We start from the raw sequence: 144,179 nt of genomic DNA, 5'->3' as shown, positions 1-144,179 counted from the left end.
CTCTCATAATGCCTCTGTCCCCCGACCTGCATCACATCACGTTTAGTCAGATCAAGATCGAATTCTTCTAGCATGCAGGACTGACATGTAGGGCCTGTGATTTCAACAAGTCCTGAATTCTGAATACACTGAGAAAGTGCCTTACACTTACAGCCATGGGCAGGAACACCTTGTGTTAGCATCACCCTCTACCTCCATTTATAAAGTACCAAGAAGCAGTTAAGAGGACTGGAAAAGGACAAAGTTGTGCCTGCACAAGCTATGTGCAGAGGATCCCTGCCAGCTTCTCAAGACAATATAAAACCAATGAATTAAGACAATTCCAGACATGCTGATTATGTTTGCCATTGCAATTTCTGATGGGATTTTCAGATGTCTCTGAGCATTCTCTACCTGGCGTGTGTCAGCCACACTTCACTGCTGCTTTTATGTTATTAGTATTGACAGCCACTCAGTTTAAATGCAGGTTAGGATTGAAATCCTGTCTGTCTGCTTATCTCTGCCTTTTTATCTTGTTTGTTTCCGTTCATTATGGAGAAATCCTCCTTTTCATCAGGCCCCTTTGAATACCTCAGCAAACATGCAAACACAATGCTAAATGGATTAACTGGGAGGTACTGCGGTCTGAATCCTGCCTGAATAGATGCTCCTGGATCAATCAGCTCTGCGTACCAACACTAATGGTTTGAGTTCCTCCCAATCTTTCTGGGATTCAGCACAGGTCCAGTAGCATTCTGAGTATAACCCTTTCATTAAAGGCAGAAGGGGAGAAGAACATCTGGTCTGTAAGAGGGAGCTAGTTACTCAGTAACATTATGAACCACTGCAGGATTTTAACACATGGCAATGGCAAGGGAGTGGGTGTGTCACGACTGCAGATTATTATGCCAAATTTTATCATCTCAATTTTACCTTGTCCTCTCCCCCATTTTCTGGTTAATAGCCACATGTTGGGAACTGTCATATTGTTCTCTTGAAACGTGGTTGGGGCAGAGACTATCTTTCACTTATGTACATACAGAGAGCTTAGCACAGTGGCACTCAGGTCCCAAAAGGAGACCTCCGAGATGTTACTGCAATATCAATAATAGCAATAATGCTCTTACATTTTTAGGTCCTTACAGGACATTTTCCAGACATGAATTTAGCCTCCAAACATCCTGTCGGTTGCTGTCATTGTCACATTATCCATCTATATTATACCATTTACTTCAGTATCCAGTTCATTGTAAAGCCGAGACACCTGAGGCAGAGAGAGATGAAGGCATCCCTATATCACAGCACCTTGCACAGCCAGAAAACTCTGTGTCCAAACTGGCACTGAGCACAGGTTTATATGTCCAGCTGGCTGGGAGGGCTTATGAGCTGGGCTGCAGTGCCCTGCTGCTGAACTGCTGCCATGCTCTCCACAGAGCGCTTCTCTGCCCCAGACCAGGCAGTCCTTTTGGTGGCTCCGCGCCCTACTCCCTGGATAGTAGAGAACTGTCCTCAAAGACACCCCACATAGACTGGCAGCAAACAGCAGAGGCAGGGGAGGCATTTTGATTCCAGGCCCAAAGATGGGCAGTGGGATGACCTCTGCTACTTGAAGCCTTCTCTGTAGACCAATAATATTATGGGAGAGACCATCTAAATTTTCTTCATGGCAATGGAAACCCTCCAGAATGAGCAGCAAGGCCTATTCAGCTCTTGACCTTTGCTAATATGGATAAGGAAGTTACCACAATGCACTACAGTTGTAAGGGCTTTGACACACTGGAAACAGGAGGAGACACCACTAAATCAGCTGACTCCTGGAAACAGGAGGAGACACCACTAAATCAGCTGACTCCTGAACCAGTCATTCATTCTGATGGAGTCTACAATAACAACTGGACCAAGGCTTGCCTTGGCACATGCCACCCTATTTCTTGGGGAGACATACTAAGGATGCAAACGCTCACCAGAGCCACTAGGTTAAACATAGTGTCTCACTCTGTGCTAAGGTGAGTGACAGAACAGAAATTCAGCTTTTCAGGGAAAGTGAAGAGAACAGTGTCACTGGTTTGCTCAGCACCATGATAGTAAGTCAGATACCCAGATGCCTACTATGGCTGGTGACAGATTCCACACTCCAAGTGCTCACATATGATGCTATCAGCCCTAGCAGAAAACAATTTTGTCTCAAACTACACAAAAGGAGGTGGTTAATGACAGAGAATAAAACAGCCCGCTACAAGGAAGTATACTTGCACTTATACTGCTTAACAGCTATACAAAGGGTCAAAGATTAAGTACAAGGCCAGCATAGGTACTTCTATCTAAACAAACCTTCTCTCTAAATAAAAGACTTCATCCAAACCAAAGCTACATTAATATTGATGCTCTCTAGGTCTTTGATTACCACTGAACACTAATTATGCACCAACCTGTCTAGCATGTGTGTGAGTCTCTTACTCTTTAAAGCTAGTATACAACTTTCTGTAAGCCAGAATGTGGCACAAGCCACCCACTCCAGGAACCCAAACCACTGGGACTGACAGTCCACTGCATATTGTTTTCTAAAGCATGGGTGAAGCACGCGAAGCGTAAATTCAGTGCTTACAGTAATATAGCTCATGAATGCTATCTGCAGGCTCACCCAGCAACACTGAACTTGCTTGCTTTCTTCCAGCAGCTGAATATGCACATCTGTCTCTGAAAGACTGGTACATGCTAAAAAAGCTAGAAACTGCATTGAATGAAAACTGTTGGTGCATCACTTGATGCCACAGACCAACTAGTGTGAACCATCCATATGCGCTTGCCTGGACTGGCCCACTGGATGTAAGCAAAGCAGTTCCAAGTAATACAGAAGTCACATAACAAACCAAAAACATGTGGCATTCGGGATATAGACACACCACAGCTGTTGGCTAACTGAAATGCCCCAAAAGCTTTCTTGCTACAACAACTATTTAAAAGCCCAACAAAGGCCACACAATTGGAAACATGCTGTTCACAATTCAATGTGTTTAATGAGGGCCTAGTAATGAGCACTGATGCTGCCTAGGGGCATGGTAACAGAACAACTAAACTGGCGATTTTGAATCTTCTTTGTAGGAGAGTAGGCATAACAAAGCTGTCACAAGAAGAGGGGACGACTAACAAAAAAGACACATGTGAGTGTAGGGTAAGACAGCTGACGGTCTGTGAGCTCTAGGAGGAGTTGCAGAACACAGAAGCCCTAGCCATGGTTACTCACCAGATCATAGCATTTCTCAGCTTAGACACATCATACAGTTAGAATCATAGAATCATAGAATCATTTCGGTTGGAAAAGACCTTCAAGATCATCAAGTCCAACCATTAACCATGCCCCCTAAACCATGCCCTGGAGTACCCTGTCCACTCGCTTTTTGAATACCTCCAGGGATGGTGACTCAACCACTTCCCTGGGCAGCCTGTTCCAATGCCTGACAACCCTCTCAGTAAAAAAATTTTTCCTAATATCTAACCTAAATCTCCCTTGCCTCAACTTGAGGCCATTTCCTCTTGTCCTATCTCCAGACACCTGACAGAAGAGACCAACACCCACCTCACTACAACCCCCTTTCAGGTAGTTGTAGAGAGCGATAAGGTCTCCCCTCAGCCTCCTCTTTTCTAGACTGAACAACCCCAGATCCCTCAGCCGCTCCTCATAAGACTTGTGCTCCAGGCCCCTCACCAACTTGGTTGCCCTTCTCTGGACACGCTCCAGCAGCTCAATGTCTTTCCTGTAGCGAGGGGCCCAAAACTGAACACAGTACTCGAGGTGCGGCCTCACCAGTGCCGAGTACAGGGGAACAATCACCTCCCTGTTCCCGCTGGCCACACTGTTCCTGATACAGGCTAGGATGCGATTGGCCTTCTTGGCCACCTGGGCACACTGCTGGCTCACATTCAGCCGGCTGTCAACCAGCACGCCCAGGTCTTTCTCTGCTGGCCAGCTTTCCAGCCACTCTTCCCCAAGCCTGTAGCGCTGCATGGGGTTGCCGTGACCGAAGTGCAGGACCCGGCACTTGGCCTTGTTGAACTTCATACAATTGGCCTCAGCCCATCGATCCAGCCTGTCCAGATCTCTTTGTAGAGCCTAAACAGTTGTGGAGGAAGGATACAAAAAGCAATTGCTTGTACTTTGCACAAGTATTAACTGATGAGGTATGTGGTCAGGCTAGAAGATGTGACCTTGCATTTCAAAAGCAACCAGGACAGACACAGACCACCTTGGGTTTTACCTTGAGTAGTCCCTCCAACCTTGATCAGCCATTTTGATCATTCTTGAAGTTCTCTTCACCTACATATTAGCGTCTTGATGATGAAAAGTGACAAGCTGCCTGACAAACAAAAGCAAAAAAGCAAATCCCATCAGAGCATAAAGAGGATGCCTGTTACCTGCTTGTCTACCATGTCTGAGGGTAAAAACCCATCCCCAAAGTGGTTAATTTCTATCCAGCTATAGAGGCATATTGGTGTCACAGGCAAAAACAGTTCACTGATTTGGGGGGATTTTCAATCAATTTAATGTACTGCCAATGAACAAAGTTCTAAGCAGTGATTCTGGTAGTGAAACAAACGAACAGGCACACAGGGAAAACACTCCTCGCTCTGCCAAACCTCTCCCCCCACCTTCTGCTCCCCGATCCCCTCCCTAGACATTATACTCTGTCCCCGGTCAGGGGCTGCCCCTGAGCCCAGGGGCAACACAGGAAAATGGGGTCAGTGCCTTGTGCGTCCTCCAACAGCCGCAGCAGCAGCAGCAGCAGCAGCAGCAGCAGCAGCAGCAGCAGCAGCAGCAGCAGCAGCAGCAGCAGCAGCCCCCTCAGAGCCGTACCTCCCGGCCCCACGGCATCGGCTGCTGCTCTCCTCTTCCCGCCTGCTCCCGCGCGGTCTTTCTCTCTCCTTCAACCTCCTCTCCCCTCCTGCTCCGGCCAAATCGCTCCCTGAGCACGGCCCTTAACCGCCCTTTCTAAAATACGCTTCCACAGAGGTGCCACAAGCTCCCCCGGCTGGCTGGCAGCCGCCTCCCGCCCTGGGGCCGCCGCGCGGCCGGCTGGGACCTGCTGGGACCGGTACGGGGCAGGGCCGGCCTCCACCTACAGGGGGCGCCCTGCAGCTCCGCCACACGCCCGACGACCGCCTCCGCTGCAGCGGCAGAGGCCTGCAGGCCGCAGCCCGGAGGTGCCGGTGGCGCCGGCCCGTCTGCCGAGCCCTTAGCGACCGGCGGCGCTGCCCTTTCCCTTCCCGCCGAGCTGGGCACCCCGGCAGGGAGCCGCCAGCCCCTGCAGACCCGCTCCCCGCCTTCCCCCTCGGGCATCTGCAGCTCCCTGGCCCCCCGCAGCCGCCTGCGTGGGTGGCGGCACGATGGATTTAAGGAGCAGCCCCCTGGGCTGCCGGTCACTCCTGCTTTGACTGATACATACATTTTCTGCCCATTATACGTACATATTGGTTTTCAGGGGGAAAAGCATTTATTGCTTTTAGCACACTTAGGAGTTTAAATAAAAACAAATACATCTGTATTGACTGTAGTTATTATGCTTGGTTTCATACAGCGTAAGTGGTTCAAATAAAAATAGATTGGATGGAGTGAATGGGCATCAGTTCCAATAATAACACAGGCAGCTTCAAGAAGCATATAAGTTTCATTTAATGTGCACCGGGCTTACAAAGAAGAGGGAAGAAACACCGGTTTAGAGCAGCTTTTAGTCTACATTTTCTGTCTAAAGGCTTCTGCGTTTACCAGATTTCTGAAACAGAATGAGAGTCCATAAACAAGTGGAGAGAGGAGTTTATTAGGAGGCCCAGAGGGGTATTACAAAGGGAGAAAGTGATCTACAATAAAACATGACTCTGAGGTAAAAATTCCCAACTATATTACCTCTCAACGGTTAGTCCCCTCTGTGCGGTGTTATCTCCCCACGGGAAGGCTGGGCTTCAAGCTGGAGCATACAAAACTTGGTATGACAAAGGATTGTGGGTTTTGAAACCTTCGGGGCTGGTTTTCAAAGGGAAAATTAAGAACAAATAGGAACGGGGAGCTTAACAACTTCGTTGGGTCTAGGCCATACTCCTCGAGAAAAGGCTACAGGAAACCAGCATACAGGAGGAGAGGGGGTGCCTTGGGCAGGGTACAGCCAGGCTTTCTGCCCCTGGTTTTGTGAATCCAGCAGCTACTACGATCATAATAGCTCCAGTGCAGATAAACAGAAAAGGAAAAGACCTCTCTTTGAGATATCAAACTTTCTATGGAAAGCATTGGGGAAACAATCTCAAAAGCGGTCATTCAGCAATCCAGGAATGGCTGCTGATGGCAAAGGGATCAGTTCAGTCCTGCACCTCTGTTCCCCAAGATGATAAGACAGAGCAAAGCTAGGACTGTAACTTAAGAGCAAGTATTGAAAAGAGACTTGTTCAGATCCATGGTGACTCACAACAGACTCTTGAAGCCATGGATTTACACCCCAGTCTCCAGTCATGATGGAGATCTGCTATGGTCTTACCCTGGGTAGTGCAGGAGGCATATCTGGGGGGCAAGAAGCCATTTTGAAGGTACCAAAGAAAAAGGCCCTTATTTCATGGTCTTCGAGTCTATGTGTTGTACCTATTTGTCTCTTCATTCCTCAGATCTTTTCTACGTCCAGCAGAAAGGAGGACACTGCCTGTATGTTGGAACCCACTGCTTCAGCATGGGTTAAGATGTTAACCTACCCACTAACACCTGATGGCAATGAAGAGGGATTTTTATTGGGATAGAAACTTACTAAAGGAGAATGTTTTCACTGTGCCTTTAGGATGGGCCTTTGAGGTAAAGGATGGGATCCCTTCTCCCACCAAAAGCCCCTGGAAGTTCCCAGCTCTGGGGCCATCTGTCCGCCATGGGACCATCTGTTCCCAGTGAGCAACACCCCAGGAGAGCATGTTTACTAAAACTAGCAGATTGAAGCTTGGCAGGGTCTGTGAGAAAGCAATAGGAGGCCTTTAAATGCAGACTTTCTATTTGCAGTATGTGAAGCATGCATGAGTGTGTTTCCTTCAGTCACCCATATACCACAGGGGAAAGCATTCAAAAACAAGACCTGAAATAGAAGAAATTGTGTGATTCACAGCCCTGCCACCCTGAGTTGTATGCTCACCAGAAATCCCAGGCAAAGCAGCATTAGGTGCTACACACCCTCCGCACTCATAGCTGCAAGTGACCCCAAAGGAAAAGACTACACTATATACATACAACAATACATCATGTGCTAAAGGCATTTCAATCAACAGCACTCTTACCTCTAAGTGGGTGCTGCTCCACCTCCACGCTAAGAAGGTTTGGTTCTGCTGACTGCACCAGGTCTTCTGGTAAGAAACAACTGAGAGGACCAGCTCCCTCTGGTGTGCAAAGCACAGGCCTGGCTGCCTGCAAGGATTAAGGCATGACATGTAAATATAGTAATATTAACACCACTGTCCTTGGCCACATTTCTATTTCCCTGGGATTTTCAACTAAGAAAGTTCTTCTTCTGTTCTGCTTCTAAAACATGTTCTGCTCAATAGTTGCCATCGTCGTCCCACAGATGTTCGTATTTCAGTGGTCACTGAATCAGGTTTTTGTCTATAGAGACAAAAAGGTGCATGAGAATTGCCAATTTTTGCCTGGGTAATATCCACTTCCCTGTCAGACAAATAGCAAACAGCTAAAAAAATTCTCAAGAAATATATTTCTGATAGAAATATTTTTGACAAGTTTCTTGATTTTTTGGTAAGATTGTCCAATATTTGTATATATTTTGGTGGCTACTGAAAGAAATAAAAACAATAAAATGTGGGGTTTTTTAAGCAAGAATGAAAAAAAAAGGGATTTTCTTTGTCAAAACCCAAAAGTCTTGAAGACAAGTGTCAGTCAGAAGAGATAAGTAAAAATTTTAGCATGGGAAAAAGCTCATTTCATGATCAGCTCCAGCCATTCCCTTTTGCACCATGTTGGACAGGTGGACTGTGTGATACAAATAGCAAACAGGTTTTCTGTGTGTACTCATGTCTCTCTCTAGTGGAAAGCCCTCATCACTACACAAATGCAGATAAGAGGTGTGGGATCAGACAGAGGAGACCTGCTCCCCACCGACACACTGCCTCACAGGGGCTGATGGTGCCCCATGCTTGGGGCAGAGCTCTCCTGCCTTGCACAGGAACCCATTCCTTTTGCCCTTTGTCCCCAGGCAGGGCTATGCTATGGCTTAACGTAACCACAGTATTTTGGAGAGGGGGAGACATTAGTGTCACACCCAGAGCTAAATCAGTACCCAGAAAGTGTAGGCATTTAGGGATTTGAGTCAGATCCATTTGCACTAGGAAGCAGGACAATAATTAAGAAATCTTCAAATGCCTTGTTAAATGCATTTCCAGGTAGGAGCTACCCCACAGAAAGAGAGAGGCATCATCCAAATTCTCGTAGCACACCCTTGGAAATGCAGCCAAATGCCCATCAGCTACCAGCCTACTCTGCCCAAATCCTTCTAACCGCTACAGACAGGGAGGAGAGGTCTCCCGGCAGACCCCACTGGGCTCAGCTTGCCACTCCCTGCTCACATCCCTAGGAAGCCACCCAGAGGCTTTGCTTTAGGCTCGGATGCAGCAGTTCTGAGCCCACTGGCGGGAGGCACACGCACCCCTGACCCTTATCCCACTGCAGCCAGTGCTGCTGCAAAGCACCCAGGGCGAGTGGCAGGGGGTCCAGCAAACAGTGTCGTGCTTCATGCTGGCAAGTGCCAAGCAGAGGCAGCCCGCCGAGCAGATGTTGCGCTTGCACATGGCTGGATTTTCCTTTCCATGGTGACAAATAAGCACCATTAGACTGGCGGAGATGGGAGCTGTACAGCGTGGAGAGGGTGGATCATGCTTTGCCCTCTCCCTCTGCAGAGCCAGGGGAAGCCAGGTGCTCTCTGCTTGCCAGGGAATTTCTCCCTGCATCGCTGGGCCCAGCTCAAACATGCTGCCCCCATTTATTCACAAAGGGGCAAGCAGCCCTGCGTCGCATTTGCACAGGATGACTGTGGAGCACTATTAATCTGGAAGCTGTAGAGCCAGCAGAAGGCATCCAGGGGCCCTGTGGGCAGCCTGGATTTGGACTGGCCACAGACTGCTTTCCAACACCCAGGGACCTTCTCAATGGCAACACCGGCATCCATCCCTGTGTTGTGCTGAGCCTGACAGCATTGCCCCAGAGAAACCATGGGATGGCTGGAGGCTGCAGGAAACCGCAAGGGCTTAGCCTTACAGCTGGGGTGAGGAGCCTGTGACAGCGCCTAAGGCCCAGATTTCCTTAGGAGTACCAAGTCACCCAAGGTTTCCCTGCTGCCATGTAGTATGAAGAGGATATTCTGGCCTGGAGGCTTCCCACTCAGCTGTTCATCTCCTAGAGCGTTGCCTCAGTTTCACAGAGGTGGAAACTGAGAGGCACTGAAAGCAGAAAGCCTCCATTATAACTGCGAGATGCCTAACTGCAAGCTGACTTGATGAGCAGATGTGTAGAGCCTTGCTGGGTTTTGCTGATGGAGGGGCATCTGCAGGTGCTCCATACTTGGGTTATCACTAATGAGGCACTCCAAATAACTGGGCACTTTTGAAAAATCTGGCCTAAATGATGTGCCTGGGGTGGCAAAGCGTGTGTGCGGTGTAGCAGTCTTCAGGCAGTTTCCCAGATCTAACCACTAAGCCTTCTTTTCCTGTGAACCCACCTTTGACTGAAGACCTTGTTATCAGTGGTTTCCATGCTTACACTAACCTCTGTTTTAATTCTGTGTAAATATATTAACACAGATTCCATGCTAGAGATCAGTATTATGTTTCTAAGTAATTGTATGTATTTCTAAGTATTTGATATATGTTGGGAAGAGGGCAGTGGGTGCAAATGGGTAGTACGGACACCAAGGCCCTTGAGCTAAGCGGCACCCACAGTGCCCTCTGCTTATGCTCAGCAAACCTGAAGACTGTAATATACTTTACATGGGAGAGATGACTATCACATATCAAGCATGAGCTTTTCATCAGGGAGTAACAGGCGTAAAGCTATTTAGTCATTTCATTTAAGATACAACGTCAAGGGGCTACTCAAAACAAGACAAAAACATTTCAGAGAAGTCTTGAAACTCCCCTTGCCTTGTCTGTCAAAAATTGGCAGAAAATCTAAGTGGTACCTTTGATTGCCTAATTTGTAATATGCCTCTAACACAGGATGACAGCAGTGACTGTCAAGGCGAGTGACTCCTTTCTTTGAATGCAGTATTTGTCTTTTACTAATAAGCTAATTGATTGAGCTTGGCTGTTGGAAGCCGTGAGTTTTGTCCACAGTGAACCCTGTATTTAATACCTATCAGCTAGAGGTCAAAAATGAAAGGTATTTTATCTCCTCGTTTTCTTCCCAGTCAGAACTATTTTGAGGTGATGGTTTTAAAGGCCCACATCACTTTTTGTTTCCTAAACAATTTTTTCCCCACATTCTTTCAGTTACACTTTATCTCCAGCAGGATCTAAGCAGCAGCTATCGAGCCTGACTTTAAATCTCATCCAGCCCTAGCTTTCCCTGTGGCCACAGAGGGAAATCTTTAGTGCCAGCCACTCTGCTGCTTCACCTCCTGACACAATATTATTTCGTTGTAACCTGTCCAGTGAGCAAATCGCCTCTTTGGCCCCCTCGCTGTTTCTGCACGAGGGCTGGGCTATTGATTGTGACAGTGTGACAGTGTGCATGGGGTGATTCCTGGAGAGGAGGGATCGATGGGAGCATAATTGCTACCTCACCAGCAGCAATCGGGGAAGGGGGGCTGGAACACAGCTCAGCGGCAGAAAAAAGCTGACACTGCTTCTGGAGCATCTTCCTTCTGGCTGCAGGGTGCCCAACCATGGGGCAGGGGATATAGCTACACTGCTGCCGTGCGAACAGGCAGCAGTTATTCCGAGGCAGTGGGTTTGCAGCCGCTTATGGAGAAGTAGACAGCTGCAGACAAGGGGAGAGAATGGATGAGGGCTTTGCATCTAGAAAGGAGGCACCAAGGGAAGGGTTGGTGGAGTCAGTGCCGTGGAGCTGCAGGTCAGTTACTCCTCCAAGGTGCATGTGCATTGCAATCGCAGAAAATAAGTCTGAAAGGGAGACTGCAAGGGTTGTATAATCCATCCTCCTGCCCCAAGGCACGACCAACTATACTTACACCATTGCAAGGCTGCAACCCCGGCTCAGGACAGCACATAATGGTATAAAATGGACCAGAAACTAGCATTCTTATCTTTAATATGAGACTGTAAGCTTCAAAGACTAGCATGCAGAGCGACCAAAATCATGACAACATATTACATGTTGGAGAGGTCCATTTTATAGGCAGCACCTCTGTATTAAAGAAAACACAGGAATATTTCCATTATCCAGATAGGCAACTAACACCTTTCAGTGTTGTGCTAAATTCTTGCTCAATTCTTTGATTGCTAAACAGCTGAACGTCACTAACTCAAAACTGGCCTGGAGTGTAAAATAAGAATTAATTTTCTGATGACTTGGAAGGTGAAGAATCCACAGTGCTGATCAGAGCAGTGGCAGTGACTCAGTGGGTAATGCTGGGGACCTCATTTTTCCATTTTGTGCCTCCATTTCCCCACCAAATAAATAGGAAAAACAATGCTCATTGGTTAAATAGAGATGCTCAAATTGGCTAAATTCTATTAAACACAAAAGGCTGATTTTACTATCCAAATTAATATAAATGACAACAAATTTATTTCCAGAAAGGCCTGACATGAGACATCAGCCAAAGAAGGAGCTGGTTTCATCCTGGGTATGGCTGTATTACAACATATCAGAAAGAAATTCTACTCAAGGAGAAGTGAATGGCCTTTGGAAGAGACTGCTTTTCCTTGCATAATAGGTATCATGACCTAATTAAGTGAAAATGTTGGCTGGGTTTTAATTTTTCTCATTTATTGTCATATTTATCCTCTTAATTTTCATCCCTGCCTGTCATCAGAAGACTCTCACTCAATAAATAACAATAATGCTAAGCATTTAATATAGGGCTTTCAAAGTCCTTCATACTAATAGACAGTGTCTTATTCTCACCACTGGACAAATAGGGAAACTAAGGCATGCACAGAGGGAAAATACCCATTTGACAGCAGGGGCAAGCATGGAGTCCAACAATGTAGGGCAATTTATTTGGGTAATATTTCTGAACTGCTATGAAGATGAAAAGTCCTAGATATTATCCTTTTTCATATGATGCTTAGCTCATTGGCTTCAATTTCAAAGGGTCTTGAGAATGCAGGCGTGTAAGCAGTGGTTCCTGCAGTCTGCACCACTGCCACCTCTGCTGGGCTTTCCAAGTACAGATGCAAACTCAGACCTGCCAAACATGTCAAACTCTGGAGAAACTTAGCTACAGGTAACTCCAGCACACCCCCTACGTCAGAGACACCAGCTGCTTCAGCCACGACTATGATAGCTTCTCCTCCCCATTTAGCAACTTTCCACACATTGGCTTGGATGTTACTACAGCTCAAGGAGAAACTTTGACATGGTGCTCCCATTACATCCATATTTGTGGGTGACTCTCCATCACTGACACGGCTTGCTGTTGCACTTCCAGCTTTACAGACTCATCCAGGGAGTAAATGCAGGTGATTTATTGTCTGTATGCCTGGTGACAGCTGGGTGCTCTCATGCACTCACACAGCCAGGGATGGAGTATTTTTTCTCACCTCCAATCAATCAACAAAAGTCTCCACTACAGGCTCACACCAGTGATGCCCAGACAGGAGCAATGGTGGTGGCAGACCAGGGAACCAAGGTACAAGCAGGACTGTGAAAACGACTTCTTTGCTCAGTGTGCTCCCACAGCAAGGAGTGACTGGGGCCACAGCATGGACTCAGAGGCATCCTGAAGGTAACATCTCCTGGGGCCAAAATAAAGCTAGATTCAAACTTCTTCAGGGTATAGTATTAGACCTGGGGATCCGATCTCGGCCTGTTTTTGTCAGCAGTTACAGTCATCAGATTTTTGACTGCAAACTCCAGGGCATTTCCATAGTTGGAAAACCTTTCCCAAGCTCTGTATAAACTGCTGCTATTTTCAGTACCTCAGTGGAATATTTTCCAGACTTTGCCTCAGAGATAGGTGTAAGCCCAGGGGAGCTTCCACTGGAAGCCCGGCCTTGCAGGAATTGAAGCCTGCTTTCAAAAGTCAGGTACACTGCGGCTAAGTCACATCCACTTTCTTCTCTATTTTTAAATCCATTGCAATGTCACAAATTCATTTCTACCACATTGATGATGCAAAATCATGGCACTATTAGCACAATGCCAAAACTCTGAGGCTAGAGCATTATAGCAGCTCTCAAAATCTGTGTGGAAAACCACGTCTTCAAAATTCAACAGTGACCTCATGCCAGCAAGCAGACATCCAGCAGGCCAAGGGTCTGAGGTGACAGCCCTTTTTGCTTTCGAAGCACATTACTGCTTTTCTCCAGAGTACCATCCCAACTTTTCAGAGCTTCATGTATTCCAAAAGCCAACATTTGCTCTAAGTGCTGCCTTTGTCTCCCTGGCAGGTATCTCCAGTTCCACCTGGAAGTGGCAGCACCAGAAGTCCTGCTGTGGAGCATCAGGTTTGGCAGAGGGAAGGGAAGCAGCGTTGGTCTCTAACCACCAACAGTGGGAGACACAGAAGAAGCTAAGCAAGGATGGCCAGTATTGAAACAGCTGCAGTGGGCTGAAGGAAAGCACCAAAACTTGGGTCTTGGCAGCCCAGCTTTCTTCCAACCTAATGTGCAGCAAGCACAGAAGAAAACAGGACCCAGCCAAACCTGAGCTCTGCTCTTCCCCTGCTGGAGAGCCTGTCTGCAGTACAGCTCACTCCACACACGCTGGGAAAGAAAGACAGAAATTGTACATGGTCTCTTGCATGAGGTTTAGAGATCTTTTGTCTCTTCACTTGTCACGTCACATCGTCCTAGGGACTGGCACAATATATCCCCATATGTGGGGATAGCGTAGAAATGCAAAGTCACTTGCTAAAAAAAGATTTGTTAACTCCCCAACTTCCCCAAGCTTCATCCAAGTCTGGCACAGACAGCAGCAGGGAGGGGAAGGAGGCAGGCATGTCACTTCATGTTTTGATCAAAGATTCAAGTTTGTTATTGATTCATCCAAGCCCATTTACCTCCCTCCCACCCCTGAATTCTTCCCAGCATCACTGACTCTGTCTCCAGTACTTAAACATCAAGCCAAAGAATTTCCTCCTCAAAACTGTGTGCTGTGAGAAAGCAAAGGCAATGTATTGCTCTGAGAAACTCCATCTTTTCCATCACACACTGGCCTCCTGCCTTCAGGCTCAGCTTGCAGCAGAGAACAACTTTGTCATCACTTGTAAACGAAGTGCTTTAATGCGGACATCACCGAGGGAGAATAAACACAAACCACAGTGCTGTTTCACAGAGTTACTTCTCTGATGTTCCCAACAGTATGTAGCACTTACGTGGTGCTTTGTCTCCTTAGATCTCAAGGCAGCAGACTTGCTGTCAACTTGATCGTGAAAAGGGCTTCTCCCCACACCTCAGTCCCAGAATGAGATTAACAGCTTAGAACAGACTTCAGAAAAGAGCAATCAATGATGATGGGACTGAAGGAGCTGATTTATAAGTTAAAATAAAATTAGCTTGAAATAGCTGTAAAGCTCAGTTGATGTACCCATGCTACAAGATGTTTGTGACAGCAATTAATATTTACCACCATTAACTAACCATACATTACACATAAGATCCAGATGATAGCAGAATAAAAAGACAATCACCTCCAAATCTTGGGATACTCTCTGAAGAAGAGATAAGGTGTTATAGGAGGGTAAATCTAAATGGAAAAGAACAAAAAGGTTGTAAAATAAACCTAGGATGAATATTAGCATACATTTATTGGAAATTCATCTAGTACAGGAATCAGAACTGGAGCACTTATTTCCTTTATTTGCTACAAGTTGTTACAGTTTCTGAAGCTAAATAGAGGAAGATGCCCATGGCGAAACAACTACCCAGGCTGGAGGAGACTGTATGCTTCACCCGTTAATAGGGTGACCAAGCTGTATCGGTCTTCTAGCAAAACCAAGCATAATTCTTCATGGAGATTTGGCAATGATCAATATCACATCATGTTTAGAGAAAAAATCCAAATCAATTGCTATTCATATATCAGATGGGCAAACAGACACCAGCTGCAGTGTCGCCCACTTACTCTGAATTAGCAACGACTGTATTGCAATTCAGCCTTTGAGCTTTTCTAAAATACAAGCAGGGAGAGACCATCATAATGTCTGTGATAATGACTGGGTGTGCAGATCATGGAGCTGAAAATTATTTCTCTTAAACTCCTTTCTTAGAAGAGGACATGTGTTCAGATTTGGCTGGTTGGTCTGAAACCGTGCCTGTGTTCATTCATCTCTGCTACATATCCAGTTTGTGCTCTGGGACATATCACCATGCTCATTTCAGTTAGACAATGTCACATCAAAGAGATAAAAATCACACCACAACCTTAAACTAACCTTCCACTGCTACATTATTTAATAATTTAATAACAATTGTAATCCTGAAATTACAATTATACCATGTAGAAGCCTGGATAAGAATGCCAATTTGATTGCACACTCAAAATGTCTCCACTTTTCAGAAACACAAACAAGTTTCTATTATAGGTTAACATTATAGGCCTCACCTAGCATAAACTGGCAACACCACTGTGCTGCACCAATTAATATCTACTGCAGAAGATGTAGCCCAGTGACTTTAAAATAATCAGATCAGCAATCCCATCCACAGCGCTTAGCAGAACCATACACAGGTATGTATTACACATGCCCTCTCACTGTGGGTTATGTATTTATAGAGCAAGCTAACTGAAAGGAGTTAAGACTGTGCACTGTGATGCATTCAGTCCTTTGATGTGAGCAACAGGGGTGATGGTGTTGTATTGGAATCAGATATGAAGGCATGAACATGCAGACTTGGCTGACAGCTGTGCTCATACTCAGAGACTCACGTAGTGCAGGATGTATGAGAATTTGTGGTTTTCTTGCACTGAGAAAAGACTTTCATCAGCCTCAGCTGAAGGCTATTGGTGTCTGAGGGCAAGGGGGGGCATATGGATATCCATATAACATCCTTCCTTGCAGACTGCACCTGGCTGTAGTATGAAGGTTGGTATGTCCCCATAACCCTATGGACTAAAGCAGCAGTTTTAACGGATGCCGAGTTAGATGAAAAGGAGTGCTCTGGTCTTCGACATTCAGGACCGAGCAACTGGTCAGCATCCTAGCCTCACAGGAAAGCTATAGGTACAGCAGGAGGTAGTCTTGCCCTTATGCAGCTAGACAAGCTGAACAAGAGAAGTCCAAGTCCGCATCAGCAGAGCACACCTTGGCTCCAGCCCTTAGCCAGCCTCCCACTTTTCCCTCCCATCCCACACAAGCAGTCCAGCACGTACAAATACGCGCATAGGCAAAACCACAGCCTGTTGTATTCGTGCAGGCTGCTCGACGCAGTCAAACACGTGGCTGCTCCAAGAGCGTGACCAGGTGCAATCAGGAGTGCTGAGCATTGTGGGTGTAGCTTTGCCTTTACATCTAATTAGCAATGCAAAGTTGCACCCGCAGCAGAGTCTGCCTAATGTACAAAAAAAAAGTGGCCTATTTTTTAATGCTTTTATTAGTACTGAATGCCACCTTCCCTCCCTACCCAGACACACGGCTGGGAGAGCAGGAGACAAGGGCTCTAGCCTTTGTGCATAATCAGGCGGGGCAAGCTATCTGACCCACACGTGCCTCCGCCTCCCCCCCTTCCAGTTAGTGCTTTCGTCATGCTGAGCTCCTGTGCTGTGGTTTCCAGGCGAATTTCCACTCGGTGCTCAGAGAGCTGAAACCTTCAGATTAATCCCAGATCTGTCAGCCTCCATCATTTTCAAGCAGGGCTGTGAGCTCCAGGGCACTCTGTTACTTTCTCTAGCACTGAGGAGCCTTAAGCCTCTTGCTCTTACTCTCCTGGAGAGTGGACAGCCCCATTTCTCTCCCTCCCCATCCTGAGATGACCCTGAGTCTGTGGCCAGTCTGGTTGTGGCAGGATTCACCGTGAATCAGGTGATTAATTTGTTTCCTCTTCCTCAATGAATTTTGATTTGATGGGCAAAGTTCAAGCCACCCAGGAACCAAACACTGCCAGCAAGCCCCTTGCTCCCTTACACATGGCTGCCCCAGCCCCTGAGCTGCAGCCACTCTGCCTGGCACCATAAACCCCCTTGTTTGCTGCAGGTGTGGAAATAAGCCTAAATACCCCACACAAACTCTTTAACCATTTTACTGATAGCTCAACATTCCTCATCAGCTGAACTTGAGGTTTTGCTCAGATCTGGCTTTGGTTAGACTGAACCTCTCTGATTTGTCTGTCAGTGATTACCAGCTGGGGAAATTTCTTTCCCCCGCTCCAGCAGACCATGATTGCCAGTTATCTAGCCACCATCTCTAAAACAATGTTCAGCAGTCATTCAGGAATTTGCATCCTTCTCTTCTGCTTACCTTCTGCCTTGTTCATTTTGCTCTACTCCAGGCAGCAGCAGTGGCTGCTGACCTGAGGCTGCAGTGCCTAGGACTAGTGCCTAAGACCATACAGCATGGTCCCCAAGCAATTTGTGCTCACAAATCATGTATGAACCATGGGGACCATGGAGAACACCTCCACCGAGCTCTCAACCTGCTGGAGATGCTGCATAGCTAATCCAGCACCAGCAGGACCCTTGTAAGTGGCATGCATGGCCATCTGGAGCAAGCAAAAAGGAAAGAGGATTTGTAAAATTACTAATGACTAAATTCTGGGCTCAGTGCTGTACAAAGCACAGGCCAAGAACTGGTCTCTACCCCACTGACCTGTAATCCACCACGGCATTTCTTTCCAGCCTGTCTCAGTCTATGGAAGTGGGATATGCTTACTCAACCTGCTTTACTGGATTTCCTCCCTTGTGCTCAAGCATGGCATAGGATGGAAGCAGTCTGCGAGAGGCTGAGCCCTGCAGAAGTCACCACTGGTAGAGCAAAACAGTCCTGGTCCTGGCTGCTCGGCGTTCACTGTGGCTCTCCATCATTCTGGCAGCTGGGAGGCTGGTGTGAGGAGCTGACCTGTACCAGAGCACGTGTACCCCTGTATGAGTCACCTGAAACCATCTCAATCCCAAGGGCCAAGGCTTCCCATGTCTGTGAGAGCGCTGTGCTTTGACCCTGCCGTTGACAGGCAAGTGCTGGGCAAAGAGAGGAGCACGATGCCGAAGCCCATTGAGGAGGCAGGAAATGAAGTAGAAATAAAACACAGCGAAGGGCTGAAAGGTCTGTCTGTCCCTGAGAAAAATCCTTGCAGATGCTATGAAAAGCAGATAACAAAAGCAGAGCAGTGCTGGTAGCTGCTGCCCAGGACTCCAGGACTTTTTCTGGATTCCTCCCCTTCACACAAGTGCTCTGAGATGGGCTAAGGAAACCTGGGAGAGGCCCCATGTGCTGGGCACCAGGCCATGCCCCTGCCACCCAGCTCCCCTAGGAAGAAGAGAATTCCTAGCCAAGGGCCTTGGCAGGGAATATTTGAAGCTCCAGGTACAACTCAGGAGGCAAAGTCCCATATATGCTGTCCAGGATGCTGAGGAAACTGCAGCTTGCTCTGACCCCAGAGGAGAAGGTGATTACCCAGCACTGCAAGGAAGTTTTCCAGCCCACAGCCCCTGCAAGCCAGCCACAATCCTGCCCTCTGCAGCCCTGCCGAGCAGGGACACCAGAGCTCCTCGAGGTGCCAGGCTCACTGCTTAAGCAGTTATCCTTTCTGTGAATACCTCCTCCTCGTGTGTGGAAAGGGAAGATACTCTGGTGCTGGGTGCTGTGAAAAGAGTTTAACCCTTCGGCACGTAACAAATAAATCCCATTATTCCAGCTCCCTGGCTAGCGCTCCCTCCAGCCTGTGCTTCCCCAATCCCTTTCGAGAGCAGCTGAATCAATGTTTGACTTGTACAAACAGCCGCTTGACTGCAATTTGGAAGGGATTCAGATGGGGATTACGGCAAGGCAGTGGATAAAAATCTATTACATGGCAGTATTTATTCTAGATCCCTGTGGCACTCAGTGTGAACTCTGGCAGCATCTCCTGTTCCTTATTCAGTGGCACATGTGCAGGGGATTGAGAAGAATAATTTTCAGGAGAGCATGCTGCAGAGCAGTCGGAGGAGAGGACCAGGACCCGGACTGAGTACACATTTCCAAGCCAGACTGAATTGGCTCTGCAGTGCATCCTCCGAGGGGGTGGGAACATCTTTAGTTTTGAGGAGAATTTGATATCGGTGAAATTGCATTGCTTTGATAGCCTAAGGACCTGTGCCAGCTCTGGTTTACCAAAGACCAATGGTTCTGGCTCAGTGCAGCTGTATCTGGGATCCAGATCCGATCCTGCCTTCTCTCTCTGGGCACAGAAAAGATCCGAGCCCCGAGTCAGCAGTAGGAGCTCCCTGAGTGCAGGAAGCCTGCCTGATCTTGGACCACAAGAGCGACTTCTGCAGCAAGCCCCACATTGCTGCTCTTTACTTGTAGCCTAGCAATGAGAGGAGCAGTTCAGGCAAGGGGTGAGGGGGGATCTAAATAGCAATCTCTGAGATGAGATGACCCAGGAGCAGGACTGCAAACAACCCACTCATCGCCGACAGGGCCCACCACCAAACCACCACTGTTGGCCCCGCCTGGCCAAGCTAGATAGGAATAGTCTCCCGAGACAGGCATCTGGCCCGAGTAGCCTCAGCCCTTTTCCAGCACACATGCACACAGTCCGCCAGCACAAAGGAGCACAGGGAGCGCCAGGGCAGTGCTGCGAGATGCCACTGATTTAACAGGCTGTGACAGGGCTGTCCAGCAGCAGAGAGGCAGACAAGCCACCGCTCTCAAAAAAGAAATGGAGGTACGGGAGGGGTCCAATGGGACTCAATTACCCATCCCCAGCTTTGCCTTCTCTTGTGTTGAAAGTACCAAATTTTCATCTGCCAGAGGTACGTCACGTGCCAAGGGAGACCAACCTCTCCACACAAGTGCTGCAATTTTTTCTCCACAGGGTGATAGTGCTAAGAGCAAAATGAGCACCGGCCAAGGCCCCCTTGCTTTGCTGCCACTGACAAGGCAGCGTGCACAGGCACCCTGCTCCCTGGCAGCAGCATTTCTGGGCTGAGCGATGCAGAGATGACAGGAACAAATGGACTGGAGAAGGGCTGGAGGAGCCTGAGCCAGTTCAGGTGGCCTCAGCAATGAGGGACCTGCCCTGAGCACAGCCGCAGACTTCAAAGCCCAAAGTGGTCATGTCCTAAAAGCTTAACAACTCCCTCTGGGGACTGTTCACATGGCTGGATCTCTGCTGGAGTCGGCCCTGTGCCAGTGAATTAAGCTCTCCCACGAGGTGCTGGTGCAAATACAAGGTAGCAGCATTAGCTAGCAGGGAGCACCATGAGCCTCCTCTTCCTCAGTTCTGTCCCTGAGCTCTGCACAAGTCACTGCTCTTCCTGTACAGCTGTACAGGTGAGTGGCTGGATGGACAGGCTTCAAGTTAACCAGCATTGCTGGGGCATGGGATACTGGGTCATTTTCTCAGCTTAACCATTTGAACTTTCAGTTTAAATTTTGTTATCTGTAAACCAGAGATAAGCCTGACCTACAACGATGCTGGGAAACTTAATGAATGGAAAGCTTGCAATGTGCTTTAAGATCACCGGGGAGAAGATATAAGAGACAGGCAAAATATTGCAATACATGTAACATTTTATCAGATCATAACAAATTTTAAAGTACTTCATGCACCCATCTTATATAAAGATGTGCTTTATCATACATTATTTCTTACAGGACCCATGCTGCATTAAAAAGAACTAAACCTCTGGAGGCGAACTAGGAAGAGGGCATAACTCACAGATTTCTGTCCCCTAGACTCATCCTCCACACGGTCTCTTTCCCCCCTTGTTTCCTCTTTTGCTACAATACACACTTCTGTTATCCCCCATTTCACCCTGTCTTCCTCCATCTGCTGGTCTGAAGTTATTGTTCACTGAGCTTTGTTTTCATGCAGAAGTCAGAAAGCATAAGAAGTAACATGGAGCCCTACAGGCAACCACACTGGGACGGCAGCATTCCCATTTTTTCCTTCAGATGCACTGACTGCCTTCAGAAGTGCGACTGGGCTATTGGGACTCTCCCAGCTTTGTGTGTCGCTTCTGTGGCTGCACAGGTTTTCTGCAGGGACCAGGCTGAAGTCCCCCTCAAGGAGAGCTTCACTTTTGTGCCACAGGAAAGCCTCCATCCCTATGAGTGTAATTTGGTCCATCCCGGTCCTCAGAGACCCTGGCTTACCTGAGCAAGCCCGGCTCTTCCACCCAAAGGGAGACACTCAGGCACTGCATTATATATTACTGCTAACAAAGTTGCTTGCTTTGTTCTATTCCTTGGAGGAACAAATAATTGTCTCAGAATGCCCTTTAACAGTATTTGGCTTTGTTTATTAAATATTTATTTTGCAAGATAAATGTGGATAAGGGGCTCCTATCAGGATTCCTTCTGGGAGGAGAGAGCGTCAAGAGTCTCAGAGGATAAAATGGGTATAGAGATCGAGGTTGGATTCTTATCCAGAACAGCATACAGCACCCATCCTTCCTAACAGTATAAAAGAGTTTATCCCCAGCAGCCAAAAGAAAGTGGATCAGACATGCTTAGGGGTCTTGTTCTCTTCTTTGCCTGGGGCCTGACACTCCGTTCCTCCTACTGGTGTAAAATGACTATGCTTCCCAAAACAGTGAAAGGGGATCCTACAGGCTGCTGTATTGTTGCTGCTACTACAGGAAGAGTTTGGCAGGGCGGGAGGGGAAAGCAGGATGGCACCAGTATAGGAAGCCTTCAGCAGCAGTACAGAGGGAAGGGGAGAGGGGGAATCGCATGGATGGAATACAGCTAGGATTAGCCTGTTCACTGGTGAGCCTGCGGGCTGCATACACACCTGCTGAGCCTTTCTTTGGGTAAGCAAATGGCAGAGAAAATACAGATAAATGCAACAGGTTAAGCAGTTATGATTAGAAGTGAGCACTGTGGCCTATCCTGAAGCTTTGCAGGAAAGTCAAGACAGCCTCCAAACTCTGCCCCAGCAATGCTAGCAGAGTTTGGCGGGTCCTTGCAGTCAAAGACTCAGAGGATCTAACTGACAGAGGTTTTAGAAGTGACCTGCCCAATGCATCCCAATTCCCCCTCTCTGCCCCTGATGCCCAGAGAAGAATAGGCAGGCGGGAAGTGGTGCTGCTCGCTTGCACAGCCATGTTGTATGAGTCAGAGTGAAGATGCCAGCTCCTCTCTGCCCATGCACGTGGCTGGCATTTGAATCTGGCCTTTCTGGTCGGAGCCCACTGCAGCTGTCTGCAGAGAGAGATTCACCCCCATGGCATCCTTCTGCTGGGAGGGTGACTCCCTGGCCTCTTTCGGCTGGAAGCAGCTGTAAGAGAGGAATAGCCATCTCTTCCTGACATGCATGGGAATAGAGCTGAGAGGGAGTGGTGTGGATTCAGCCTCCAGCCACCTGCTGTACAGAAACGGGCAGATCATTACCCAGAGAGCTCTGTAATTTTGCTTTGCAAATGCTTGCCCGCTGGCGCAGAGCCTGAGGAGGAGAAGGGGGAGAGGGAGGCTGCTCACAGCTCTGCATGCCAAAAAGGCACTTTACCACGCATGAGGCCAGTAACGCTTCTGCAGCCGTGAGACCTTGCAGGCTTAACCCTCTCTGCTGATCCTCAAGCCAGCTTTTTGTAAGAGGGGAAGAAGGAGTGGCAAGAGGGGGTAGAGAGGGAAAGAACAACAAGGGGCTGTTGGAAGGAGAGAAGAAAGAGCAATGCAGGGAAGGGAAGAGGACGTGATGGCTAGGAAAAGGGGTACATGGAGGCCGTGGAGGTATGTTGAGACAGGAGTCCCTGGAAGAGTTGACAGCATGAAAAGGAGAAGACTCCATCCCCAAGGTCTCCCAAGCAGGCAAGCTGTAAGCACCCTCTGGGAACTAACAGCAAGAGCAAGGAAGAGCTTGCTTGGGACTTTCTGCTAAATGCACTAAGGCTTTGCAAAGCCTGCTTCCTCGGGAAGCCTGGCTCACGTAGATGTACTGCTTGCAACTGCAGCAGCCTGCCATTCCTCATGCCTCCCCCACCTCCCCAGAGCTTTTAAATTTGTGGGCAAATTTCAGCTAAATCTTTGACATGGCTACATCTCCATCTGGTATTACATTTTTACAAGTTTTCTGAAAACGGGCAAACAGATAGCAGAGAGAAGCCAAGTTTCTGTGAAGGGACATGTGAAATGCCAATTCAACAGTATTATCACCCAGCAGAGAACCCAAACAGGAGAGAGCTTCAATGAGTAAGTGTCACAACAAAGTTCAAACTCCAACTCTCTGAAAAGTAGTTTTTCAGCCAGCAATTGTGCAAAACCACAATGATTTGAGTAAGCTGGACCCCCAGGCTCTGTTCCATGCTGATGCCTGCTCTCCTTCTGGTTTTATTTGAGCCCATTCCCTAGAGATGTCCCCTCTGAGGCATACATCAGAGATGGCAGCAAGCTGAACCCACTGAGAACAAGTGTAAACCCAAGTGCTCAGCAATCATCATCTTTGAAGAAGGTCTCCCTGCCCTGCAACCACTGAGCCCCCCCACACACAACCAGAGGATGGCTGCATCCTGTGGAGGATCTCTACAGAGATCTGCACAGGGCTTCCCAGGCAGCAGGGCCTTTATTGCACCGTCTTGCATTGCACCAAAACCTGCTGCAGCTCTGACAGAGATATGGCCCAAGAGGTCATGTGTGGCCAGGGTGCTGCATACCAGAGAGGGAAGAGAGGGGGTCTACTGTTTTCCACATTTCCCAGTTAATCTTCAGTTTTCTGCTGCTAGGCCTATGCCCATCTGGGAAGAGGTTTTCAGTACAGAAGGGAAATAAGGCTCGATTGCTCACACCCACATCCAGCTCCCACCCACATCCAGCTCCCACTTCCCTAGCGAGCTGGGAAAGCCTGTTCCCTAGCGAGCTGGGAAAGCTGCTAAAGCACCTCTAGAAGTTCCTTCTACATTCACGTAGCTCCAAAAAGGGCAACCTTCGTGCTGTTCAAATACCATTCTCCAGCCTTGCCTTAAGGACTCTGGGTAAAGTAAGCAACTTGCCAACATCAGAAACATCTGAGAAAAAAATTGTAAGTCATGAGGAAGCAGCTCTTTGATATCCATGGCCAGATGCTTTCCTTTTTATAGCAGAACACCTGCTTTCTTCTTCACAAGTACCCTCAATTTCTAATAGTATAAGCCACAAGAAAACTAGATCCACTGTAGCCACCTGATCTATTGTAGCAGCAAACATGCATCCCAATTCTGCTGGCACTATAACATGCTCCAGTAGCACCCATGACTTACAGGATATTTACTGGGCTTAAAGTCACTTTAAGAAGCAACAGGATAACATTTTTTAATGTCATTTGATGACATTTTGATGAGTCACACCATTTTATCACAAATTTGCATCAGCCCTTATTTTTCTAATTATTTCTAAAAGTGTGCTATGAGTTTTTCAAGCATCTAATTAGGGAATCATTGCCCTGAAAAGCTCCAATCTGAGCCCCTTGATCCTACATGTATACCTGGAGGCTTGACTTCAGCATCAGGGCTTCAGATATGAAAAGGGACAGGCAGAAAGGGGACAAAACCCAGGATGACTAAGAGAGCATTCTACATGTTGGTTGTTGTGATTTTTATTTTTTTTCTTCCGTTTCTCCTGAAATTTCCATCCAGCTCTTACCCACTCACAACATGGTGCAGTGACAGGTGAGTCTTTCCTTGGCAGAGCTGAGAAACTAAAAACCTTAACTTTAGAAAGAGTCCCTTCAGTCACGCTACCACAGCCCTGTGTGATGTTGGAATACAGCTGGGAATTAATGGGTCAAAACAAAAAATATTCCCCAAACCGGAAAAAATTATATATTACTGTTGATTGCTTCATTTCTTTCCTAAGTACATGAGGCAGAGTTCTCATCAATAAGATTTCAAGAAAAGAAAAAAAAAATAAAACGGGAAAAAAAAAAAGCTGAGACTTTCTATATTTAGTAGCTTCTGCATTTTGGCACATTTGCTTGCTAAAAATATCTAAATGCACTTATTGGTGGGGTGGGGGAATCAGTATTTCTGCTTTTTACCATCCAATTATCCCAGTAACAAGAGAGGTAGACAACTGCAATTTGAGATTCCCTGACAGTTGTCTGCTCAACAGACAGCATTAAAATGCCCATGTTTGCAGAAGAAGGTAAAGAACCCAATTAAGCAGGCTGCCGTTGTGGTTAGCACATTAGCCGAGGTGCTCGGCAGCATACCTGGGTGTGCCGATGCTCAGCCCAGAAAGCCAGAGTCTGGAGTTAAGTACCACTCCTCACCTGAGGCAGGGAGATGATGCCCACATCCCCCTCGGGCAAAGCAGCGTGGAAAGGGCCACAGGCCACACAAAAACCAGCAGCGGGGCATGCACAGGGAGGGAGGACATGCCTGGAGCAAGGTGCCTGCCCAAACTCTCAGCCCAGGACAACTCTGAGCAACGGGGATGCACAACCTGATCCTCATTCCTGGATTAGGATGTAAATTATTTCTTTAGGCAATGTGGGACTATGCTTACTCTGTTTCTTTTAAGCACTGTCCCTACATGGTGTCTGTTAAGTAGTCCAGTGCCCAGCACAGGTGGCTGGAGAGCTGAAGACCTGAGCTGTGAGCCTCTTCAGCCTGAGACGGTTTGGTTGTCACAACCAGCCCTGTTTGGTGGCTGCATCTGTGAAGAAAGCTGCTGATGCTGCTGCGGAATCATGCTGCCCACATGCATTAGGGCAGGCAACCTGGCTCACTCAAGTCACATTTTTGGACCAGGACTTAGGGACAAGTTTCCTTGCGTCAGTTCTTAGGTTCAACCTTCTTTGTGTGTGACTGAGCATCAGGGTTTCCTGGGACTCAGTCTTCCCTTCAGTACAAATAATATTATTAGTAAATAACTACCTCCAAGCACAAAGTGGATTTTACGAGCATACATGAAGCTGCTGAGAGCTACTGGTTTAAAGTGCTGGGCCATATCCTTTTAACAGGAGAGCCCTGAACCTAACTTAGAAATTATTCTTAAAGAGAAGCATAACAACCAATATGGATTTGCAAGAGCAGCTCTAGTGATCTAGTTTCCTTTTCCAACAGAGTAACAGGGGTTGGGAGGCAGCAGGTGCTATGTCTCGACTCCAGTGAAGCTTTTGACATTTTGATGTGACTCATGATATTCAAGAAAAGATTGTCTAGGTGAACCTACTGTGGGATTATAACATTTAGTTAGAAAAACATTTCTTGAAAATAGTTATCATTATTTCATTGCCAGATGAAGGATGTATTGAGTGGATCCTACAGGTGTTCGTTGGAGGGTCCAGCACTAGTCAATGTTTCCATTAATGACTTAGAAAATAGAATAAAGAGTGTACTTACTAAATCTGCAGATGACATCAAGCTGGGAGGGACTGAATATGCTGGAGGACAGAAATAGAATACGAGACAATCACAGCAAATTGGACAAATGATCTGAGAACACAAGATGAAATTCAACCAGGACATATTCGTGTAATTAGACTTAAGCAGGAATAATCAACTTCATAAATACAGAAAAAGGAATGGCCATCTAGGTAGCAATTCTACAAAAAGGAATCTGGAAGTTACTGTACATCACAGGCTGAAAAGCAGTAAAAACCATGTCTCACCACCACAGGACAAGCAAGTATCATACTGAGACACTAATGTTAGTCTGACAGACCTGTGATGTAGGTTTTTCCCTGAAGGATTATGTCCTGTGTTGGGTGTCCCACTCTGAGACAGAGGCCAACTGGAGAGAGCCCAGGAAAGAAGAAGGGGTTTGGTCAAAGGATCCATGGCCAACCAGAGCAGACAGAACAGAGAGAGGATGTCTAGATAAAGAAGATGACTGGGGCAGGACACCGTAACAGTTTTCAAATATCTGAACAGCTGCTACAAGGCAAAGAATAATCTGTTTTCCATGCCCATGCTGAATAAGAGGCAATAAATTCAACTTCAGCATGGAAGATTTGGATCAATATGTTAAGAATAGGGAAGCACCGGAATAGATTGCCCAGAGCTTAGTCAAAATACTGTCAAAGGCAAAGGAGGTGCAGCTGAACATGCCTGGGGCAAGGAGATGGACTAGATGATCTCTCAAAGCCCCTTCCAATCCTATTTCCTATAGCTTTTTTGTTCAGTAGTAGCAAGTTTAAACAGAAGCTGTTCACAGAACTCTGCATTCCCCCTCCCTCGTATCAGATATTTTCCACAAAGGGAGAGTTTTGAAGTTTTTACAGCACAGCAAAACACACATACCAGTTCCTACCCAGCTTCAGCAAAGCTGTTTTCTAAATAAGCCAGACACACATATAGGTGCTCTCAACCCTATGTGGAACAGAGCTTGGGACGTTAATCTTTCAGCAACAGAAACACAGTCCTCTTCTAACAAGCCTGTGTAACTGTTCCTAGGGATGCCTAGCCTTCCTCGCTCAGTAGCCCCAGCTAGGAAGTGTTTACATCCCAGGCTCACTGGTCTGTGCAGTCCCAAAAATAAAGAGGTTCAGGGGTTTGTTTTGGTTTGGGTTTTTGATGTTTTCCTATGGAAACTTCTTATACATTAAATCTTATGCACCCACCTAATGAACTAAGGTCATGTCTAAAAACATCATAAAACCCTAAAACCAGCATCAGTCTCAGACTCCAAGCATAGGACCAATGGCAACTAATGTTTGCAATGCCTGTATTTGAAATCAGCCCCCCATCTCTTTATGAGAAGAGGAGAAGCCCTTCTGCCAAGACCTAGAGCTGTTGCAGGATCCGTTGCACAGGCAGCCACCACGCTGTTCTGCTGGAGGGCAGAGCAAACCCATGGAAATGGGAAGGGAACATGTGCTGGGAATGCTGTGCCCTGCAGTGCTACCAGATGAACAGGACACAGGTTACGGACATGTGTACTGCCAAGAGGAGAAGAAGTGACCACAGGACTGTAACTAGCAGAATTAGGGCAGACAAAGACATACCGCTTCCTTCTTAAGTGATCGTAAAACTTTTCCAGTGTTAAGACGATCAGGAGTGCTTCACGCTATGGGACCCTCTCCCATGCCATAGATGTGTGTCCATAAGGACCCATGGCAACTGTCTCCACACTGAGAACATCACGCTCCCTATTCAGTCTGCCAGTGATCGGGATAATTAATGCCATTTCTTAGATCGACCATAAAGTCACAGACCAGCACCTAGCAAAGTCAACAAGTAACATATTTTGATGCTAAAGAGCTTCTGAGAGAAGCTGTCAGCCAGCCCCGGTTGTCCCAGCTCCTCCTGCGAGGCCTCAGCTGCTGCAGGGTTTCCCTCCCTGCACTTGGGCTCTGTCTGCCTGGCAAGGGGCTAGTCCTGCCGCACACTGGGTGCCCGCCACTCCCAGGGATTTACGGGAAATGAGGGCTCGGGGCAACCCCTTAGGGGCTGCCCAAGCAGAGCACGGAGTAATTTTGGTATAAGACAGAATGAGCTCCTGCTGCACCTCATCTGGGGAGACGCAGGTCCCTGCAGCCTGTTCGAGCAGCTCTGCCGCAGCGGCAGGGCACAACTACGCTTTTCTTATAAACGCACTCAGGCGGCGAAGGGGCACCCATGGGGCAGAGGATGATCTCTGCGGCTGGCCATCCTTCCTCTCCCATCTCTCGCCCACGGCATCTCTGAGCAACGCTCCAACGCTGGCTGTGCCCCTGCTGCTTGAGTTAATTACAGTAATTATACCTGCGCTCCTCAGCTCCAGCTCCCTTTTGTTGTCACTTCCCTGCCCGTTCATTTGCAAATCTAATCGCTCAGTGGATTTTTTAAAACGAAAAGGGGTAGGGAGGGCAAAGATACAAATGAAGAAAGAAAGTGTGATTCCTGCAACAACAATACAACGGGAATTGAGGAGCCATTGGGCAGTACCAGGTGTTCTATTTAGTGCCCCTGCGAGGGCTGCATGCTGCTCCTGGTTCTGACAGACAGGCCTTTGCTAGTCTACAGCACTAGACCAGAGTGGGGGAAAAAAGAAAGAATTGCCTCAGTCTCCCCCAGTGCCTGCCAAACCACCTCGATCAAGGCTCACAGCAGAGCTCAAGATACTGCCTGGTGCTTCAGAGCTTACTTGCAGAAGGGCAGGAGAGCTTCCTGGGCACACAGTGGTCCCAGCACAGCAGGATGCCCGTACAGGCACCACAAACCTCCAGCAACCGCTCTTCTCCGTGCTGGGTCCTACCCATTTCTCGGGCAGGTTTCCTGTGGGCAAGGGGTGCTGGGGTATCAGCTGTGGAAACAGAAGTCTCTTTTCATGCCTGGGAGCGGAGGCTTTCCAGCAGTGACCCTGGAAGAGCCATTGCTAGAGGTGAGCGTGCAGTTCAGGTCGCCTGTCTGATAAGGATAGATTTGAGGTCAATCCTTTGAACAAAGAGGGGAAAAACATGTAACCAGAAAAAAATGGGCAGAAATGGCTTCCTAACTGTTTTCAGGTGCTCTGAAGCAGAGGAAGCAAGAAGAGGAAGCCTGCGATGTGCCCTGCCAGCTGACACTGGGACCAGTGTTAGATTACTGCCACAGGGCAGTGAAATAGAGCAGTGGGGTTTGTTCACCCAGTACTGTGTATACAGTTGCGAGGAGAAAAGTACAAACCTGTTATTTTTTGTCTTTTACTGCCAATAGATAGAGACAGTGAAAGAGAGCAAGGGGCAAAGAGATGGCCTCGCTCCTTTTCACTAAGTGCAGCAGTTTAATTATACTGAACTGAAGCACCTTCACAGCAGCCATTACAACAGTTCATAAGTGTAGCCACACACTTCTGAGTTTGTTCGCGATATCAGCCTGGACACCTGAATTTCCCACTGTGCGATGTTTTGCCACTCAGCACTAGGGCTGATTTCTCTCATTGCCCATGCTGGAAAGGCAGCCCAGGTGGCTGCAGAAGTCCAGGAGTTTGAGAAGGTGAGGATTAAACTAACTCACCTGATAAATTATTATTAGAATAGACTTTTTTTTTTTTTAAGAAGGCTGAAAATAGGTGGTGTTTCTCATGATCAGAGTAGATGTTTCTTATCATCGTATGTTGTACACAAAACATTTATTGTTTTGCATATCTGCATAGGCAAGAAAGCACTTCTAGAAAATGGACAGGAGCAGGAGGTAGAGAGGCCTTCTGAACATCATGGGCCCGCAGAGAGGTAGTCAAGGAAGCGGGACAGAACTGTAAAGCATTTCTATTTGGAGGTAATATCCAACTGGAAATTTTTTAGTGAAGTGAAAGCAACAAATTCATTTTAATATAACAGGCGAAAAAATGCAACCCCCCCAAAATACTGCCTTGTTTCCAGGCAAGAAATATGAAACAAGAGTACTGCACAGATCTGAGAAAGTAGAGAGTCTCCAGGTCCTTTAGATGATGTGCTCAAAAGGGTTTTCCATCTCCCAGCAGGCTGATTGCTGGGGGAGGAGAGAAAGGACCTGCAATTAGGTTGATCAAAATAGTGGTCCCAGTATGGTCTGTTCTTCACTGTTGCCAGGAGACTAGAAGGCTGGGATGAACTGTTCAACCTTTTTGTAACAAAAATAGTGTTTACTTCCACACCGTATGATCTTGGCCCTCTCCAAGGCTGCGCATTCTCTGTTAGTCCTCCAGAAAAAAATCCCAACCGAACTTCATTTTCTTAGACTTCGTTAAGATGGATTTACCGAGTCCAAAACCACACCGATTCTTCCCTGCCTCCATCTTCCCAACCCAGTCCCCAACTCCAGGCTCTGTGCTAACCACTCAGTGGTTGTTTTTTCACTTTTTGTAGTATTAATCCTGTCTTTCCTTCCTGGTCTGGACCCTAGCTCCAGATAGGCAGGTCAATTCCAGGTTACTCACCCCCACCACAGGCTATATATCTGAAGTGAAGGCTGACTACGTGGCTCAGCTGATGGGTGAGGACATTGAGATGGGCAGCCACTCACAGGTTGTTAAGTGGACATACACTACCGGCAGTCAGTGACTTATGCTGTAAAAGGTTACTATAATACTTCAGGGAACAGAGGATCTTGATGTAGAAACCAAGTCAGGCTATCTTACCAACTTACTCCATTTTTTCCCTCCCTTTTCCCAGCTGATACAGAAGTGAAAGGAAACACAGAGTATATTGGTGGGAGACAGTTATAGTCCAAAGTGAAGCCCTAGTTTTTCCTTCAAGTCCCTTTTGGGGACAATCCTAAAGCATACTGGAAAAAACAAACAAACAAACAAAACAAAGAAAACAAAGTCTGCAGTAGCAGCTGTTCTGAACGTGAAAGCCTGAAGATCTCCATGCATTTGAAGCATCTCTGTAGCCTGATTTAGGCCACTTGCTTCAAGGTAAGTCTCACCTTTCCTAAAGCCAAGTGCATTAATGAAACTGACACAACGTGTCTGTTCTATGGCTTTCTCTTGTATCTGCTGCTACAAAAACTGAGCGTGCCAAGCAACACACTTGCCTCTAATGCCCCAGTGCCAACATCCTGAGCAGGAGGCAAGGGGCTGCAATAGATGGATGGATAGGAGGCACAACAGAGTTTTGGAAAGGAAGAATGACATGACAGTGCAGGTAGAAGATTGCAGCAATAGCAGCAAAATTAGCTCAAAGCTTAAGTCTCTGCTACAAATGCTGTAGTGTGGCAAGGGGGGGAGGTGGGGACGGAGTTTGAATGCCAAGAGAGAGGATCCTTGCTCCTGTTAACACAGCAGCAATCAGGCAATAGCTGGAAAGAGCCATTTAAACCTCCCTGTGTAGCTGTGTTGTAACACAGCACATAATTACTCATCATGCTCCTTTCCACAGCCTGCGCAGGCTGCCTGCTGGAAGAGCTGTACTGCGCAGCCATCTCAGCACGGCTTGGCCGCATGACTCCTTGGGTACCCTCCATATCAGGCAGAGGGGAATTCATACGAGTATCTGAGACCTTCCTGGCTAAATCCCATAACATGCACGAGGCTTCCATTGTCGCCACACCAAGCTCTCTACCTCCTCACTCTTGGGTGGAGTAATGGCACTTTTCACAGGGAAATGTAGCCTGATAATAAGGGCAAGCAGTAGGAGTGCTACCAGAAAGCTTGGTTTGGTTCTTACTCTTCAGGCCCTTCACCAGACTCAGACTGGACACCAGCTGTGTTTGTGCCTCTCCTCTGCGTTTGCTCCAACACACGCACCCAGTATTGTGAACAAGGATCTCCAAAGAGAGTATGCACATCCAGGGACTCTGAAGGGGCTCAGATGGGAGCACAAAGACACAGCCACATTAGTGAAGGATACACACTCACTATTATTAGCACTAGAAAGAGAGCCTCAGATTCCCCACCAGCATTTTAATAGAAGTGTTTCTGCTTCAAAACCACCTTGACTGGATGTCAAGGACACATTATAAAGGCAGGTCAATCCAGGTGTGAAGCAATGTAGCATAGAGATAGCAGCTGGAAGACTGCCAGAAGCAAAAAAATCCTAAGAACACACCCAAGAACCTTAAACCCAGCAAGCTCACTGTGGAATTACTAAATGAATTGCTTCCTGCAACCTCAGATACTAATTACTTGTGTTTTAATTTTTGTACTTAACATTCTTCTGTCCAAATTAAAGTAAATCTAATTTAATGCCCCAACACAAACAGACTCCAAGTGTCTTTTTCCTTGAAAGCTTCTCCCGTGTGGTGTGGCAGTGTGACTTCATCCATGACATCCTGCTAGCCCGTACCTAGATACAGTATCAGAACAGCATTATTTTAACTCCCACGTGGCTTTTGTCTTACGTGTTGTGACCTGGGAAGAAAAATAGTGCAAGAGGTGGAGAATGTGCCTTCAATGCTGTCTGTCTACAACTATAGCTATCCAGCCTTCAACAAAGGCTACCAGGAGGGTTATACAGCCCAGAGAGTCACACCACTATACGTTAACAGCATCCAGCAGATGCTTCTCAGGTTCATTTCCTGACTCTGCAGGAAGAGAGAGCTAGCCATAGAGACCAAGGGTGCTTTTCTAGCTTACCTTCCACACTTCCTTTCTATTTACAAACTGTTCATTCTTGGATAGCAGCTTCCTAGCCTTGCTTATGCTCCTTCCATCTTGGATATTGCTCAAGTTTCTAGAGGGTCATTGCGGCTAAGAGAAACATCCGCCCCATTTGTTACAGCATCTCCAGCCCCAGCGGCCACACAGCAACAGGCGTGGAGGAGCCCCAGGAAGGAAGGGCACACCATGGGTTTTCTACAGAACCTGAAAAAGTCAAGACTGCTTTGAAGGGTCTGCACAAGCGAAAGCTGTTATTTAGCTTCTTGACAGCGAAGCAGGTGGTGAATTCACACAACTATATCTCTCTCCCAAAACAGTTTTGCCACAAATCTCTGTCACTTCACGAAAGCTGTCTGCTTTCACCTTGATGACGACCTTTGCCACTGATGGGAAGAAAGGAGGATGTTTGTCTCAGCAGGTAGATGGCTTCGCAGATCCAGAGGAATCTGTGAGGTTATTGAGTAGCTGACACGGGGCGTGGGGGGATTAACAAGAGCATGGGTTATCTTCGTAATAAATACAGCCTGCCACAGATCTCCATATTTAAGAGCAGCCTCTCAGGGTCGATAAGCTTGGTAGCCTTGGTCAGTCAATAAGCCCTAGTATTAGCCTCAGCAAAAGTGTCAATTCCTGCTTAGTAAAACATGGTTTACGTTCTGAGTCTCCCAGAGACTTTTCTACTGCAAGCTTCTCCTCAAGTGGCCAAATCCCTTCAACGTCCAGGGAGCAAAACAGAAATGCTGGTGAGCCAACAGGCAGCAATGTTTTGAGCCTGTGTGAGCAATGCATTCATGCACAAAGTCAAAACTCCCCTCAGTTACACCGGGTAAGGAGGGAAAACAGGCATGTAGAGACCTCCACAGAACACAGCACCCCCCAAAATCCTCAGTGCTGCTTTGCTTTTCTCACACCTTCTCCCACCTGTCCTCAGCCCCCGTCAGACACCATCCCAGGCCCACAACCTACACACAAGACAGGATGAAGGTCCCCTCATGTACTCATTTTCAGGCTTGCAAAGAAGTCCAAGGAGAGATACACTATCATGCATTCAAAAGCCACCACCTCCTCCAGGAGCAGGACTTTCCCTAGCCAGGCTTCCCTTGGCTTTTTCCCAGACGGAGAAGCAGGGAAATACTTGCCTTTCCCCAGGTCACCAGGCAAAACACCCCCCTCCTTGGGGCGACCTCAATGCTCCTGGCTCTGCTCCCTGCCCCTTTCTCCCCCTCCTTCTCCACATCACCCATGCATCACACCAAACAAGCTACCAAAGCCTTCAGCAGATGCACTCGTTACTTCCAGCACGAGGAAAAGCTGCCACCACCCAGAGCTACAACCTTGTTACAGCCTGTAATGAGCTGACAGGAAAATATTTCTGCCTGATTAGAATCCTTAACGAGCTCCTGATTATTATGAGTGGAAGCTAGCTGGCCTCCTGTTTTGTCCCATCTGTAATGGTAGGACAGCTTCTAGTATCCCCCGTGTATCTCTTCCCCTTGGCCCAGCAGGGAGAAGTACAGTCACTCTTCACCAATCTGTACTGCACCCTGGCAACAGCAAAAGAGAAATACTGCTGGTATTAATATATCAGCCCTTGCTGTAAATCAAGGGTTAAGCTTTCTGCTGCTTAGGAAAAACCTTTAGTCACCAGCGATGTCACCAAAGACGCCAGCCAAAGACACTGAGTCGTGTTGCGCCCCAGAGAGTGCTGTGGTTGGGGATTTTAAGCCCCTTTAACAAGTGCTTGGAACCAAGATGCTTTTTCCATTCTATTTTACCTATTAAAAAATTGTCCCCCTCAAGCAACGGCTACTGTCAGGTGATCTCAAAAGCAGAGGAAAACTGCAAAAGATGTATTTACCAAAGAGCATGCAGTCAATACTGCACAGTAAGCACAGGGCTGGGGTGTCCCAAGGCAGAAACACAGATCAGATGCTGCCACGTTTCCCCCAGATGTCCTCTGTGCTAGCAGCTTCAGGAGGAGGGCAGAAGGGCCGGGATAGGGAATCTCCTGTCATCCCAAGGGGGATCCCTGCAGAGCAGGCTTGTAGTGTATCTGCAAGGCTGCTCTCTGAATCACATCAAGAGTTTTTTTGTCGTCTTTCAGCTTGGGACCACAGACATCCCCACGAGATGCTGCCCCTCCCAGCCTCCATGTTTCCCCAGCACTGCAGGCCCACCGGGCAATGGCGATCAATAGGAGGGTTCAGCCCCTCTCCACCCCACATAAAAAGTCTGAGAATTTATATCATGGAAGAGTCCTCCACCTTCGTCTCCTGTCCATTTCTCTCTACCTCAAGGCCCTCCACTCTGCTTCCTCCAAATTCTTCAGCCAAAACCCTTGCAGCCCTCATCCTTCACCCCTTTTCCAAAAGCCATGACAGCCAGCAATTCCTCTCACCAAGCTATTCCTTCTTCCATAGTGACCAGCAATGTCTTTTCTCTGGCTTCCCAACAGTCCTTTCTACAGCCCAAAAACCAGGCCAACGTGTGGGAGGGGACAGGAGAGGTTCTCCAAGCCCAGCTTACCTTATAACACAACTGATGCGATGGTCACAGGCAGCAACAGTTTGAGTGGAAGAAAACAAACCCAAACACTAATTGCTCTCATTAAATATTAAAGATAGAGCATACCTTTACTGTATTTTTAAAGGCCATCTTTGAAGTTTACCTGCAGTTTACTGGAGCAACTGAACTGATCTTGGGAACTGAGATGCCTCTTGTGGTCTTGGTGATTCAACTCCAGCCCACATAACTCAAGTGCCCAAGATGATCTGGTGATGTGACAGAGCCAGGTGACTCATATGACCAGGAGGGCTTGGACAGGACACCCTGGTGACCACTGTGACTCAGTCTTTGCCACTGTTCTGTCACAAGGAATGGCTGGGCCCAGATAGACACAGTCAATTGGTTAGACACTGTGCCCTGCGCTGGTTATAAAGATAAAGGTTTCAAGGTACTCAGTAATTATTGAAAACAGGCACAGTTGCATTATATGTAAATACATACATCATCTATATATTTTTATATATGTTAACAGAAGAGACAGAAACTTTCTTGTTAGAAGTTTAGACCTGCTATAAACAGAAGTATGGAGTAGGAAGAAACTTCTCCAGTTGGCAAGTCGTAACTGTTGTCCATTTGTGTGGCTTTTCCACCTCTCTCTGGGCCAGCCAAGATGAACTACTTCTGGAGGTTGCAGTCTGGACTAGATGGACCATTGGTCTAATCTGGCCATTAAGATTCCAGTTTAATGTTAGAAATGGCAGCTTTTATTTATGACTAGTGTTAATATTTTAATGACTTTTTTCCATTCAGACATCACCATTTCCCTTCAGTCTGTGTAATGCCAGATGTTCAGGGCATGTGGTTTGTCCTTCCAGCAAAGGAGAACTAGGAGATTTGTGCCTGGGAATATTCTACACATTTTCTCTACACACGCAGCCCTGGAGCAGAGGTAGATGAAGAGCCTACAAGGGCTCTGTTGGGGACCTCAGCCCAGGACCAGTGTGGATTTTCCCTTGAACCGACATTAATAAAGACCAAAGCAGAACAGTAGTGCTTACAAGGCTCTCTTTAGGGCTCCTGGCTTTGCCCCAAAACTTGCAAAACCCCCACGCCACATCACATCCTTCCATGGCCAAACATAAGAAAAATAACTTGAAAGACCATGTGTAGTGGGATCATCCATTGGCACATGCCTTAACAATATAAACATATCCTGTCTCTTGACACTAGTTATACATTTTTTAACTGAGGCATTAATACTCAGCACCTGTAACACTTTTAATCCATACATATCAAAGCACTTCTGTGGAAAGAGAGATACTGCGTTGGCTGGTAGGAGCCTAGAAATAACCCATTAAGATTTGGTAGTAGTGGCTAACATACTCATTGAAGACCCAGTTGAAGATGTATAGAAAAGTGACAAAACCCTCTGCCCAACATGCAGTTGGTTTGGTGTGAAGCCCAGAATGGCTTCCCTGGAGGATGTAGTGTAGAGTTCAAAAACATCTTTCTGTGAAAACTGTAGTAACACAGAGCTGCCTTTGCAAGTTAAATTCTCTTGTTTCTAAGTATAGTCTCCAGCAGAATCTGTTATTTGAATCCGTAAGGCATAAAATACCTGCCTGAGCACTTCTCATTGCCATCCTAATAAAGGCAATGGGGACAAGAGATTAAAAGCACTCTCTGCTTTCTGCTTCTCCCATTTGTAACCATGTGGCATGTATTTCTGTGCAGAGGCTGCATTGTCCCACTGTGGAGAGATCCTGGGCAGCTGTTCTCCATCGAACACGTGAGAAATCAATGACAAAATGAAGGTGCTTCTGGAGGCTGAGTCCCGTCGTGCTGTAAAACACCCAGTCCTCTTGTGTCCCTCCTAGCCAAGCAAGAGCCCTTGACTTTTTGCTCTATGCTTTTATTTTCCCTTTTGCTTCCTCTTCCCCTCCAAACCACACTGCTCTCTCTCAGTTGCCCACCGTCTCCCTCTCCGACCACTGTCCACGCTCAAAGCAATTAATTCTGCCACTTTCTCTGGGTCTGTTTCTCTGAAGATTACTGCCTCGTGTTCAGAGTGGATAATCCATCAACCAAATGGCCAGCTGCCACCCAGGGGTCTGACGCAGTCCTTTGGCACTCATGCTGGAAGGTCTCTCTGGCTGCACAGCCAGTGGAGCATGGAGAATGCAGTGCACCGGGAGCAAAACCAGCACAGGCTGGAGTTTAGCATTCCAGCCAGCACAGGCATGCATTGACATAAGCACACATATGCATGCTCATACAAGCAGCTCCACAGCCTCAAATCTCAGGAGATGGCCAGAAGAAGAGCCCAAAAATGAATTGGCCATCAGGAGACACCTTGCCAGCTCTCACACTGCAGAGACCTCCCTTTAAATCAGAAGGGGGAACCTTCCTCACCAAGGCTCGGCTAGGGTTTTCAGATGACTTATGGACCCTGCACAGTGTTATTATCTGAAGCAAATGAGAAAGTGAACTGGAGCTGAACATCATGCCCATGCTGAGCCCACATGCCGTGAGCGCACAGGGTGCCTTGAGCCCTGTTCTTGCAGTGCTGCCAGACCTCCCTGCCAGAGCTGGTGTTCCTGCAGACTGGCTGACGGGCTTCAGCCTGCTGTGGTTCACACAGCGTCTCCTTTTCCCTGCTAACAGCCCTTCTGCACGCAGAGCCCAGGCCATCCTCTCATGAAGTGTGGGATGGCATCTCCTGGCCTGGTGATGCCACTGCAGACCTGGCTCTCCACACAGCCCTGCCAAAACGCCTCCAGCCTAACTCCTATGTCTGTCCCAGCCACCTGCCCAGGCTGAGCTGAGGTCTGAGTTGTTATGCCACTATTTAAGACCAAACTATTGATCTTTGGAGTGATCTAAAACACATTCAACATCCTTCTGCAATAACGACCATCAATAAGCAACATCAGCATCTTTACAATATGGCCCAAAACGCAGCCAGGCCTCCTTCAGCCCGCCAAGATGTCTTGGAGAGGCAAACCGAGAGTGACAGAAACATCACTGCAGAGTGGGTTTCTAGCAGGGTCTAGCAAGAAAAGCAAGAGGGAAATGACTCAGCACATGGATGCACCACGCAGTCTGCTCTGGGCAGCTGGGCATGGCCATACCAGCTTCACACAGCTGAGATGGGGCAACATCTGTGTTGTGGTTTAACCCCAGCCAGCAACTAAGGCCCACACAGCTGCTCACTCCCTCCCCCCGTGCCAGGATGGGGGAGAGAATCAGAAGAGTGAAAGTGAGAAAACTCATGGATTGAGATACAGACAGTTTCATAGGTAAAGCAAAAGCCATGCATGCAAGCAAAGCAAAACAAGGAATTCATTCACCGCTTCCCATTGGCAGGCAGGTGTTCAGCCATCTCCAGGAAAGCAGGGCTCCATCACGCATAACAATTATTCGGGAAGACAAATGCCATCACTCTGAACGTCCCCCCCTTCCTTTTTCTTCCCCCAGCTTTATATGCTGAGCAATGACATCAGATGGTCTGGAATATCCCTTGGGTCAGTTGTCCCAGCTGTATCCCCTCCCAGCTTCTTGTTGGTGGGGTGGTGTGAGAAGCAGAAAAGGCCTTGACTCTGTGTAAGCACTGCTCAGCAGTTATGAAAACATCTCTGCATTATCAACACTGTTTTCAGCACAAATCCAAAACATAGCCCCATACTAGCTACTATGAAGAAAATTAGCTCTGTCCCAGCCAAAACCAGCACTATCTGCCTCATGGCTAAAGCACAGACGGAAGGGAAGCTGCATACCCCCTGCCAGTTGGTGGTCCCTCCCTGTGCCCCATTTGCCATGCCCTAGCACTGGCCAGCTGTGCCGCAAAGTGATAGCACGTGGGCTGTCAGTGCAGCAGAAACTGGGGAAAAAACAGGCTGAGAAACCAGTTGCAAGTGGGACAAATATGCAAGAAAAGAGGCTGAATACCGAGATGCAGGCTCCTTGCTGGGAATGGAGCTAAGCTGGCCAGGCTGCTGGTGGAGTGAATGGAGATCTGGCTGATATAACAAGCCATTTAAGAAGTCCAGTTTCCTCTGCTTTTCACTATCTTTTCTTTCCCTTCTTTCCTTTATGTTTCCCTTGTTAGTTTTTTAAGGGCAGACAGCTGATCCCATCAAGCTGCCCTGAGAGGAGGGACTGGGCTGTCTGACCCTCTACCAGTTCCCTACTGACAGGCATTTATTCAAATCCTTCTCCAGTTTCAACCAAGAGAGAGGCATAGAGATCCCAGAGATAATGAAAGTCCTTTAGATTTAATGAAAATAGGTAGGTGGACAGAGGAGAGAGGACTCTCTGAGCATCCCCACTGTGGGAGAGATTGCAGTGTGAACTAAAATACCAAGCACCAGAAAGCCCTCATGGGAGAAACAATGTAAATGCCCCAGGCCACAGGAAACACATTTAATCCACCTCCACGCTCAGAAGTGCACTTGCAGCTGGACAGGGAGCAGGGAGTCAGCAGGCGATGGAGGCAGGCACAGCCCGTCACAGCTGGATCAGCAGCAGGTCTCTGTTCCTGTGGCGTCTGCGAAGACAGAGGGGATGGCTGTCTGGGAGCAGATGCATTGGTTGCACCCAGTCTGCTATCATGTGGATCCCCTTCCTGGCATCATTGGCCAGCGCCGAACTATGCATTAATGTCCGGGACTGCCAACTGTGTATAAAAGGCCTCTCCATTTCTCACGAAGCAAAGAGCATCCTCATCCCTCTTTACACCTGTCCCAAGGAGATTGTATCCTCTATGCTAACGATGCTGGGCCAGCTCCGTAATGAAGCCACACTGTGCTACCAATGCTCCTGCATCCTCTAGGCAGAGCGAGGCCAATGAGCCTGCTCTCTGTGCAAGTCTCCCCACACCCTCTCTGCAAATAAGCTCATGCCAGGTCATAGCCTGACTCCACCGCTGACTTTGCTGGCACGAGAGTGCCCGCCAGTTCCTTCAGAAGCTGCCGAACAACATGAACCAAGCTTAATGATGGATGAGACTCTTGCCTGCTCCCTGCGGATTTTCTGTACTCTGCTTGGGAGATCCCATTTCCTCCTCTGAAGGAAGAAGGCAGCAAATGGAAGGGCATTATCTCTCCTATTTGCACTGAAACATTGGCAGTGCCAGCACATAAAAAAATGGAAGAAGCCACATACCTTCCTCTTTTAAAAACAGAAGGGCGATGAAGCTTTCCAAGCCTAGAAATGAACTTAAGGCCAAGGCTGACATTTCAGGGATCATTGCCAATTAACTTAATGAATAAAATTCTCCTCTTCAGCCATGCTCTGTGCATGCGGGAGAGGCACCGGATTGTTTTCCTGCCCCAGTTCTGGATAATAATTTTTGCTGCATTCACTTGGAGACATCTGCCTGTTTTCATGCCTGCAGTGTAAGCTGGTGTTGAAGTTGCATCTGCTAAGGAGCCTCTCTGCTCCCTATCCTGGGGGCTATTTCAGGGCAAAAATATCCATTAACCGCTTACACTGAAGCACACACTTAACAAAAGCATGAGCAAAGAACATAATGATGCATCAAGATCCGCATATAACTCCTCAGCGGCAGCCGTGCCCGGAGAGATGGAGGGAGCAGTGGTCTGGAGCAGGGTAGCTACTTGTGCCGCCGTGGCCAGGTTGCACGGGCTCCCCAGCACCACGCCTGTGCCATGGCCTGGGCAGCACAGCTCGCTCCCGGGGCATCGCAGTGCAACCGAAATCTCCAGCGTGTGCAGTGCCCCCACACAGCCCCCATCCCGGAGGGCGGCTGGGCTTTCACGGCGGCTCTCCCCACCTGCCAGCTGGCCCCGGAGGGACACGCGCTGCCGCGAACCCCCACGGTCCTGCTCCTTCCCTGTGGACCCAATTCCACGTCACATCCACCCTCCTCCTGCCACCACCGAGGCCCGAGCGGCGCTTCCCAGCCTCGCAAGCGGCTGTTTCACCAACCACAACTTAGAGATGATGAATAATATAGCAGCAAGTTCCCAAAGCCACTATAAAAAGAGGAAGGGAGCAAGAAATGGCAGGGTGCCGTGTGTGTTTCAGGGTGTATGAATGACTGGAAACAACCCCCAAATCCCTGAAAACTTAAGCGAAAACAGGAACAAAAGGTGGGAGAAAACCACACAAGCAAGGGGGAGGCAGCGAGGAGAGGGGCTCTTGGTATTGATGTTTGAAACCGGCTCTTTAAAATGGAAGATAATGACACTGAAAATTATTCTGAGCTTTTCAAAGGCATAAATGACCAGACTGCCTCCTGACTCCTGAATTACATTATCCAGAAAGAACTTAATAGCATGTTATTATCGCTTCTCCTCACTGACAGGATTTCGGCGCTGAAAAGACAAACAAGAAGTGCATTCATAATCACAACCGTGTTCACCTCTGCAATGTGCTTGGCCACAGCTAATTTCAGGTAAGTGACTCGGCGGCCAGCCGGGGCAGCTTGGTGGGGCCCACTGAGCTTGGCAGCAAGGTAATTGCCTTTGTCGCTGCCTGAGGGGGACCGTCTGGGTCTCCTCGGGGGAGGCCGATACCGAAAACCTGCTGTATGGGGGAGAAAGGCATGGCCTGAGCTGGCCGGTGGCAGCTGATGGGGACCTACCTCCCATGGGGCTGGCTCCAATGGGTCCCAGTGCTCCCCGTCTCAGCAGCTACCTGCGAGGGGCCCGGGGCTGCGCAGACGGCAGTGGGGTCCCCATGTCTGCTGCAGCCGCGGCTCTGCTGGCCTGCCGGGAGCTTGTAAGAATGGGAGCAAGGCAAGAAAGGAGGACATAGAGACATGCGAGGGCTGGGGAGTGTGAGCAAACAACATGGCCTGAGCTGTCCAGGGATAGCCCCGACCTTTGGCATTTGTTCTGTACGGTTACTTTTTCATGACCGGCAGCCCCGGAGATACCGGCACTGCTGACTGCCAGAGCTCGGCAGCCTGGCAAGCCCCTCTCCCTATCCCCTCGCCCCTGCCACCCCATCCCCGTGCCCCGGTTCAGAGGTCGGAAAGCAGCTCGGTCACATTGTGCTCCCGCCCGACCCTCGTGCCCTGGCCATGCCCTGGGATGGCATCGTCTGGGTGTAAGCCAGGGATGACCCTGGCATCATGCAGCACCATTGTGCCACTGTCTGAGGGGCACCGCAACACAGCAGTTTGCTTTGGGCCATTCCCGAGGCCTTTTTTTACATTTTCCTTGCATTTTATCAACAAGTGCCATTGCAGTCCAAAACACCTCTCTCCCAGGAGGTGCCCCATCTCCTCCTGAAACCTCCCCCAACGGCCAGAGACAGGGCTGGCTGCAGCTATGGCAGGGCAGCAGGGGAGCCCAGCCCGGAGGGAAAGAGACAGGGAAGGGAAAGAGGCAGAGAGCCATTTCGTGGCCTCTGCTTGGCTGCCACTGCCACAGAACGCATTTGCATGGGGCCGTCTGGGACGCAGAGTGTGACCCAGCCCAGCAGGGTCCCCAGGCAGAAGATGTCCCTGCAACGGTGCTGGCGTGACGAGGCCAAGCTAAACCCCAGGGGCAGCCTTCACACAGTGCTCTGTGGCCTGCCCATGACTTATGTCCCAGGTTTAACATTTAATTTCAGCAGCCATGCTCTGACGTCCGTAGGCCCCTAAGCAAGTGAAGGGGGTAACTGCCAATAATAACAGTGAGCGCTGTGCTCTGTTGCCTGCTCACTACACGTGTAGTTGTGATTTTTTCCCCCAGTAGCACAATATGGCAAATAAATAATCCTTCCGCACTCCCAGCAGAAGACAGGCTGTGGACAGAGCTTACGTAGTACACTCAGAGCCACCCACGTCATCGGGGTGGGACTCCCCAGCCCAGCCTCGGCGGGAGGCTCCAGGAAAGGGGCCACAGGAGCACCCACTCCTGTAGCAAAATGCAGGTGCTGCCAGGGACAGGGCACATGGCACAGGAGCACCCGAGCAGCTTTGCAGGCCCGTACACTCCTGCAGAGGTTCCTCCAGGGTCCATCTCTTGTCCAGCCACTGTTTGGCAGAGAGTGCAAACACAGTGACTAAAAGAAACCATGGGGAGAAGACCTGGGATGGAGCTCCCAAGAGTAAGACCATGGAGAAGTCTCCAAAATAAAGGACTTGCATGAACTGCATAACCCGGGCAGGATGAGGACTGAAGAGTAAACTGCAGGGAACAGCCCTTGGCCAGTGAGGGCTGTGTGGGCAACCTTGCACAGCCTGCGCAGCTCTCCATCCCGTTCCCTGACTTCAGTAATTCTCATTCTCTGGGCACACAATTGAACAGTCAGGTATAATTTCTCCAGGATGAGACTATTCTCCCATAGAACTGACTGTTCAGCCTCCCATGCAAAGTTAGTGGTACCACACTTTTAGCTAACTTCCCACACCACGTCAATCTGCTTTCTTCCCTCTGTCTTCCTCTGGGGCTCTGTCTGGCTCACACCAGTGTGTTTTTGGTGCGTTGATACTCCAAATTAAATCCCCAGCCCACATCAGCTCATTGCTCAAGCCTCCACACAGACTGTTGCAGAACAGCTATTTCCACGCTGACCTTCTGCTCCCAGTCATTACACTGACAGGCTTGCCCTGCTCTGATCCATCTGATGGTCCCACGATGCAGAGGAGCAACCGCAGTCCCAATGCAGACTGGGTACAGCACAGGCGGCCGTGGGACTGGCTGCCCTGTGACATATGCATCTTATATTGCTGAGTTTTCCATTCGGCCTTATCGGCATGATGGATAGTTTAGCCGTGGTGAAGTACAAGACAGTAATAACAATGCCCATGATTACTATTTTTCATATTTTCTTTAAGAGCAATATGATATTACCAGGCTTTGTGCATGTCGCTTTGTTTATTAGCTACCATTTAGTAATCTCTTCCATCTTTGCTTTATTAAAGTTAGAGGCACTGTTAGGCTGTGGGCTGAGAGGCGAGCTGGGGCTCACGGGGCAGCCACCCTGGGGAGATGCTTGCTTGCTTACATCCATGCTGAGCCCAGAGCTGCAGGCCTGCAAACCACCAGCAGCTAATGTGCATTTTACATGCAGACACATCCTGCTAGGTCAGACCTAAGTTTTGTTCCCTTCTTTGCAGCGGTCCAGTTAGAGGAAGAGGCTTTATGAGTGTTACTTACGCTCATATGTTTCAGAGTAAGGAAAAGTAGCCTAAGCAAAAAAGAATCTGAATCAAATGAAAATAAAGTAAAATAAAATAAAATAAAATAGTAAAATACCAAAGCTCCTCCCTACTCCACACTGCTTGTGCAGTCTGGGTGGACAGTTTTTACCAGACCACCAGAAATCAAAGCACCTGGGTTACAGCAAGCAGCTCAAGGGGGAAGCTGTGCAAAGAGCAGCCAGTGATCTGACACTTTGGCAGATCTGGAGTGCCATGGAGGATGGCAAGCAGAGCGATGCTCTCTAGGTCACACAAGCCGACCCAGAAAGGCCGTTACCCTTTGACAAGGTCACCTTGAGCTGCACAGGGTTGGCAGGAGGCATGCGGGTAAGTGCACAGTCATGTCCTGCCCAGGGCTCCCTCAGGCACAGCTGCAGGCAAACACATGGCAATGATCCCTGCAGGGGACAGACACAGATCACTGCCCTGCAGAGAAGCGGCGACAGCTTTCTGAGTCGGCATGGGGAAGATGTCTCAGCCGGGTGTAGCTCCCACTACCATGTGTGCTGAATGCCCTCAGCCAGGGAAACGGTCAGTACTGTCTCTACGGGGCCTGATTACCATCACACACAGGTCACTTAGCATCCCTCCAGCCTGCTCAGGAAGCCTTCAGCTGGATTTAAGTGGAATTTACTTCTGGTTGAAAGCCTGGTTTAAAGGATCCTGGGAAGGTGCACACTGCCTCTTCTCAGGAAGGCACTGACACATACGGGTTTTGCTCAAGAAGGACCTAAGAGGCAGCTGGCCAATTAAAACTGCAAGGTAAGCTACCCAGGCTGGCATTTGCCAGGACAGGCAGGCTTACAGCCCCAGCTCTGCAACTCAACCAAACAAAAACAGCCGGTAAGGACTGGCCTGAGCTTCAGCACAAAGACGAGCCCTGGGCAGGGATGTTACCTCGTGTCCGAGCACAGACATTGACGCAGAGGGAGAGCTGGGAAGAATGAAACCCAGATCCAACCTCATCCCACAGCACTGACTCAACGGCGATGTGAGCCAGCCCCCTGCCTGCTCCGTGCCATGGCTGCATGGCTTCACGGGCAGGCTGGCTGGAAGGGGCCATGGGGCGTCTGTCTGTCTGTCTGTCCTCCCGCTCTGAGGGAGACTCTCGCCAACAGGAGACCAGCCAAGCCATGCTTTGGCTGGCCAGGTCCTCAAAGTCTCCCGGGATGGAGACCATCTCTGGGTGACATGTCCTAGCTCTGCACCACCCTCCTGGTGACGAAGTTCACCCCTGTGCCCAGTCTAACTATCCAAGCTGTATCTTGTGGCCATCTGTCCTTGCTAAGTCATCTGGCACTGCCAGGAGGAGTTTGGCTCTATTGCCTCTCTAACTCCCTTTCAAAGAGTCGCTGGCCATTATCAGCTCAACCCGTTGCTTCTTCCTTGCCAGACTAAACAAGCCCATCTCCCTCACAGGCTATGGGCAGTAGGTCCTGGCCATGTCACATGCCCTCCACCAGACCCAATCCAGTTTTTCAACATCCCTCTTCAACTAAGAGAACCAAAAGAGGACACTGTTTCAGGTGTGGACTCAGCAGCACCAAGCAGAGGAGGAGAACAAGTAGCCTTGCCAGCCACACTCCTCCTGTTGTAGCCCAGGACATGGTTTCCACTGCAAGCTCATGTTTACCTGGGGTCCCCCGTAAGCCCTTCCTGCACCTCTTCAGCAGGGCTGCTACTCCACTAGTAGGTTTTTTTTTCAGCTGAAAGGTCCTAGTGATACATCATGGAGTAAGATGTTACGGGATGTCACTACCACCTGTATGATGCTTGGAAAGGATAATTTTTCTCAGAAGCGTAATTAATTAATTACAAATGTCAATCTCTCACTGTCCAGCAATTTTACAGTCCTGGGCAGCACTTGAGCAACGCTGGAGGAAGGATGACCCCACCCTGCAGGCACCTCGGTGGGGCTGACAGAGGGCCAGCCCCATGCCAGCAGGAACCTGGTGGCCCTGGTACCCTGGTGGAGTGGGGACCCAGGCTGCCCTCTGACCAGGGGCTTTGCATCTGCCGCCAGTAACCCCCGGCATAGTAACAGCTGCTGGCTGACCAGCTGGAACAACAACCCAGAAAAGCCCACAAGTCCCGCCCAGGGGAGGGAGGGAAACAGCCTCAGGAGAGCACCACGGAGACAGAGCCAAAAAAAGGCTCTGAACCGCCTCACAGAGACCGCTGTGCCTCAGCAAGTATCGCCCCGTGCTGCACTGGTGCACAGGGCGGCCGGGGGAAGAGGGAACCCTCTGTTGTGCCAGAGGCAGCAACTCGCCTACCACAGCGTCTGGGTGACCTGTGAAACAAAAAGCAGAGTGCAGTCCAGAAGCATTTAGAGATCACAAGTCTGTTGAGAGCCATGCTGGGTTTTGGTATTTACTCCCAAAAGGTGGTGGACACCCCACCTTTCCCCTTTGTCCTTCCCTTCCCTCAACCCTCTTCCCCTCCCATCCCCAAACCCCCAGCCCTCACTAGCAAAAATTAATTGCTGCAAACACACAGAATCATGCACATCCTCCCACTGCTCTTCAAAGAGCAGTTTGCTGCCTGGCTGAAGTGCCATTGCCATGCTGCAGCGAAGCAGCGGAGGCCGAGCCATCTCGCAAACAACAGGGGTAGGATGGCAATCATCGTCCCCTGGCCACCAACACATGAGGACTGGCAATAGGAAGGAGCGGAAAGCCTTTGGGCCTTGCAGACTCACTCCATGCAGCACAGCATGAGGCAGCAAGCATGGAGCGGTGGCAGCGGCTTGCCCCCAGAGACATCAGCTGCTGGCACCTCGCTGCCCAGGGCGCTCCCCCCGGGGAGCTTTGGAGGTCCTGGCCCCTAGCACTGCTGCAGCCTTGCCCAAAGTGCAAAGCTGCAGAGGTGTGTGGCCCGGGAACCCGAAGTGGGGGCAGCAGGGGTACAGCTGCATTCCCTAGGGGCTGCTGCACTCCTACAGCAATCGAGACCTTCAGCTAAGCCTGCAGACAGCAAGCAGAAGATGGCCCTTTGGTGCAGAGCAGAGAGGACATAAGAGGGAGGTGATGAGCAAACTCACAGGCTCCAGTCGCTCCTTCCCTACACCCCCTGCTCCACCTTAGAGCACCTCTATTCAAGTTGTCAGAGGATCAGCAGTACCAAGCAGACCCGGATTTACACTGAGGGCTGGGAGCCTCTGAAGTACCCCTCCCACCTCCCAGCTCAGCAGTGCCAGCAAATTCCCCCTCCCAGTACAGGGCACAGCGCCAGCCTGCACCCCCCTTATCTCAGTGCTGTTTGTTTGCTCTGTGCCATTTGAAAGCTGCAATACCAACTTCTCACCATCACCCACGACAAGCACGTCCCCTGGGTGAGATGGGGATGGCCAGAGCTCAGGCTACAGGGGCAGTAGCCAGCCCCAGCCTCTTGCTTCTAGAGAGGAGCCAAGGAGGAAGGAATGTCTGTCCCCCCTTTCTAGCCATCCGGTTGTCAGGGGATGAAGGGGGAAGGCACTCGCTGCCCCGAGAGCTGCGCCTCTCTGGCCATCCCTCTCTCTGCTCCCACCTGAATGCCGGGTGTCCTGGCACAGCCCGCCACACGTGACATCTCCTTGCATGCTCCAGGACCCTGCAGCCTGCCTGCAGCCCTTTGGACTCAGGATACGAGGGAGTGAATGGTGCTGGGGGGACACAGGGATATGCAGTGGTGGTGGTGGAAGAGCCCTGCCAAGCGATGCATTGGAAGATAGTCCTGGTGACCCAGGGGCGGTCATTTGTGAGGGGAATGACTTTGGCACTGGCCAGGCTGTGTGTGGGTCACAGTTCATTTGCTATAGGAAGCAGGGAGTGATTAATTTGGAAAGCATCTACACTGCAACTGCGCGAGGTTCATACACCCCTGCGAGATGGCAGAGGGCACCATGCAGCCTTGATCTGCGCATCTATATGCCACCCACTTGTCATCATTAAAGTTCACTGGATGTGCTAGGTAAAGGCTATGGTGGTTAGCCTGGACTAATGCGCTCTCTTGCTTTTTTGTCAGCTGGATATGAAAAAGTGTGTTCACTTCATACCCTAAATTCTTGCAGTTTTGCACGGCAGCGTCATTTACCCTGACTGCCCCATTTCCCACCTCCAGCCAACCTAATGATGGTACATTTAAATGCTAGATGAATGACTGTCAGGTCCCCAACACTTCAGAGAGCACCGAGAGCTTTTAGGATGGGAAATGCTACGATGCTACAATGTAGTATTTCATACTACAGGAGCTGAAAGTTGCCCATCAGTTTTGCGCATCTGGCCCCAGCTCTTACCCCCAACTTGTCAGTCCCAAGAAAGAGTTGGTGGGCTCAGGAGTCTGCTGCAAGGCCAACGTTTAGTGCCTGCACCAAACTTCAGTTCGTTCGCAGCTGAAGCCGGGCAGGCAGCAGCCCATGTGCCGCCTGCAAGGAGAGCAGAAGAGGCTGTGTTTGCTGGTGGTGAAAACATCGATAAATGCAGGTTGGAAGGAGAGGCCAAGTGCACAGAGCTGATCCAGGTTACCCATGTTTGACAACCACAAATTGGGATGAGAAAGCGTCTTTTCAAACCCCTTTTAACACATTCATCTTTGAGAGCTTTCAGCAAAATACAAGGCAGGAATGTTAAAGGGTCAAACTCCGGGTGTTTGCTTGTTCTTTCCTCAGGCAAGCAAACCCTCATTGATTGACTGTGGGAAGGGTGAGAGCTGAGCACAACTGATGGAGGAGTCCTACTGCTAAGACTGAAGCACGCAGCCCCCTGGCAGAGACTAATGACAACAGACAAAGCTCTTCCAAATACAACCCGCTCTCTGCCTGCTGCACGCTGCCAAAATGACAGTCTGAGGGGCTGCTGGTTCCCTACCACTTTTAGAGCCAGAACCTTCCTCAGGCAGTGGGACCAGCAGTCACATGGTGGGATTTTGGAGGAGTGAAAGAACAGGCAGGGCCAAGAGTGGGCTGGGGGCTTGGCAGTCAATGCAAATGCCAGCTGCGGGGAGCCTGTCCATAACACAAGATACTCTGGAAATGAGGGATACGACCAGGGTCTCATTGTGGGATGAGCTTTCACACACAGATGTTAGTGAGACCCAGACAGTACTCTGGTTGGTATATCCAGACATGGATAGGCAAAAGCATTTGCAGGGGCAGCTACAAGATGAGGATGTGCAGTCAGTGACCATTGCTAGAGGGTCTCCTGGACTTTACTGGGTACACAAGGCCAATTTTCTGAGTGGAGCTCTACTTGTGAGAACAAGACAGGCCCACCCACGCTGGCCAGCCTACAAGCTGTAAGTGCCTAAGCAAGGCACTGATTCAGCCAGGCTGCTCACATGAGCAAAGATTACTCATGTACAGGCTGCAGGACCAATACTCCAGGGCTCCTATGACTCCTTGTCGACTCAGGAGTCTTGTCACTGCAATGACCACCACTCCATTCCCTGATGCCATCACACAACCCAGAAGTCAGGGGAATCTCTGACCTGTCATTGCACAGGTTGGGGACAAGCTTTGCAAGGACATTCAGTCTTACTGGGCTTTCTTTTTTTGCTCTTAGCAAAGATGGGAAAGCACATTGCTCCTGCTGCTGCCTCTGTAGTAGGAAGAGCTCAGAGAGCTGATGCCAGGGTCAGGCAATTGACTGCACAGGAGAGCAAAAACCCAAGTTCAGTAATTCCCCATCCACAACTCTGACAATCACACACCATTTCTTGACAGTCCTGAGCCAGCCAGCTGTGCCTACACTCTTGTGCATGTACACAATCACTGTCATAAGCCACATGTCCGCAGTCACTAACTAACTCATCATGCCCAAGCACACCTGCAGTCAGATACCTTTTCTGGATTACACCCCCTCCCTCTCCCACACGGCCAGCAAGAGAATTGGTTCCTCGTGGACTGACGCATGCAGTCACCTACACTCTGCCCCCTGCTTCCCTTCCCATGCAAATGGACTCACTGCAAGGTGGGGTCTTGCACCCATGCAAGCTGGGAAACTGCATGTAAATTGGGAGAGTGCATGGTCTTATTCTGGCTTGCTCTCAAGCACAGCCTGGGTGCCTGAGTAACGACCCCCAGCTTAGCAAGCTTGCTGGCAGTAGAGGGACATTCTCATCCTGTCCTTCACGTCCCCTTTCACCAAGACAGTTTATGGGAAAGCTGAAATGATCTAAGCAGTCACCTCCATCCACCCTTCCTGGCTACAGGAATCCTCACAAGCAGCAGGGATGTCTCCCAGGATCCCAGATACATCTCACATAAAGGAGGCCTCTGGGTGAGACTTCCTGGTAGCCATCCCATAGCTGCACAGTCAGAGCCATCAGACCTGTCACTTGCACCACCAAGCAAGTGGCAGGTTTTTGTCCAAGGCAGGAGCAGTGAAACATCACAGGCAGTGACGAGGCGAAATGCTCAGTGCATGGCACAGGGATGGTGATATCTCACGGATGTGCTGCAGCACGCTCCCACAGGCACGGAGGCGGCAGGCTCAGCATGGATCTGGGAGGCAAGAAGTGGTGCATCCTCCCAGCAGAATGATGCCCACTCCTCCATCCCATCCCAACACACATGTGACGCAGCACCAGAGGACCCAGATGTGGAACAAACCTCTTGGGAAGAGGAAAGACCAAGAGGCCGTTTCATTTGGCTTGCAAGGAGTTAACAGTGCTGCCTGGCATCACTCACTCAGTGGAGAAATGGAAACAGGCCTGAAGTTAGAGGCCCAAACGTCACCCTGAGTACATAGCCAGGCATCCATCCCCCAGAGGTCTTCGATACAACACATTTATTTTGCTGTGTGGCGGTACTGTACAGCACACATACATTACCAGCAGTTTCAGAGCCCTGAGTTGTCATTCCTCCTGCCTTCCCTGAATTTCGGAAAAGAGGCAGGACCACTGTCCCCTTCCCCCATTTCACCTGCAAGGAAACAGGCCAGGAAAAGTCCAAAAACAGAGGCACTTGCTGACAGGACTGGAGACAAACCTCAGAAAGCCAGACTCCCAGTCCACCACTCTCACCATTAGGGTCACCTTTCCCTGCTGCTGGGAGAGGAAGCCCTAGTGTCAGCTTTCCACAAGGACTCACTGCTCTGAGAAACTCTCTGCACACCTGAACAGAAATCAGACTAAGGAGATTGCAAAAACTAATATAAACCCTGTTGGATTTTAAACCCCTTTCTCTGAGGGTCTGAGAAATGTTTTGGGGCATTCTAAGCAGGGTTGGGATTCTCCTAAATTCTGTAAGATTGTTTAAGAAATAGCCAAGGAAAGGCTTTTGCTTCCAATGCAGTCCCACTGGAATCTGAGTGGAATTTCCCCTACTCAGACAGGGAAAGAAAGTACCCTGCCTTTCCTGACACAGAGTATCCTGTACCTCCTTTTCCTAAACCATAAAACGGCAGAGCTCCAGTACCGACTCCACCTCTCAGCACCACAGAGAAAGCTAATGCTGTAACAGGCAAGGACAGTGCAGCATGTAACGTGGAACAAGAACCAAAAATAGCCCACAGAATAGACAGAAATAGTCAGAAAGGCAAATGTGCCGTGGAGAGCAGAAGGGAGGGAGGGAGGACCCGGGCCTCTCCCGCCCGTTCATGTCAGTACATGGAATGGTGCATCCGGCTCAGGAGAGCAATGACCCAGTTCCCCAGCTGGGACCCCTTCAGCCACAGGAAGAGTTCATACAAGTTGATCTGCCACAGGCTCAGGGCTTCTGTGAGTGAGATCTGGGCCCTCCTGTAAAGCGAGTGACTCTTGCTCCTCTGGTACCTAGAATGAGAGAAACAGCTGCATTAGATACAGCAGGATGCAGGCCGGCAGGAAGGAGGCCTGTCCTACATCTTCAGTACAATTGACGCTCCCCAGGGGAGGGGAACGTCCCACATCTGGAGAATCACCAGCAGTGGGGACCCCTGGGAGTAGGGATTTTCTCCAAGTAATGTTCCTGATGAGCTGGGGACTGCCTTCCTAGCACGAATCTGGCAGAAGAGACAGCCTGCTCCCTTGTGAGCCCGGTTCTCTCCCCACTGCACATCGTGACCTTGGACCATGGCATCCTCTGCTTCTACGCCCAGCTTCACTTCAGCTAACATGGACAGGTACACACTCCTATAGCCTTTCCTGGTAGCACGGTCATAAGAGTCCAGCAATCCTGACACACTGATTCCAGGAAACATAATTCTCCACCTTTCTTTAGAAGCAGAGGTTAACTGAGCTTCGTAGGTCCCTCATCAGCCAGAGAAAAATAACTGTTATTTCTTCTGCAAGGAGGAGGAATCTGAGATGGAAGTGCATTGACTCATAAGACTCACAGATGGAAATCACTTGCACGACTCCTGTTCCTGGCTTTTAAACATCAACCTGATCTTCACAGTCAGCCTTAGCCCCTCAATCAGACTGCAGACATTGGCAGCAGTGAACTCGCAGATCTCTCCTACCCACAAATACTTCCCAGTGGTGGTGCCTGTAATGGGCAAGAAGCCCCTTCCCCTCCTCTGGCAGGGCCAAACCCTAAACCCTTACCCTAAGGCCTCCAACTTCAACCCTGTCCCCAGCCCCAGGGTGACAGACCTGTTCTCTGAAGAGGCTGATGGGCGTGAGAACAGCACAGACAGAGGCTGAGATGTGTAACTGAGCAGGGGTAGGATCACAGCAGATGTGCTAATGAGGGGGAGAGGTCCACAGCTAAGAGTAAGAGGTCAAGAGGTCAAGTTAGGCCTTGTCAGGGCCCTGAGTGGGGGGCTCTAATAAGCCTTAATAGCCCTGACTAGCCTGAGACCTCCCCCAACCCTCTGCTCATAGGCCCAGGAGCTCCAGTTAATCTCAGGCCTGCACCTTCAGTCCCTGCCTGAGCTACACTGGAGGAGTAATGGTCCCCAGCTCACGCCCTGCTGTGAAGCCCCTTGACCTGGGCCTCAACTCACATACTGACCTCTTGGCTTGACCTCAGCCCTGTCTTGTCACCATGGACCTGGCTGACAACCACTAGACCTGATCTACAGATCGAGTTTCTGGTTTGACCTTGGACCTCCCCCGTCACCAGGATGTTGCATTAAGATATGGACTTTTGATTGGACCTGACCGCCATCGCAGGGCCTGTCCTGCTCACCTTGCTCAGCTACTGTGGGACTGGGCCCTGGCTGGCCTGCTGGCTGTGGGATCCCCCCCCAACCCCTGGCCCCCAGGGACAGTCAGCCCCGGCTGCTCCATGTCTGGCCTCTGGGGCCTGGAGAAGAGACTCACGTGGAAACGGCTCTGATGCAGCAGCGAGACATGTTGAGGAAGGAGCTGGCACTGGCCCGCGTGTGCAGGGCTGACTCAATCCCCCTTAACAAGTCATTGGTCTTCAGCAGTAGCAGCATCTGGCGGGGCACATTGTTGAGGAGCTGGGTGATCTGGGGTAGGTAAGCAGCAGCATTGGACCGGATCTCCACGTCCTGCAGCCAGCCAGGTCATGTCAGGGAGAAAGGAGAGAGAAGCTGAGAGTGCATGGGAAACCCAGGTCCAGATGCAGATGAGATTTGGCAGGAAGAGATGGTGTTTTTCCAGACCATGACTCTAGGCCAGAAGCTAAAGAGCTCTTTGTCCTGCTTTCCTGCAGACACCTGGCTGTCCCAAGGACTCACAGCACAGTCACAGATCACTCTTGCCATATTCCACCTGCCCCTCAGTAAGATAAGGCCCTGTCCCCTCACTGGCAGGATTAATAGCCTCTTAGGAAAACAGGGCACTCGCTGCTATCTCAGTTCTTGGCCCCAGGCAGCCCACAGCAACCATGTCTCCTTACTGCCCTTGCAGCCTTCTGACCAAGTCTCACCTCACCAGCCCCAAAGCTGGCAGAGCTGCAGGTAGCACAGGACTGCTCAGGAAGGTGGAGGTGTGCTACAAGGACAACCAGGCTGCTCCTTGTCTTGCTGTCCTATGCAACTGATGGCTTTATGCTACACTGATGAAGCTGTTTACAAGGCCTAGTTTAGTCCTCTGTTGTCAACACAACTCAGCAGAGGTGAGAAAGCATTATGCAGTTAAGCATCACGCTAACTCAAAAGATCAAAAACTGCCATCTGTCAGATTAAGGGTCTATCTAGACCCATATCCTGTCTGGCAGCAGATGCTTAAGGAAAGAGTGTAAGACCAAGGCAGACACAGCATGGTCCTTCATGTTCCTTGGTCCCCAGCTTCCAACAAATACACTGCCCACGGTAAAGATCGCAGTGATAACTGATGAGCTACAGCCTGAGCCACTTAAGATGGGCTCTCCTCCAAGCATGAGCCACCGTAGCATGCAAGACAGCCAGCCCTGACTCTTCTGCCTTTTTTTAGATCTGAGAGTTCCCCCACCATACCAGTAAATGTAGCACAGTGTGGTGTGGAGCTGATCCCATATGCATACCATGTCCCTACCTCTTCCTACAGAGGCCATGACATGAATCAGCAAATCCAAACAGAAGTTCCTGGAACATCTGAAATCTCCAGAATCCAGCAGGACACATGCAGAGGACAGTAAATGACTTCTTACAGGAGGGAGGCTCCTTTGTGGGAAAGGGAAAGGACAGCTCTAAAACCTTCTCTCCTCTGGAATCAGGGCCAGCCAGCCTATGTTTCACGATATGGGATATCATACTCTTGGTGAATTTCAGACTTATTAGAAAGAAACAGACCTGCACAAGTAGAGTGTGCAGGTTGTGATGGTCAGAGACATATACAGCTCACACACCACCGTGGCTGCTTCGCTGCTGACAAATAAATCTTTGTGTCCTCCTGCCTCCGTCACTGACCAAATACACAAAGCTTCAGCAAGAAGATGCTTAGCTCTCCTAAACGTTAAATGTTTTGTTCCATTATTTGTTGGCAGAAAATTCATCCCTGATTATCTCTTATCCCTTACCCTAGCCAGCATCACTGCAGAGCCTACTTTATTTTCCACACATAGGTTTTCTTTTCTATTTCTTTTCTTTTTATTTTTAGCTCCAGCTGCTTGTCCACATCACAAAACAACCACATGATCTGTCATCAGAACTGTCATTTTCTGTCAACAGCGAAGTCTGTGCGCAGAGGAAGAAATGAGCTATGCCACTGGACCTGAGAAAAGCCCCTTGGCTGCAGTTGCTGAGGCTACTGCAGGACACAGCAAAACACAATCATAAAAATCAGATGAGATGAGGCTAGCAGCCATCCTGAACAGTCAGCTGCCTGGCCTTGGCTTAAGGCAGGAACAACTACGCCTATGGCAATCCTCACACATTTGCCTAGCCTGCTCGTAAAACTCTCCAGTGATGTGACTCAAAGCCTCCCCAGACCATCCACACCAGTGTTTCACTGGCCTTGCCATTAGATCTGGCTTTTCTCATGTTTCACCCCAATCTCCTTAGCTGAATTTTAACCCATTACTTCTTGTCCTGTTTGCAGCAGTCTTTAACAGATTTGAGAATCACTACTACAACTCTTCTCAACCCACACTTTTCTAGACTTTTTCTGCCCTAACTTTCCCAGACTTACCTCATGGGTTGTATCTGCTTGACCATTAGTCCTTGTAGCTTCCTACTGGACTTGCCCCAGTTTCACCAAACCCTTCTTGATATGCAGTGCCCCAGACTGGACACAGCACTGAAGATAAGATTTTGTTTCAGGAGGGTTGCTTCCTTGTCTCACAGGCTACTCTTATGTAGATATATCCTTAGGCACACCCTCTGGAGCTCTGTGCTGATGGTACCTGCCTACACAGCTTGGCTCTTGCTACTGATACAATCTTTCAAATTCACCTCTAAACTAAGGACAAGCAGCAGCTCACTTCCTAATGCCACAGCAAATCTGCTCAGCTCCCCATTATCTGCTGCAGGATTATCCAGTTTCAGCATTAATTGTGTCATGTAGACAAAGACAACAAAGCTGGCTCCATACACACAATTCAACTCAATGACAAAGTTCATCAGCCCACACAAGGCACCATGCGGCTACAGTTACACCTTTGGCATAACCTTCGCAAGCCAGTTCAGGATACACATCGCTTATTAGCTCAGATTCAACACTGGCCTTGTAGTATTAAAGCCAGTTCTGTGTCAATTCCCTTTGGTGCCTCTGCATTTTTTTCTGGAGCTACTAGCTCCAGAACTCACCAGATCAAGCACAGATCTGCTAGACAGTCACTGTATTATTTCTGATATGCAGAAAATTAACTCAGATACGAAGCAATCAAATTACTGGGCAGGGGGGTCCATTACGCAGGGTATCTGACCTACTCATTGCTATGGATAATGGCAAGCCAGTGCAGCAAATTCTGCCACATCCATCAAAATAAAATGCCAACCTGAAGAGATTTCCAGAAGAGAATTTCACAGGATGGTATTATAATGCTACTTAAATGAATTTCATCCTCTCTTCTACAAATGCGTGCAGGTAAAAACAAACCATAGGATACAACATGTTTCTACCTACAGACACTAGTCCACTGGCTGAAATCATATCACTTTATGCTCATCTCTAAAAACAGCACAATTGGCAGGGGCTGCTACTATTCTTAAGGTGGTGTGTGCGTGTCAGGAGTGCGAGGAGGTGTGAGAAGGATCCCAGCACCTGTGGATAGGAAAGGGTGGAGAATGTAAGTGGCAATTTCCTAGATTTGTAGTGATTGAGTTGACAGGATCTGCAGTTAAGCAACCTTGACTCCAAGTTAATAGGGTTTCTGATTGGGTGGTAATTTCCAAGGGTTTTTAGGAGTTTGTATCAGTGCTGATAGTCATTTACATGAATAGTGATAATGCATTATCCTTCTCATGTCTTCCCACTAAGTCTTTATGTCTCCTCTACCTTAACCTATCCTCCTTGATGGTTCCCTGCACAGCTGCATTCAACACTTTTTTAAGAAAAGGCTGATCTACAAATGTTTCCCCTGCCAGAACTGGTGAACACTTTGCCATTAAAATATTATACAAAGTTTAAGCAGCCCATGACAAGTGAAACTGGGAAATTGAGTTCAGCCACTATAAAACACATTGCAGAAGGAGTCCTGGCTTTTTCTAGCTCAGCTATTAATGCAGAATTTGCTACAGAGCTGCCAGGGGTTGCCCAGCATCACTGTGATATCAGTGGCGCAAGTGGTTACAACAAAGAAAGGTACCTGAGGTGAAGGAAGGGCACATGGCAGGGAAGGGCACACAGGACCTACCTCGCTTGCTGAGACTGGTGACCGGTCAATACCCCTGTTGACAGACTCCCAGGATCTGGCGGTCAGCATGCAGGCAAAGAGAGGGTACAAATCCCCTGCTCCGAGCTGCCGGCTGTACTTCTGCACCCTCTTCATATCGGCCTTGATGAGGGCCTGCCAAAGGTGGCAGTAGTCCATGCGGAATGACTCACTCAACACCTGGGGAGGGAAACATGGCCCCCAGAAGTCCACGGAGGCCAGGGAACTGGGGGGAAGGCCTTGTGCCCTCTAGCTGTGCCCTATCCCCCATTTCAGAGCCAGGAAATATCCTTGGAGGGTTACGGGAGTAATCAGAAAACTTTATTAATACAGGGTTAGGGGGGCAAGGGTGCAGCCGGGTATGCTCTTTCAGCCTGATGCCCACAGGCAGCCTCACAAGGCCCTGGAGGCCCCCCATAGCTACATACCTGGTAAAGCCCATGGTCCAGGAGGATAATGTGGGCCTTGCCAGAGGCTGGGCATTTCTTCACTAGCACGTTGCCTGGGTGCGGGTCACAGTGCACAAAGCCATTCACAAAGATCATTTCGCTGTAGAGCTTCCCCAGGTTGCGAGAGATCTGTGAGGAGACAGGAGATGGTCACACACTGCCACCCACAGCAGGGTGCCTGCCAGGGAGGGGGGGCAGCCCCCACATGCCAACACTGCAGGGAGCAAGGCTCTGGTATGTACCGACGTCCCCATACAGAGCTCTTGCAGCTCCTCACACTGACAAATGCACAAGGTGGCTGCCGGCATCTACAGCGGGGTGACCCAGGACATTCAGGGAAGGATCCAGGCACAGGGCACCATGAAGGTGTTTGTGGGGTCAGGGGTTATTTAAGGACTCTTGCCTGGCATAAAAAAAGAGAAAATACCTGTGGATAGGAATGGGGTTTCTGGTAATGAGGAGGAAAGTGAGACAGCAGATAGGGGCAGACAGGCATTCACAGGGAAGGCATGGAAAGAGCTGCTGGGGTGGTGAGAGACCGCTTGGAGGAAGACTCAGGTGTTTCCATCCACAGATGGCAGCAGGACCCAGCAGAGAAGGGGCGGGAGGAGACTCAGCCTGTCCATCTGCTTACCAGAATGAACATGGGTTCCCTCTCCCCTCCCTCCATCACACTGTCCCCCACTTTTCCCCTTCCTTTCCTCAGACCCATGCTAATCTGATTTGCGATGTCTGTGAAGATGAAGCAGCACGGAAAGGCTGTTTAAATCATCCTGTCACTGCCGTGTCCCTCCATGCTGCTGCTCCTTATCACCAAGAGATGTTATTAAAGTTAAAAACCTCCTAGGAGCAAGCAAACATCCCCAGGACCCGGGATCAATCCCTCGTCACGCACTAACACAGCAGCCTTGCCCTAACATCCCACCACCGGCCCTCCCTGCCATCAGAGAGCAGCACGGTGCTCCACAGTGGAGTGCTGAACAAACAATTAAAAGACAATTGTTATAAATGATTCCAAGCACGTCCCCAGACACACAGCGTAAGCAGCAAACAGGCATCTGTCCCCATAAGCAGAGGTGGTAGAAGAGGTAACGGGGATACTAACAACAGCTTGTCCTGCAAAAAAACAGACAGCCAGGGAAGGGCTTGCTTTACCTACCTCTGAAATATGGCCACCTCTGAGAAGAGCATTTGTTACAAATAGTGCCCAAGTAACTACAAATGAGGAGAAAGAAGAGGAACCCTTCCTGCAGCACATTACAGGGGCAGCTGTAAGACCAGGTGGGACAACCCTTGGTCCCTCAAGCAGGACCTGCTGCATCATGGAGAATGCTGCCCCCATGCCAAATCACCCACACAGGTGGCATAGCACAGCCCTGCGATCTCCTGTAGTGCAGCTCCCCTAATGCCACACAGGTGTTATTGTAAGTACTGACTGAGGGGAATGATGTTTCCCATCTGAATCACCAGCAGAGATCACCAAAGCAATGAAGTGACCCTTATAGGTCTCCTAGATCAACAAGCTCTAAAATTGGATAGGACTAAAGTACCAGGTGCCGTGACCTCCTAGAAGAGCTGAGTAGCACTTGCTGACAGTCCAAGGACGTGCCAGATAGTCTGTTTTAAGCCAGTCACTCATTCACACAGCCTCCCAGGGACCTGCACACCAGAAGGAATGGACTTGGACATCATGACTGATCATAGCATCAACGATAGCACCTGTGCACACACTGAGTGAACTGCATTTTGCCCTCTCTGCCTCAGCTGTTTGCCCTCCAGGAACCTGGAATAGCACAGAATTATTGAAGATGAGGACTTGGGGACAATCTGGGGTGCAATGTGATGCCTCATACCCATTAAACCCAAGTCCAAACAAGGGCTGGCAGTTTTGCAAACCTGTTGGTTGGTCATGGCTAAAGCCTGGAAAGCTATTAATTTGGGGCACTGGTGTATGGGCTTCTTCAAAGAGAGCAGATTCTCCTTCTGTGCTGCAGTAATGGCATAGGTTGGGAAAGTCAAGCAGTGGAACAAGTAGCTCAGAGAGGTTGTGCAATCTCCATCCTTGGAGGTTTTAAAGACCTGACTGGATAACACCCTGAGTAAGCTATGAGGTCTGACCTCATAGCTGACGCTGCTTTAGCAGGAGGTTTGATAGGAGACCTCCTGAGGTCCCTTCCAACCTCAAATATCCTAGAATCCTACAAAAACACCTCTTACCAAGTTATCCACACCACCCTCATAACAGCTTCTTATGGTACGGCTGTAGGCTCCAGGTGCAGGGCAAATCTCCCCTCCTGAGTCAGTGTCAGCAGACAGGTTACTACAGATCTGTGGTCATAGCTTTCTGCAGACCATGATGCAACATAAAAGAAGTTCGGGATTCATCTTCCCACCTTACCATGAAAACAGAGGGGTCACAGCCCTGTTCAGACCCATAGGCTGGGTCATGGGTACAAGACAATCTTTACTGCAGGATCCCCATATTCTCTCTCCCTTCCCTGCTGTACTTATATTTACCTCTTTCCCAGCATGCAACCTTGAGTATCTGCAGTAGTTAATTCATTGAAACTAGACTTTACGGCTTCTTTAAGAAAGAGGAACGCATTCGGTATAATTTAGTTAGCATACAGAATATATGTTACAGGAATTTATGATATAAGCATATAAACAGTCTTTACTTTTGGAAAAAAAAATTGCACAGTGTAAGAGATGGAGCTGTGCTGCACAGTAAAGTATTTTTGCATATTTTTGTCTGTTGACAGACCTCTAAAATAGGATAAAAATTAAATTAAGATAGAAAGCACCAATACTGTCGAATTCCAAACAAAAAAGGAGGGTTACATTTCTGGAGCTTAGAGTGCAATAAGTGAATAGCAACCTATCATTATAATTCAGATAAAAGGAGTTCCTGTTTCTAGAGAAAAAATTTAGGAAAAAAACATGAAACCTTTATATACATTAATTCTCCAGTACTGTACCCCATCACTATGGGCCTTTATTTCAGCCTTATTGAGAAGGCCATTGGATAAACAACATATACAGAATTCACTTTGGAAGAATGCAGTTATGTGAAATGAGAAAACAAATGTATGAAAACCTCTACCCAGGAGAAGGGAGAAATTCAGCATGCGTTTAGGCTGTGTAAGACCTCAGGGTGAAGGTGCATCACAAATTAGACAAAAGGTTGCAGTGATTTACGGAAGCAAAGACCAAAGTAAACACACAGGCATTTTGTTATGACACAGCGAGGTCATCATTCCTTTCCCTGTTTATCATCCAACACAATGAGGTCTTATCATTACCACGGTCCCCCGGCATTGTTGCACTGCACATCGTAAAAAAATAATAATCAGCCTTGGAATCCTGCATTCACTTCCAGACACCTCATTAACAGAGAGATACAGACTACACAGAGTGAGTTCAGAGAAAGCAAATAGATTAGCAGGATGCAGGAGTAATTTACTTGGGAAAAAGATTAAAAGGGCTGAAGATTCCAAAGGTGGCTAAGGAATGGCAGAGAAGGGGCAGTCTACTGATTTGAGAAGGTTTGAATAGCAAGGAAGCAGAAGCACTTGTAGCACTGAATATGCTACAAGAAATACAACTAGGCAGAAGGGGTGTAATCAAGAATGGCATAATTTAGGCATAACACATAAGAAAAAAAATCTATGCTAGTCAGCAAGCAGAGCTGAGCTTGATATGTCAGTATGACACCAGACTCTGGCTGTGGCCAGAGGCATGTCCTTGCCTATTGCCAGAAGGTGTGTTATTGCCTAGAAGTTCAATTTGTCTGTCTGTGCTGCAGCAGAACATGATGACTACAGTCACCAAGTGAGCCTGTGGCCTCACCAGTCAACGCAAATAGCAACCTGCCATTGCCACGTTATGTGACATGACCATGACACTGTGTCAGGCAAACCACACATTTTCAGCCCAATGTTTTCATTTTGAAAAAAACTGTAGGTGAGGAATAAGAAGATTGCAGATGATGAAATGGAGAGTCAGCAGCCTGGGCAAAAACAATGGAGTGACAGATACATGTATAACAGCTAGACTTGGAGTAACTCTTCACCAAACTAAGCACATGAAGTTCATTTTATGTACTCAGTATTGCAAGGACGCTACATGTCACAAACTATCCTACATGAGTTACAAGCCAATACAGAAGAAAATAAGAATGCAGTGCAGACATTAAGGATTGTTATTGTACAGTATCACAGTCTCTCTATAAACTGGTCAAGTTCATTGGAAATGAGACAGAAAGCATGACTTCAGAGGCTGTTCCAAAAATTCACTCTTTAGATGGTCAGAACCTTTCCCCTAAATCCCAGCCTAATTTCAATGATGTCCAGTTTAAATCATTTCCTTAGCTAACATAACCCTAGACTTTAACTAGTTCCTTCCCTCTCCAGTATTTACTACTCCAATGTGTTCACCAGTAGGATAATTATCAGGATAAATACTGACCAATTTCTACAGGATGCTCCTTTATCTGATGTGTCCTAGGAGTCAACCTGCCTTTTACACAGTTGCACTGCACTGGAAACACACACTTACCTTGCGATTGACTAATATCCCAAAGTTAATTCTAATATGTCACTTCCCACTGATAAACTCCCAGCTTATTTAAGAAACTCTTCTTATTAGTTTTTAAGCGCATGGCTTTTCACTTGGTATTGCTCATTTCTATCACTTCAGTCCTCAAGGCCACCAAGTGCTATTCCTACTCTGGTCCTCCTCTACAATGACACAACCTCCCAAATTGGTGTCATCAACAACCTCCTTCACACAGTTCTGTTTGTGTCAAGGTCATCACTGAATTTATTAAATAAGATCTGTTTGAAGAGCAAACCTCACAGAACTCCACTACAGTAATTTCTCTCCACCATTGCCTCTATCAGTTTCTTACCTACTTTGCAATTTCCCTACTAATCCCCACCTTTTCTAGTTTTCCAGTGTACCAAGTATTTTACCAAGTACACCTACTGCATTTCTGTCATCTAATTCAGAGGATCCCAAGCTGTAGGATAGGTAGCAGCAGTGATATATTTCTTTTTGTATACATACACAGCTGCAAACTGTTGCAGCTATCAGTTTTGAAAGCCTAGACAACCTGTTACCCTTGCATGATCCATTAGGAGCTACTTTTGATGAACTCATACTATATTCCCTTGAATACAGCCCCATAATAGCAAACTCCTGGGCACACACCAGCCCCTGTATGCAATTCTCCTCTTAACAAATCAGCACACCCAGCTGACAGAGGAACCTGACAATAACAAAACACTGGAAACTCCATCACAAATTAGTATCTTTACAAACACCAATACGCAATAGTTAGCAAGAAACCTCTCAGAAAGGAAAGAATGCGTGCAAATTTGAGCCTATGAATACTCCTACAGTAAAAAGATGGCACATATATCATGTTCATGGGTAGCTGCAATGTAACAAACCAGTGTGGGTTATTCAGGGAAAGTCACTGATACTTTCCTGGCCTTGTGAGCAAGCTCGAGTGGTCCTGGCTCCATGCCTCCAACTGACATGAAGAAGAAAGGCAAAATAAAAAATCCTGTGACATGGTCCTGTAGAGCTGATCACACCGCCTGCCCCGGATAAGTCCCAGATGAAACCGCATGATAGGGCATCATCCCTTCCTGTCCCACCTCCATCTGTGACTGTCTCTTTAGATCAGGAGCAGATACTAGTCTCTGGCCTTAATTTGGCTGTAATATTTGCCAATTATTTTAAGAGATGGCGACACTAACTTCTATTGATCTCATTAAAAGTAAAGGTCGTTGTGCAGCTCATTTCTCAGGGCTCAATATTACCTCCTCAGGCCAAAATAATAGCATTGATTTTGGAACCTTAATCGAAGGTTAATTGGATTGAAGAGTGTATTGGGTTTTTGCTTTCTTTCATTGTTATTACAGCCATCTAAGGGTTTGCTTAATCCTGCTAGGGCAATCCTGCCCAATTAAACTGGTGTCAAATTATCAAAGGGTGTGGATGGAGAATAGTGACAATTTGGAGCCTGCTCTATGTCTCTGCTCTGAAATGGCTCTTGTCCATAGCAGATTAGGATGGTCACACACAAGAGATCTGATTTCACACACTGTCCTCTGTGATCCAGTTGTGAGGATCAAAACACAGTACTCTGTAATGCAGTACTATCACTATGCATTGTTCTAGCATCACAGCAAGGTGATGTCTGGGCACACACGATGTCAATAAGATACAGGAATAATTTTTAGGACTCCTGGAGTGTACTCCTAGCATGCTCCATACTCTCTGTTGGGGACTGAGGAAATTATTTTCCTGCTCAATGCCCCATCTTCCATGGCATTTAAGAGGGGAGAAATATTCTGACTCATCTGCCCAGGGAACTGGAGGACTAACTTGGTAAGTTTCTACAGATTCTCAAAAGGACACAGGTAGAGAAGACCAGTCGCTGTTTATTTAATTTTTAATTAATGTTTCTTGCATCTCTGTCAGACTCAAAATGGCCATGGGGATCATCTTCCCTTGGCTTTAATTGTAGTCGTATTTCCTTGGATTTAATGTTAAGCATCTTGGTAAGACTTAAGCAATTAATTGACACTGATGCTCAAGACTGACTTTCAGTAAGAAACGGGTTCACATGTAATTTAGCTCTTTTACCTGGTGTCTTTGCACAGTTCAGAAGATGGAAATGCTGGAAGTCACTATCCTTGCTTACGAGTGCCTTGTGAATTTTCATTAAGCTTCAGAAAAGAGGGAATATAGGAGAATCTGTAAGGAAACCTCTCCCCAGACTAAATCAGCAGGTGCAAAGGGCAAGAATAGCCATTTTCCCCAGAAACAGTGGTGTTCTCCATGCTCCATTTCATCTAAAACTTGAGCATTATAAGCACAAATACTTGAGACATGAGAGGTTTCCACACTTGTGCTGACAAAGGGATCCCATCCTGGGAAATCCCACTTAAATTTTAGCAGCTACATGGCAGCAGCTCCTGACTCTTGGCAGAAGGGTAAATCCCGCACTGAAAGCATATTTCAAGCTGCAAAGCTGTCAACCATGAGAAGGTAGCTGGGCTCTTTATCAAGCTATGAGATACTATTCCAGTGCAGAACCCATTTAGTAACAGAAGGAAGCAAAAAGCCACAGTAGGATGGGGTGACAGATGGCAATAATTGTGCACAGTAGCTCATCTTAAGTATCTTAGCTGTTTGCTTTCACTTCTCAGCTGGACAAAACACTTTCCTGACTTCTGTATCATCCATGGCTCATGACCTGGCTCTTAGTGAGCTGAAGTACATGGTATCACTTCCTTTCCCTGACTCAAGTCCAAGCCAGGGTGATCATGGGGGACTCTCCACTTGGCTACCTGAGCTGGCTCCTTAGTTGGAGGCAATACAGCACATGCCACAAGTGCATCTGTAAGCTCCACAGCTCCCACAGCCTGCTGATCCAGCAGCCTCTGCGGAGACGGGCAGAGCATCCACAAGGAGGGACAGGATGGACCCATGCACCAGATCAGAGATAATGTTAAGCTTTGTATACAGACAAAGTCTCTATAAATGAATTAGGTAAAATCAGAATGGGTGCAAAAGGAGCATTTGTACCATTTGGGATCTTCTTTAAAAGTCCATGCTCTAAGTAGCCTTGCTATCCTTCCTTCCCTACTGCATACAGTATGCTACAAACATCTTGAGAGGCCCTCAGTCTATTTTTCCTCCCTTCCCTGCTCTACCCACCTCTCCCAAATGTATCTTCCCAGCCAAGACTGTAAATGCTCTTGTGTCTTGAAACAGGAACAGCCCAGTTTCCAGGTGGCCCTCTTCTTAACCCTGCCATGGCCTGGTCTTCCCTCAAAATTCATGCCAACTCATTTCTCGGCAACTCCCCTCTCAGGCTTCCCTCCCACTGTCAATATCCTAGCTGCATGCTCATCCTCAGCTACACTTGCACATGAATAAGTAACTGTTCCACAGGCAGATATTTCAGTGTTTGCACTTGTCTTTAGAAATCAAAGCCTTCTCTGATTAAATGCCATTACAATCCAGCGCTTGGACGGATCCAGAGAGATTAATGTGCTTTTGGGCAGCTTTAATGATAATCCTGCTACAGACGGTATTAAGTAAATGTCAGTAACCTGGTTTGAAGGGAGCTTTCACCTCAGGGATCCTTTCCATTTAGAGGGGAGAGGCTCAGCTTGCTTTTCAAGGCTGCATTGTCACACAAGAGAAATCCTGCTTAGTGAAGACTCCTCTTCCTCCGCCCAGTAAAACAAAATGGAATAAGATGATAGAGAGGTTCATAAATAGATTGAGGTGATTTATAGGGAGCTAATGCACCTCTTGAAAGCCAGAACTGCTGTGTATTATAAGCCATGTCATAGTTTTGAAACCTGGGTTGCCGCCCCCTCCTCATGCTCCTTTCAGTGTCTGCTGCATTTTGCTCACTTCACCACCATGCCATGCAGTTCTTTACCCAGGGCATCAACAGCAGCAGCTGATAATGGACCTTGGTCATATTTGTCTCCATCTGCTGCACCTTGCCAGAGAAGAAGTCTGGGGTGTGCAGTGCTCCCACCTCATCTTACTGTGGCCATAATAACAGACCTCATTCCCCACCACATGATTCTGACAGGCTCAGTATTCCCTCCTTTCTACTGTTGCTTTAGTACAATCAGTAGAAGTTAATCATTGATTTCAGGGAGTGGGGAGAGAAAAGGAAGAAAGAACAGCTCAGCGCAGGCACTGAGAGAGTTTACAGAAACTGAGTCCTACCCCTGAGCTGAGTAACATCCTATACCTGACAGATTGCCAGAAGTCTCAGAGGCTTATACTTTGCAGTAGTAGAAGTCTGTTGACAACTTTTTTAAAATTACATCTTAGCCATCATTTAGAGACCAGCTCAGAATCAGCAAAATATGTGGTTTCATTGCTGCATGGAACCTACTGTGCCAAGACGTCACAAAACAACCTTCCCAAAGGCACGGATGAACAAAAAAATGAGCTGAATTTTCACCCTAAATGTCTCCTATTGCAAGCAAAAGACTCTGCAAGTTAGAAAAACTGAAAATAGCTGCTTCTCTCTTTATTTTGGCACATACTGGCAGCAAAATATCCCACTGAAAGGCTGAAGTCATTGAATTTTCCACCCTGACTGGCTGGAGAAAGCCATGGAAGATTGCAAAGAATGTTCTTCCCTGGGCTTCTCCAGACAGCTTTGCTATCTCCAGCAGTTTGAGAAAATTCAAAGAAGCAACTAAAGTCCCAAGGAGCTATCCTACGCTAGCTACCTTGATCTCAGAATGGATCTGTTGTCCGAGAACTGTGAGGAAGCCCAGCTCAAAATCTCAATGTACATATTGCTCGAGTCCTCCTGCTAATGCATCAAAACAAGCCTTTCTGACTGACTATTTCGAGGCTTGAGGAATATTCACTGTTGTATCTGAGTGCTGTGGGCTAGATTTGACCTCTGCCTTTATAGCACAAGAAAAGGATAGGATAAACTCACTCAAAGGCACGACTCTCTTGCTTTTGACCAGTTGACTTGTCCAGGTGAATGGAGCTGACTGCATGTTCTGCCATGGATGAGGCTTTTAAAATCTCTCTTGATAGCAAAGTCCATGGTCCTTTGCAGACCAGATGCATCATTGAGGCACTTACCTTGGTAAGTACAAAGAAAGATCATCAGCACAAAATAGACACAGAGAAGGAATTGTGTCTACCTCTGATCAGCTGGCAATGACATCTGTGATGCCCTGATGAGAGGACGGAAGAAAATCAGTGACCCAAATGCTCCAAATTCTTCCTGATGGAGACGTGAAAAGAGAGAGACTGCACTATCTATGGGTGAGGTTGTATTCATTTAGGAAGTCCCTTGAATGAAAATGTATCAGACATCTTGCAGGGAAGAGAGCATTGTTCACTATTACCCATTGACCTTGGGTTGTTCATCACAATTACAATGGAAAGACAGTCTCAAAATCTACTTTAACCTTAGACCTTCCTTTCCTGTATTTCAGTGGAGAAACACATGAAAAGGTGCCTGCCTTTCTGCCTGCAGAGTTTACTAGTCTCATTGACTTCTGCGGGGTGCAAGAGCAGAGGAGGAGGTGAAGAGAAACAGGCAGAGAAAGAGGCAGGTTACTCAGTCCTGCACCTGTAATTTGGCTGAGCTCTTTAGGCAGAGAAAGAGTTGCACGCTGACTTAGGGAGGCAGCTGAGAAGATACACTAAATGTTCTCTCTTTGTGGGGCATACCGAACTCGCATTTCCCCTCCCTTGAGAGGTCTTTGGCATGTTTCTAACTGATGCCACATGAACTTTGCCATGGATAGAAAGGGAGCAGAGAGGAGGAAGAGCAGAGAGAGAGGAAGTGTTCAGATTTCAGAGGTAAGTGGATGGACAGATTAAGTACAATTGATTTTATGCCATAGCTCTTTGATAGCCAGTCAACCACATGCGGCTTTGGGGCTTCTCGACAGGACACAAGGGGAAAGGCAAGCAGCAGTGCCTCAATCAGCACTCACTGACTGGGTGGGGTGGCTTTACACACAGTCCAATGGCTGAAACCCCTTTCCCCTGGCATCATCTCAGCCCTTCTGGGAAGTAATACCTTCTTTTCCTCAAGAATCTCTCAGCCACAGAGAATCCAAAGTGCTCTCCCCGACTTCATGCCACACACACAAACTATTATTTCACTCATCGGGGAAATGTAGCCTCTCTGTAGGGATGAAATCTGGCAGCTGTTTAATGAAGGACTGCAAAACTACACAGTAATGTAGGACCAGGAAGCAAAGAAGAAAACTGTTGCATCTGGACAAAAAGGGAGATTTTGGAAAGCAGAAGAAAACAACGCATGTCAGAATATTATGCAAAGCACCTTGGCCGAGGCTCCAGCAGTCTAATAACTGTGATCATATAAGACCTATGATGTCTATCTCCTGCATAAGGTGATAGCTGTTGGGATATAAAAGCTACATCCCATGCATTTGTCCATGAGAAAGTTAATGCAGAAGAAAGACAGGGAAGAAGAGAGACAAAAATAATCAGAAGCTGAAGTTGTTCCTTTAGGGTAACAGGAACCGTCATCTTGAAATAAACCATGGGTGTATGTAATATAAGAGCACGGTCATCTTTCACCATCTGTCTCCTTGAAGATCTCTCTAGCCGTGTAGCCTACAGGAAAGTGTTCTGCACAAGGGGTTATGTACTTTTCCCAGAAGCACAAGAACTGAGATCTCTCAGATTGATTACTCTGTTCACATCTGTATGTGCTCCCTTTTCTGCCCTCCCCATCCCATCAGCCTCTGTTTGACATTGCATCATCAGTTGCTATCATCATCAGTTTGGCATTGCCCACCACGCCCAATTCAGAGATGGCTGAGAAACTACCTCATTGACATTGATGCCATTTCTCTCCATGTAGGCCCTGTCATTCACCTGTCCCCCTTCCATAAACTCCATCAGAAGGACACGCCTTGTTGAGAGCTCCCAATAGATCCTGGGGACCTGAAAAAGGAACAGATGGATTAGGTCAAACGACAGGCTGTGAAAGCAAGGAGAATGTATCACACATAACCCAGAAAAGAAGTGAAAATCGAAGAGGCTGAAGTGAGGACTTGTTTTTTTCCTGAGCACAAGGGAGGTAAATCCATCCACCAGCTTCTTCCCCAGGACAGCAGCAATGCATGCAAGGACAACACACCAATTCAACGGCAGCAGGATCTGTCCTCGTGCAACATTTCTAGCCATGCTCTACAAGATTTTGACCACCGCCCACTACCACTGACATCTGAGAGCTTTCTTACCTGCTCTGCAGCTCCTCTAGCTGGGCTGTTTAACTATTACCTATTGCAAGTTTCTGAATCATCCACTCAGCTCCTTTAGACAGGAACTGCATCTCGTTTGCTACGCACAGGGCCCACTTATGCAGCTCTAAAAATGATAAGCCATCATCATAAATTGTATCTCCGCAGTGCCCCTTGGAACACAAACGCCTTTGAGCTGACAAACCATGCATATTTAGGCCATCTGCAATTGAACTGGGAGAAAAATCAAGTATTCCAAATAACGGGCTTGTCACAGAAACCCTGGGAGACCCTTAACTCTCTTATTGCCAATGTGACACAGTAACAAGTCTAAAATGTCAAAGCACTTTTCATTCAATCTGCAGTAAATCAAGCTGAGTGAGGTACCAGTAAGAGGCCCGGTGTCACCAAGGGAGGCAGTGATGCAGGCATCGCTTAGGCTGGCTTCCCCTTTTCCAGCCTCTCTCTCCAGCCAAATTCTTTCCATGCTGAAGTCCCTAGTGTCAAGAGTCCATTTGCTGAAGTTCCCTTTTGATATTCCTAACATCCCTGTGCTGACCAATCTCCCAAGCTGTTCAGATTTGCCTTTGCACGTGGGTGAAGCCACACAGGTACATTTTACCAAAGATATAAGGGAGCTCCACCCATTCCCATTACTGTGTCCCAATACAGATACACATTTTGGATCCTGTAAAGAGACAGCTGGCTGTGCAGCCCCCTTTCCTCACCTGCCTGACTCAGCTGTGGACTCAGGACTCGCACACTGCAAGTGTCCAGTGCCTTGAGGCAGGACAGGAAGAGGTAAGGTGTGTTGTCCATCTAGCGCGACCAAAGCCAGGGGAACCAGCCAGGCCACTGTAGTTCATCATAACTCCTGAACAAGCAGCATTTGTTTTATATCCTGCTTGTAACTACTGACAGTGACTCAGTCCCTCACAAACTATCTGCCTCCCCCACTGTTTCTGTCCTAGAGAGACCATTTTCCCAATGTCACCCACTTCTACCTTACCATGTGTGTGCCACTTTAGATCAATGACTCTTTTGCTGAGCAATTCCAACATCTCTCAGTCCCACCGTTCAACACTCCTGGCATACTTTGCATGTTAACCTTGCGTAGACTTTGATGCCAGAGATCCACTATGGACAAGGGGGATTCAGTTACTCGCAGCCTTCCCAGCTTATCTGGATGTCCGTTCTTTGCAGTTAGATTGGTGAGAAAGCAAACCAACTCCAAAACTAACAGTTGCCCAGCCCATCTAGCTCACTGATCCCTGCTACTTTAAATCATTTCAGATGACACTCATTCTTGTCTCAAGATTTACAGGGGCAAGTCATGGGCTTGTAAAGCACTATCCATGCTCTCGGAGATGCCTCTCTCACTCCCAGCCAAATTCTTCAGTGATTTTTTTAATTACTCACAGATGTTTGGCTGTAATGCTAGTGCATGGAAACAATTTATCTTTGGCTTTAAAAGCTCAAACAGGTTCACAGCACAAAATCTACTCAGCTTTCTAGCGTGTTTAGGAAAATTGATGATACAGGAGCCCAATTCTTCTGTTGCCTTTGGGTGATGAACACATCTCTGAATTGGCAGGTCAGACAGGAGGATCCATTATTTAGCCATCTCAAGCCATTTGTTATTGTTACACATAGTGATATCATGATAGCTCCTTAACCCAGCGAGGAGGTGATTGGCCGTCTCCATGGGGATTTACTTCACAGTATCCTAGTTACAGCTGCAACGGATATAGCTCTCCAAGGTGCATCACTTCTGATAAGTGCCCACTCAGCAAAATCATTGGCCTTTGGCCTTCTGTAGACCTGGTGGCTTCTAGCTATCTGTGTCTACAGGAAGGCCACTGCTGCCACTGCGCTCCAAAAGAACTGCCCCAAACCTGGAGTCAGGTGACAAGGAATTATAGCCCTGGCATGGAGGAAGCAAGAAAAAAATGGATGCATCAGCCTGTAAAGTCTAACAAAAACTCACCTCATTTCAGACATCTGCCACTTCCATCTTGGGACTTCTGCATAAACAGGAGGTGAAAACCTCATTTTGATATGTGTATGCAGGAGGGTCAAAAGGAGGGTGCATTTTTTGCTGCCTTTGTGTATATGCAAATGCAGTTACATCAGTGACTGTGCCCATAGCACTATGTGTGCTCGACCATACTTGTGTATTTCCAGAATGCACACAGCGGAGGTTTGGGCCTCTTGTATGTCAGCAAAAGATTTGTGCACGTGTGAGTTTGAAGATGTGAGCTTATTTCTTTCCAAGAAAGAGATGTACATGTCTGGTTGTATTTCAGACATTTGTCAGTGACCTTAGTCAGTGTGTAGCAGGGGAGGTGGGGTAAGATTGTCAGTGGGGAAGAGCAAAATATGGTTGCCATTGAGTTTGTGTATGAAGGTAACATGAATGCACTAGCCATGGATGTGTATGAAGGATGTATGCTCAATTCCAGAGTGAGAATGTGCTTTTTATCCAGAGGAAGGATTCATGCGAACGTGCTTCCTCCTGAGATACACAGTGTCCCCATCCTACTTGACACCATCAGCTTCAGTCTAGCTTTTCTGTTTTATGTCCATTTCTTGCCCTCAGTTGAGATAAAGCCCAGGAAAAGTGGCAAATTCATAGGTCTCTGGACAAGTTCAGAAACAGTGTTTGGGAAAATGAGTAGCAGGCTCCAGAGACTGCTGGCCCCAAGCCACCACTCCTCATCCAATATACGGTGCCTACAGTAGGAAACAGACAAGGAGGAAGCATGTCTCAGCAGTTTCTGATCTGTATCAGCAGAGCAGTCTAGGATGAACAACACAGAGGGACTGAACTCCCTTCTCCCTCTGTATGGTTCCTCCAGGTGGTGAATGAAGTGCACAAGACACATAAAGCGAGACTATTAATGCACATACATACACAGAAATATATGTTCCCTCACCTTCAGGAAGTCAAAGTTCTTGAGCATATGAGCAACCTTCTCAGCATTTCTGCCTTCATTGAGGAAATCCAGCTCCAAGGGCAGATTCTTCTTAGCTTCTTCCACCAGCCACATGAACTCAAAATCTGGAAAGATCTGCTTCACAACCAAGAGGAGAACCTGAGAACGAGGAAACAGACAATCAGCTGTATCAGCTCCAAAGCCACACAGCTACACACAGTGCTGTTTTGATAGGATCATTTCATGTAACTTAGAGACAAAAAAGCCCAATCTGCACCCCAAGTGCTTGTAGGGTTCCTGCAGTATCATAACACAACACATGCCTTGGTTGTGCAACACACATTTCAGCCTGCCTTTCACACAGGCACATCTAGGAGTTAAACGATGGCACAGACACCAAAGGGAGCCCAGCTGCCTGCTGCCTAGAAATAAGTGAACAAAGCCCTGGAGAAGAGACCACATGGCCAGATCCTGCCAAGGGCATGGCCCAGGAATGACTCTCTTCTGAGTCCTATAATTCTACAAGTCACTGTTTGGCTTCATTCAAACAGCCCTCAGATAATGCAGAAGAGGAAGATCTAAAGACTTGACACCTCTATGTTACTTCTTCCACTGCTGAGCAAGAATTTTGCTAGCACAGAAAATCCACTGGGCAGTTCAGAGAAGACAGTCGAGTTTGGATACAGGTAGTAGCCTACAGATCTTTAAAGTAAATTTCTGGTGCGGGTGAGAGGGTGAGTTGCTCCTCGGCATCAGTCACAGCCATTCTCAGCAATGCTGAGGTGGTGTTTTCTAAGTATCATACATCCACCACCTGGCATCTTCTTCCTAAAGGGATAAGGTATTCAGCTGCACAGGGCCTTGGAAAGCCCAGCCGAAAAGTTCCTGGAAATGTTTGCTTAAAGCAACACTTAAGGGGCAAGTGATGGGCAGTCCTTCCTGAAGAAAATCAAGATTATGCGATTGGATGGAACAATCAAAGCTGCACAGCGGCCAAGCATGCTTTGTGTTCAAATGAAGGGCCAGTTTCTCAACCAGCATCACAAATTTACACAAGCTGACAATCTGGACCACATCTCAAGGAAAATAATTTGTTTGGCTTTTTTAACTACTTGAGTCATGAAACAAGAATAAAACATAAAAATGCAATCCACTTTGCTGTCTTTATCTTACTTGTTCTGTACATCCATCTGAAAACAAAAACAGACTTGTCAGTGTGTGTTCCTGGACAGTCTCCCTTTCTAGATCTCCACTGTTGAGGTGGGAATTCCTGCACTGCAGGAGAAACATTTAAAGCACACACAGAAAGCTGCTATCGTTGAAATGTATAACAAAAAATAAATTTATGAACCATCACTGCTCCTGTTCAGCTGTGTGAAAACGTTTGTTCTCCACCCCTGTCTCTACTTCTCTTATCTAAATGTCAGTTCCAAACTCAATGTTCCTTTAAAAATGTAATCACCAGGTTCCAGACACTATTGAATGATTTTTCTACTGTTATATCTAGAGGCATAAATCCTTTCAAATTTATGTCACCCAAATGAAATGTAACCAGCGATCTTCATGAACATGTACATAAACTTTATAGGGGCTGGAGGATTATTTCATTGGTGCCTGATGTGAGAAAATTCATGCATTGTTTTTTGCTTTCTTTAAATGCTGTTTTTAATCAATTTGCCAACTTGACAATCAGCAGGGACATACTTAACAAGTATTTGGCCTGTCCCTTTTCTGACATCTGTCTAACATATTGTCTTGAAATAAGTATTGATATAAGAAGAGCAGTGAGGTATCTCTCTCTGGATTTATCAGATGCTGTACTGATTTTTAAAGAGTCAGCACTGATGCTATGAAACCTCAAGTGAATTTAGGAATTTTCCATCTAGCTTTTCCCATTCAGATTCCTTCCCATCAGTCTCTAAATAAGACCATCTCCATCAATATTTAAATCAACATCCTACCTAGCTGCAATGTCTGTCTGATTCTTAAAGGACCAGAACCTCAGTGCACATAATCTGGCTTTCAGTGCAGCCTGCACAGAAATAGTCCCACACAAGAATATGATGATGCATGTAAGCCAACACTCCACAAGTGACCCTTTAAAAACAAGACTGCATGTGTCATGTTGTGAGCTACTTTCCCATAGCTGTGTGTACACAACGGATCTCAAGGATGACAAATTAGACTGTCTGTAGAGGAAGGACAAAACTAAATTGCCGAAAGGAAATACACTGCTTTAGTTTCAGGTTTCCCAGGAGGATTAGTCTAAAAACAGAAAAGACAGGAATAATTCTAAAATTATTTGTTTAAATGTCTCTTACCAGTTTAACCAGCAATCACAGCAACATAGTGTGAGGGTGGAATTTTTCTGTGATACCCACTGTTAAAAGGGCAAATGTCCCAAGGTGGGTCTAGGTCTTGGCTCATTCATACACAATCCTCTTATTGCCCTGGTTTCACAGTCTTTCATTACCTGCTCATCCTTCTTCCTTGACTGCTTAGTTTCTGCCATCGTGTCCTGGGCAGGAGTGAAGGATGCCATAAGCCCCCTGAGAACTGCTGTGACTGTGATGACTCACAAAAGCAAACTCGTTGGGCAGACCACTGCAGTCAGTCCTGGAGAGGACCTGAATCTAATCCAAATCTACAGCTGGACCCAAAACCAGTTCAAAGAGTTCTCTGTTCTCAAACCAGCACTGAAACAGACATGTCCCATCTTACTGGGACATCTTTATTGAATCCAAAGATTTCTTTCACTACAAGTTCAAAACAAATATTCAGCTGCAAACTGATGTGCTCCAGCTGGAGCCAGCTGTGCTTCTTTGCACACTAGCCAGGATTGCTCAAAGCAGGATGTTTTAGCTGCCTAAAGAAGCTTTAGTTATGTGCTCCTCTGAGAGGGTGCTGGCAGGAACTTTGATTCCTGATCTCCTGTGATGGAGAACTGTGTGTCATTGCATCACCAGTACCCTCTAAACACTTATCAGACCCCCTCAGCTTAATCTTCTCCTCTTTAGTCCCATAGACATTGTCCTGGTTTCAGCCCAGCCGGTAACAAAGGTCCACGCAGCCGCTCGCTCACTCCTCCCACCCCCCTCCGGTGGGATAGGGAGGAGACGGAGAAGAGAAAAGAAAAAAAACCTGGAACCTCGAGGGTTGAGATAAGGGCAGTTTACTGGGACAACACAAAAAAAAGGTTACAACAACAACAACAACGGTACTAATGAAAGAATATACAAAACGAGTGATGCACAGTGCAACTGCTCACCACCCGGAACCCGACGCTCTGCCACCGAAAGTCGAGAGACCTCCCCCCGGCCCGCTCCCCATTTATATACTGAGCATGATGTCACATGGTATGGAACAGCTCCTTGGCTAGTTCAGGTCGGCTGCCCCGGCTATGCCCCCCCCACCTCCCAGGTTCCTGTAAAAATTAACTCTATCCCAGCTGAACCCAGGACATACATACACAGAATCATAGAATTGTTTAAGTTGGAAAAGACCTTTAAGATCATCGAGTCCAACCATCAACCATGCCCACTAAACCATGTCCTGAAGTGCCTTGTCTACGTGCTTTCTGAATACCTCCAGGGATTGTGACACCACCACTTCTCTGGGCAGCCTGTTCCAATGCCTGACACGTCTGCCAATGGATGTGCACATTACTGTACTATACATACAGATACATGCTTATTACGAGAACTAAAAGCTTTAGTGTTACCATTTACAGGCCTAATCCCTCCCTTCTCCTCCACCTCAGCCCCACCTCCATTTCCTCTTCCATACCATACCGCTGGCATCTTTGAGTACTGCAATGCAGTGCAGTGCCACAGCTTTTCTCCAGTCCTCCCTTCCATGGGCTAGAATTAGAAGTTTGGGAGAAGCTACAGCATTGCACTGGGAACATAAGTGGTACCCACCATTCAGGAGAGGAACAGGAGACAGGCATTGTTCCTAGCTGAATCCTCATTTGTGTGTCTGCCCGTAAGGTGACTCCATATTTCAGTGTTTTTGTTTCCAGCATGAATCAGTTAAGCATTAAGGAGCTGATCAAGAAACAGAACTGAATCACAGCAACCTCAGCCACTGTTGAATCCACACTGGAATTTAACTGAAGAAAAACACACTAATCATGGGGAATGATTTTTCCTTGGCCACACAGACCTGACTGCAAGGGAAACTGAGACCAGTTTAATAAATCCCTCAATGAGCATGCAGGCTGAAGGACTCACTTTCTAGTTTTTAAATCTCATATGGACTTACTCTGATGTCATTCATGTCTACCTGTCTTCTCCCGCTGCCCCCCTTCACTCTTACCCTCTTGTTCAGTCTCTCCATCCACACAATCGCCTACACTGCAATCCTCACCAACTTTCTGTATTAATCCCGTAAGACAACATTTATCTCTGTGGAGGTTTCAAAGCTACAAGATGGTGGTGTTATACTTGCTTACACCATGGGTGAATGTGGCCCCCACACGTTTCAATGGCAATTGCTCTGTAAGTCAAAGTCAACAGGTAGTTTTACCTCCATGAGCAAAATATCCTTGGAGCTCTGAGCTTGGACCTTTGGGTGCTGGATTTTCACTGCCACCGTTCTCCCATCCTGCAGCACTGCCTTGTGCACCTGGGCTAGCGATGCGGCTCCCAAAGGAGTGTCCTCAAAACTCACGAAGAGCTCTTTTATCTGCAGGAGAAGAGAAAGAGGCATCAGCTTGGGGTACCAGAGACTATCCTAAGGAAAGCCCTGCCCACAGGCCAGAGACAGTGTGTGCCAAAGCTGGGCACGCTCAGCTCTTGCATCCTTCCTCCGTCCCCTGCCTAAGCCTTGTCACTGCTTGGCCTCCCAGTGAAGCCTGCCAAGCACAGAAGTGCCCTGGAGATACTCTGCTTATGGAAGCCTGTAGCAGAGCCCCAGCAGTGCATTTCAGCTAGGACACGGAGTGGCCAGGTAGCATGTGAGGGACCCCTCCAGGCTGTCCTGAAAATGGGTTGGAGCAATTATGGTCAGCATCCTTGGTTGTCACTGGGTGCAGAAGCCAACAGCTGTCCCTTTGCATATATTTCTCTTGCAGATTATTTAATACCACCTACCACCCCCCCCTGAAACCTCACAGTGCATATTCCCATGCATTACACCTGCGTCAGCTAGGTTACTGGGTGAAAGCCAGCACATGACGGGGAGCAGTGGTAAGGGCTGGATTCAGGGCAGGGGGACAAAAATTGCAGTTTGCACCTCTGATGACTTGGCCTGAAAACATGTCTTATGTGATGGACTTTCTCACACCTCCAATAAAAGTAACCAGTGCTCTTAGCTCAGAAAAAGCACCAGGTGGGGCCAGCAAAGTGCTTTGCAGGCAGGAGAGGAAATTACTAGCAGCTCTGGCTGTGAAACTCAGGAGTAGACTATAAGGACAGTTGCAGATGAAGAAGTAGATTTACCAGGGGGATGTCCAGGAAGCAAAAACCTAGACAGACATGGGTGAGGCAAGGGGAGATGGGCAAAGGCCCGTCTGCTCTGCAGAATACAGCAAGCACCCTGCTAGAGACCCTCAGTGCAGCACAGGGCAGCTCAGGCCCTGGAAACTATTACCATGGTAGTGTGGTATCAGCCTGGCTGACCAGCCAGGCCCATCCGTGCGGTTAATTAGCTCAGAGGGAGTGCCAACATCGTTATGTGGCTTCAGGCACGGAGCTAGTTCATGTAATGCTAGTTGAGGGTTTCTGTCCTGCTCTGTAGAGCAAGGTGCAGACAAGCTCTGAGGTATCCAGAAGTCAGCAAAGGGAACCTGTCCCACCCTTCCCGCGGGCTGGACTGATTTCAGGTGAGCAGCTACGCGGGCTGGACTGATTTCGGGTGAGCAGTTAAGAAGCCTGTAATTTATGCAGTAACAAAAAAGAATGTCAGTGCATTTTTATAACCTGCTTTTTAAAAGGTAATTAAAGATGGGAGCTGCAGCGACCTAGTAATTAAATATGAATAAAGACCTTCTAAGCAAAGTCTTCATGCAAAGCGTTAAACGAATATTCTTTTTGCTGACAAGGAAGAAAAATACTATACAAGGAGCAGCCTGTTCCCTCCTGCAGCTGCCAGGGAATGAGCACCCCCCCGCCTCTACCCCTTCTCTGCCAGCCCCTTCCACAGAAAACTATTGCTAGCAACAAACTGCAGCATTTGCAGCAATTAGATTCCAACAGAGACTCAGCTGCCTCCAGTAATTCACCAGGAAGGTCCATTTTATTTATTTATTTAATTCCCTTTGGTCCTGGTGGCAAAATCAATTAAGTAAAACAACTGCATTTAAAAACAACTAGTTATGCATTTTTTAATTACAGCAGGTCCATAATTCAAAGCTATTGACATTCGTGTCTCAAGAGAATCCAGTGAGGTACATTTATAGTAAGACCACATATAAATTGGATAAAATTCCATCTGCTCTGGATTTCAAAAGCTTTTAATTGCCTACATGGTCAATCCAAACATTTTCACCAGTACTGAATGCATGGAGGGGAAAAAACCAGAGCTGCGCATATTCCCTCTGGCAGGAATAATATATACAATATTCTTGTGTGACTAAGTTTTCTAACAAAACATCATTTGAAGAAAGCTGTCTCTGGGAGTTCTTTTGGGCAGAAGGATTTCATTTAAAAACTTGTTCTTTAGGACATGAAAGCCAGGTTAGCAGTCATGTCCATTACAGCCAGCCCAGTGGCCCTGCTGCAATTCAAGGGGGAATTTGTGAGCACCCATAGGCTGCAGGCGAAGGCAGCAAGGCAAGGGACTGCAACGGGGCCAGAGAATTGATGGCTCCGCCAGGAGCAGAAGGGTAGAGCGTGCACATGGGGGAGGGAGCGGATCACAGCCGGGCCATTACATGAGCAGGTGTGAGGCTGAGATAAAGCAGCAGCACAATTACGGCTGGGCTCCAGGACCCCCACTTAGCAAATCACCCTCATTCATTATGACATTGTCCTTTAGCAGCTTGCTGGAGGCAGCTAGTGCCTCTGATGCAGGCTGTGTCCCCCAGACAGACAAAAGCAAGCGAGAGAAGAGGTGAGCCAGGCTCCCACACTGCCTGCCCGAGAACACGGTCCTTCGTAAGGGACGGCGGCTGCACCCATTGCCTGCAGGCAGGGAGTTCCTGGAGCAGGCTGCAGGCTCTTACTGCTCACAAGCACCCAGCTGATAAGCACCCTTAACAAAAACTCTAACCATCATTTCCAGGATGGATAATTAGCAAGCAAAGGTCTGGGACAGTCTTGGAGCCCACCTGACATGGTACCTAAGGAACTCTCCTTTCAGGCCACACCTAGTTTCAAAGGGCCTTATCAAAACTGGCTGTTACCATCAGTAATCCTGGCAGGAGATGAAACAAGCATAGTTTCCAGACAGGTTTAAAAGAGAGAAAAGGAACTTTAGGGCTGCTTTTTCAAAGGAACAGGACAGCCAGCTCCTGGTTTACAGCTGTACAGGTGAGTGGTGTCCCTGCATGCAGTGGTTTCCCTCACCAGCCTCCTGCACAGCCAGCTCCCAACTGGGCATGTGCTCAACCAGCAAATGAATGTGTCACTGTACTTCACTGCCTGGAAACACAGCCCTGACTGTTTAATTCTGAAGAATGAAGCTCGTTTAATTTTAAATATGCAAAATCTTTTCATGATTGTTGGTATTAGTATTCACACCTCAGGGAGCTGATAAAAAAGCTCTTACAGGATTTATCTACTTAGACACTTATTAGTATATATTTGTGCTGAGGTTGCACCTAGAGACCATCATTAAGCCCAGAATGCCATTGTGCAAGGTGCACAGCCACTGCAGTCCCTGTACAAACTCATGCTCTCCAGGAGTCCCCAGTTGTCACTTACAGGCCTCCTCACATGCTGAAGTGCCTTCCCAAAGCATACACTGCTCTGCCTGAGGTCTGTGGCACACACACTGGCTGATGCCACAATGCTGAGCATCAGAATGCCTCAGTATTTTTTGTGAATCCTGTCCTTAAACACTTAGGAAGTTACTGGAAGTCAATTGGATTTAAGCTCCCAAATCCTGAGTCCTTTCTGAAAGCATTACTTTACAGGACCTGCCCAGCATGTTCTGAGAAGTCTTTGACAGAGCTGGGATTTAACCCAGATATCCCCAGTTCCAGCCTGGTCTTAATCTCCAAACCATAAATGTTAAATGTGCATGTCTTGCTAGTTAATTTCTTTTGAAATACACTGCCTCTTAATCCTAACCTTTTTATATCCATGTGCTGCAGCAAATGATCAAATATTACCCCTGATTTCAACCTGCCCACTCCAGAGAGAGGTATGCTCCCTTCCCTCTCCAGAAAGGCTGCTGACAAGGTACCCTGGAGCAGGAGCCTAAATCATGGAGTCCCTTCCTGGCCCAGCACTATCTAACATCATCCCGAGTGTGATGTGGTGGCTCTGCTCTGCCATAGTGACCACAGCAGATGAACGATGGCCATGTGTCAGCAGTCTGTTCAGGACAAATTTAAGGTGCAGTGGGATGCAGGATCACTAACAGAAGGTGTCTCAACAGCCCAGCCCTGTTTAGCTGGCGGGCTGAACCCCTTCCAGCATGGTGCTCCAGACCCCTGTATGTGGTGCAGCCAGAAAGAGGCCACTATGGGGTCTAAGAAAGAATATTTTGCATTACAATTCCTATCCGGGAGGTTTCCAGCAGAGTCCAGGACAGTTTGCAAAATTCTAGTTTTCCGCAACCACTTACAAAGAACCTTTTGTCAACTCTGCCAGAGCTGAACCAGTCCAGTACAGGTGGTGTCAGTGAGGAGACTTTCAAATGCTCAGCATTTCCCAGGGGAAGAGAGTCCTTCACCAAAGCATTTCAAAACTGCCTTCAAATACTTCCCAGGAATTCAAAGGACTCTTCAGCCTGGAAAGAGAGACAATGGGGAGGGAATGTCACAGAGCTCTGTAAAATCACTTCTGTCATGGAGAACAGGATTGGGAATGCTTGTTCACTCCATAGAAGAACTTGGGAGCAGCAAATTGTCGATTAGCACACAAGATTACCAGACGGCAGGATTAAAACAAGCAAAAAGAAGTATTTTTTACCCATACCAATGAAGCTGTGGAACTCATTGCCACAGGATGTTATGAATACCAGAAGTCCAGGTAGGTAGATAAATCAATGAAGAAAATCCATCACAAGTTATTAAACACCAAGATACAATCTCTGGCCCAGGAAATCTCTAACCTTCAGATTACAGGATTTGGGAAGATCATTCCAGGTAAAGCTTAGCTGTATGCCTGCCATGCTTTTAAAGCCTTTGTGTCTTAGCCAACACTGGCTACAGTTAGAGGCAGAGTGGTGGGCTTCAGCTTTTGGTCTGATCTGTACAGTCATCCTTATGTCCTTTAGAAGCTCTTCCCACCAGCCCGACCAGTCTCAATGACAGCAGGATGGACAACGGAGGAACTGTTTCACCTGCTGCTAGCCTGGGACTCAGTTACTGTTTGACAGCCTAGAAAGTTACTGATAGACCCTGTAAGTAAGTTTCTGAGTGCAAAGGGTATGGGGGAACCACAGCTGGAAGTGGCCCAGTCTCCAGATTAAACTCTAAGCTCTGGTAACAGTGCTTCTTCATGAAATGTCTGTCATGTAACTTTCAGACAATAAAGTTGCTTCTGCTACAAAAGTAAGGTAAATATGCCCATGTCAGGGGACTCTGCCAGACTCTGGCACATCTGGGGAACATGCACCAGGAGCTGAGACCATCTCAGACAGAGACCATCTCCAGACACTTCACTGTGCTCCACAGCTTCACCAATCACAGCCATTTCACAAAAAGGGGCCCAACAGGGATGATGCTATTCTTTTATCACCAAAAAGCAATGCAAACCGAAACATTCAAAACCTCAACCACAATTTCACAGCAGATCTCCTCTTCTGATCACAGCATACTGTAACTGCTCCTGAGTCTTGCATTTTGTATTTGGAGCTAGCAATCTGTGAGATGTCCTGCTATTTCAGAAGGGGCTGACTAGGCAACAGGATTAACTTGAACTTCTTGCCTCCAGGATACTCATCACAGGCCATGATACAACAGAGCTCCACTAATAACAGTATTGTGTTGTGATGGCCAGGAGCAGCTTGCAGTCTCCTAGCATTTTGATGCCATGCAGCAGCACAGGAAGATGCACATGGGGAAGCTGGTATAAATCCATTCAAGACAAAGGGAATCATACAGTTGGGAGATAGGTCCATGGTGGAAGCTGACAGCAAGAAAGTGATTAAGGCAGGTAAATTTTGCACATCTCCTTGTGCTGTGATTCTCCAAGCTGGAACTCCCTTGATGAGGTGACTCGATTCATCTGTTTGTTCCATTCCTGATAGAGACAGCACTGAACAGTCCCCTCTTAATCATGGTTCCATAGATGGCAATTTGCTAAGGTGAGCTCAGTCTGTAGGAGCTTTCTGAGATTTACACAGGGATCATGCTGTCTGCATCCTCCCAGCTGAGACAATGCGGGGCACTGTGATAATGAGATTCATGAGCTTGCTGGAAAACAGACCAACACAATACCACTCTGGGAAAACAGCAGGTTTCCCAGGGAAGTTTTAGGGGCTGCAGCTGCCATCTTAACACTGCCCAGTACAATGTCCCCTCTATTTCATGTGGCAGAATAGCTGAAGAGTTACTCAGTTCTATGATATAGCATTTCTAAGGCTTGTGGCCCCCAGAACTTCTGGAATTCACTTTATTGATACTAGGACCCTATTGCTCTCAGAAGTCTGAATGCTTTTCCTGGACTAAGTTTAAGGCATGTGAACCTCATCCTTGGCTAGTCATCTTTTCAAGAACATAAACCATGTTCATGTAACTGTCCATGGCATGAAGGACTCACTGATCCCTACAAGTCTGCAAGACCAGAGTTCTAGCCATGAGAAAATGTTACCTTGGAGTAGAGCAATCTACTTCCCAGACAGCAAATGAGGGTTTTTTCCATTGTCCCAGCCTTTCTATCCCCTCTACGAAAACAAAATGTCACAGTGTTGCTCCAAGAATTATTAAGACAGCAAAAAGTGAAAGATTAGATTTATCGCAGCAGACAGTGGATTATGAAGAATAATTCATCAAACGTCAGAACAAACAGCCCACAATTTATAGGCGGCTTTGTTGAGTCAGTGAAATCTGATTGGACTTCTCCCCACCTAATGAATGCCAGGCCTAATTGATGGTTCCTAAATGCATCTGTCAAGAACATGTATTTATTAACTCAATATTTTTAATAATATTGTAGATATATACAGAATAGTGGTTTTCTTCTGAATGGTTCCCCTGGCGTTCATATTACATATACATGTAAGTGTGAACATATATAGAGGTATACACTGCATCCAGATGAATACAGCTAAAAGGTATTTATTCTGATGCACTGAAACAATTACATATGGCTTATTACACAAAATCCCTACATCTTTCAGTGCACAGGATGACAAAGCAATGTGGTCCATTTCAAGGGGACATGTACATAAGGTGCCTGCCTAGAATTTGGAAGAGCTGAGCTCTAACATTGACTCCCCCTGATATCCCATGTGATGCTGGGCCACACCATGTCACAGAGCTCATGCATGGATGAGCAGAATTAGGGCTGTCCACTCAGCTATAAATCTGCCCTTATTTAATTTCTCAGGACCAAATTTGTACCTTTAATATCTTTTTAAAAACCTATCTGTATAATACATATACAGCAGTTACTACACACACAGTCACAGACATGTAACTTCATCTGCCAAGGGTATACATTTGCTCCTGGCACGCTGATCACTGCTAACTTGGTGAATCACTGCTAACGTTGCACCGCAATAGCACAAAACCAGGGCTGTCCATCAACCATCAGCCTTTCTTCTGAGAAAGGGCTGTGAGCCAGCTGGGGTATGAAGTTCATCTTTTCCTGTTATTTCTACCTGGTACCACTTTGGTACTCTGCAGCCCACTATCAGCTATACCACTGAGAATCTTCTCTGGGATCCTACCAACAGCGTTTCCCAGTCACAAAGCCATGAATGTTAACAGCAAATGAACTCTGCTAAAGGAAAAGTCTTTGATCCCATCATCCGGAGACCAAAGCTGGCTCACTCATTCACTGCCTGATACCTAGGATCCTGGTTATTCCCTGTTCTGCTCACCTATCACCCTCCTTCTGTAGTCTCTTCTGGCTAGAAAAGCAGTGGCAAAGCCTACATGAAGCCACCCTTGCTTTCATCTCATACATCCACCGAGCTGTACAGCAACAGTATCAGTCTACTTGCTATAGTACCTTTAATTGTTACAGACCCATACTTTGAGGAAAAGCGCCTTTTATTCCATCCCTGATGACTCCCGCTTAATAGTCTGTGCTCAGACACACACATGGTAGCTTCATTTATTTTCCTGAGTAAAGTCAGATCCTTAAGACAAGGCAGAACTGTCTAAGAATATCACTCATCCTGGATCGAAACCAATCTCAGCGGTGACAGCTACAACAGGCAGTAACAGCAAGGAGCAGACAGAGCTGATGTACGTCTCCTGAGACCCTACCTGTGAGGTGGACCTCATCTCCCATCATTCTGAAAGGTGAGCCACTTATCCATGGCTCCCACAAACAAACAATATTCAGTCCAATAAAAGCAAGGATTGTCATGGCCAGACTGAAACCTAACTAGCTCAGGAACATCCTCCTGACTGGCACAAGGAGATAAATGTTTTTCATCGGTTAAGCTATTGGGTGTCCTACTACCTTCCAGAGACACAGGGTGCTAAGATTAACAGACTACCTCAGCACCCTGAGAGTCAATGCTTTCAACAGTTGGCATTCTACAGGTTTTCCACTAGGATCATCACAGCCTCTTCCATGCTTAGCTTCATTCAGCTGTTCTTTGTCCAAGTGCTGGTTTCACAAACCGCTCTGAAAGCAGACAGACTGCACATTAGACTTTTGACATAAGGCAGATATCAAGCTGGACAGTGGGAAAGCAGAGTCCAGATATTACCTGCAGGGCTAGCACAACATCTTTGGTAGCACAAGGGCACACGGCAAACCAAAGAGAGGAAACAGCAAAGCTGGGATGTCTCAGAACAAGTCTCTAACCCACCCACCAGTGTGAACATTACTCCTGGTCAAAGTACTCCATTTCAGACAATGCAAATAGCTTTCCCTCATGCCTGTAATCCCATGCTCAGAATTAAATTCCAAGAAGCTTGCTCATTCCAAAGTGTCCAGTACCAAAGGAAAGATTTTGCTATTGGAAGCTGCATCATAATTTTAAGCTGCAAGTCCAGTTCACTTCCCTATAGAGAGGCTGGAAGGCAGAAGAACCTTACACCACTGAAATCACTTATTTCCTCAGGATCCCCCTGAGTGATAACAAAGTACCAGTCCCTCTAACCCTGATGTGGCCATTGGGAAAATGCTCATTTCCAGTTTCCAGATGCAGTTAATCAGCACAATGACCTGGCTTGTTCAGCATCCCACTCGTTCCACCTCAGAATAAACATCTTGTTCAGCTAGTCATCTTCCTGCTATCCTAAACCACTTCCACAGCCCAGTCTGTCTGTGACTGGCCTCCAACAGCAGCTAGTGCTTCCTGATCCAGAGAGTCAAGCCAGAGTCCACCAGCAACTATGCTTGTGTGAAGAGAGAAGGTGGAAAATTATAATCTCTCAAAGTGCACATTAAATAGTGTCACTGTGCACTCTATTTTGCATGATATAAGCATCTTACAGTCTATGCTAAATGCACAGACCAAAGCAGAGTAAAGCTGAGGCATGTATATACATATATATTCCTATTCACTTCCTCCTATTCCATCATGCTGAAAAAGAAAGTAGTGACTTGGGAGCTACTATTCCCTCCAATAGTGCAGGCTACGGGGCAGATGTTCCAACCTGCCCCATGTTCCCCGCCCTCCCCTTGCACATAAAAATGCTTCCCTTTATCTTAATTTGCTCTTTCATCTTGAGCTGTCTCCCACTTGAACAATGCTCATTAAATCCACTCTTTTCTCTCTGTCTTTTTGGAGGAATATTACTTCACCCACATCTCTCCTGTCTGTGAGGATGGAGCCACACTTGTCAATCGTTCAGACAGATTGGAATCACAGTCCTTCAAGAGCACACTTCTCCACTTCCAGCCATTTTTTTGTGTTTTAATTGAAAGCACTCTCTCTCTTTTTTTCTCTTTCTCCCCCTGCTAATAAAGAGCTTTCACTTGTTATACCAGTGTGCAGTGAGAGCAGGGCAGAAGACAACTCTCTGTCACCAGTAAACTTCCTTCTGCATCCCATCTGCCCAAAGGGACTCTTATTCCATGGTTCAGGAGGAGCAGCAGTGGCCCCTTTCTACTGAGATCTTTGAGGCTTCCTGCGTTCTCTGCAACTCTTCAGCTCCCAAGCAATAGAGCTGAAAGTGCTAACATAGCAGGAACATCCCTGTAATTCCTAAGCACAGGAGCAGTTTCCTCAGCCTTCTGCTCCTCTAACAGCTCTGTTAGCATGTCTGAGCAGCTTCCTTATCCCTTTCCCAGCTTTCCAGAGATGTTCCACAAAGCTCTGCTCACAGGCCTTACCCCCACCACTGCATCTGGATAATAGCTCACCTAAAATTCCCACCTCCCTTCTGGTGACTTGTAGTTCTACCTCTGTATTCTAGATTAGCCTGCTTCTAGCCAAACTACAATTTCAGCCTGTCTCTCAGACATCTTCTTTCAGATAGTCATCTCCCTGTTCATATTCAACAAAGCTAAAGCACAGTTCCTGATCTTCCCACTCAAACCATATCTCCTGTCTCCTTTCACAATGGACAATGTCACCAACTTTCTGTCAAGCAGGCCTGCAGCCTTGGCCTTGTCATCAACATTGACCTCCCTCCAGATCTCATTTCCAGGCCAGGTCTGAATCTAGTACTAGTGTATTGGTTTTGTGTGGCAAGGTTTTGGTAGCGGGTGGGGTTACAGGGGTGGCTTCTGTAAGAAGCTGCTGGAAGCTTCCCCTGTGTTCGACAGAGCCCATACCAGCCGGCTCTAAGACAGACCCGCCGCCGGCCAAGGCCAAGCCAATCAGCGATAGTGGTAACGCCTCTGTGATAACATTTTTAAGAAGGAAAAAAGTTGGGACGGCGGTATTCGGCAGCCGGAGAGAGGAGTGAGAACATGTAAGAGAAACAACCCTGCGGACACCAAGGTCAGTGAAGAAGGAGGGGGAGGAGATGCTCCAGGCGCCGGAGCAGAGATTCCCCTGCAGCCCGTGGTGAAGACCATGGTGAGGCAGGCTGTCCCCCTGCAGTCCATGGAGGTCCACAGTGGAGCAGATATCCACCTGCAGCCCGTGGAGGACCCCACGCCGGAGCAGGTGGGTTCCCGAAGGAGGCTGTGACCCCGTGGGAACCCCGCGCTGGAGCAGGCTCCTGGCAGGACCTGCGGATCTGTGGAGAGAGGAGCCCACAGAGCAGGTTTTCTGGCAGGACTTGTGACCCCGTGGGGGGCTCACGCTGGAGCAGTCTGTGCCTGAAGGACTGCACACTGTGGAAAGGACCCATGCTGGAGCAGTTCGTGAAGAACTGCAGCCCGTGGGAAGGACCCACGTTGGAGAAGTTCGTGGAGGACTGTCTCCCGTGGGTGGGACCCCACGCTGGAGCAGGGGAAGAGTGTGATGAGTCCTCCCCCTGAGGAGGATGAAGCGGCAGAAAATAACGTGTGATGAACTGACCGTAAACCCCATCCCCGTCCCCCTGTGCCGCTGGGGGGGGGTGGTAGAGAATCCGGGAGTGAAGTTGTGCCCGGGAAGAAGGGAGGGGTGGAGGGAAGGTGTTCTGAGATTTGGTTTTATTTCTCATTACCCTACTCCGGTTGATTTGTAATAAATCAAGTTAATTTTTCCCCAAACTGAGTCTGTTTTGCCCGTGACGGTAATTGGTGAGTGATCTCTCCTATCCTTATCTCGACCCACAAGCTCTTTGTTATATTTTCTCTCCCCTGTCCAGTTGAGAAGGAGGGGGAGTGATAGAACAGCTCTGGTGGGCACCTGGCATCCAGCCAGGGTTAACCCATCACAGTCTTTTTGGTGGAGAATGCGGGCAAGTGAGGAATTTGAGATAAGGATAGTAACTGAGAGAGGTAACGGGCAAAACATGGACTGAACGCAGCTATAGAGTTAAGAGCTGCATGACGAGCAGGGAATTTTTATTGTTGTAATTGTGGTGAAGGGACGAGGGGTGGATTGTGTGTAAATTGTCCACTTTTTGTCGGTTTTGTGATGATATTATTTTGATTTTGGTGTGGGGAATTCTTTTTTGTTGATGTGAGTGAAGATTTTGTGTGATGAATGTAGATTTTAATGATAGTTCTTAAAAATGTGATGCACAGAGGCGAGGGGTGGAATGTATTGGTTTTGTGTGGCAAGGTTTTGGTAGCGGGTGGGGTTACAGGGGTGGCTTCTGTAAGAAGCTGCTGGAAGCTTCCCCTGTGTTCGACAGAGCCCATACCAGCCGGCTCTAAGACAGACCCGCCGCCGGCCAAGGCCAAGCCAATCAGCGATAGTGGTAACGCCTCTGTGATAACATTTTTAAGAAGGAAAAAAGTTGGGACGGCGGTATTCGGCAGCCGGAGAGAGGAGTGAGAACATGTAAGAGAAACAACCCTGCGGACACCAAGGTCAGTGAAGAAGGAGGGGGAGGAGATGCTCCAGGCGCCGGAGCAGAGATTCCCCTGCAGCCCGTGGTGAAGACCATGGTGAGGCAGGCTGTCCCCCTGCAGTCCATGGAGGTCCACAGTGGAGCAGATATCCACCTGCAGCCCGTGGAGGACCCCACGCCGGAGCAGGTGGGTTCCCGAAGGAGGCTGTGACCCCGTGGGAACCCCGCGCTGGAGCAGGCTCCTGGCAGGACCTGCGGATCTGTGGAGAGAGGAGCCCACAGAGCAGGTTTTCTGGCAGGACTTGTGACCCCGTGGGGGGCTCACGCTGGAGCAGTCTGTGCCTGAAGGACTGCACACTGTGGAAAGGACCCATGCTGGAGCAGTTCGTGAAGAACTGCAGCCCGTGGGAAGGACCCACGTTGGAGAAGTTCGTGGAGGACTGTCTCCCGTGGGTGGGACCCCACGCTGGAGCAGGGGAAGAGTGTGATGAGTCCTCCCCCTGAGGAGGATGAAGCGGCAGAAAATAACGTGTGATGAACTGACCGTAAACCCCATCCCCGTCCCCCTGTGCCGCTGGGGGGGGGTGGTAGAGAATCCGGGAGTGAAGTTGTGCCCGGGAAGAAGGGAGGGGTGGAGGGAAGGTGTTCTGAGATTTGGTTTTATTTCTCATTACCCTACTCCGGTTGATTTGTAATAAATCAAGTTAATTTTTCCCCAAACTGAGTCTGTTTTGCCCGTGACGGTAATTGGTGAGTGATCTCTCCTATCCTTATCTCGACCCACAAGCTCTTTGTTATATTTTCTCTCCCCTGTCCAGTTGAGAAGGAGGGGGAGTGATAGAACAGCTCTGGTGGGCACCTGGCATCCAGCCAGGGTTAACCCATCACCTAAAATTCCCACCTCCCTTCTGGTGACTTGTAGTTCTACCTCTGTATTCTAGATTAGCCTGCTTCTAGCCAAACTACAATTTCAGCCTGTCTCTCAGACATCTTCTTTCAGATAGTCATCTCCCTGTTCATATTCAACAAAGCTAAAGCACAGTTCCTGATCTTCCCACTCAAACCATATCTCCTGTCTCCTTTCACAATGGACAATGTCACCAACTTTCTGTCAAGCAGGCCTGCAGCCTTGGCCTTGTCATCAACATTGACCTCCCTCCAGATCTCATTTCCAGGCCAGGTCTGAATCTAGTACTAGACACCGAGTACTAATGCTCGCAAGTGACAGGTGACAACAATCCAAATGTTCTCCCCCTGTCCCCCCCAAAGCTCCCACTTCCCTTGAGCCACACACAGCGTAAAACATGTGGGGGCCCCCAACATGCCCAGAACCCCTTGATCAAGTTCCTGCAGACATATTCCCAAATGACATATCACCCCTACAGATGCCAACAGCCTGCTGCAAAGACAGCACATTTAGAAAGAATCATCAAACCACAGAACAGCCTAGGTTGGAAGTGACCTCAAAAGATCATCTGGTCCAACTTTTCACGGGAAAGGAAGCCTCGATGAGATTATCACATCTTGAAAACCTCCAGTGATGGGGAGTCTACCACATTCCTGTGGAGGTTGTTCCCATGATTGATAGTTCTCAATGTAAAAAATTTCTGTCTTATATCAAGACAAAACTTCTCCCAAAATGCCACAGGGACAGGGCCAGTTGGCACATTAAGCAAGGTAAGATATAAGAAAGTATCCAGAAGCAAATGAATTTCCAAGACCATTTCGACTCCAGGCATAAACATATCCCTGCCACCCACTGGCTGAAACCTGAGTAGGAAAGGGTCAATGGACCCACAACAAACAGGCTCCACCTTAGTCACAGTCAGGCAGAGAGAGACTTTGCCAAGATGCCCCAAGGGCCCTGTCAGCAGTAAGCCTGCACATCAGCAGCAGTCCTGTGAGAAATAACCAGCTGCCAGAGCCCGAGGATATATAGGGACCTTCGGGAACACACATCACCTGTGTCTCATTTCAAATGCCTCCGATTCAGCTTTGAAAGCCTGTGGAATTTGAGAAGTGTGTGAAAGAAGGGGTGGTGGAGGAGAATTGTCTATGGGAAGGTTTATATGACTACAGAGAGAGTGGTGAGGGGATGTGTGGGGCTATATGTTTGGAAGAGGTGGGCTACAAGCATCTGATTGGCAAGTAAAGCTGTGCCAGGGCTTGCGCAGAGAGTTACGGAGGAGGCATGGGGCAGTGAATTTGTGTGCACAGCTTCTGTAGGGAATGGTAGCCAAAATCCTCCATCCACAAAGAGGCAAGTGAAGAACAGGGTCAGGACAGGTGTTTGTGTGTGTGTGCAGAGGCAGGGTGTGCAGTGGGAATGGACGGCTGCATTGCAGCTTACATACGTGGTAGGACAGCACCGCATATATGATGTGAGTATACGCTACACTGACAGACCCTTCTACTCCAGCTCCTAAAATGGAGAGGTACACTCCCTTGAGTACTTTGTGGAATGCTTTTATGTGTCTCCTCAGAAAGGGATGAGGAAAAAGTGTTTCTAGGCCTGGGACAATGAGCAGGAATAACAGAAGCAGCATTGCACAATCCAGCAGCCTGTCACCAAGGTGAACAGAAGTATACTACAAAGAAAACACACGGAGGGCAAAGCCCAGTCGCAGCCAGATTCTGCCCAGCTATGTCCCTTCCTCAGGCTTTGGTCATAATTACATCGATGCAAGCGTGATAAAGTTTTATTGAAGCACAGCATTGCCCCAGAGTAATAGGACAGGGAAGTAGGAGTGAGGATCTGAGGTGGACATGGAAGTACATGTAGCCTGGCAGATGTGGGCAGCCTGAATTGAATTCATATCAAGAAAGGGATATAATGAGGTCACTACATTAGAAAAAAGATGCTAAAAAGGTACTAAAGCCCTGCTGAAGTCATAAAGCTCATAAGCCAGTTACTGGTGCTGACTGTGCCTTGATGGGATACTGAAACACCGGCACACCTAGCAGGCCAGTCAATGCAAGAGGCACAGCTCTACGGCAGTCCACACCACGGAGAACAAGGTGCAGGGAGCAAAGGGAAGTCAAGGTAGAATAACTTACAAAGAGATCTGGATGGGACCCTGGAGTTTGTATGCTTTGCAGCCTACTCTCAGAAAAAATGTACAGAGATCCAGAAAAGTTATTCAAGAGACAGCTGCATGGCAAATTAAATCCACAACCGACTCTGCAACAGCATCACTGGCACCATGCTGGGGAAGGGGTTCTGTGCATCCCCTAATGACCAGTCATACAAACCCCAGAGGCCAGAGCTCTCTGCCGTGATCCAGAGAGGAAAGTCCTATGCTAAGCCAGCCACATCATCTCCTGATTCCTTCTTGTCAATCTCTCCTCTGAAATCAACCTCTCCTTTCTTCTCCTGCCCATATTTCCCCTACTTTTCATGTCCCTGCTCTGATCCATCTGCTCCTTCTACAGTTTATTTATTATCTGTCTCTTCCTTCCAAGTTTTTTCCCTTGCCCCCAGATCTTCTTGTTGGGCTGCCAGATCCCTGGTTCAGCGGTGTAACTCGCTGACTTGCTCTCCTTAAAGCAGTGTCTTCTCTCATGTAAATCACCCTCCAAACCAAGCCTGTGAAACGGGCTTGTTCACTAAACTCTATGAATAGGAAAGTAGGCACAGCTGGCCTATTCATAATCAACATAAAAAATAGATTAGCACTTTACAGATTAAACATTATCGTTTCAACAGTTAACATAAATCAACTACACTTACAGGCCTAGCATTGCTGCTGCCACTGCGGGGTGACGAGTGTTGCAAAGGGAAGGGCTGCCAGTCCGGGGTGCAGTGGGAAATAGCTCGTTTGTCTTCTACCTTGAATGTAAGTTCTCCTCTGGCACCCCCAGGGTGTACTGCTAGAGGTTGTTACAAGGAGAAAAGTGGGCTAAGGAAACAAAGGTAGGGGGTTAATTTTGATTAATTCACATGCATTTCTGAGCAATCCAGCAACCCACTATTCTAGAGTCAGAATTCAATTGCCCTACTTCCCTCCCGAGGGCTGATGCAGCTCAAAAACAGATGGAGCAACAGAATCAGCCTCTGGAATAGGACCAGGACAGGGAGCCTCTAAACACTGACGGGTATCTAGCTCTGTTTCCTACAGTTCAAAATCATCGGGCTCCTGTGGATAAGGTAAAGCAGTTTGGTAGATTCTATCTAATGTAAGAAGGGGCACCCATCTCAAAAAACACCTCATCATAACCCAGGGAGCCGCCTCACCAAAGAAGGACTGAGGCCTGAGATACACTTCAGACATGCCCTGTGGAGAGCAAAGCCAAGAGAGACTAACCCAGAGCCTGCACTAGCAGGTCAGGCTGCACCTCCACCCTTATCGGGTATAGGATACTTAAGTCACTGGAGATGCTCAACCCAACGAACTGTCATCAGTGTGCTATGGTTGTATAGTCAACAGAGAGATACGACCCACAGAACCAGTACAGCCCCTACCCTTCCCTTCCTCCCTGCTCACTCACTGAGAACCACCCAGTGTCTCAAATGTTTAGCTTGGAGCAGCCAACCTGTAATTCCTGAGCTGGTCATGATGATTGCAAGGGATTGGCAAAGGCCTTTGACAGGATATCCCATTAAGAACCAGCCTCACAGCTCTTTCAAACAAAAAGAAAAAAAAAAAAAGAGAGGAAGAGGTTAGGTTACGGTCCAAAGGACAAAAGACAGCCTGGGACAAGAGGTGTGGGCTTAGAGGTTTTCTTGGCAGCCAGGGCAAAGACACTAGCAGTTCACAAAGGACAAGGAAGCAAAAGTTACATGGAGAGACTTCTTTAGTATAACCCCTCTTAACAAGCCCTGGTAATTTTAATTGCTCTAGCCTTTCTTGATAAATGGGAATAACAGTTAATAGACCTGAACCAATCAGTTGCATCCAATAAGGTGTTTGGCAAAATTAGCTTTGTTCTCCACTCACAACTGATACCACTTCAGTTTCATTCATTATCTGAAATGAGCCAACTAATGTATATTTTCTACTAATCATTTGAAATTTGGAAGGGTTAGTGCTGAACAGCCTCTTCCAAGAACTTGCCAATTTGAGATGGAGTGGTTATGCGAGCTTTGTAAGGGAGAAAATCGTGGGTCTGCTTCAGCTGAGCTCTCCTGGCACAAGCAATAGGTCATGTGAGTTCATTGCTTCAGTTGTCACAGACAGCTTCACAGGTTTGGCTCTGAACCATGTAAAACCAAAGCACTGCAAAGCTTACAGAAAATAAGTGCAAAATGTGTTTAATGTTCACAAACATAACTTGATTTCCAAAGGCAACATGAGAAAACTTCCTCACTCTCAGGCTGGCCTGCCTACTGGGGACTGACGCACTTTGCTCACTAATGGTGGAAAGATATTTGAGACCCCTTAGATCCCGATTTTTGCTTCAATTCTCAAAACACAAAAGCATGTTAAGTGTGAGGCTTCCCATGAGGAGAATTTCCAGTGTTCTCACCCATAGCAGCTTTTTCACAGGGAGGAAAACCTGCAGGCAGAGTTGAAGTGCTTTCTACAGCTCAGTATCCTTCCATGGAATTGGGAGCTGTCTCTCAGACAGATCTCAGAAGTGCCATAAAACAGAGCTTATTAGATCACTTCACATCTTAAAAATTCACAAAAATGCTATGTGTCTATTCTGCGTGTTAGGAAAATGCAGATATGCCAAGGTTGGGCCCTATAACTCCTTATTTCATCTTATGTCATTTGTTTCATCTACAAATAACCTATTGCCCAAAGTCGCCAGACTCACTGCATCATGTTTTCATGTTCCTGATGGGTCAAGAGCCAAGTAACTGGGCAGACATAAAATTCTGAAAGAAAACAGGAGATGCTAACCAGGCAGAATCAAGTAGGATATTAAAAGATCAGTGGGCAGGCAGATGACAGGATTCCCTGCTCCCTCAGAGAAAAATCAGGCACACTAAACCCAGCCTGTGTCTAGATCAGAGCACTGAGTAAGAATATTTCTGAGTGTATCAGCAGCAGGCTTTGAAACAGAAGCCAGTCCCTCCACATGGAAGCTCAGTGTTTCTGCCCTTGCCCAGATCCTGCTGTGTCATAAATGCACAGAGATTGCTGAGCAAATGAGACACACACCATCTTTGAAAAAAGAAAGTCTCCATACACAAGAAGGCCACATAAGGACTATTAATCCCAGTCACAGGTAGCGATTTCCAGTGATTGTTTGGAACTGGAAGGGTTACCCATGTGCTGAGAGGTGGTTTCTGCCGATGGCTAGAGTGCTGCTGTGCAGCACATCTACCACCTCCGCAGGATGTGGACACTGAACACAGCCCAACACAGCTGTGGTGTGCATTGCCAGCCAAGATTTATTTGCATCAGAGCAACACTTCAGGTGTCATCAAAACTCTGAGAAAACTGTACTGAAGAGAGCTTACCATCTGCACACAAGACACTGTGAGCCAAAAAATACCATGCAGGTATGTCATACAGTAACCCCCAGGCACCTAAAGAATTTGTAAATTAAAAGAAAAAAATGTCGCTACACACGCAGATCAGAACTACTCCTTACCAGGCCATTCCCCATTGCATTTTCTGATCTCAAATCTTTCACTTCCTTGCAGAAGACCCTCCAAAAAATCCTTCAGAAAATCCACTGTCCAACCTCCTGTATCATAAATCTTATTAACTTGAAGGAAGCCAAAGGAGATTATCCTCTAATCTATCCACAAAACCTTCCCTCTCTCAGGCAATGGGGCTTAGAGCACCCAGGAAGAGGCTGCCATGAGCAGGACTCAGCCAGATCCTCTCCCAGGAGCTGTGAAAGGAGAGAAAATCCATGGAAGGAGAGAGTACCCTGTCCCAAAGCTCCTCTGGCAAAAAGGACACCAGGTTGTCCTTGGCATGACACTAAGGGTCAGTAACACTAGAGCTTGCAAACGAAGGGAGTGGGGACACAAGGAACAAAGCAAGGTGGACCACCTGAGCCACACAAAGCTCCCTGTTTGCTTTCCCCATCTTGCCCTTGGCAGTGGAGCAGCCATTCTGGGCAGCTACTGCCTGCACGAGGGCTTGGTGTAGAGGCATCCACACTGAGATCCACCAGCAGCTGGGGCCTCTTACCAGAGACAGGGCAGGGAGAGCACAGCAGAGGCTGCAGCAGCAGCGGGACCTGCACAGGCAGCCGCTCCTGCCTTTCAGTTGAGTAATGCAGACCCATTTGTTCTGGGTGACATTAATGCTATTCGCCATCCATCTCAGACTCTTTAAATTACCTTTTTATAGCCAAAATCCTTTTAATAATTGATAAAAATCTCTTTTTTATATCCCAAGTTATTGAAAAAAATGTGACTTTTTTTATTCCTCATTATAGTTTTAATACAAATGTGTTTTTTATTGACGGCTGCTTGGAAGCCCTGATGGGCCTACTGAAAGAGGCTCAGAGGGGTGGGAGAAGGGCCAATTCCTCCCATCCTACTTCCCAGCCCCTCACACTGTCGGAGTAATGGACACCACAGCCCAGCCTCCACTCTGGTGGGTAATGGAGGGTAACGTCATGCAGGAAGAAGAGATTTCCTGTGATGGCCATAACACCCATAGCAGGCAGAAGAGGCTCTTGCTGACCTAAATCTAGTTTCCCCATGTCTGTTAATGATGTACGCGAGGGCCAACTTCACAGAGCACCCTGGCACAGTGTTGCTGGAGCGGCATACTTAAGGACAGAACCAGGGTCACACGCTACGGGAGACCCAGGTGTTCAGCAGAGCTGTTCAGCATCAGTCTCACAACCCCAAGCAACCATGAGAGCAACCATGCTCTGACTCTGCCACACATCAGTGCTTTTCGGCGAACACTCAACCACAAGGCTGCGCAACACTGGAGGAAGCAGGCTTGTGTCCTGGCATCCTGGATGGGTTAGACAACACTGCCAGCCTGGGAAGAGGCTTTCTGGGGCCATAACAGGATCTGCATCATCATGACCCGAAGACCTTGCAATCTAGCAGGGTAAATTAAATCTTCTCTAGGGCAACATATGGAGCCAGCTACAGAAAGTGGCTCATATTCCTTTGGGAACAACTTGGATGCTATAGGATATGCAGTGTAATACCCAACAGCCTATTGAAGGCCTAGCTGCTCTCCCACGGGGTTTAGCACTGCTTCAATAGTTCTGCAAATCAGAAGTAAGCATATGTCTCGCCAGAGCTTAAAATGCTAATCAACAATTCCAGAAGGAAGGGAATCAGTCCGTCCTTCTCCCTGTCACTGGCACAGCAAAGGCCGCCATGCTGTGTACCAAGAACGTGTACAGAAATAGGAGTAAAAAGAGGAGTCTCTTCTATTCCCTCTGTCTTTTCTCATACTCCAACAGTTTGAGGGCAGGGAAGTCTCTTGCTGTGGGGATTAGCACCTTGCTGTGGTCTCATTCTAAATCTTTCCCATGGCAGGTTCACATGGACATATGATTTTTGCCCCTCCCTGTCAAATGGCCACATCACATCATTGCAGTGACCATGCTCCCAGGTGTGTATTGGTACATTTCAACAGTGGATGAATAACACTCATGTACCCAACCTGAAAAACACTATGGGAACCTTGGGAGCAATTTAAAGTAGAGGGACAAAGGGCAGTTTCCTTCTCAGCCACAGTTTTGTTGCAGGGACAACAGCTTCTCAGACACGGAGTATCTGTTTCTTACTGCACAGCACTGGTGCCATGCCAGGTGCAACAGTAGGAATCCAAGGAAAGCAAAGCCCTTTAACCTAAGGCTGGGTCCTCCAAACATCACTCTGAAAATGCATCCTGCTTCACAAACCACAGCACAGGAGGTTCCTCTACCACACGTGCTTTGCTTACAAATCACAATCAAACCATTGACATATCCTGCCCCGCTCAATCAGCAAGCTCCATTACTGTATGGCTGCAGGAGGTTTCTTGCAAATGGCAAAACAGTCCTTGAACAACAGGTAAAAGCCGCAATTAACTGTGGATGAAAAGGATGGTCTCCTTGGAGGTGCTGGCTAATCAAGCAATTAGAAACTACTTCCCATTACCTGCACTCCCACAAAGCAGAGCTAGACTGACATCCTTCCAAATGACTATCCCTCCATCTGTTTAAGCCCTTTATATGATTTGGCTTCAGCAGAGACAAGCCTTGACCTCTGGGCTCTCCCCAGCCCTTTCTCCCAGCTCTGAACAAAGCAAGCACTGGAACCAACACATTCAGTCACTGGTGTGTTCTCCCTATGGAGCCTGTTTTGCACCTCAGCCTTCCTGGAGCACAGCAAACTCACCAGCAATGGTATAAGTATGTATGCAGATGTGGATACCCGGGGTCAGGATTTCTTGGGATCCCTCACTTACTTAACGGCATCTGAGACTGCTCAGCTTCAGCAATTTCCACTTGTCTCTGCTACAGCTTCAACAACTGTTAGCAAGAGGCTAACTGAGGATAAGTCAAGGGGCAAGGAGGAAGGAGAGACCCTCACTCCTGTGGCAGGCGAGTCCAGCCCTGTGCCCTACACCAGTCCCTTGCCCCCCAGGCAAAGACGCAGCCTGGATGCAGAGCACCTGGGCAGCCATGCCACAGGACACCCCAGCAGCATGGGAAAGACCTTACCTGGGACCACACTGGCCTCATGGGGATGCTAACGGCACAACCTCAGACCAGACACAGGAGCAGGGACCAGAGAACCAGCCTGACGGGAACCTGCCAGAAAGAAGCACAGGTGGAGGAACTGGGGTATTTCTGAAAGGACAGTGGTGAGAGATGGGTAGGGAAGGAGTGTTTCCCACCAAGAAAAATAACCTCCAACATGAGTTAAAGCCTGGGTAGAGAATGGAGCACACAAACACAGCAAGAGGGACAATAAGGAGTCTTGGGGAAAAGGTCAGAGAGTTGATTACAAAATGCCGATGTGTGAGGATGGGCTGGAAGCTGAGAAGCAATGGGCTCTGGAAAATGACATCTTGCTGTACACAGGAGAGAGATTACAGTGTTGCTGAGTGGGTAAGGCTATGCTGTGGCCTACTGGGATGTGCAATATGACTGCAAACCAGGAGGTATTTTAGGACTAGAAAGAGGTAAAAAAGTGTGTTGGTGTAGATAGGAGTACGCAGTGAAGCGAGGAGATGTCACAGTATCTAAACTCATTATCATTGCACAGCAGCAGAGAAGCAAAACCCACGGAGCCATATTAGGGACTGCACTGGACAGTACTGGAGCCAGACAACAGAAAAGCACCAAGGATATTTGGAAGAGCAGGGTTGTAAAAGTTGCCAAGTCATTCTGCAGCCACTCAGTCCTATGAGAAGGGATGCTCTGGAATGGCCTTGATCAGAGCCGAGAGAAGCAGATGTACTTTTGAAAGGGGAGAGTTTCACAATAGTCCGATCAGTCTTAGCAATGAGTGATTAGCTCCTCTGAGCACCTTGTCCACGGAAAACACATACAGAAAGACCTACAGGAATCCTTTCTAACAGACACTGAAGGGCTGTCAGGTGGAACCGGCTTGGCCAAACTCAGAGATGCCCCAAGTTCTGCACCTCTGCTCTGGGACCAAACTGGCATCACCTCCCCAGTATCCCTGTATCCCACAGCCATAAACCAGTCCCTTCCAACAGACCTGCCAGAGGGAGGAAATGCCCCTAATCCCAGGGCTGGCAAAACATTTCTTCCATCATTTCCAGTTTCTAAGCACAATGATTTTGTGCTTTTAAGGTGCAGCCACTCTGAAAGATTTATCTTCCAGAGCCCCTCATCAATCTTCCTCCCTAAATGTCTGGTGTCCACATTTCACCAGAAGTTGCCTAGCTCTGCTCTGCATGCACTTTGTTGAGTTAGAGAGCTTACCTGAACCAGCTATCTTTCCCTGTGTCATTAATAGCTCTGCAGAGAAAATTACAATTGTGGGGTAGGGAACATACTCGTTTCACTTTTGTTTTCCACACTTGACACCTTTTCACTTTCAGAACCTTGTTCAAGCAAAGAAAATGAAAATAGAGGGTAGGAGAGAGTCTTTCAATCGTATCTCATCACCCATTCTTATGCACACAGCTTTTCCCAGCTGCTCCAAGGAATACATCCAGAACAAGCCCAACCTGTGGTATCTCCATTGCGTCCCCAGAAGACTCTTACTCTATGATCTTGCTGGTGATCATTTCCAGGAGTCATTGTAAAGATTTCTTTGTGCAGCCTCTCCCACTGCTACTACTTGTGTCACCCTGAAAATCCCACCCCCATCTCAACCTCTTGCGTACAACACTGAAGAGAATGATCAGCTCCCACCATCACTTAGCCAAACCACTGTGGCTGAGATTAGAAAGACAGCATCTGCTCACTACTGATTATTTTTATCCCAATGATCCCTGATAGGTACACAGATTCCCCCTAGACTTAAAACAGGGTTTGACAAGGCAACCCACTAGTCAGCATATATGATGCTTCTCCTTCTGTGTCAGATCAGCACACATGCCATTTGCCTTTACGTCAGTCCATTAGCTCGTGCAGCAGAGCTACATGCTGCAGCTCCCAGTCTCCAGCCATGATGCCGGCCTAGAATGGGAGATCCCCCATCAGCAGGATGTCACGCAATTCTGCATGGTGGCAACAGAGCTGTGTTGAACTGCTGTAAACCTACCTCACAAGCCCTCTGTCTGCTCAAGGATCAGTCCCAGTGGCACGGTCTCCATTTACGCCAGTTTTCCCACAAAACCACTCCATTCATCAAACATCCAAGCCTCTGATGAGACTCTCAGGAGCAGGTCACATCAGAAGACAGACTATTTCTAATTGACTGAAGATACAAAGCTTCTATACACAAAATTGGCTTTTTTTGGATCTTCATGCCCTTTTGCAAGCTCTTGCCTACTTTGTCAGCTTGTCACACTCCTCCCTAGGTATCTCTGTATTTCCAGTTGCTATTTCTTCCATTTGTTCTGCACTGATCCAAACTGTATGTAACTACTTCCTGCCTACACTTGAGATTCATCTGAGGAGCCTGCTCCTGCACCTGATGGGGGAACTGGAAGGCTTACCACTGAATTCGAGAGCAGCAGGGTTAGGCTTAGGCGCCCTGGGAAGGTTCCCTCACTGTCATTTTCTCTTCTATTTTAATTCATTTGCAAGTTCCCAGGTGTGATGCTGGCCCCAAGGGGGAAGGTTCCATGATTTCTCTTTGCACTCTCCTCTGCCCTGACACTCCAACCTTGCCCTTCTGCCATCTATATTTCAGTGAAGTATATCATATTTAAAATGTACTGAGGATGTAGCTACGCTGGAATTAAATTTGTTCCTGAAGTAACCCTATTAAATCCTCTGGGCTCCAGCAAAGACAACTTTGGTGCATTAGGTTCCCCAAATCCTTTTCATTTTTTAATGTCTTGATTTGGTACCTTGTAGCTAATGGACATGGGCATTTACCTCGGCTTTTAATACTGCCCAGTTTCACCAGCTCCTTTATTTTTATACGTTATTCTCTTCATTTCTCTCTTTTGTCATTGCTCTCTTTCTCTCATTAGCATTTCCTCTCTATCCCTTTCTTCCCAATTCTACCTTTTTTTTTCTCCTTCTCTCTGTCTCTTTAAAATTAAATATTGCCCAGCACTGCCCATGTGGGTGAAGTGAATGCTAAGAAGGAAGGCTGCTGTGGAGACTGGATTCGAGCTGCCTCGCTGGGAATCAATGAGGCATGGAGGGTTCGTCTAGCTCCCAAAAAGCTGAAAGAAACCGGGGCGTATCAGTGGCAGCTGAACACGCGCTTCAGAGAAAAGGGCCCACCTCTGAGCACCTGCCTCAGCCTCTGCAAGATGCCACAGAAACTGAGCCAGAGGTAGCTGCTGCGGTAATTTAATGGGGGCTAACCTTGGGGTGGCTTTCCATGGCTCCTGTGGAGGGGAGATTGCCGCATGGAGGCCCATGGAGCTGCAGGGAGGAGCCAGCCTGCCCTGCTCCATCTATCAGCTGAGCTATGAAACACAGCTAGTACCAGCCATGCTACAAGGATGCAAAGCTGAGAGGGAGCATCTCGCAGGTCAGGGGCTGACGTTAACCCTGCCATTAAACTGCAGGGAAATATTAATTGTCATTCCTGACTAGATGATACCTAGACCCTTAAACTACACATAGGCAGACCCACACCATCCAAATCTGCCCCTAATATACCCAACTAGGTGCAAATACTTCACTTACCGCCTCATGTTCCCCCCATACCTCCTTACCACACAGTCAGACAGCCCAGAACAACCCAAAACAGCCCCACAAACCTCTATATATGAGTAACAACAGATGTACACACTGCTTCCCTTCTTCAACCTCCTGTTTTCCACCCTCTCACACGCACCTTCTCTACCACTGCCTTTGCACACTGTTGCCTCCTGCCTCCCTCTCACCATGTCAGTTGTGATCCTTGAAACACCCCTCCTCAACCTGGCCTGGAGTGTGAGAGGACATCTTCTTGTAAGGGGCAAGAGGCAAAGTAGCAGAACACCCTCTCTAAACACTGTGGTTACTCCCCTTCTATCTAATGAACAGGCACCTACCTCTGACCTCAGCGCTGTGGGCTGCCAAGGGTTAATGGTGACAGAGACTCCTGGACTACTGCATTACCTGACTGCAAGCACCAAAAGTGATTTATGCTATTATTTTCTTCGGGGGTTAATTAGGGGCTTGAGAAACTAAAGGGCTGTCAGTGCTAGCTGGAATTGGTCTAGTGCAGCCAGGGGAGAGCAGTCGTCGCTCCCAGAACTCTGCTAATATATCTTTGTCCTGAACATCAGTACCTCCCACCCCTCAGTGTGGCAGACGGCCCTCCATCCTGACCTCCAGCAACCCTGTTAGTCTTGGCAGAACCTCTGGGGTACGCTGCTCTGCTGAGCACCTGGCAGCTTTCGCACCCTTAATCCTCTGTTATCTTCTCCTTTCCTAAGCTTGCCAATAATGCCCATCAATGCACAGGGAAATTTCACATGGCATTCTCCCAGGGGCAAGGAGATATCTCCCCTTGGCATCTCTCGCAACTGAGGACCACCACGGACCTCCTTGCTCCTGTTCTCCTTCCTCTAGCTGCCCAGGGCTTGCTGAGGCCTGAGAAGCCAACACAGGCTATGGCTGCCCCTACCTCTTTGCCTAGATCCTCACGGATAACTTGCTCAATCTCCTGCCTGGTGCTCTGCGGGGCCTGGCTGTGCAGCACTTTGAGGGTGCGGGTGTACTCTTCAGGCAGCAGGTAGTCAAGCGCTCCCAGGTGCTGTCCCACCTTGATGAAGGTGCCTCGGTTGGCACAGCACAGCTCCCGGAGGCGCTCAGCAGAGCGCAGGTGCACCTGTGGAGAGACCAGAACATCAGCCAAGCCCTTTTGCTCTCTGTTACATGTACACGCCCACATACATACCTTTTATTTGTCCAGTATTTTAAACAGACCAGGGATTTCCCTTCTTAATTTTGGGCATCATCATCTAATGTGTCGGCTAAGTATTAGGACTCTGGCTTGATTTAGAGGGGCTGAACCAGTCCAGGACAAGATGCTCCAGAGTATAAGGGGCTTTGACACTTGTTTGCACAGGCACCATGATCAGTGACAGCACATTAGTTTTTGGCTCTGTCCAGGGCTACATTCTTGCACAGAATAAGATGTCCAGCCATAGGGCAGCATTGATTTGTCACTGTGATCCACCACTACAACGCAGAGTTTGGGAACCCCTTGTCAAAAGACAAAAGTCAGGACCACAGCCATGTATGTTACACTCTTAGTGTGAGCGCAGTGAATTAAAGTGAGAAGAAAACCACAGATACCATCCCAGAAACTTCCAGGAACTTGGAAGAAGAATCTGTTAAAAATCAAAACTACAGAGGTCTATTTGGCAGTGAGGAGGACAGTATGTGGGCAGTCCTTCCTCTTCCTCAGCTCACTCTGACACACCACAAGGGGAAATTACATCCCTCCAGTCCAGCCAGGTCTTACTGCTTACATTGCCAACAAAGTTTGCAGTGACAGTGGGTTTAGAAACTAAGAATTAGCAGGCTTGCCAGCTTTGCTCACACTGGCCAAAATACAGGCACCAAATGACAAAACCCATCACCAACCACTTGCCTGGTCTGGATTTCAGCTCCTGAGGTTCATTGTGCCTCTCAAGAACAGAACAGCCACCACATCCTTCAGTGACAATGATTTATTCTGCTTTTATTACTCTCACTAGAAAAGCCTCCTGCCAAGGACACAGCTATACTCAATATTCTTTAATAAACTTTGGATAAGTTTACCCTGATAGATTAATAAAATCTAAGAAAATCATTGACAAAAAATAACGCTGCACCCATCTCCTGTTAATGCCTGACACCCATCTGCATGGAGGCTCCTAATTCCTCTGGCTTCTGCATCAGAAGTCACTGAAGGTCAAATCCTGTGTCTACAGACCTCATCTGCCCAAGATCCTGAGGTGAGGGACTCCACCAAAAGCCTCAAATTACGTGGCAGAAAGGAACACCACCACAAACATGCATGAACACCACACACACCCACCCCATTCAGTGGCTATCTTTGCCCTCCATGCAAAGCAGTGCCGTGTCACACCACAGGACAGGGCGAGTGTCTCGCATTTGGGAACGCATCAGGGGACAGACTGGGTGCTGAGCTGCAAGTGCATGAAACGCAGGCCTAGGGGAGTGTGAGGAGAAAGCCTAATGTGCAAGTCTCACACTCAGCGTCTGAGACTTGACAGCTTGATGCACACATGCACACACACACACGCACACACACACTTTCCTAGGTGGGCGCGCACGGGCAAGCGTAACTCGCACTAGGAGAGTGAGCTTCCCCCAGCATATTCCCTGCTCAAAAGCACTCGCAAATACATAGGCAGAAAATAACATCCACAAGCATGACTGAAGTCTCCCCCATTATTGTGCTGCATTTTACACACCAGCTTTAAAGCTCCTGCTGTAACAAGCAAGCCTCTGCCCTGGCTGTTTCCCTGCTCTCCTCTCCTGTTCATGGCGGAGGCAAAAGCAGGCCAAAAGGGGACAAGGAAAGGAAGCTGTGAAAGAGGACGACAGAGCAAGAAAAGCAGGGAGGGAGTAATGGGATGAAAGAGAAAAGGAGTGGGAGGGAGAGAGCCAGAGCAGCTGGGTAGTTTGTCACAGCACCTGGAGTGCAGCCCATTACAGGGAAACAGCTTTTATGCAGCTCCAATAACCGCCCTCTGCCCATTGCCTCCAGCCATGGAGGAAACCCCCCACCAGCAGCGAAGGGGAAGGGGAGCGGTGGCCGGCATCGGGCTACCACAGCCCAGGGCACCGGCTGGAAACAGTGGCAAGGCTCCTTGCAGATGTGCTCCAAAAACCCCAGCACTGAGCACGGGCCAGTGCAGGGCCCTGCCACCTCCCACAGGCACAGCCGGAGCCCATCAAATGACTCCAGGCTGCGGCATGGCTCAGGGCAGAGTGGCAGCAACCCTGGGGCTGTAGCACGGTGCTGGGCATGAGGCCAGGCAGCGAGCGCAGGGTAGAGGTGCTGGCTCCAAAGCACCTACCCATCCCACATGGATCGCCAAGGGAGATGGAAAAAACAGGATGGAAGACTCACATAGCTGAAAATGCAACTGGTTGGTGACACACTGGGATGCAGGGTGTATCTTCACGTCGGTCACTGCTGAGAAGGAGGCAGAAATAGCCTCTCTCTCCTCTAGCATAAGGAGAGAGGAAATTTTGGCCCTCCCAAACTTATCCACCCTGTAGAGAACCTGATTGGCCTCATGGACACAGCAGTCCTGGCCAAAAGAGACAAGAGCATCCTTACAGAGGGCTCCAGGAACAAAACAGAACAGAACCCCCATGCACAGCACCCTCCACCATGCTCTTACAACTGGCTTGGCTAAAACTCCTAAGAGACAGCTGCCCTGGCTGGCTGTCCGGACCAGGGAATGCCAGCTCCTGCCCCTGCTAAAGAGACAGAAAATGACCAGGCAACTTATCTCAGAAGAAGGAAATCTATCTGTAGCCCCACATTTTACAAAACTCCAGTCCACATTAGAGGCAGAAGTACAGTGAGAATGAAGCAGGACTGTGAATGTAGCTTCCAAGGTTTCTTTTCTTATCAACCAGGTCAGGATTTTTAGCAGAAAAATGTTCATAACACTATCTATTAATTGCCTGGATCTCCCCAAGCTAGGTCACGGTCCAGATGCAGCACTTGTTTCTCTGACAGATGACCTTCTCCTAATCATAGGCAAAGTAAGAGTGCCACATTCCTACTACTGTGTCCGATACTGCTGACCAACGTTTCTGTCCTACCTTGAAGAAACTGCAGCATAAATGGAAACCCCCAGAATGGCTCAGAGCTTTTCTCTGAGAAATCTCACAAGATACTGCTCTTTGTTGCACCAGCAATACCTTGAAGACTCTTCTTATCAGGGAAAAGAGCTGGGAACAACAGCTAGTTAGACATCGACCCGTTTGTATGCATCATGCCTTGGAGCACACTGCAGAGAAAGGAGGCATTTCATGTACCGAGGATTACCAAGAATAAGCCTCCCTCGGGAAGCACTTCAGATCACAAATGCTGTCTGAGTATGCACATGGTACTGGGCGTCTCTTTCTGTCTCAAACCCCTTCCCCGAATTTCAGCAGGACAAATTCTCCAGACTCATGTGGTTTACCTAAGCCCTGGGTAGACTGGGATTAACATCGTTTATTAAAATTGTTCCATATGGGCCATAGTGAAAGTAACAACTGTCAGGTATGGAGAGGAGGCACCTCTGGGATGAAGCACATACTCAGCAAGCAGAGCTGCAAAGGGACATTTTTTAATCTACCCTTGATGTACAAGCAGACCTGGCTTCTCAAGTAGACTGGCCATACAGGATTGTTGTGGTTTAACCCCAGCCAGCAACTAAGCACCACGCAGCCACTCACTCACTCCTTTCCCCACTGCAGTGGCATGGGGGAGAGAATTGAAAAAAAAGTAAAACTCGTGGGCTGAAATAAAGACAGTTTAATAGGACAGGAAGGAAAACAATAATAAAATAATAATAATAATATAAAAAAGAATTGGAATATAACAAACAAGTGATGCACAATGCAATTGCTCACCACTCACCAACGGATGCCCAGTTAGTCCCCGAGCAGTGAACCACGCCCCCCCCAGCCAACTCCCCCCAGTTTATATACTGGGCATGACATCATATGGTATAGAATATTCCTTTGGCCAGTTTGGGTCAGCTGCCCTGGCTGTGTCCTGTGCCAACTTCTTGTGCCCCTCCAGCCTTCTTGCTGGCTGGGCATGAGAAGCTGAAAAATCCTTGAGTAATCTGGGAAATTATAGTCCTGCAAGGTCTTATTCTGTATTGACTAAATTAGTTGAGACAATAATTTTAGAGAGTACTAAAAATCATCTAGCTAGATGTGATACGACTGAAAAAAGCCAACAGGGATTTTGAGAGGGAAAAAAATCATTCTTCACCAGTCCACTAAAATACTCTGAGCATGTTAATGCAATGGTCAATAGAAGAGAAAAGGGAGACATTTATTGGGACTTTCAAGTGGCGTTCAATAAATTCCCTCACAAAGAGTGAAAAGAAAACTGAGTAATTATTGGAAAAGATGCAAGAACATCACTTGCTCATTTTATCCCATTGCCAGCTCAGAATTCCCTCTCTGCAACACCAAGCCCAGCACTACAAACAGCAGCAGTGGGGGACTCTCTAGTTAGGACAAGGCTGCAATATTTAGTGATGTTTTTACCACAGCTTCATTTCAACCTGCTCTGAGTTCTTTTAGATGAGGCGATACTGCAGAAGCCCTGTCTATGTTAGCACCTGCAATGTTGTTACTTCCAGTGAGGCTGAACTAGCACTGCAAACACTGAGAAATGTGATGAAAAAGGAAAGCGCCCACAAGGCAGAAGGGGCTCTCTGCTATAAATGGGTTGACCTGTATCACTGTCAAAAACAAACAGCGGAGTGTCCCATTACACCCATTCTTACACCAAGGTTTAACTTCCCTGCTAGTGGTCTGGCAAAGGAGAGAATGGTGCAGTGACAAAAATTCCGTGAGATGCAACAAACATTATTCACCACTATGGAAAAATAAGCCCTGCCAAGTCCCTACCAAAGACAGGTGAACAATCAATAGACTGGCAGATCACCCTCAGCATAGACGGCTGCAAGGTTACACACATTGGAAGGTGCCATTTCCTGCCCGCACACACTGATGGGCTCTAAATTAACTGTAACCACCCAACACTTGCATCACATTGTTGTGGGCTGCTCAGCGAAGGAACCTGCTCAATGCACAGTGGGGGTCAGGAAAACCCAAACAAGCTGTTTGACTGTGTTAAGAAAGGAAAAAAGAAAAACTTTAAAAATATCAAAATGCCATTTTATAAATTGAAAGCACAACCTCACCTTGGATTCTGGACATCCCATCACAAAAAGAGGTACAGAAGAAAAAGAAGAGGACAGAGAAGGATGGGAAAAAATTATCAGGGACTTGAAGAGAGTCTATAAAAAAAGAGATCTGAAATGTTAGGGGACTGTTTAGATTAGAGAGAGTTGATGCATAAGAGAGAAGAGTTATATGAAATAATAAAAATAAAATCTCCCATTCCTATTTCCAGCTCCCACAAATCAGCAAATAATAGGGCATTCCACAAAGCAACAACTGTTTTTAAGGTGTTTTTACATTGCATTTTGCACAGTACAGCATTAACCAGTGGCACTCACTGTCAGAGGACAGAGAAGCCAAGAACTTAATGGAATTCAGAAAGGCTTTAGACATTTATGATAAAACAACCATACCTGATTTTATATGGAGCTTTTAATCTCTAAAAGTGCTTTTACAAAGTTCTTTACAGAACTCCGGATCGCTATCCCCCATTTTACAGACTCATAAGAACATTACGTGTAATAAAATGTCTAAAGGGCTTTAAACACTCTTGCTCAAGGCATTAAGACAAAAATTACCCTATTGATTGGCCACAGTGAGAGACAGAATGCAAACAGGGTGCACTGATGCTCCCAGCATCATTAAAATTTTTAAAGAACCTATTTGGTATATCCAGCTCCCACATTCCGGTTAAATCGGTCACCCCTTCTGCTGGGTCCAAGGATCTTCTGTATTTACTAAACTACCTGCCATTGCAAGGACTTAGGACACTGGTGATGGACTCTTGCTTTCTTCCCGTGGCACAGCAGAACTGCTGCTTATGGTCTTCCATATTAAGCCTTTGGGATGCTGGGAAGTATCCTGTGACACACAGTGTGTGGGAACATCCAAGGCATATATGCTGTCAGCCATCCTGGACAATACAGCTCTTCCAGGAATGCCTGCAGTAGCAGGAGACTGGACTGGAACAGCCAGGCTGCCCCTTGGACCCCATACAGAGGGAAGAAAGGATGTCATCGCACCTCTGTAGTGGGTATCCCCAAAACACAGTAAGTCGGGGAGGGAGAAAAGACATGTCAGAGAAGACAGGAAAGGAACCTGGCCACAGTCCTTTTCTCTTCCACCCCTGATAATGACACGGCCATATGCACACAACTGGTAAACTATAGAACAGCTTTAGATGACCCAGAGCAGCACAAACCAGAGAGGAAAGAAAGGATGTCCACCTCAACTTAACACAGTGAGAGAGTAAAATCAAGTGCCAAGCCAAAAGATCTGTGAAGATGTTTAGGGAGGATACAGCTACTGGTGAAGTGAATAGAGTACTTGGGTGCTTTAAAAACAGCAACAGAAAACCTAGAACCTATTGCAATGACAGTGTAGTTGCGTCTAAGGGGCTGTTATCTCCCTCTTTCAACAAATCTGAAGAAGTATACAGTTAATATAAACTACTATAACCTTCACCAGCACTATCAGCCTGGTAATCAAACTGACTGACAGCAGGGATGCTGCAGGGAGACATACAACTCTAAATGGAACTGCTATTGCCTCCTTTTTGTACTATCTTTCCTGCCTACCTTTTACAAAAGCTCGTTCCTAGGCACACCAGATATTTCCCATTCAAATGCTTCCTTATACCAATACTAACTGATAATACTGCTGATCACAGACAGATCCATGTCTTTAGAATTAGAATAACTCCTCGTGCAATCTAGCCCACTATCTAATAATTCATTATTTGTGTAACTTATGTATAACATTCCTAAAGATTTACCTATGGGTCTCTGCCTGCCCATGTGAGAGTAGGGCATTCTATATGTTCACACTTAGGCAGGTACATTGTTACCTTTTCAGACCTATACTTTTTAGTTAGTTCCCCTTCGTGCAAACCCTTATTAAAAAGTTATACCCCTAATTCTCAGTTTTGACTTCCGTAGCTCAAAATAGTCCTAGCAGAGATTAAGATCCTTCAGAAATTCTGGCACAACAGTTGGTTGCCAGTGGGACAGCCAGGAAGTGAGAAAGAGAGCTTTATAGCTTGCAAAGGATAAAGGACGGAGATGATCCCCTAGACTAAAGCGACAATTTCTTAGCTTCTCAGTTTCACAAACATGGGAACAAGGAGTCGCACAACTAGCAGGATGGCCAGTGAACTCTGTACAAATGGAAGGATATACACAGTGAGCCTGCATCAGACAGCTGAAATCTGGTGTTGGTGCTGGGGCCTTGTATCACCAGTGCTAAAGGCAGCTGAAATTAAAGAAAACATGTTTCATGATTTGTGCAAAACTTCCCTGGAGATCACAAGGGATTTTTCCAAACTTAGGCCAGCCCATTTCACACTGAACAGATGAGCAAGGTCCCACCCTCTGAGCCATCAGGACTCTGAATTTCCACACACAAGCACACACAGACATTGACCTCCCACCTACACTACACATACTCCCACACTCTTCTCGCTGATACCCTGATTCACAACATGGTTCCTAACAATGCATATAGGTGACTAAGGGGTGGCCTAGCAACGAACCCCTAGTTTGAGACGCCACTTGGTTCAGGAAACATTTACACTGGGCTGAGGTCCATCTCTTCAGCCAGCCACTTCCCAAGCTGCTCTGGAGAGCAGGAAGCAGTGTTGCTTGACCACAGCAAATAGCACCAGCAGTCACCTTGCTGAACCCTGCCCTTGCTGGCTGGTGCATGCACAACCAGCACTGATCGCCTGCTTGTGTTCCATCTTCATTTTGCTCCAAGCTCGGTCATTTGTGCTCTGATTATCTCTCATTACTGACGACCTTGCTGTAATGAGTTTTAATCTGCCTCGTATTAATTAGAAACATTTTCATTAGCCAGCTCAATTTTAGGTAAATAGCTAATAGAAGCAACTGAGCTGCAATTAGTTATCTGTGGGGCAGTTCAGAAGAAAAATCAGATGGGAGCAGCTGTTTCACCTCTAGACACCTCTGTGATATAATGCACTATTCTGTCTAAGTCTCCTGAGCAGGGAGAACAAGGAGCACAGGGAAGGTATGGTCAGAGACAAGGGGAAAATAACACGCTAAATAACTGGGACGTAGCGCTTCTATGGCTATAGCATTACCTGTCTATTCTCTCCCACTAACAGTTCCAGATCAAACTGTTGAATACAGGAATATGAGAGTCAAGCTGAGTCCTTTACACCTACAGACATCACCTCCAGTGAACAAGGTTCTGCTCTTAAAGCTGTTTTACCGTGTGACTGTACAACAGGTCCTTCACACAGGCTCTCTTTTAGGGCATGTACGTTTATGTGAATGGCACTTACACATGAGGATAAGATCAGATCAGATTTGCATGAGACAGAAGGACCAGACCTATGCATAATACTTGCAAAGTCAGCAGGTTCCCAAAAGTGCCCTCAGTGCCTTGTTGTCCTGATAGGCTTGGTATACAAAGAGATCTGTCCTGTGCTTCGTTGCAAAGCACCCATGGAGGATAGGAAGTAATTCAACAGCATGGCTGCAGAAGGCACAGAGACATTTACAGAAGCCGCAGTGAAATTAGGCACATGTCTCAATCCATTGATCACAGTGCCTGCAGCTCCTGTTACAGAGGCAGGTGAAATGATAATAAATTTGACACAGCATCTCTCAAAATCTTGCTAACAAAATTAATTCAGCTCAGCTTGGATCAGACCATATGGGATGGCAGTGAAAACAACTGAGGGCTGTAAAGACACCATCTTATATGGCCTTGTCTTTAGCTGTAGCGGGGGGCTCCCAGCCATCAGTTTTATTAAGCCCTGTTTTATTGCTATTTTCAGTTGCTATAAGGAACAAGATCAACCGAGATGTGTGTTACATTCAGGAGTGTTCCCTAAACAGGAGCTGCTGACACACCCTACGGAAACCGTAGACTATTGACTGAACAGCAAAAGACAATGTTGTGCAGGGACAATGACCTGAAGGGATAAGACTCCCCAGACAGCTATGTCAATGTAAGGAGACCCTGGGAAGGCAGTAGCATAGGAAGTGAGGGCTGGTCCTGGGTCATGGGGAGGGTGGGGGGAAGAGCTCAAATAAGGGCACAGTAGGAATCAGCTCTCACTGAATCTCATACGGTTATGGCTATGCATAGGGAGGCTGTCCATCGGGGAGAGGGGTGTAGAGATGGTCTCTGCACTTAAAAAAAGGTCTGAAGTCCCAGATAGACTAGAGAGAGCAAAACAAACAACGAAGAGTACATCAGGAGCCACTGCAAGACAGATGAACCACTATGGTATAAAAGAGAAAGCGTTTCATGATGTGTCCTCAATAATAAAATGAGATGGTGCCAAGAAGGCTGACCTGGTAACATTTTCCAACTACTCAAGAGGTCAGACACCGTAAACAGGAAGGGAAACATACAGGGTGTTACGAGGGTTAGTGAAGAGGTGGAAGATGAGATGAAATGAGTATCAAGGGAATCTGTTCAATGCTGAATATTCCTGGCCTTCAAAGCAAAGTGAAGGATCGTAGCAGCAGGGATGAGGATGGACATCCAACAGCTTCTTCCCTTAGTCCACACATCCCATCCTGCAATAAAATGGAGCTGGAAAAGCCATGGGCTCCACAGGAAGCACCAACAGACAGAAGATACACTGAAAGACACACTGAAAGGTGAGGTTTATCAGGATGGATAGCCCCAGCACCAAAAGAAAGATGGAGAAAGCTCAGCTAAGCCTCATCTAGTTCAGCAGCTGAGGGTCAAGACAGGGTAGCTTCACACAGTCTGCTCTCCTAGTGTGGGTGTGCAGGGAAGAAGGAAGCGCAGAGGCAGCTGTTGCAGCTGAAGGGGAGAAATCATCACATCCACTTTGTCAACGCCAAAGAATCTGGGCTGACGTTTTTCTCTTTCCAACAGTCGAATCCCACCCTACCAGCTGCACATCACAGCTGACCTCCAGTCAGGACCTATCTGAGTCAACATCAGGCGATTAAACCGTGCAACAGCAGCTTCTTCCCCTTGTACACGTACAACTTGTCTCTTGGCAGGTCACTCCAATGGCCAGGGGAGCAGAGCAAGCAGGCTCCCTCTCCTACAGCCACCCAGACGGGCACCAGCATTCAGCTTGGTCACAGAACCCAGAAAGAAGGGTTTCCATTGCAATCTCTCTAGAGATCTCAATACAGCCCCTTACCAAACTGAGAGAGACAGATTCATATCCCCTTCTTTAATCTGAGAAGCTCTGACCTTTAAAGTACAGACCTCTTCCCATAGGAACACGATGCCTGAAGAGGAGAGAGACAGTAACACATGAAATACCTAGAAGTGATTAAATTGGATTGACGAGGAATTCAGAAAAGATAACAACCATGGGATTACACTGTCAATTCCAAAAAACTGCAGTGACTGTCACAGCACCACATCCAACAGATAGAGAGAGGCTGCAGTGCCAGTAAGTCATCATCAATGGCAAAGTGCAGTTCTACTTCTAAAAGTGCCTATGGTGAAAAAAGAAAAAAACCAAGAAATGTCCCCTTGTTACTCAGCAGGTCTGTTCCCTTCTGGGTATCAGTCAGAATTGCTGACCTCAGTGAAAAAAAAAAATATATAAATTACTCCAGCTTTTTCATCCAGCTCCACACCAAGAAAGGCAGCCGGTGTCTATTAGTATCCCAGCAATGTTACCACTATGGGAGACTGAGCTGGCGTCTCTTCTGATTCATACACAATCAATAGACTTGTTAAACTGCAATTAGAAGGTCAGATCCTTCCTTGCAGCCATTCCTGTGCTTTCTCACTGAAAACAATAGCTTTGTGCAGGTGCCAATGAAAGCAGAATTTGGAAAAAATGGGCTTATGTGGGTGACAGTGAAGGTAGCATTTCGTCTACTGAATCCTTACGGCTGCGAGGAACACAAGCAACAGAGAGAACCTATATTGGCTTTGAGAGTGCCACTTTAAAATAGCATGAGATAAAAGTTTAATAAAGTAAAACACATGAATATTTGACATGGCACCAAACTGAGATGAACAAAAGGAGAGCCCAGGTGAGGCCGCATGTTGGTTATTCATTATCCAGAGTAGATTACTTCTGCTCCCACAATAGGCAGAAGGAATTACCCCCAGCAGTACCAGAGCTAATTGCCTTTGTTGCAGCTGGTACCACAATGAATGATACTGTACATGTCTCCCCTGCACTTGGCTGTGGATCACCAAGGTTGTGAAGGGAATAAAACTGAGATCATCTTCATATACAATTACATATTCAAGATTTTGCCCCTTCCATTGCCAGTTGTTGAGTTTTCCCTCTCATGTAAGAGATGAATGAGCATTCACAAGTCAGGGATGCTGCATTTGTAAATGTCAAACATATTATAAGAACCTAGAGTAAAACAGTCAGTAAAGCTGTTGGATATCTTGTCTCATTCTCATTTTAAGAAAACGGAGTGTCCCTGTACCCGCAGACTCATTGTCAGCCATTATTTTATTTACGAGGAATTGAGTACAACAGGAAGCAGTATATGGGGAGCTGGGCACACAGCCAAGAAGAAAAGGAGCAGAAACCCTCCACCTCCATGTTACCTATTGCATCCAGGATCAGAGGTGGTTCAACCTACGACATTATAAAACAGATTTCTGCACAATTGCCTGTGAAGGAATATCCCTATCCTTATCCCCCATCCTTCCAGAGAAGCACCTACAAATAGCAGGAAATGGGCTTTATCAAGCTGTGTCATGGTTTAATCCCAGCCAGCAACTAAGGCCCACACAGCTGCTCGCTCGTCCCCCCTCCTGGTGGGATGGGGGAGAGAATCAGAAGGGTAAATGAGAAAACTCATGGATTGAGATACAGACAGTTTCATAGGTAAAGCAAAAGCCACACACACAAGCAAAGAAAAACAAGGAATTTATTCACCACTTCCCATCAGCAGGCAGGTGTTCAGCCATCTCCAGGAAAGCAGGGCTCCATCACGTGTAACGGTTACTTGGGAAGACAAACGCCATCACTCTGAACGTCCCCCCCCTTCCTTCTTCTTCCCCCAGCTTTATATGCTGAGCATGATGTCATATGGTCTGGAATATCCCTTGGGTCAGTTGGGGTCAGCTGTCCCGGCTGTGTCCCCTCCCAACTTCTTGTGCACCCCCAGCCTCCTCGCTGGTGGGGTGGGGTGAGGAGCACAAAAGACCTTGACTCTGTGTAAGCACTGCTCAGCAACAACAAAAACATCCCTGTGTCATCAACTCTGTTTTCAGCACAAATCCAAAACATAGCCCCATATTAGCTACTATGAAGAAAATTAACTCTATCCCAGCCAAAACCAGCACAAGTGGAAATCTAGGGTGGATTTTTTCTTCATTTAAAAGATGCTGATTACCACATATCACCTGTGCAATACCCCAAGGGGCAGGGTAAGGGATGCCTGGTCCATCACTATGAAGTTACAACTTCTCTGTGGAGAAAATTGCAAATTGGGCAGTGCTTGCCACGATTTAAAAAAGAAAGCACCGTCTAGGAATCCAGAGGTTTCAGTCTGCATCTCACAAAAGCAAAAGTCAAGGTTCCTTTATCAAAAGGTGGAGAATCTGGTATAAGAGGCTAACACTGGACAAAAAAAACAAAGATGACACTGCAGTGGAGATAATAGGCAAAAGGCAATCTCCATCAACAGGGTAGTCAAAGATAGCTAATTTCTAACCTTGGCTAGAAGGTAAATAGTAAACTCAAGACAAAAGGCCTATCACAAAGGCAATCAGTGCAAAACCTGACAGAAAGATAATACTGACAAAGATCCTCCAAAGAATGAGACTTTGCTGGCAAAATACAATCACTGTGGATAGTCCCAAAGACAAAATTTGCATGCCAAAAAGGACCATAGAGAATTAGCACTACACAAGATGGACATGAAGCAAAGCAATTAAATCAGATGCTAGTAATCCAAAAGTAATGCTATGTATACTCGAGTCCCAAGTATTTAATATTAAAGCATTTACATACTCCACACAGAGATACAGAGATCCCATGAAGAAGGATGAAGTCAGTGAAACTGGGAGTTGATGTCAGCAGGCAGGAGAAGATGGAAAATGCGATAATCATGGTCTTGATTCGGTCTCTAGAAAAGAGAGGTGCTTCACTGTTCTCTCATTAAGGAGATCATGGCACGAAGTGGGTTGTGCATCGATTACCACTGAAGATTTGTTCCTTTCCTGGGCAGGGACAGAGTGCTGCATATACAAGCACCTGGCTGGAGGTGGTAAGAGGGGACTCCGGTCCCAACTAGAGAGATCCTTTCCTGAGTCACTACTGCCTGATGACTTGAGTGAGACATCAAAGGCGGTAAAGCTGAGAACATGAACAGGCCTCTCCAGGAGCTTCTTTAAATCTACATTATGCCTATTCTGAAGCCTAAAATAGGCTCCTTTTTAATTCTGTGCTCATCAGCACCTGGGATTCACTAGCATCCCATAGTAGCCAGTCAGCTATGAGATACATATCTAACTGCCTCTTTGAAAGCACAATTACTACATGAATTGCTGTCCTGACTATACATAAATTGGGTGAGCTTCTAAACACAGCCATGAGCAATCCAGGTATTTCAAACTCCTCCTCCCCTGGGCTTTGACAGAGCACTTCAGTCACAGGGAGGCAGGGTGCCTCAATCACCTCCACTACAGGAAGGCAGCTCTCTATGGGCCACATCACAACAGTCCCCAGAGAGCACCGCACAAGAATAATTTGGGGCAGGTAGTCTGCAACTTCCAGGGGGACACAGACAAACAGATCATTGGCCACTTGGAACTCAACCAGCACATCAGATCTGACCTCCCTGACACAGGGAACCCTCAGAGGCAATAAAGCAGTCCAGATAATGACTTTATGTCTTGTTCTAAAATCCATCAAATCCACAAGTCCAGCATTCCTCACTTCCAAGCCTTCATGATGCTGCTCAACCATGACCCAGACAGAAGACATTGGTCCAATACCAACCATGAAGACCTCCCCTCCATATGGCAATGCCCAGACTCAAGCTCATTTTGGCACATGATATTGGGAAACCAAAAGCTCAATAAAAGCAAGCTTGGAAACCCACTCTATACTCTAGTCCTAGTTTTGCAAATCCCCTATCTCCAACAAAATATGTGTTGGCTTACAGAGAAGCACATGTTTCTAGCAGTTATATGGGAGCTGTTAGATTTTACTATTCAGTTGCCTGCAAGAAGAAAAAGAAATCTCTTCTGTTGGCCTATTAATCTGTCATAACGAGATTCTTCATAACTAATTTGTCCCTAACAGTTGCTTTATAATGGTAGCGAGAGAATATTTCAGGAATGGCAATTACCTCTGGTGTCAAAATGATGAGGAAAACAAATGTTCAACCATCAACAAAATGCAGTGCCTTTTCCACTCCCACCCGATGGTGGGTGACAGCACTGCACATCAGAATTACAGTGCGGTTAATTACTAGGCATGTTGCAATTGAGAATTCATTTCCCCCCTTGAGATGAAATTTGTTGAGCAATGCAGGTGGAAGGAGGGGCATCTGCCACTGGGATGGGGGTTGTGTGGGGAAGTGGTCTTATCTAATTGCTTCTTCTTTAATTTACTACACATATGTCCAACAATTATAAGCAGTGGACACTATTTAAAGGAACTTTACTTCATTAGCTACACATACATCCCACCATTTCAAAGATGTTGCAAAAGGACAGAGCTTGACTTCTTTGTTGTTGCTTTATTTATATTTAGTATTCTTCAAATAAAAATCACATGCCTGCATTAGTCTTTCAATACTAACATGAAATATAATGGGTTTCTAGGCTGTTTGTAAATAGGAGAGTTCCTTGGGCTGTGAGCTCATTGGATTTCAGCATGTTACGGAACCTGATATCTGACTGTTTCTGGAGTCAGATTTCCAGGAATGAAGCTAAGACACCCACAGTGTGGAGCTCGTCTCTCCAGGTGAGGACCGAGCTCTGCCAGAGCTGGGAATCCTACTCCAGAAAGGGACTGGGAAGGGAAAACCTGCTGCCTCAGCTGCCATTCACACAGGTGTGCAAAGCTGCAGCGTGGGAGAGCTGTCCTGCCTGGGGCTGGCAATGAATCCACCCAGTGCCTGGGTTTCAGTTTTCTCAGAAAATTAAGATTGTGGCAAATCTTTGCCATGTGAGTTACTAATGAATGCAAGGCCAGGTGGGGTAAGTCTGTATCTAACCTGCCAGCAGCTTGGTGGCTGCCACAGACGTGGCAGCCAGGGCTGAGGCATCAGTAGGGAGACATAAGGGCAGAGCTGCAGGAGAAGCAGGAGAGCAGGAAGCTGATTCAGGCCTGGTACAGGATGGCAGCGCAAGTGAACAGAGAGGTCAGCTGTGCAGGGCTAGTGTGGGAAGCTGCATATGTTCAGATGGGGATATACCAGGAGAGGTGCATGTGTGAAGCTGCTTCTGCCTGCATTTTGCTCAGTCCTCAACCACATTACCAAGTACTTGCTACCCTAAAATCAAAACATAGGTTTAAAAGAATCAAACATCACCCTCACTACTGGTACAGACTCAGTCCCTAGCCTGTGGCCTTTGGAGCCAGTGGAGGTCGAGGAAAGTTGCAGTGTATCTAACCCTGCTGGTCAGGGAGGCAGGAGCTGGTATAGCTCTTGGGAGACCGTCACATGCATCAGGTTGCAGACACCTCTTGACTTCAAGCACATAGCCCAGTACAAGCACCAGCTCAGAGCAAGGAAAGCACAGCTCCAGCTAACAGCCTTGCTGTTTCTCACTCCCCATTGCTCAGGAGCAATCATTTCATTATAACAATGTTCCCTAGTCAAGGATCACCACTCCATATATTGGCAGTGAATAACTCCCAATTCAGACTGCCACAGCAAAACCTCAGCTTCCTGCAAGAAATAGAAGTAGGGAAGCTGTCCTGGAGAGGAAGAAGAGAGACAGAACAGGCAACACCAGGGCACTGCAGAGATGAAACAGCTCCTGCTGGACTCTGGAAATGCCGAGCTGTGCTGCCTGACTGTGAACGCAAAGGAAAGGGCCCCAGGGAGGAAAGTGTATCTTCCCTACTTCTCTTCACACAACAGTCCTATGATAAACAAATGGGAGTGCAAAGCCTGCTGCCCTTCAGCAATCCTATAAAAAACAGCTTCTGTTCAGAGCAACCCTACAATAACAAACAGGCTGCACAGTTACAGAGTTCACAGGCAACTCAAAATGAATACATTTTCAAACAGAGATTGCAGGGGCAGTAAAGACATTTTAGGAGCTGGTGTTTTTTGAAAAGCAATTCTGGTAGTGACCTTTTCAGTGAATTTACCTCTAAATTCAGCAAAACTGGCCAGACAGTAAACGGATTCAGGCTTGGCAGGAGGCACTTCATAAAGCACTGTGCATGTGTGTATACGTGCAGGCTCACATGCAGATTCATTGTTAAAGCGGAGCTAGGAACAGAGTGGAAGCTGTATAAAGATGACCCTTGTCACTATGTTTATCTGCTCCCTGTGGGCCCCTTCCAAGTCACATCAGCTCAGTACACTGACAAAAACAAGTTGTTACTGGTGTCAGACCTGCCAAGATGATGCTGCTGCAGAGGAAGGAGCAGCAAGCTGCTCTGAATGGTGCACCATCAGCAGAATTTGCAGCCACTGAGACAGGACTCTAAAGTCAAAAAAGAGACAAGAAAACAAAAAAGAAACCCCAAACCAGTTCTATGGGACCAAAAGTAGGCTTAACTAGGCTAGCAGTGAATGTGATTACCATCTTGGATTCACTGCTTCAAAGCCGTCTTTGAACCTTTGACTCTGTCTCAGAAGTGGCTACTTCAACAGGAGCACTCATGCCTGAACACACAGGCACATGTCTACAGGCAGACAGATGTGCTTGTCCAGATGTACAAAAATGCAAACACGTGCTCACATCAGCAGATTTCTATGCAGGGCAGCTGAACTAGTAAATAAAGTAAATAAAGTAAGGGGTAGCTTCCAAACCTGGCACTGAACTTTATATTTTGTTTTGTTCCTAGACTACATCAGCAACTGCTCCAACTCAAGCAAAACATAACTTTCTTTTTTCTTAGTCCCCAGGGCTTCCTCAGCCTGGTAGAGTCCTGCCTGGGGCACCAGATGGAGGAAGACAGCAGAGTTCCTGTCAGAGACACCTTTCCCTCAAGTACGCAAACAGGGTGGCCCCCACATAGGTAAAAGGGTTTGCCTGGAACCCACTAAGATGCCTTCAACATTGCCAAGAAGTCCAGAGAAGTGTTTGCAAGACACCATCCACCACAGCAATTCCCTCAACACTGACTTAACAGACTAAACGAAGACACTAGCTTGACAGGTAAGATAATTGTGTGCTACCCTCCAGCACAGTCTTTTATCAGATACACTTTGGGGAGAATGTGATAAGGTCACTGGTTTAGCAGAGCAAATCTACAGTATTCAGTCCTTCTCTGAAATTCCAGCCTGGCCTGATACGTGAAATATCCTCTGCACACCACACTAGTCTTTTCACTCCTGTTTTTGCATCTCTGTACTCCTAATTTGGGGTCCTTCAAGCTGGCGTTTCATTGCAAGCTGACGACAGTAACCTAGGAACAGAATCCAGAATATGGGTCTTGTTAAGGACTCAAAGGACAAACAAAACGACATTTGAGAAGCCCAGTTTGCCATTGCAAGTACTGATGTATCTCCATCCCCAAATGCATCTTTTAGGTATCTTTTTTTCCTAGTTTCAGATGCAATTATTTCAATTCTCAAGCCAGCTGTCTTCCTATTCTTAAAATAGGTAAAGCACTGGCTATCTGTCAGCTCTACTGATTTTACAGGTGGCCTCCAACAACCAAGTCATATAAACTGGCCAGTAGTTCAAGGCTACACAGTCCTTCATTAAGAAAACATCCCTAATTAGGGCCTGATCCAAAGTCAATGGTATCAGCCTTGAGTTACTTACAGTGGCAACCTAAACAATTCCTGCTTTTTGTTTCCTTCTCTCTTTACACAGACCTTCAACCCTCTGAGAAATCCTATGTTCATATTTATTTGCACCATTCACATCTAGGGTGAAAATCTAGGCAAATAAATAAATCTCAACCATGAGCTCTTCAGAGAAGACACCATCTCTTGCCGTATCTCTTGACTTTGCACTGCTGAGTGGTCATTTCACATTGGGACTCAAGGCATAGTCCAAACACTAAATAAAACAAGATTATTTCTTCACTTTCCATTTGGTCTTTTTATAGTGCTTCTCATAGTGCAGGCTCCTTACACCCTACATCCTTCAAGGGCTTCCTAATGGTTTCCTCACTGTACTGGTTGAGATGTTCTTCAGATATTCCTCTGGCTATTATGTACCTCTTCAGCAGCTGTAAGGAAGCAAAGTAATGAGGTCTTCAGGGATTCAAATGAAAAGGGATAGCCCCACCTGGAGGAGAGATGGCTAAATGCTCCCAAGGCACACAGTTTCACTCCTGCTGGGGAGGTGTAAGAAAGATGCAGACAAGTGGTGTGCCTGACACCTCACACTCATGCTCCTGGAGTGAAGCACTTCAGGGGCTAGGATGCACAGCCAGGAAAAAAAGTGCAATAAATGAGGCACTGCCTCTTTCCTCTCACTTCTCTCCTTCTTCCTCCTCCAAAAATGTCACAGTGAGATGGCCCATTTCTCTGAATAATTCACTGCAGAGGACTGAAGAACATCTTGTTTCATAGGCACACATCCCAGAAAAAAAGGACCTTCTTAATGCTACAAATTAAAACCTAGAGATGCTGTGGCCATAATGTTCAGCTGACACCACTCTAGAAAGCAGAAGGAGGAAAAGGAAGTGTCTTATAAGATTTATTTTACAGCTTGTTATGTGTTTTCAGTGCAAAGCTTTCATGCTTTATGTGTTGGCAGGAAGTTTGCTAGACAGCAGTGCTCAAATGTAGAGTCATCAAGGCACCAGCTGGCCCTGCTAGTAGCTTTTTTTAGACTGCATTAGCGTTGACCATGCTGTTTAGATTGAGATATCCTGGGGAGCACATAATAGGGCAACCAAAAACGATCAGCTCAGGGACTGTGGATGGGCCATGAAGCTCTTCACCTTTCTATTACTGGTTCCCATTTAGTTTGGTGACAGGAAGTCACTGCCACCTAATGGCTATTCCGTGTGTCATAGGGAAGTTCATTTGCTTCTTCTCACCCCAGTTCACCACAGGTTGAAGCACAAGCAAAGAAAGCCACCACCGCATGCACTGGCTGTGATGTAGAACAGCCCACAGACCCCATTCACAATTGCCTTTTTGAAGGAATGCCATGGAGAGCTCCTGGGGATTTCGCTCTGCAGATGCAGTCCACCTCCATCATGAAGAAACTATTTTAGGACATCACTTCCTATTATTTAAGGCACACAGTGCTACTGAATCATGAAGGAAGTCCAAAGACACAGGCTATTTCATTGGCCTGAACTATCCAGAAACTGTAGGGGTTTTTTGGAAAACACAGAGACACACACATACACCCACTCATTTTCCTTCCAGGATCCTTTCATTGGACAACTTCACTGGGAGACACAGCTCATTTTGAAAACACCCACCCCACCGTGAGAAGCAAACACAACAAACGCCAGGAATAGCTGCCAGGAATAGCCTCCAAGGAGCAAGGAATCCTATTCTGTATGATGATGGCACAAGGTTACACCTTCCAAATATTTGCGTAGATACTGACAGCCCAATAACCAGGAGTCTGAATGAGGAGAACATCCTCATCCTGCTCTCAAAAGGAGGAAAGTTAATTAACCTCCCCAAATGGCTTTTCCCTGACAAAGCAATTCTATACCCAACAAAGTTAGTTCAGGAATGGATTCCCACTGTCTCCCAAGACACCTTGACTACAGATCCTTTCTCTCCTTGCTACCTCCTCTCCATTAAAAAAAATACCTGTATCCACATTCACAGCAGTAACCTTTTGTCTTACAGAGGAACACAACACAAAAATGCTCTGCTGAAGATTTTCAACTGTGGCCACTTCTGCTGAAATCTGCAAGATGACCAACCCATTGCAATCCTCTTACTTCACTGACAACAACTCAGAATCCCATTGATGCCAGCCCTTAAACAAACTGCATGTTGTCAGATACCTCCTGACTGACAGTAGGATCAACAGAAATTGATGCCAGCAATATACGAAGTGTCAACGAAGACATCCAGGTGCTACAATGAGAGGCACACTGGAAATGTCACAGGGTAGGCTGACTTGAGACTGAGGAGACAAACACTCAAGGAGGCAGAATAATGTCAGAGAAACGCAGCCCTCTACAGAATAAAATGGTTTGCTGAGAAAGCAATAGGTAAGGAAATGGCACTGAGCAGGCTGCCCTCCTTCCTCCTCTGACCTAGTACAAGCAGGGGTAGAAATGGGAAGAAATGCCCAAGCTTACATGTGCAAAGATGGCCAGAATCATATAATGAAACAGACATGAAGTGAAGAAAGCTCATATCTCCCCTAATGCTCCTGAGACTAGACCTGCAGACATCCGATGTCTTGGGGCTAACCATGGCTACCACTGGCCTTGAGATCAGTATACTGGCATTATCACCATACGCAGGAAAAGGGCAGACACCCCAGGATAGGATCCTTAACTCAGGAGAAAGATCAAGTTACCTACGTGGTCCAGCCACCAATGCCAAGATGAAGCAACCACTGGGATGGACATAAAGCCTGACCACTTAAGCAGGTTTATCCCTGCTACAAGCAGGGGCAGGAATGGAAAAGATAAGACATTTTTTGCTCTTGGCTGTTGCTGAGGAAGGGCTGTGAGTGCCATCAGGAAGGTGGATGCTCATATCTCCTGGCTGATGGAAGAACCAGAGAGAGGCAACCAACCCCAGGGACACACAGTGAATTCCCAGATACTGCTTCCTGCCTCATGGAAAGTAGTAAAACACCCCCAATCTGCTGGCCATAAAAAGGTGCTGAGAACTGAGGGGCTGAGAGCATTAGCATCAAAAGTGGTCCACGAGGGACAGAAAAATAGAGTAAGATTGAAGAGAATTCCTTGGAATTAGCCAGGAACCTGGCTAAAAGCCCCTGAGGAACCCATTTCCTTCTTAATCTGCTTTGCATTTAATTGTTTCCTAATGACTATGTCCCTGTTTGGCCCCAATGGACTCAGGGACTGGTGCTGCCACTGAGGCTTCCCATCTCTCATCTGAGGCCATGGGTAATTTAGAGGCTCCAGTTTAATGGCTAACTGGGACGCCATGGAGAGCAAGTTAGGCATTATTAGCACCTACCAGTATGCTGAGTACCAGGAGGAGATACACAGAAAAAGTGTTTTTCCACTCCGAATTGCAAGCCCATCCTAGACACACATGCAGCTATACCCCCTCACCGGAGACAGAGGCACAGAAGCTGCACCCAGACCTGCTGGCACTATCCACAGTCCCAGGGTCACCAAATCCCTGCCTCACAGAATCTCTCTTCTAGGCACAGCACAAAAAGTGAAGAAATCAGTACCAATTCATACACATGCTTAAAAGAAAATCCCAAACTCTCAGCATATGAAGAGGAAGTTAAGCTGGCCTCACTGGAAAGACAGAAAGCAAATAGAGTACAACAAATGGCTGAAAGCACCAGAGAGCTATCCAGGACAGAGGCTAGTAGAAGCAACATCTGGGTAAGTATCCTTCACACACAACACTTACTTGGGAGGGGCATTTGCATCCTCTTGGCCCCATCCAGTGACTAATCTTTAGTACCAACTCCAATGGGGCAACTTCTTACAAGTCATTCTGAGCTAGTCTGAGACGAACAAAATCAGCTCCCACAGTGTTAAAAGACCTGCAAGATGGTAAAGACTTAGTTGCCATCCACTTAGAACTGCTCTGACATAAAGGGTTTGGCATGCAATTGCCCAGGCCCAAAAAATTCTCCCATGCCAAACTGATGCTTTGCTAGCACAAGCTCTACAGGGATGTTGCTGAGGAACCCACAAGTGCTGTCACTGTCAGGCTCAGTGGTGGCCTTCCATAACACCTGCCAACGGCAGGACAGTTGGCCTCCACAGGCCAACGAGTTTTACTAACTCATGCTATGCCTGTGCCTACCTCCTCCTATCTCCCAGCTCATTCCCCTTCCTGCAGCCACAGGCTAGTGCTGACCATGCCACAGAGTGCTCTTGTGTCACCCTGACATGCTGTGCTTGCCACTGGCTCTGCCATGCACAGAGGCTGACTTGGCTAGTTTTGGCTGCCAAGCAGGGAGAGCCCAGCTCTGTGCAGCGCCAGCAAACAGGGCCCTTTCTGGCTGCCTGGGGCATCAATTGACAAACCATCAAAACCTGCATGACAGAGGTTAATGAAGCCATGGAGAGACGTGGGAAAAGGTCAGGAATTTGCAAGGACTGCTGCGAACTGCTGTCACATGACAAGCTGTCCACAGCACTGATAACGCCATAACTTTGGTGTCGCTCAAGAAAGCTACAAGCAGCTCTTCTGCAAAGCAGGTTTCAAAGGCATGTGACAGAGGCACGGGCAGATGGAAAGTGAAGCTCCAGACTCCAACACCTCTATCTCCAGTTTATGCCAGGGCATCAATGCCACTCACCTGTGATGGGGAGCTACAGCAGAACAGCTTAGCATCTTTAGACAGGAGAGGATGAGAACAAGTCCAAGGAAGCCACTCTGCAGACTATCCCAAATACTCTAAGACCATACCGATTATGTGGATTTTCTGCCAGAGGAATACTAAAGCATGCTGGAGTCCAATGCCACTGATTTCTACCTGGCCCACCGCTGTTTCCAGCTTTAGAGTCCCTCCAGTCTGAAACACCCTGGAGAGCACCACCCCATGCATTACAACCACACCAGTGGCCTGAATCCTACATGCACTAAGAAGAAAAATGAGGTTAAAGACCTTACTTCAAACACACTATGCAGACTTGCCTAATTTGGCATAAGCCATATTTCTCACTCCAAAGAGGCCTTGAGCTGGAATAGCAGAGAGACCCTAGCTACACACACCATGTGCACTCAACTAAAACCCAGTGTCACTCACAGCTCAAGGTTTTGTAGGGCTGTAGGCTGGAATGAAAGGTGCAGCACAAGACTGAGAGGAGCAATAGGGGTACTTATCTTCCTTCTCACTAGAAATCCTTTTTCTATTCACATTAATTACTGATATCAAAACATAACAATGCATTTTGCAATAAGATGTACATTTCTTTGCCCAATTCTTATTTCTTCAGAGATCTGCAAGCCTGATTCATCCCTATTATTTCCCCTCCAAATTACTCCTTTTACTTAAATCCCTGAGCCTTCATGTTATGGCCATTACCAATAAGCAGGATAAGAAACTACTGCCAGGCCCCTCTCAGCAGCTGACCTCCACACAACCAGTATGGGCAGCAGAGAACCGGTGACAGAGCCCAAATGCATCTTACCCCATACACCAAGTACTTGAATCTCTAATGGATATAAGTGAGCACTGGTTGCATGTGGCTACTCTTGACAAGGGACGCTCTCCACTGGGCAATGCAGGTCCTGCAAGAATCTTATCTAATATGCAGCACAGTTTGCTGTTAACAATTTGGTAGAAGGCATATTGAATTATTAAGCTGACAGCTTGATGGTTTGCTTTACAGCAATGGCTTTGGCAACACACCTGTGCCTTGCAGTTTCCAAGGAACACAATCTAGTGCTATCACCCACCTGTGATTTGAGGAAATCATACTCCTCTGATCCGTATGGGACGCTCCGAAGAGAGGTCAGGTAGTCATAGGTGATAACTGCCGTCTGCAAATGAAACCAGAAATGTTGAGCAAGCTCTACAGTTATCAAACAAACAAAACTTTGTTAAGGAGAATGTATGCAGTTTAGGCTCCACAGTGAAGTTTATGGTAACAGACTCATAAGAAATTAAATGAAAAGATTTCAATTTCAATGAACATTTATAGAAAGCAGGGCAGGGACCTCATTGACATGTAACTATTAAAAATAAGCAACACTTGGCACTCCTATACTGTCTTCTATTTGAGAAACTCAAAGCATTTTCATAATCTCTGTATAGCACGTCGCACAGCAGACTCCCATTCTCAACCATCTGGGGCTTCCACAATAAGGTCTGCTGCTAGTAATAGAGGCCATGCAGACCCTGTTTGTGCCCTATCAGTTATTCCACACTTCATCTTCACACCTCCAACCTGCCTAACCACACTGGTGCACGCTGAGCTCAGTCTGGGGAGGTGGCTCAGCAGGGAGCAGAGTGACTGAAGACAAGCTCACCGATTAGCACAAGCAGCAGTACTTTTGAGGATATTCAACTGCACAAAGGACTAGAGGGACAAAGGGTCAGACACCCAATTACAAAATAACAATATGGGGATCCAGCTAAAGCTTGTTAGCTAGACATAGCCACAGACAATGGAATTAGATTCCTAAGTGCCCTAATGATTTCTGAAAATGGATCTAGGGTATTTCACAATTTTATCCTATGACTAAAGTTCCTCTCTTTCCACAGTCAGAACACCAGCAAATGGAACAGAAACATACAGGTCATGTTTATTAAGTTTACTGGGAGGGAGAGAAGGGAATGTACATCTAGATGAGCCTGTCCACTAACCTGCCATTTGAACTTCAAGATCATTGCCATAAAGAACCATTTGCGTAACTCAGATCTAAAGTCAGATTTCCTAAAATCTCCCTACTGAAGGGGTAGCATCCCATTCTGGGACAGGATACTAGCCCCACTTTTCACTGCAAACATGCCTAGGAAGGGCATAAAGCACAGTTGTGAAAGCCAGGGAGGCAAGGGGATCAAATCTGGTTTGAGACAAAGTCACTGGAACTGACAATACAGAAACAGTCAAAAGCTCAGAGATGCATTCAAGAGGGGACCAAGCTGCGAATCGGTTACAGACAGACACACTCCTTCCTTGTGGAGGTTAGGTTTCTCACGTTTCCTGTTTTCCGAATTGGAAACAGCACAGCAAATTTTTTTTCTGGCTTTTCAGGCTTTCTTGCCCCTGGTGAACTCAGGAGCTACACAGCTACACAGAGACCCATTCAGAAGAAAAATTTTTCAAAGCATCTTCACAACCTCAAAGAACAACTTTGAAGTGGAGGGAGGTTCAAATCAGCCTTGCATGAAGGCTTGAGTTGGTTCTTATTTTATCTCTGGTCCACAAGGGTAATTATCACCTCCAACTTGAAAAGCAGCAGCTAACAGATTGGCCTGTATTACAGAGGAAGAGGGAATTAATTAAGTGGTTGCTAATTACATCGTAATCTTAAACACTAAATTAGTATTATGATGATCCTGATAGGCAACTCTGACATTGCCAAATCCCTGCTAGTGTCTGAGATGTATTCCAGCTACTGCACAGAACGTTCCTTCCACATACCCAAAACAACTGAGATACCCTCAAAGAAATATAGCAAATGCACAACCACTCTGCCAGGTTTCTAATTTTACCAGAACATAGAAACTGTCCGAAATGTGTTGCTGGCCACGCCACTGGCTTCGTTCTCATCCAAGACTAGTGCTGTCATCCATGTTACAGTGTGAGACTGAATCTGAGAGACATAAAAAGACCTACAAGATCAACCAGTCCCTCCCCTTACAAATGCCAGATTACTTCTTTAACTGATCTTGTATCCAGTCCAGTGTTAAATGTCCCAAAGACTTGGGCTTCCACTTTGTATCAATGACTTCTCAACATCCCACACTCTTCCACCACTCCTAAAACTATCCTCAGATGTTACCAAGTCATGGCACAATGTTCCCTCTGAATAGTTGTCTACCCACACATAAGCAAGAGCGAGTTCCCTAAACTGAGGCACAAGAAGAAATTTTCCGCTCATGCACTTCATCAAGTTTCTTAGGAGAGTGTGCAAAGGACTACTGAGACAGTATGCTTAAAATACAAGCAGATTCAAATCCTTCCAGAGTCCTGAAGTTCTAGGTCAGGTTTCTTGGCCTCCGTGTGTTCTTTTCTCCAGGCTTTTGTTTTGTTTTGTTTGCCACACCACAACTTGTCTTAGAGTTTTGTGTCTGCTGCTGCTGAACTTAGCTCTTAAGAATTACAGCCTCTTAATTACAACCTGCTTTTGCCTGGCTATTGTCCAATGATTGAATCAAGCATCCAGGTAAGAAGCCTGGGCAGGGCTAGATTGAAGGACAGACGCTTTGGGTCCATGCAGAGGCAACCAATATCCAAAGTCACTTGTTTGCTACAGAGTTTCAGCTTTCATTTACAAAAAGAGCAAGCCTGAGAAGCTGAGCTTCTTAGAAAGGAACATGTCTAATTGCTCTATTGGCTTCATCTGGTCCACAGCTAAGGAATGAGAGCAGTTTGGGCTGCCAGTGCTCAGATGAGAGCTGACCTCTGACTTTCCAACAAGGAGCAGACCCCAAGCTGGGAAGGCAGAGGTCACTGGTGCAGCAGGACTAAAGAATCTCTCGGAAGCAACCTAACCATACGCAGTCCTATATATTAGAGGGAACACAGAATTCAAAAGAGACAGAAAATTCTTGTTTGAAAAGTATACAGACACACAGATACAAAAACATGCTGCCATAACCTAAAGAAGACTGAGCATTGGTAGCTTGTTTTTGAAGGTGTCGTGGTTTAACCCCAGCCAGCAACAAAGCACCACGCAGCCACTAACTCACTCCCCACCCCACACAGTAGGATGGGGGAGACAATCAAAAAAAAAAAAAAACTCATGGGTTCAGATAAAGACAGTTTAATAGGACAGAAAAGGAAGGGAAAATAATAACAATAATAATAATAAAATAATAATAATAGAATATACAAAACAAGTGATGCACAATACAATTGCTCACCACCTGCTGACCAATGCCCAGCCAATCCCCAAGCCAGGTGTTCCCCAGCCAACTTCCCCAGTTTACATACTGGACATGATGTCATATGGTATGGAATACCCGTTTGGAACATTTGGGTCAGCTGTCCTTGCTGTGTCCCCTCCCAGCTACTTGTGCACTCCTAGCCTCTGCTGGCAGGGCAGTATGAAAAGCTGAAAAGTCCTTGACTTAGTATAAATACTGCTTAGCAGCAACTAAAACATCAGTTATGTTATCAACATTACTCTCATCCTAAATCCAAAACACAGTACAATACCAGCTACTAGGAAGAAAATTAACTTTATTCCAGCCAAAACCAGAACAGGGGGTCACTGCTTGCAGCTATGGGTGCAGAACCCTCTAATGCATTTAAGAACAGGGCCAGTGAAGTGCTTTACAGCCCACGACTTGTGACTTCCCTGAAGGCAGAGGACGTGAAAGTCAAGCATGTCTTTAGATTCACCAGCATCTAAAGCAAAAAACCCCTCCTTTTCCCTACTTTCTATTCATCAGGAAAGTACTCTCACCATCACTCAAAACACAGACCAACTGCACAGCTTCATCACTGCACACTTCTCACTTATTTTTGTCTTAAACAGAAGATAGCCACAAAAATTCTGGCTTCAAGAAAGACTGAGAAACACTGGTCAAGCAGGCAGAACTCAAGGGCAGACTGGAGAGCCCAAACAGTCTGAATAGCAGAATCCCCTCCAGCCACAATAAGCTGTGTTCCCTCTCTGTGCCTCAGTTTCCTGTGCAGTAAAAGGGAGAGAGCTACTCCCTGCCACCACCAGGCAGCACTGCCTTATGGTCAGGGACAGAGCATGAAGCTTCGCACTTACTGGGTAAGAAGGAAAGATTACAGTTTGTACTTCTGCCCTCACTCTTTCAAAATAAACACTCACTTTTCACAATAGTTCATGATGCAGCTTGCACATATAAACGGCATGGCACCTGAGCCAACCCACAGAGCTTGTTTCTTATTGCACCTGCCCTCAGGAGCTGAATCCCTGTAAAACTCATTAATGAAGTGCTTAAAAGTCATAGAATATGCAGACAGACAGCTGCTTACCACTGGGGGTCTGTAAATGATGGAGCTCGTGGCCTGAAGTGACAGATGTATAATGCAAGTGAGGTACAGGGAGACTGATACCCCCTCCAGAGTCTCTGCTCTGGATCATCAGATCTGTTCCTGGCTGCTCATGGATTCATCAATGAATATCCTCAAGGAGAAGGCAGCAAACCGTTTGGCTGGCAGTCTGCATTCTCAGGTTTTCTGGAGTAGTGATCAACACAAGGGTGAAATAGCGGTGATGCTAGGCAGATGTAGTGTTTATTTTACAAATCTGGAATCCAATCTCAGAAGTACATCATCTCCCATCCTCACCTCACCCTTGCTTTGAGAATGATCCTCAAAACACCTGCCCTCCTCTCCCCAAATCTCTCATACTAAGGGTCACAGGGCAATGGCTACCGTAGCATATCAATACAACAACCATGATCCTTAAAACAAAAGGTTCCAATGTAAAAAATGGCATATGCAGACAAGATGGTTTGAACCGTTGAACTGTTACCTACTAACTAGGTCACTGTTAAAGGCAGCAGGACACTGTACCTAGGTGACTAACCTGGAAGGGTGGCTCATGAAGACATGGGCCCAAAGTCAGCCCTTGCTCTGAAGGTCCCACCCTATCCGGGGAAACAGAGACAGTTCTCTGCCGCCCAGTATCTGTTTGTTTCTTTCCAAAACGTGCAACGACAGCTCTATTCCTTATATGCCTTCACCCCTTTTCTCCCCACTGTGTCAACAACTTGAAGAGCTCCCTACTGACCTTCTGACTCTCGGAGCCAGGTGCCAACTGGAAATGCAGAGATGGAATGCAGGAAATCCCAAGTTCTTGTGAACTCCAATTCCCTTACCCACCTAGGAATCCTCCTGCACATTACTAGGGTGAAACTTACTGTGGCGATGGCTCGGCCCACACGAACAACTCCAAAATCATTGGGATCCAGAAACTTGTTTCCATACAGATAGATGCCAGAAGCAGCTGCTGCCAACGAGGCAAGTTTCAAGGCCCTTCGTGCCATGACTGATGAACCCTGCCGAGACACAAAACAGCAACTGTAACATCTGAGAAGGATGCAGTGATCGGATGCCTACAGCCCCAAAGGACCTGACAAAACAGGTTTTAACTGCTCCTTTGCTAATAATGCATTGCTAGCACTGCCCCCAGCCAAGAGCTCAAGCAATCATGCAGTGACCAAACGTAAGCTGTTCTGCTCTGACTCCATTGCTATTCCTAACTCAACAGTGTCTATGGGCCACAAACCCAGAAGTACCTCACTGCTAGACCTTGTGCACCCACAACAAAACATTTGTTCATGGTCCCAAAGGCTTTACAAGGAGAAACAAGAGGTGGACAGAGAGAAGGGAGTACGAGCTCACCAAAACCCAATTCTGATCACAGCAATAGGCCGCCTCTTCAATGCAAATGTTTTGAAGATACCACAGCACAGGCAGATTGCAAGGGGATAATAGAAGATATAAAAAAGCAAGGTTTAAAAAGAGCTCTTGCATCAAGAACACCCAAAACTTGTTGGAAACTCTGCCAGACTAGTTGTGAAAGTGCCTCACTGCTGATGAGTGGTGGAGCAAGAGGCAATGCATCCCTGGAGGTCGCATGCAACGCCAGCAGCCAGTGGCAGACAGCTGCATACAACGCAGGGGATGGGAGACCTGATCAGAGTGACCAAGCAAGATCTGTCTTCTCATCGTCACTATCCCACTCAAGTGCCAGGCAGGGACTGCACTGGCAGAACGGACATCTGCAGGAATCAACAGCCTAATCCTGGCTCTGTCACAGGCCCAGCACAGGCCTAGGGTGAGACACTTCTCTCCTCACTCACTCTTTGTCTGGGAGACAATGGTGGGGAACAAACGCATCTCCCACACTAAGCACTTTGGAGCACTGCATTCATTGCTTACAGTATATAAAGTAGTGTAAACATGTAATTCATTACGTGATATACGTATTATGACTCTTTATATCACTTTAGAGGATTCGGACCTGAACAAAAATCACAAATTAGGTGTATTTTTCTTTCCTTTCCCTTTGGCTGGTATTAGATAGAAAATATGGTTGACCATTCTTTCTGCTTACACTACGAATCAAGAGGCATGGTTTACCTACTCTGCAAGCTCTCAAGAGCACTCCTGACAGAGTGTGGGCTTTTACCCCATCAGGATGGAGTCCACTAATCCTGCCACTCTTAGACTTGATCAAGAAACTTTCCTACTTCTCGCTGTGAGCCTTTATCAGGGTCAGTCTGGTGTGTGCCTTTTCTCTCGGAAGCCTTATAACCAAAAAACACGTGCACTGACACAGGTCAAGCCTTTCAAAAACAGTTCACAAGAACACAATCTTTGAAATAGGCTAACATAACACAAGAGACCTCTGTACATGAACCTTAGCTAAACTTTATTATTTCCTTTCATTTCCTTACAAGTCCTAGGTAACTTTGAGGCAGAAAAGCCAAGACACATTCTGTCAGCGCCTGTCAGAGCTGCCTGCAACACCCCAGCTCTTTCTCCTGTCGGAATGGGTAGCTGGCTGATCAGGACTCCTCCAAACCTACGATCAAACTCAAGAGAAAATAAACCTGGCCCCTTGACTGCAGCCAAATGAACACGTGCTTTCCCCCAAGAAAGCTGCCCTCCTCCCCCTGCCTCACTGAAAATCTAGAAATTTAGGGGCTCCTTCCTGGAGGGCTGATCTCTTTTGCACAGAAATCTCTTGTATCCTCTGTCAACTTCAAAAGACATTTTCTGCAACATGTTTTAATTAAACCATTTCTGCTCCCTGTAAGTTTTTGTAAAATTTCATTTATTGGAAAGTGAAAGGTGCAAACAGTGACATTTTTTCAACACAGAAAATATGCCTCTCTTTCATTATTTTTTCCTTCCTTTCTTTATTACTAAAAGAACATTTGCGTGAAAGCAGGATGCAAGTCCATCTGTTCTTGCATCTTATTCCTACCTGAAGGTATAATCTGCAGTTCATGACATCACATCTACTGCCATACGTGCCAGCTGTACGTCACGAGCAGAAGATGGGAACTTTAGGTAGCAAATAAACAGGCAGAGCAGCTGAGCTCTTCAGCAACAAAGTTCCTGCTTTCATGCTTAATGAGTTGTACCAATAAAAAGGGAAGAAATAAACCCCCTCCAATATAAGGTACAGAAATGGAATTGTCAGAAATCAATTGTATTTCAAAGTTTTGCATAAGGTGCCGAGAAGCCTTTTCCATGTAAATGAGCCATTACGACACCCCTAGGGGGATCTTAAAGACCCTGTCAGCTGTGAAATAGCCTCAGGATGTCACCGCCTCTCGTTATAAAGGCCCGCGTTGACAAATCGCCTCCAGCTCTTCTTCCGCCTAGCTGAGCCGGCTGCTTTGACTTTCACACGACTTCACAGGCGGAAGGTTCCCGTTCCTTACAGCCGGGCGCCATGCCTCTCCCATTCCCACTCGGGGGAGCCGGGACGGACGGCGGCTGCCGGTTTTCGCTCCCGGAGCCCAGGAGGCGACTCCCTCGAGGCCCACCACCGCCACCTGCCCGGGCCTGTGCCCCGCCGCGGCAGCGCGGCCCGGGAGACCGCGCCCTCCCCAGGCCCGGGGAGCCCTGACCGCCCCCGCGGGCAGCGGGGACAGCGCGGCCAGGGCGGCCGCAAAGCCCCAACGACGCCGATCCGTCCCCCCGAGCCCGAGCCCGAGCCCGCCGCCGCAGCAGCGCGGCCCGAGGTCTACCCGTGAAGGACGCGAGGGGCCGGCTCCGGCTGCTTTCGCTTCTCCTTCAGGCGTGCCCTGCCGTGCCCTGCCCTGCCGTGCCTCCCGGAGCAGCGCCCGCGCCCCCCGCCCGCCGCTCCCGCCTTCAGAAACAACCCCGGCCCCGCCGAGCCCTGCGGTGGCCGGCCCTCCGCCCCCGGGGGCCTGCGCTTGCGGCGGGCAACGGCCGCCTGGGCCCGGACCCCCCTGCCTGCCGGCACCAGCCGGGGCGCGGAGGGACCGAGGCGCCCGAGGCCGCAGCGACGGGTGGGAGGCCAGCGAGGGTCCGGGTCCGGGTCCCTGCCCGCCGCACCCTCCGCAGCCTCCGGCACGGCGTCCACCCCTCGGCCGGCGCACGGAGCCGGCACTTACCGCCTCGCCGGCACGGGGGCACTTCAACTCCCGCGCGCCCAGGCGCCCGGTCCCCCCTCCGCTACGCACATAGTACGGTTCTGCGCCGCGCGGCGTGCTGGGAAGTGTAGTCTCCGGCCGCGGCCGCTCGGAGCGGCGGGGGCGCGGCGGGACTGCAAGGGGCGGCCCCTGGGCGAGCCCACCGGGGAGCGGCGGGGGGACAGCCGGGCGGGCGCTGCGCACCGGCGGCCCCGGGGCTGCTCTAACGCGTCTGCCCCTGCTGCAGGGGTGCGCGCTGCTCCCGCCTCCTACTTGCAGAAGAGGAGGCGCACGGGCAGCGCCTCCAGTTCGGTGCACAACAGGGTAACGCAGTCTCGGCTTCATCAGTGGGGCTCCCGACCCGGCACGGCTGCCCACAAAAGCCATCTTCTGCGCTCTTAACAAAATCTCAGCCTTTATGATATTTCAGTTGGTTTTCAGTGTTTTCTCACTGAAGGCCCTGCAGCAGGGAGAACGTACATGTATGCATATATACATATATATATATATATCAGAAATCATGAGAGAAAGTAGAAATACCAAACTCGGATATCAGAGCACTCCTTTTCTACATCTGTGAGAGGTGCTGGAGGGGCACTGATGCTTTTATCTACTAGAAGTCAGAACTGCTCTTTAGCGAAGGGTGTGGGTTTGACCAGGGCACCATGAACATTTTACTTTGCGAGTCTGGCTATTGCAACACATCAGGATTAGGTGCGAGCACAGTCACCTACGCAGCCGTAGCACGTGGGTTGGCAATGCCGTGTCTGCTCCTGGTGCTGAGCGAGTGCTCTCACCAGAGGGCTTCTGGCAATAGAGTTGAACACTTGTCCTGCTCCTGTTGAACACAAAGCAGTGTTTTTCACCATGTGGTCAGATTCTCAAGCAGCGTAAATTGATAGCGTAAACTATGCAGCTATACTTAGCTTTTACCATTCGGTGAAATGCACACATGGCTGCCTAGTATCAGCTTATATTTAAGGGTATAATTCCAAAGGCCAAAGAGATGTGTATCATAAATATCTCAGAAACTGCTGTTCTCCATCCAAGAGAATGATCCAGTAAAACAACTGTGTTCATCAAGAATAAAAAAGCTGTTGGCAACAAGGAAAATAATTGCAGAATGAAAAAAAAGCTTTCTCTGCAGCTAACCTTTAGCTCCTTACTGTAAGAAATGAAAATGATAATAAATTTTATTGTATTCAAGGTTCAATGCAAAACCAATCTCTTCACCAAAGTCTTCCTGCAATAAAGATTACAATAAAAGAGCAAAGCAGAGAATGAAAAAATGTTGCTGAATTGTCCTAAATATTGTAAGAGATTCATATTCCCTGGAGCAAATACCTAGCTTGATAGTCACCCACTTGAAACTTAGCATTTCTGATTGAACTTTTCTCCCATTGTGAAAAGAAGGAAACTCCATGTTGTTTCCAGTCAGTATCTTTCTGATAAAGAGAACCTGAAATTCAGTAACACCTGGGAACCCATAGTGGAAAACTGGAAGTGTTTGGGACAGAGTTAAGGACACAGCTACCACAATTAATACTTTAAAAGGATGCCAGAGACCAAAACCAGGAGGAGACCAAAAAGATCTTAATAATTCTTTGAGAGTTATTGTTTCCAACAGGATTCTGGAAATACTGAAACAAATCCAGGAAAGCATCACCACACTGCATTTCCATTCATATTTGCAGGGATACAGTTGCACCCAAAAAGGTAGAGACAGGGAAAAAAGGGATCTAGAAACACTTGAAGCAAAAGGTATCAGCTTCTAGAAGTAATAAACCAGGACATTGTGCTCAGGAAAAGGTCCTGGTGACCAGCCTCTCTGCCAGGATGAACAGGTTTTTCACCCAAGGCCTTGCGGAAAGTGCTGTAAAGGTAACCTGTCCACCTTCTCCCCAGCTGTGGGACAATGGTATAGTAAAGTTTTTCCTAAAAGATCAACATAATATTGGGAATATTTGCTGGCTACCCCTTTTGTTTCCATCTAGCTTCACTTCACTTTTGTTTTCCCTACTTGTCCCCTGTGGCAGACGTTAACATAAATGCCTGCCCAGTGTGGGCTTCCTGCTAAATATTATCTCGAAGAAACAAAGCAGCTACAAATTATGGAGGGCAGAGTTAAGGGCGATTACCCTGCCAGCACGCTGAGGATACAGGCCCCACATGGCCAGTTGCTGCATCAGCCACATGATGGCAAAACTGGCTACAATCCTGTAAGTTTCTTTCCCTTCTTGGACAGATGGGAGCTTTTGAACTGATGGGGGGCAGTGAAGCATCCCAGCTTAGTCTTGGACCATTACAAATTGTGTAGGAAAGACTGCTTGTTGGAAGGAAGCTTTACAGTTTAGAGGGTGATGTTAAAAGAGGAAGAAAATAAAAAGTCAGGGAGACGTGCACGTGAGGTACTACTGAGAAAATGAGAGAGAAATGAGTGCAGGCTGAACATAAAGTAACCACTCTGAATCACAGAATAAAATAAGCTTGGAAGTACAGGAAAGAGATCTACTACTCCTGTATCCACTAGAGCCTGTGGAAGTTTTGCTATAGATTTTTGTGTTTGCAATTTCATTACCTCCACGGCTCAGGCTGACACTGGGCATAATAGTGGGGTATCCATTTAAAGCTACTGTGCTAGTACATATAAAAATCTGAAATAGAGACTGTAACCTCAGCACAAGCACTGATTCCTGATCGCAGGTCGCTGCTTCTACACGTGATGCTTAAGACTGCGGCCCAAGCTATCAATCCCCTGCTTTAAGCACTAGATCACACGTGTTGGCAAAGCTCCCAACAAAGGGAGCAGGTCAGTATCTGATTTTTGCCGGCCTCTCTTGGAAAAGCTATGGGAGGTTGCTTCAGATTAATTCTGTTCCTTGCAGCTCTCAGTTAAACAGGCTGACGCTGGGTCTGCTGCAGAGAGGGGTTAAAAAAAAGAGGCTTTTGTAGTATAACAATGCCATGTGCCAATGCGCAGTGGGCAATTATGTAACCAACACTAAATCTTTCTATAATTAGAACAAGCACCTAGTTAGAGTGATCAGAGCTCTTTTGTGTGAGCCTGCACGGGGGTGCAAGAAAGAGCTTGGCTCAAAAGAAAGACGCTGGCTTGATTTCCCTTTCCCTTTCAACTGGTGAATAAATTAAATCTCAGATTACCCCAAATTGCTGTGAAAGACAAAAAGTGAAAAGCGTTTCCTTTTCATTCTTGTTGAAGACATTTGCATCCCAGGTGTGATTCTCATGAAAAGCAGAAACAAACCCAAAGACACAGGCCTCTCTGTCCCAAGCACCGGAGCGGGAAGAGCAGCCAGACTACCTGAACAGAGGACAGATGGTCAGTATCAGCCCTCCCTACTGAGAATCAACCTCTTTTTTATATTTGCTTTGATGAAGAACGTGGCAAGGTATCTGGAAAGTCTCACTTATACCAGACATTCGTCATGTACAGGAGGAGGCACAGGAAAAGAGATCAGAACAGTCCCAGAAAGCAGGTCGTCCTATGATTTTGCGGACCCAGAGAACTAGCTTAACAAGGAGACATGAAAAGGTATGGGGAGAGATCGCTACCCAGTTTACAGTGGGAAGAACAGCTTGACCCAGCAGGTCCTTCTTCACTCTTCTGATCTGTCCTGCCATTCTGTGGATGGTCAGCAAAACAAATATTGAGGCAGATCCATCTTCTGCAGCTATAAACAAGTTCAGCTCTAAAAGTCACTGTGGCAATGCCAATTCATACAAGTTGCAGATCTGGCTGGTGGGATCTCTGCTGCTAGAGATCTGTACTTCTGAAATATTTTCTGATTCTTTTCTGGTTAGTTCAGGACACCAGAAGAAATATTACAAATACATCTGACAGATGTGCAAATCAACATGGAAGACAGGAAGCAAAACAACCTACCTGGAGCTAATTCCAGAAGATGGCTTAACGTACTCCCACAGGTCTCTTGCTAGGCCAAACCCACGCACGTTTTTGGTCCAACTTTAAATGAAGATTGGCAGGTTTTGCCTTTATATCAGCACGATGGAAAGCTCAGAACTGACTCTGGGAGCCATCAAATTTTAGAATATGATGTTCTTATGAATCATACTGTATGGAGCCAATATTTGCATAAGACATCTCTCGAAAGAAACGTACACCCATTGCCCCAGGTCATTCACTCCCTTCGAGTCAGTAGTGACCAATGTCTGAATGTGACAATGGAAAGTGATGTGCTGCTTGGAGACCTGTGCTTTAGGTGAGCTGCAAAATCAGCTTCTACTAGTATTTTGTTCTTTCAAGGCCTTTGTTCAACTTTGTTGCCCAGTATCAGTTTAGACAATTGCGCACCACCTCCATACCTCTCTCTTATAATTTCTGTTGGCAAAAAAAATCCCCTTCACTTTGTTTGCTAAAGCTGTTGGTGGCTAAATGATACTCCACTTCTTCTTGCAGGTCATTGGGAAGTGTCAGTGGGCCACCATGTCCTGTGTGAAAAGATGTTTATCAGCTGGGAGTGGAATGCTTCCAAAACATTTGCAAAACACCCTGGAGTCTAGAAGGTGTTACAGAAGTACATGAGGTCATTTTTGCGTATCTGAGAAAGTTTACTTTTCTACAAGGTACAACAAATAATAGAAATTAAACCAGCCTCCCTTTCAGTCATTCCAGACAATACAGACGTGGCTTCAAGAATTTAAAGATTTTTACAAAAGCACTAATAGACCTTCCAATCTTTTTTCCCTCAGCTATAATTACTCCTTCTGAATGATGCCTGTAACCCCTAAGGGAATGTGAAGTGCAGGGGTTGCTGATGTGGCTGAACCTTTCCATCTAGGTAAATCTCTTCTTTTTCACTGTTTAGCATCTTACCTGTGGCATAATTTATCCCTTGAGTTAAGAACTGTCGTTTGTTTTGATCATTTTTATCCCACAATGTGCAGCGACTGTTAGGCATACAGATATCTGATATTAACAATAGCTTATTCCATTACTTTGTATTGTCATCTTCATTTGTTACAAGGTATTTGATGAACCATTTAATTCTGCATTTGCAAATGTGAGAAGTGCTGAAGTAGATAAAAAAGGTGCAGAGGATTTAACAGCCTAAATCTACCCCCAAAGGCTCCTTGGAATGCATCAGAAATACGTTCTCAAAACCAGTCGTGGTATTCGCATCACACTAAAAATGTCCCTGCTGGCAGCCATGCCCAGCATTAAGTCCTCCACAGAGCCTGAACTCGTTACTCACCATACAGAGGATCATTTTGGCATGATCATTTTGTGATAAGAGATGTATGTGGAAACCTGACAGCATTATTGTCCAGAAATGTTAAGCAAAAAATATCATGGTAAAACCAAAAAGGAATTCATCCTTCTTTCTCAGAGACAGATTTGTATTTGGTGAAAATGTGTTTAAGGATTGATCTCAGAACCATTCCTTGCCTAATGTTTCTTTTTATCAAAGCTCTGCCAGAACGGGCATCTTTGAACCATTCCCAGGTCTGGTTCAGAAAAAGTCCGGAACTAAGAGGTATGTGAAGATGCACAGAGATGATCAGTTCAGAAGAGAATATTAACTTTTCTTGTCTCGTGCTGTATATATTGTGGGATATTAAGTTTCACCTGGCTATTCCTGTATGGGCCCTGGTTGCTCAGGCTTGCCCAAAGCAGATCTTATAATAATGAAAGCATCTCTTCCCAAGAGACTTCAGCTTTGATTAGAAGGTAACAAGGGATTGAAAAGGGAGCGCCTCCCACAGTTTTCCAAAGGTTAATCACTCTCATTGTTAAATATTTCTGCATAATTTCTCATTTGAATTTCCCTAATTTCCACTTCCAGTCACTGGTTCTTGTTTTGCCTTCCTCTATGAGATTATAGAGTACCTTCAGATCTTGCATTTCTAACTTGTACAGGTACCCATACAGGATGGTCAAATGTCTTCTCAATCTTTTTGTGATGAGCAAAACATACAAAATCTTTTAATTTGCTTACTCAGATCATTTCTCCTTGCAATGTAATTGACAATAAGGACAGGTAAATGGAGTTCACCTCATTCTAATCTGGCAATATAACATTTACTTAAAACTTCACCACAAAACAAGTTTACTTACTGTATTTCCCCTACACTTCCAGTTAACACTAGCCTTACATTATCTTTGTAGTCTTCTAACCTTCTTCTATCTTCCAGCATTGTTTTGGAAACTTGAATGCCAGGACGACACTGAGTCCCTCTAGAGTTCACCATGTCTCTACTTCTACATCCATGGGCTGCAAGATGCTTTTTGTTATTTCATAGCACAAGAAATTCATGCTCAGCTGCTTCTCCCTCATAACCCTCCTGGCTCCTTTTCAGAATCACTGTTTCCCAGGACAGTCTGTACTTAACCCCCGATTTCTTACTTCCAGATACAGAAGTTTGCACAGTGCGATATTCAAACACATCTCGTTTAAATGGATTCTACTTATCAAGTAATCTAGCTCAGCCGGTATGACTCTCTCCTCTCAGTATTACTGAACATTTTGTCATTCATTTTGAAACCTACAAATTTTATGAATAGCAATTTCATATTGATTGTGAGCTGATGAAAATGGTGGCTAGTATAAGTCCGAGTGTCCTTTCCTCTGTAACTTCCTCAGAAATACCCTTAGGCAGCATCGATCCACCGCTGATGATTCCTTTGCTTTTTGAAATACCAGCCAGTTCTCCACCCAGGTAGCATACAGCTTCAGGTGTTGCACAGTACTAATTCTTTAATCAAAACATCATGAGAAGCAGAAGACAGAAGTAATGGTGTACCAGGTCAGGTTCAAGGACAACTATGTGAATAATTTATTTCTTTGGTCTGGTGGCTAACCTAACATAAAAAATAAATTGTTTTCTCACTTCAAGAAGAAAACGGGGGGGGGGGATCATCAAACCAAAACAGCTTTCTATGTGGGGAAAAAAAAGTATTAGATCAGAAATTAAACACATTCTGGTTTTAAGAATTTTCCCACTTTCAAAAAGTAAGCACATTCAGGCTATACTTGGCCAACAAACATTGCTTTTCACCAAAGCTTGAATAGTTCATTTTGCAAATGTTTAAAAAGATTCAAACTTTCCAAACTTCCCACAGTTTTTGAGTTCAGAACTTCTCGAAAAAGAAAATTTTTTATCCCAGTAAACATTTTTTGACCAGTTAAACTATATATGTAAGCATTTTCTAGGTTTGATATGTGATAGGTAATGCAGAACAGGGACAAGAAGTTATTCACAGCTGGATTAACAGCACGTGTGTAAAATAAAGACTATGCTATGTTTACAGAGCCATATGGTTTTGAATAAGCTGGTACAGCCCCTTTGTACCATATGGTCCACACTACCCAGTGCTAAGACCCTCACATATTCACAAATTTGAAATTAGCCAACTCAGACATCAAAATTAAACCACAAAAAAAAGTAGTTCAAGGGGAAGAAAATAATGTATTAAAAAGAACCAGTGTTGCTTATAGCCAGACAGCTATAAACATCTGCAAGCACAAACAGCTCACTGTCTGCAAAGAGAACGGGACTGCGCAGTTCTCAGAACAAGCCATGAGACTGAGGAAACCAAAGGAGCATCTCCCTAGTGCAGGAGCTGAAGCAGATTGCTCACCTACAATTTTACCTTCTAAACAACAATTTTGTGTTGTGGCTGTCATATAAACTGTGTTCTGAAATAGCTCACAAAGTTGTATATTTACCATACAGCATTAAAAAAAATGCATCACAGCAAGGAAGAAGGAGAAACGTCAAAGTAGGAGGGAGAAAAGATAATATTTCAGCTGAGACTAGTATAACAGCTGGAGACAGAGACCGTGGCAACTTCCAATGGTGAGAGGAGGCTTCTGAATCAGGAGGCAATATTGCCAGATGTGACAACAGCAATTCTGTTGCTACATGACTGACAGAAATGGGTAGGAGAGA

General features: G+C 47.2%; 1 protein-coding gene across 3 annotated transcripts; it reads right to left on the bottom strand.

Annotated features, from left to right (window-relative positions):
- Positions 1-51,639: 51,639 nt before the first annotated feature.
- ADCK1 (aarF domain containing kinase 1) lies at positions 51,640-136,352 on the bottom strand. Of its 3 annotated transcripts, none has more exons than XM_052782843.1 (11): positions 136,230-136,352; positions 132,993-133,130; positions 127,877-127,960; positions 103,966-104,169; positions 77,768-77,926; positions 73,241-73,399; positions 69,889-70,005; positions 58,483-58,632; positions 58,037-58,234; positions 54,115-54,308; positions 51,640-52,641 (listed from the first exon to the last, which is right to left on the bottom strand). In XM_052782843.1, the coding sequence occupies exons 2-11, from the start codon at positions 133,116-133,118 to the stop codon at positions 52,470-52,472; spliced, it is 1,563 nt and encodes a 520-aa protein (XP_052638803.1). In that variant the 5' UTR covers positions 133,119-133,130; positions 136,230-136,352; the 3' UTR covers positions 51,640-52,469. The 3 variants fall into 3 exon arrangements, with proteins under 3 accessions (XP_052638803.1, XP_052638804.1, XP_052638802.1); XM_052782844.1 differs by lacking the exon at positions 136,230-136,352 and adding an exon at positions 135,840-136,206; XM_052782842.1 differs by lacking the exon at positions 136,230-136,352 and adding an exon at positions 133,477-134,015.
- Between the last annotated feature and the right edge of the window lie 7,827 nt (positions 136,353-144,179).

The sequence above is a fragment of the Harpia harpyja genome, chromosome 3, assembly GCF_026419915.1.
Source record: "Harpia harpyja isolate bHarHar1 chromosome 3, bHarHar1 primary haplotype, whole genome shotgun sequence".
NCBI classification, from domain to species: Eukaryota; Metazoa; Chordata; class Aves; order Accipitriformes; family Accipitridae; genus Harpia; species Harpia harpyja.
Note: the sequence above shows the minus strand (reverse complement) of the source record. Positions and strands in the feature narration are given on the sequence as shown.

Excerpts from the sequence above, each read along its gene's own strand:
- ADCK1 (XM_052782842.1), bottom strand. The coding sequence starts at position 133,608 with ATGCAAGAGCTCTTTTTAAACCTTGCTTTTTTATATCTTCTATTATCC. Across the intron at positions 133,131-133,476 it reads GTGATCAGAATTGGGTTTTG|GGTTCATCAGTCATGGCACG; the intron begins GTGAGCTCGTAC and ends GTGTCTCGGCAG. Across the intron at positions 73,400-77,767 it reads AGGATATTTTGCTCATGGAG|GTTCTCCTCTTGGTTGTGAA; the intron begins GTAAAACTACCT and ends CCTCGTTCTCAG.